This window comes from Carcharhinus amblyrhynchos, chromosome 1 (assembly GCF_965287045.1).
Source record: "Carcharhinus amblyrhynchos chromosome 1, sCarAmb.v2.hapA, whole genome shotgun sequence".
Classification (NCBI taxonomy): Eukaryota; Metazoa; Chordata; class Chondrichthyes; order Carcharhiniformes; family Carcharhinidae; genus Carcharhinus; species Carcharhinus amblyrhynchos.
In genome coordinates this window covers 5,968,559-6,112,737 of record NC_137324.1, presented here as the reverse complement: position 1 = coordinate 6,112,737, position 144,179 = coordinate 5,968,559, and the positions used below count along the sequence as shown (strand labels likewise).

At 46.4% G+C, this 144,179-nt stretch overlaps 2 protein-coding genes across 6 annotated transcripts; one reads left to right on the top strand and one right to left on the bottom strand.

Moving 5' to 3' along the window:
* Positions 1–6,666: 6,666 nt before the first annotated feature.
* On the bottom strand, positions 6,667–65,042 carry LOC145343973 (uncharacterized). Of its 3 annotated transcripts, none has more exons than XM_080190706.1 (18): positions 64,803–65,042; positions 47,812–47,894; positions 43,331–43,433; positions 42,776–42,972; positions 41,166–41,249; positions 40,487–40,570; positions 35,872–36,123; positions 35,166–35,291; positions 32,951–32,999; positions 29,063–29,153; positions 26,817–26,958; positions 25,344–25,448; positions 22,196–22,274; positions 18,975–19,110; positions 11,419–11,493; positions 10,284–10,386; positions 8,298–8,404; positions 6,667–8,104 (listed from the first exon to the last, which is right to left on the bottom strand). In XM_080190706.1, exons 1-18 carry the CDS (start codon positions 64,852–64,854, stop codon positions 7,972–7,974), a joined length of 2,001 nt encoding a protein of 666 aa, XP_080046832.1. In that variant the 5' UTR covers positions 64,855–65,042; the 3' UTR covers positions 6,667–7,971. The 3 variants fall into 3 exon arrangements, with proteins under 3 accessions (XP_080046832.1, XP_080046733.1, XP_080046926.1); XM_080190607.1 differs by lacking the exon at positions 64,803–65,042 and adding an exon at positions 48,904–48,967; XM_080190800.1 differs by lacking the exon at positions 64,803–65,042 and adding an exon at positions 48,904–48,967 and having other exon boundaries at positions 36,070–36,123.
* Positions 65,043–77,345: 12,303 nt separating this feature from the next.
* alms1 (ALMS1 centrosome and basal body associated protein) lies at positions 77,346–143,496 on the top strand. Of its 3 annotated transcripts, XM_080190474.1 has the most exons (20): positions 77,346–77,373; positions 80,205–80,281; positions 84,493–84,630; positions 92,303–92,510; positions 95,632–95,761; positions 96,294–98,349; positions 102,880–103,030; positions 103,795–105,024; positions 105,890–106,020; positions 116,162–117,329; positions 123,907–124,032; positions 124,114–124,278; positions 127,182–128,278; positions 129,626–129,761; positions 132,846–133,079; positions 133,812–134,041; positions 138,412–138,586; positions 139,308–139,368; positions 140,727–140,826; positions 143,353–143,496. In XM_080190474.1, the coding sequence occupies exons 3-20, from the start codon at positions 84,526–84,528 to the stop codon at positions 143,395–143,397; spliced, it is 7,548 nt and encodes a 2,515-aa protein (XP_080046600.1). In that variant the 5' UTR covers positions 77,346–77,373; positions 80,205–80,281; positions 84,493–84,525; the 3' UTR covers positions 143,398–143,496. The 3 variants fall into 3 exon arrangements, with proteins under 3 accessions (XP_080046600.1, XP_080046512.1, XP_080046425.1); XM_080190386.1 differs by lacking the exon at positions 80,205–80,281 and having other exon boundaries at positions 77,348–77,373; positions 95,635–95,761; XM_080190299.1 differs by lacking the exon at positions 80,205–80,281 and having other exon boundaries at positions 77,348–77,373.
* Positions 143,497–144,179: the final 683 nt, after the last annotated feature.

Here is a 144,179-nt window from a genome sequence, read left to right as displayed (position 1 = left end):
AGCCTAATTTATTCAGCCTCTCCTCATAGCTCAACCCCCTCAACTCCGGCATCAGCCTAGTAAACCTCCTCTGCACTCCCTCCAAGGCCAAAATATCCTTGCGTAAGTACGGCGCCCAAAACTGCACACAGTACGCCAGCTGCGGCCTCACCAATGCCCTATACAGCCGCAGCAAGACCTCCCTACTTTTATATTCAATCCCCCTCACTATGAAGGCCAGCATCCCATTCGCCTTCCTGACCACCTGCTAGCTGGGTTTTTGCAACTCATGCACAAGGACCCCGAGGTCCCTCTGCACCGTCGCCTGCTGCAGTTTTTCACCACTTAATTAATAGTCATTCCTACCATTATTCCTACCAAAGTGGACCACCTCGCACTTGCCAACATTAAATTCCATTTGCCATTTCCTGGCCCATTCACCCAGCCTATCTAGATCCTTCTGCAGACTCTCCACACCCTCCACACAATTTGCCGTTCCACCAATCTTGGTGTCATCAGCAAATTTCGACACCCTACACTCGGTTCCCTCCTCCAGATCATCTATATAAATGGTAAATAGCTGAGGCCCCAGCACCGACCCCTGGGGCACTCCACTAGTCACCAACCGCCAATCCGAATAGCACCCATTGCCATGTGGACACAAAGCCTAAAAGCTACAATTATTTTAGTGATGTTTAGACACCATGTCCATTCCTATTTCACTGCAATTGCACAGTCTACTTATAAGGCAGAAGATTAAAAGTAATTATGAGTTTTTTTTAAAAAGTTTATTCATTGGTGTCATAAGTAGGCTTATATTAACACTGCAATGAAGTTACTGTGAAAATCCCATAGGCACCAGATTCCAATGCCTGTTTGGGTACACTCAGGGATAATTTAACACGGCCAATCCACTTAACCAGCACGCCTTTCGGACTGTGGGAGGAAACCCACGCAGACATGGGGAGAACGTGCAAACTCCATACAATGACCCAAATCGGGAATCGAACCCAGGTCCCTGGCGCTGTGAGGCAGCAGTGCCACATGAAGGAAACTCTCACTAGGTCATCCCTGGGATCTGTGCCAACAAAGACAGCCAGGGGAGGAAACTTGGATATTAGCTGTCAGTCTTTAAAATTAATATCTAGAAACACATAACTGTTGGACTCTTGCCACTTAGCTCTCCAGCCACTGCCCTCCCTCCCAACTCAATCCTCTCCCGTTGCCCTGAGAAGGAAAATTCGGTCCTGTTAATCTCATCTTTCTGCTTCTCACCGTCCTTCTTCACATGCAGGCTTCCAATAACGTGGCTCTTCTCGTGTTGAATACTGTAAGCTGGGTTGCTGCCACAACTCATCAAAATTTTGACTGTCGTAGCAAAGCCATGGCCTGAGGTACAACAGGGAAGGAAAGGCTGGCAGGCTGTGATGATGGATTTCTAAACATATTTTTGGGATTATGTTAGTATTCCATATGGGTAATGAAATCTCTGAATGTGTGTGCGTGTCCAGGATTAGCAATTTTCCCCAGTTTAATTGAAGATACTTTGCCTGTGAGAACTGAGAGGTGAAGGGAGAAAGGTGTTAGCTTCACGCATTTGTGTTGCTGTGTTATGAAGTGTTTGAGTTATAAATTTGCATTGTAAATGGAGGCTTGGCTTTTCCACTGTTGAATTTCAAGAAGAATTTCCAAAGTGACAAGGAACACATCCGTCTTACAGAGATTTCTTTGGTAAACAGGGGGAAGGGAGGAAGGTACATTCAATTTTATCGACCGCAAGGAGAGACAAAATATGGAAATAGGAAAGATTTTCATGTTTGGGGCAGTTGCATTAAAAAAAGGTGTTTGAGGATAAAGGGACTGGAGGTGAAAGGGGAAAAGGATATTTAAGGAAAGATGTTGAGCTGAGTAGTGGTGGCTGTGACAGACCAAGTGAGGCTGTGACAGGTTTGAGTTTAAAGCAGTTTCCCAGTTTCAAACCAGAAACAATTGTGTTTTCAGAAGACTGCTTGTTCCTGAATCTTCATTTTTGGATTTCTGCAGCAGAGTGGAAGAATTCAAATCGTGTTAACCTTTATTAAAGAAACAACAATTCTTTACCTTGGGTAATGTTACTAGAATTCTACGGTTAAAAAAAATCTATGAGGGAATTGTTGCCAAGAGATAATTGTGTGTTTTAACAGGGGTTTTATTTTGAGATGGTTGGTAGGGGGGGGGGGTCTTTAAAATCGTTTTAATTGTGTAACTTTATCATCATAGAATTTCTGCAGTACAGAATGAGGCTATTCAGCCCATTGAGTCTGTACCAACCACAATCACACCCAGGCCCTATTCCCATGACCCCACACACTTGTGCTGCTGATCCCCTGACACTAGGGTCAATTTATCAAGGCCAATCAACCTAACCTGCACATCTCTGGACTGTGGAAGGAAACCCATGTAGACACGGGGAGAACACACAGACTCTGCAAAATCAGTGACCTGAGGTCAGAATTGAACCTGGGACCCTGGAGTTGAGAGGCAGCAGTGCTAACCACTGTGCCGCCCCAATCTTATGCATTTAAGTCTTTTTAATATTTTAATCCTGAATGTATTACTGGAGCTCTATGCTTTTAGGGTCACAAGCTCTGCCACCTCATTCTCAAAATGCAAAAACAAAGATCAGAGGCTTCCCTCTGCATCGCTCAGAAAATAGCATCTGCTGTGGAAAGACATGCAAGTACCAGCACCCAAGGTCCAATCAATGGAGGACTGGGCAGACCAAGGCACTCAATACTCAGGGATAGATTCTTCCTGTTGTTGTCTCCAGCCACCCAGCCTTCCCTCTAACCTGGCCCCGAACAAGAGAACCTGTGCTTGAAGATGAATAAATTCAAAGATAACCGACAGAAACAAGATCAATAAAGCTTCCTGCTCACTACAGGAAGTAGTTACAGATTCATTCAAATATCTGGAGATTACGTCATTTGAGTTCTGATATGTGAGGATACGGCATGGTTGGAAGGAACAGGTAATGTTCTGTGTGATCCACTTACCTCATGTCGGAGTGTGCTGTAGACTAATTGGTTCAACAACATGAGCATTGGACCATACGATTACCAGATGGTCAAAGGTGAAACTAAAAACCTTGTGTGTTTTTCTGGTTAGCAGCTCCCACATTCCTCTTGACATTGTGCTGAAATGCATGGTGGGATAGCTCCATTCATTCCAGATGCAAATTACCATTTCAAATGGTTGTTTGGTGTGTGTGTGTGTGTGTGTGTGTGTGTGTGTGCGCGCACAGAGGATCGTAGCTAAGCTCAGACACACTCCTCATCTGATGTTCCGATATGCATTACGCACCCAGCATGGCCACACTGCAATTGGGGAAATGCATACTGATTTTTGCCCAGGTCAAATCAAATACAACTTCAAGCTTTCCAGCTGAGATTGGGTAAATTTACCACAATTTATTGCACTGAATGAAGAGGCCTGGCCTCCTCACAGAAAATCTGACCCTGGGAACAGAATTCACCAAAAACAAAATCTGGCAAAAGTATTGGTGTCAGTAAAAGTAATCGCCAAAAAAAAACCAGGGTATTCTCGTCATTACCCATAGAATCCCTACAGTACAGGAGGAGGCCATTCGGCCCATCAAATCTATCCTTCAATCACACCACTAAACAATTATAACATTATTGTTGATGGGATCTAGCCATATACAACTCGATTGCCACATTTCCTACATTACAACAAAATTTCCACTTACCAAATAAATTAATGACCCATTAATTGGGACCTGGCTGTCCTTGATTCTTCACAGGTCACAAAGTTAGCATGCAGATGCAGCAAACAATAAGGGAGGCAAGTAGAGAACTGTTGTTGCAATTGTATAGTGTGTTGGTGAGGCCACATCAGGAATAGTGTGTCCAGTTTTGGTCTCCTTATTTGAGGAAGGATGTGGTGGCATTGGAGGCAGTTCAGAGGAGGTTCACCAGATTGATTCCAGGGATGAAAAGGGGTTGGTGTATGAGCGATTGAACAGTTTGGGCTTAAGCTCACTGGAGTTTAGACGGTTGAGAGGGGATCTGACTGAGATATATAGAATTTTAAAAGGGATTGATAAAGTAAATGTAGACCAAATGTTTCTCTTTATGGGGCAATCTCAGTCATAGGTGTAGGTTGAGAGATGGTAGATTTTAAAACTGAGATGAGAAGGAACTACCCACAGAGGGTGGTGAATTTGTGGAACTCACTGCCCCATAGCACTGTGGAATCTGAATCATTGAATGGTTTCAAGGAGATAGATATATTTCTAAAAAAATGGGAAAGAGGGACATGCGGACAGGTGGGGAGGTGGATCTGAGACCAGGGAGAGATCAGCCATCATTTGATTGAATGGCAGAGTAGGTTGAAAGGGCCAAATTTTGTCTTATTCTGCTCCTAATTCCTAAGGCAAAAGGTATGCTAGCCTTCACTGCAAAGTACAGGGGTAAAGGTGTCATACTGCCTTAGTGAGACTGCATCTGGAGTATTGTGTATAGTTTGGGTCTTCTCATCCAAGGAAGAATACACTTCCCATAGAGGGAGCGCAATGCCCTGGGACAGCAGGAATGCCTTACGAGGAGACACTGAAGAAACTGGGCCTGTATTCTCTAGTTTTAAAGAATGAAGGGTGATCTCAATGAAAATTCATTCAGGGCTTGGCAGGATCGATGTGGAGAGGATGTTTCCCCTGGCTGCTGAATCTAGGGATCAACCGGAATCTTGGAATCATGTCACTATCTGTAACCCCCATGATTTGCCTGGACTTGCAAAATCTAACTGTCCTGGCTGGAGACAATACACATCTTTTTAACCTGTGCTTAACCATCTCTCCACTCATATTGTCTGTACCTTTAAGACTTGATTACCTGTAAAGACTCACATTCCAACCATTATTTTGTAAATTGAGTTTGTATCTTTATGTAGCCCTGTTTGTAAACACAACTCCCACTCACCTGACAAAGGAGCAGCACTCCGAAAGCTAGTGGCGTTTGTTACCAAGTAAACCTGTTGGACTTTAACCTGGTGTTGTGAGACTTCTTTCTGTGCTTATCCCAGTCCAACGCCGGCATCTCCATATGCTGTATCTAAAACCAGGTGACACAATCTCAGAAAAAGGGGCAAGTCATTTAAGACACAGATGAGGAAGAATTTATTCACTCGCAGAGACTGGTGAATGTTTGGACTTCTCCCCGAGGCCTATGGAAGCTCAATCATTGAGTTGGATTTCTGGATACTAATAACATTAAGGGATATGGGGGTGGGAAAAAGGCAGAGGCAGATGATCAGCCTAGAGGTGGTGATGGCCTAGTGGTATTATCGCTAGACTATTAATCCAGAAACTCAGCTGATGTTCTGGGGACCTGGGTTCAAATCCCACCACGGCAGAAGATGGAATTTGAATTCAATAAAAAAAATCTGGAATTAAGGATCTACGGATGACCATAAAACCATTGTTGGAAAAACCTATCTGATTCACTAATGTCCTTTAGGGAAGGAAATCTGCTGCATTTACCTGGTCTGGCCTACAGAACCACAGCAATGACTGACTCTCAACTGCCCTTAGGCAACGAGGGATGGGCAATGAATGCTGGCCCGCCAGCGACGCCCATGTTCCACGAATGAATAAAAAAAGGATCTATGTGAATGGTGTCGTAGGTTCAATGGGCTTCTCCTGCTCCTATTTCCTGTCTTCCTATCTCGCACACACTGCATGGACTGGCCATCTCAGCACCAACAAGGCCAACCCCTTCCTCAAGTCACCCCCACCTCTGCTGGAACCATTTTTACATCAGCACTGATTCAACCTCCTTTCCACTGTGCCAAGGTCTGAGCAGGAGGAACATGACATTCTGCTCACTACCCTGAAATGCCTGCAGGGAGAAGGCTAGCAGGGTTTCAGGCTGAAACAATACAGGACAGCTAGAAATATATTGAAAAAGGGACAAAGTCTTTTAATTAACTCAGTCTTTAGAAATCTCCTCACCACCCAGGTGAAACCATATAAGCCAACAGGTGTTTTATAAAAAAATCCTTCTTGCTAGCAAGAAACACCTTCACTAACCAATACTAACCTCTATAACCAGCTTCAGGCCTGATGGAAAATCTCACCACAGTACCTGAGGAAAGAGAACAGATCCAATGTTTCAAGTCTGGATGACCCTCCATCAGAGCCTGAAGTTAACTAGTGTTGACCTGTACAACAGAGACAATTGTCAGGATAACTAATGTGTAACACAGGTGGTGGTGGGTGCCTGGAGTGCAGCACTGCCAGTGAGGGCGGAGGAAGCAGGCACGTTAGCAACGTCCAAGTATATCTTGATAGTCACATTACAGGTGGTGAACAGAGGGATAGAAACTGCGTTTCATAGAACACAGAAAAACTACAGCACAAACAGGCCCTTCAGCCCACAAGCTGCGCTGATCATATCCCTACCTATAACCCTCAATCCCATGTACTCATCCAGAAGTCTCTTAAGACCCCAACGAGTTTGCCTCCAGCACCACTCCGACAGCAGCCGATTCCACTCACCCACCACCCTCTGAGTTTCCACACAGGCTTGGTGGGCTGAAGGGCCTGTTCCTGTGCTGTATTGTTCTTTGTCAGTATGCTAAGGTGCGATTCAGGAGCCAAGACTAATAAAAGGAAGAGACAAAGTATACAAGAGTCTGACTGGGATTTTATGTGGATATATATTTTGCAGTCTCTGACACTGCTCATTTCCTCAAATCATTTTATATCCGGTTATAGAAACTTGATTTTTTTTTAATATATAAAGGCATTGTGCATTTTATAAAAGTCAGCTCATTTCTTACAGGGTGCAACATTTTAACAATCATCAGAGTGCACTGCCTCTAATATGGCACAATAAGGAGCAGAGAGCAGGTTCAGACACTCCCCCTACCCCACCCCAACAAACCCCTCCCCCCAACCCCTTCAATACATTGAGACATGGTTTATGGAATCAATCAGTAAAGCTGCAGACATGGCAACAAGACCACCAGCAGTTCAGCAAGGCGGGATCACAGAGTGTGGAAACTGTCTCCAGGAGCAAGCCACAGCAAGCGGCTCCGAGGACTACTTTCTACTCGAAAGCCTGAGTGCACTGAGCCGGGAGAGGAGGCTCGAGAGGGCGTCGAAATCACAGAGCTCTGTACTACAGAGGGTGACCGTCACATCAGGGTCCATACTGAAGGATAATCTTCCAGCAACTGTACGACCCACCCTCCAACAGCCCATTCATGATTTTGAAACAAACCAGGAACACTCCCCACCAGAGGGAATACTAAAACCGCAAAGTCCTTGCACATTTTGTACATCAAGCTGGGATACTCTGCGCCCCCCACCCCGGATAGCATCCCATTACCCTGTTTCCTTCTGTCGGAGAGGGATTAGCACCAAATCCCAGTTGGGCCTCCCACAGGAGGAGGACAGAACAGGTTACAACCCCCCACAACACCCCCCCCTCCAAAAAGCTTTGAGACGCAGGACATCAAGTGTCCAGAGGGCCAAACCGGGGGAGGCTTCTGTTAAAAGGGCAGGCTCCAGGGGAGGGGGGCTGCTCACACTCGAGAGATCCCTTCAACAAGTGACTGCCACGTTGTAGTCCTAAACCTGTGGTCTGTGTGCCTTAGGAATATGCAATCACTCTTCATACAGACAGTACAGGAAACCCTGCTCACTCACATCTGCCACGCTTCCTTGCTACTCCTGCTCCCCTCCATAGTCAGCAGAAAGACTTTTACAGAGTTTGTTTCCCAACTTGTTCACCTCTTGGAGACCTGATTGCAAAAAATAAGGCGGCACTGCAGTTGGGGCAGCAGCACATCCTCTGTGGTACATCACTCATTCAGTCCACTGATCCGTTAGTTATCGCAGTCCGTTATCTGGCAGTGCACCGTCTTGTTTTCACAACGTGGGCTCTTCTTTTCAGATATAAATAAAGGTACTTGTGCCTGGGGCGCCGTTTAATTCGGAGAGACCTTGCTGTCCACGCCTTTGTGCTGCGGAATGTGCTGAAAGCGACACTTGTCTCCATAGACACAGCCGATGTTCCTCCAGAAATGGCACTCGATGGTGGGTGGGATTTTCACCTTCTCCCTGTGGGTGTGAGAGATCAGTTAGTCGCGCGCGCGGGGGCGGGGGGTGGGGTGGATTTAAAACGGTGGAGGAACAGATTGCGGGGGGGGGGTGGTGTGTGTGTGTCGCTAATGAATCTACAGCAGGCATCAGATCCCATGTGCCCTTAACAGAGGTGATGGATCAATGGGCACAGTACACAAGTGCTACTTACACAAGTGAAGGTTTAACAGCTGGAGCAACTGTCTTAGCCGCTCCAAGGTTTTTGTAATTATTGTCCGGATGGCGAATCACCAGTTTGGTTCCTTCAAGTTCAGTACCCTGTGGGAAGGAGGGACAGCAATCAGTGGGAGCAGCATTACACAGGGCAGGGAGGGAGTTTAAAACTGCGTTTCCCGTAAGCTCTGCTCCAGCATGGTCTCCAGCTACTGACGCTCTCTCTCTCTCTCCCCCCCGAGTAGTTCTTCATTCTCCACTCCTGATGGCCTCACTGCTGAATGTCTCCTCTCTCAGGACGTGTGCTTCTTCTCCCCTCGATATTTCTCAGCCCCTCCCTGATAGAGTTCCCACGCCTCCGCTTACCCATTCACCTCCTGTCCTCTTTCACCACTGATGGTGACCATCACTCTGCCCCTCGCCCAGCTGCAATCAACTTGTTGATGTACTGACTTCAAATCAAACAGCAGTCCGCCCCCTTCAATCATACCACATCTTGAGTTTTCCTTCTGTACAGGCTCCACAGTGCAGCATCCTCCTCTGATATTCTGGTCTCCATCCCAGAAACCCCCCCCAACCCACCAGTCTGCCACTGCACACCCAACCCCTCCGCCCTCCGGTCCCCGACTAGCCCACGTACTCCCCACCCCAGTCCCTGGCTAACCCTCGTACTCCCCCACCAGCACCGCCCCCCCCCAGTCCCTGGCTAACCCCCGTACTCCCCCCCCCCCGCCCCCCAGTCCCTGGCTAACCCCCGTACTTCCCCCCCTCCAAGGCCAGCCACAGTCTAACTGAGAGTGAACAGACAGCAGGGGTTAAATGGTCTACCCTAGTTCTATGGTTCCCTCGACCACCGCCATTCATCCCACTGGGTGACACAGTGGTCAGCACTGCTGCCTCAAAGCACCAAGGACCCAGGTTCAATTCTGGCCATGGTCCCTGTGTGTGTGGAGTTTGCATGTTCTCCGTGTCTGCGTGGGTTTTCTCCAGGTGCTCCAGTTTCCTCCCACAATCCAAAGATATGCAGGTTAGGTGGATTGGCCATGCTAAATTACCCGTCAGGGGATTAGCAGGGTAAATGTGAGAGTTTACTGGAATAGGGCCTGGGTGGGATTGAGGTCGGACAGACTCGATGGGCATAATGGCCTCCTTCTGTACTGTAGGGAATCGATGATCATTCTATGGATTCTATGATTATTCCTATGATCCCCTAGACCGTGTGTAGAGTTTGCACGTTCTCCCGTATCTGCGTGGGTTTCCTCCGGGTGCCCCAGATTCCGCCCACAATCCAAAGATGTGCAGATTAGATGGACTGGCCATGCTGAATTGCCCCTTAATGTCCCAAGATGTATATGTTAGGGGGATTAGTGTGGTAAATATATGGAGTGACGGGGAAGGGCATGGGTGGGATCCTCCATCGGAGAGTTGGTGCAGAGTCGATGGGCTGAGTGGCCTCCTCCTGAACTACAGTGATTCTATGATTCTACCACCATTCGTTCCCCTCCTCCTGTGATTTCCTAGCCCACTGCAATTCTTCCCACCTCCTATGCAGGAAACGTGAAATTAATGATATGTTGACCACTCTACAGTCTCGAAGCTTCTGTATTCACCCAAAACAGAATGAAACAGAGAACAGAACTGGAGGCAGAGTAGGAAGAGGCAAATAGACTCAGTGTGAGTGAGGTACAGTACAGCTCTAATGAGCCAGGACTATCCCTCAAGGGAAGTCTGGTACCTGTGACCAGCCTGAAAGCTCACTCAGGCCTTTACCCACTCTGTACGTTCTGTATTATCGGAGCTCCCACTGGTGGCCAGGACATTGGAATTCACTCCAGAGAGGTGAACGTACAGCTCACTTACCAACACTGCTCATTGATCACAGCCCTGGCAACTAATACAACTCTCCCATAGAGTTTTAGCTCAAACCATTTTGTACACATTCCCCACTGTGCAGCTGTTAGAAACAGCCTGTATGCTCCAGTACCTGTAACTCTGCAATAGCACGCTCCGCTCCCTGTTTGGTCGTGAAGTTAATGAAGGCACAAAAGCGATCTTGGAGCATTCGGATGCTGTGTATGGTTCCAACGCTGCAGTAGAAAGACAGAAGGGGATCGTCAGCAAACCCTGGCTCCAGTTCTAACAACGGACCGCCACAGAGAGTCTGTCAGCACCCCCTACCCCAGCCTATAAACCTGACTCTTTGGAGAGTGGGAGCCAGGAAGGCTCTACACCTCTTCTGCAGGGAGAAGCAGCTTGTAACAGGAGGGGGCGACAACAAACTAAGGTTCAAACTCAGGAATCCACCAGATCATCCAGGATCCTCTTGCTTTTGCCAATCACTTCCTAGTCAGGACATTTCACAACTGTTACCAAGGTAGGAAGGCCAGTCCAGAGAGACACTTTCCTCAAACTGCCCATTCCACCCCCTGAACAGGGACCCCCTTTCACAGTAACTTCACTGCAGTGTTAAACAGACTCTAACACAAGGTCAGCGGCTCCTTGATGTCACTTCACCCGGCATCAGGCTGACACAAGGACTTCCTGACTGACAGATATTTCCTGAAGTGGGACACTAATTCGGCCTGCTGAACTGGAACAAAACCATCGCTTCCCAGCCACAGGCTGGAGATTTGGGGCTGATCTGCAGGGGATTGGGTGGTTGGTGGGACTTTACAGGTTGGCTGCTATACTAATACTTTTAGATATCCATTGTCAAGTAAAGTCCTACTCATAGAAACCAGAAGCAGGAGTAGGCCATTCGGCCCTTCGAGCCTGCTCCGCCATTCATTCTGATCATGGCCGATCATCAAATTCAATATCCTGATTCCCCCCTTACCCCCCACATCCCTTGGTCCCAAGAGCTATATCTAATTTCTTCTGAAAATCAGACAACGTTTTGGCCTCAACAACTTTGTGGTAGTGAATTCCACACATTCACCACCCTCCGGGTGAAGAAATTTCTCACCTCCGTTCTAAAAGGTTTACCCCTTTATCCTCAAACTATGACCCTTAGTTCTGGACTTCCCCCACCATGGGGAACATTCTTACTGAATTTACCCTGGCCCAACACCAGTCCCTCTCAGAATCTGTTGCCTCCGATATCTGATGAAGCTACTTACTTTTCAAACATTGTGCGCAATGCTTCTTCTGTAATTCGAGTGGTTACGTTCCCAATCCAGATCGGAAACAATTCCCTAAAAAAAACACAATACTTCCAATATTACAATCGGAGCACAGAAAGCTGACAGGATAACAAGGGAGGTATCAGACTTGTTTAACACACATAGAGCACAGAGATTAAAAACATTAATACGCAGACAAAAAACATGACAGTACTGAACTGGGCTGTGACCAATGTCTTTGCAGGCGGTTTGTTAGTTCTGTTGGAGAGGGGTTGGAAACTAACTTGGTAAGGGGTGGGAACCTGGAAGTAATATCAGAAAGGGGGACCAAGGTACACAAAGAACTGGGAGAGACACATAGCACGAAAGCAAGAAATAGTAAGGTCAGAATAAGAGGAAATGCAGTTAATTGCAAATCAGGTTTACAGTACATGTATGTGAATACATGGAGTGTGGTCGATAAGGTTGGTGAGCTACAGGTACAGGCAGCCAGGTGAGAATATGATGTTGTAACTATTATGGAGACCGTGCCCAAACAAGTATCCGTGCACTGGATACTAACTTTTCCAGGCTAACATGATATTGTGGAAAAATGTGTGAGGAAAGAGAGGATGGATGGCAGTAATGATTAAGAAAAATATTACAGTGCTAAAGGGAAGTGGTCATAGCGTGGTCAAGAACTGAATTTATTTAAAGTGAAATGATAGACGTGCCATTACACTACTGGGTGTATTCTATAGACCATAGGTGAGAAAGTTGTATACAATTGGGGACTTCAATTATCTAACATCACTCATCTGATGAAGCAGTGCTCCAAAAGCTCCTGATACCAAATAAATCTATTAGACTTTAACCTGGTGTTGCAAGACTTCTTACATCCTTACAGTCCCATCTATATTAGTAAGAGCATACGAGGGCGAGGGTGTGGGGAGAAGAGAGAGAGACATCGGATTCTCAGCAAGGGGGTGGTGGGCCACTTGGACCGAGGGTCAGTACGAAAACATTTAGGGAACAGTGGTCACATTATCAATCATAAGGTTTAAGTTGGCTCTGTAAAGAGACAAGAGAAATCCAGAGTAAAAATAGTTCATTAATGGGGCAAGAACGGATCTGGCCCAGGTAAACCGTAATCAAGGATGAGCAGGCAATGGAACCTATGGGCGACCTTTAAGAGGAAATAGTTTGGATACAGTCAAGGTACATTCCCACAAAGGAGAAGATAGAAGGAACAAAACCAGAGCACCCTAGATGATAAAAGATATGACGAACCAGATGAAGCAGAAGGAGACGTATAAAATGTTGAATGGGATGGATAGGATAGAGCTGGAGAGGCTCTTCCCGCTCAGAAAGGACAGTAGGACTAGAGGGCACAGCCTCAGGATAAAGGGGAGGCGGTTTAGAACAGAGTTGAGGAGGAACTTCTTCACTCAAAGGGTGGTGAATCTCTGGAATTCTCTGCCCGTTGAAGTGGTGGAGGCTGCCTCGCTCAATATTTTTAAGACGCGGGTTGATAGGTTTTTGATAGGCAAGGGGGTTAAGGGTTATGGGGAGAGGGCGGGAATGTGGAACTGAGCCACAACAGATCAGCCATGATCTTATTGAATGGTGGGGCAGGCTCGAGGGGCTAGATGGCCTACTCCTGCTCCTATTTCTTTATGTTCTTATGAGGAAATAACATAAGACCATAAGACATAGGAGCCAAAGTTGGCCATTCAGCTCATCGAGTCTGGTCTGCCAGTGAGATCATGGCTAATCTGATATAACCCTCAATTCCTTCACTTTCCCAGCTTATCAGCATTAACCCTTGATTTTCTGACTGATTAAAAATCCATCTATCTCTCAGCCAAATATGACAGGTAAGACAAGGGAAAACCAGGGTGAATTCAGTGTTTTTTGCCTGGCGGAGTAACAAAAGAAATAAGAGCAGCAAAGAGAGAGTATGAGGAGAGAATGGCAGCTAACATAAAAGGGACTCCTAGTCTCCTGTAGGCATATAAATAGTGAAGGGGGTTAAAAGCAACAGGGATGATTAGGGCCCAAAAAGGGGAGTTACAGATTAGAGGCATAGCACACAGCTAAACTACTAAACAAAGGTACTTTGGATTTGTCTCTATCCTAGATGACGAGACTGTAAAGCATAGCAATAGGAGGAGGTGAATGAAAAGGTATTAAAAGGGCTGGGGCGGGAGCTTTAGAGATATTAGAAATATTAGAGATAATCCAGGAAAGAATTAATAATCATTAGGACAAGTGTAGATTAACAAAAACTAGCACAGATTTGTTTTGGATAAATCTTGGTTAACTAAGTAGCTGGATGTTTTTGGGTAAGTGACAGAAGGCTGATGAGGGTGATATGGCTGATGTGATTAATATGCACTTCCAAGGGAATTTTACACAAAACCTCTTTAACAGGACAGTCAACAAGGTTAAAGCCAATGGGCTGAAAGGGACGATGGCGTATGGATTAAATTTGGCCGAGTGACAGGAAACCAGGCAGTGGTGAAAGCTGTTTTCCAGATCAGAAGCCTGTACATAATGGGTTTCAGGTTGGGGTCAGTATTAGACCACTACTTCCCTTGATGTATATTAATGACTGGACTTGACAGTACAGCTCACAATTTCAAAATCTGTCAGTAACACAAAACTTGGGAGTATTCTGAACTGTGAGGAGGACTGTGATAACTTCCAAGGAGACATACACAGGCTGTTCAAATGGACAGAATGTGGCACAAGAAATTGAATGTAGAGAAGGGTGAAGTGATTCACTTTGGTAGGAAGAATGAGGAGAGACAATATAATAACATATATTATTCTGAATGGGGTGTAGGAACAGAGGGACCTGGGAGTAGATGTGTACAAGTTGTTGAAAGTATCAGGGCTGATTGAGAAGCAGTTAGCGAAGGATACACGATTTTGCACAAAACACTCGTTCAATCTCAACCATTCCAGATGGAAGGTATTGGAGAGGATGCAGAGAAGATTGATGAGAATGGATCCAGGGGTGAGAACCTCCAGTCCCAGGGATAGGTTAGTGATGGTGGGGATGTTCTCCTTCGAGAAAATAAGTCTGAGGGGAGATTGGAAGCCAGAGTCATATTTCTCCTCAGAGCAATCCAGTCAGTCCCAATCCCCGGCTCCGTTTCCATAACTCTGTTGGTTACTTTCTCTTCTCTGCTTCCGCCTACCTTACGGACAGTGTGTTTCAGGTCATTCCCATTTGCTGTATTAAAATATTCATTCCCACATTGCCCCACATCTCAGGCCCCTGTCTACATCAAAGTGGGTGAAGTGAAAATGGTCGAGAGCTTTAAGGTTTTAGGTGTCCAGGTCACCAACAACCTGTCCTGGTCCCCCGCCATGCCAACATTACAGTTAAGAAAACCCACCAACACCTCTACTTTCTCAGAAGACTAAGGAAATTTGGCATGTCAGCTACGACTCTCACCAACTTTTACAGCTGCACCATAGAAATTCTTTCTGGTTGTATCACAGCTTGGTACGGCTCCTGCTTTACCCATGGCACAAGAAACTACAAAGGGTTGTGAACATACACAAACTAGCCTCCCATCCATTGACTCTTTCTACACTTGCTGCTACCTCGGAAAAGTAGCCAGCATAATCAAGGACCCCAGGTACCCTGGACATTCTCTCTTTCACTTTCTTCCGTCAGGAAAAAGTCTGAGAACATGCACCAACCAACTCAAGAACAGCTTCTTCCCTACTGCCATTGGACATTTGAATGGACCTAGCTCGCGTTAAGCTGATCTTTCTCTACACCCTAGCTATGACTGTAACACTACATTCTGCACTCTCTTGTTTCCTTCTCTATGAACGGTATGTTTTGTCTGTATAGCACAAGAAATAATACTTTTCTCTGTATGTTAACACGTGACAATAATAAATCAAATCAAAGAATCTTGAATCTGTGTCTGCTATTCCTCCACTTTCAATAAATGGGAAGTTTATTTTCTGCCTCCTTATCTAAACTAACACAAACATCTCAAACAAATCTCCTCTCAAACTCAGCTTCTCGAATGTAACCTTGTGCAATTAAACAGCCTCATCACTGAAACCATTCTGGTAAATCTCCTTTGCACGCTCTCAACATCCTGGGCAGAAATCCTATCCGACTGGACTCACTGGGCAGGGATCAGGAATTGGAACCCAGTTTGATCAGACTTACTGGACAGGGATGTTCCACATCCACCACCGACTTTCCAATTGTAACCTGAGAAGCACTTCCATTGCCAGCCTTTTCAGTGCCTCTGGCCATCAACACTCACCCCTTCTATTATCTCTACTTCTACTGACATTTTGTCAGCATCCTCTTCATTAATAAACACCAAAACAAAGTACACAAATATTCTTGCCCAATGTCTCTTAGCATTCATCACGTCTTATGTCCCTATTGGGTCCCAACCACCTCTTACTATAAGCTTATTATTTACAGGCAGGGAAATGGTTTTGGGGTTCCCTTATATGTTAACTGCCATTCTATTCTCATTCAATATTTGCTAATCTTAATTTCCAAACTTATTGTCTTTCCAAAATGATTAGGGGTCTAGACAGAGTGGAGAGGGGGAAGCTATACACAGGGACAGTAAGTAGAGAACACTGATGTAAAGTGACTGGCAGAAGAACTGGAAACAGAAACAAGGAAAAGCCTTTTTGTACAGCGAGTGGGTAAAACACTTCCTGAGAGTGTGGGGTACAGCGAGTGGGTAAAACACTTCCTGAGTGTGTGGGGTACAGCGAGTGGGTAAAACACTTCCCGAGTGTGTGGGGTACAGCGAGTGGGTAAAACACTTCCTGAGAGTGTGGGGTACAGTGAGTGGGTAAAACACTTCCTGAGTGTGTGGGGTACAGCGAGTGGGTAAAACACTTCCCGAGAGTGTGGGATCAGTGAGTGGGTAAAACACTTCCTGAGAGTGTGGGGTACAGCGAGCGGGTAAAACACTTCCTGAGAGTGTGGGGTACAGCGAGTGGGTAATACACTTCCTGAGAGTGTGGGGTACAGCGAGTGGGTAATACACTTCCTGAGAGTGAGGGGTACAGGTAGTATGGGGTAGAGATAGATGCAGATCTGGGCGTTCTAAATGGAATTGGATAAGCCCCTAAAGAGAAAACATCTGGATGGATATGGGGAGAACAATGGACAGCACAGTGGCGAAGTGGTTGGCACTGCTGCCTCACAATGACAGGCATATAGTTTAATTCCCAGCATGGATCACTGTGTGGAGTCTGAACGTTCTCTCTGTGTCTGCGTGGGTTTCCTCCAGGTGCTCCAGCTTCCTCCCACAGTCCGAAAGACATGCTGGTTTGTTGCATTGGCCATGCTAAATTCTCCCTCAGTTTACCCGAATAGGCGCCAGAGCGTGGCAACTCGGGGATTTTCACAGTAACTTCAGTGTAAATGTAAGCCTTACTTGTGACAATAATAAACAAACTTTAAACTTGAGGAGGAAAATGCTCAATCATCTCACAGACCATCAGCACAGCCATGATGGAGTTGAATATAAAAGTAGGGAGGTCTTGCTGCGGCTGTATAGGGCATTGGTGAGGCTGCAGCTGGAGTACTGTGTGCAGTTTTGGGCGCCGTACTTACGCAAGGATATTTTAGCCTTGGAGGGAGTGCAGAGGAGGTTTACTAGGCTGATTCCGGAGTTGAGGGGGTTGAGCTATGAGGAGAGGCTGAATAGATTAGGCTTGTACTCGTTAGAGTTTAGAAGAATGAGGGGAGATCTCATTGAGACGTATAAGATGATGAATGGGATGGATAGGATAGAGGTGGAGAGACTCTTCCCACTCAGAAAGGATAGTAGGACTAGGGGGCATAGCCTCAAGATAAAGGGGGGGCGGTTTAGAACGGAGTTGAGGAGGAACTTCTTCACTCAAAGGGTGGTGAATCTCTGGAATTCTCTGCCCGTTGATGTGGTGGAGGCTGCCTCGCTAAATATTTTTAAGACGCGGGTTGATGGGTTTTTGATGAGAGAGAGGATTAAGGGTTATGGGGAGAGGGCGGGAATGTGGAACTGAGCCACGACAGATCAGCCATGATCTTATTGAATGGCGGGGCAGGCTCGAAGGGCTAGTTGGCCTACTCCTGCTCCTATTTCTTATGTTCTTATGATGCGTCACATGGCCTCCTGTGCTTTTGGCATTCTTTGATTCTACACTATGCAGAGGGAAATTAAATACACTAACCGTCTCAACACAAAGACAACTTTATACATGGCCCCATGATGATATAAATCTTACATAACATTGTTCTAAACATCTAATACCGTCCTAGATAACACTGTTCTAATCACGTAATACAAAAACTGGATTACAGGTGGGGTAAACCTGAATGGAAAACGTGACTCCGGGTTTACATACCAAGAAATAGAAGACAAAGTGAAGATTAAAGTGATTAATCTTATCTGGACAATGGCAAATAGACAGACAAGTTGAGTGGAGATTTGGCTGGGCATTACAAAAAAGACTTGGAAGCAACGTAGATTCACTGATCATCCAAAGGACAATAGGGTCCAGTTATATAGGGCAGCTTAAGTAAGTTCATCCACAGCAGCACTGAGAATCAAACATTAGAATAAGGCACGAGAAGGTGCAAGTTTTACTGATCAGCAAACTGAAGAAGGGGCAAGCCTACAACAGAAAGGTTGGATTCATTCCATTTCACACAGGGTTATTAGGATGTGAAACACATGGCGAGGGATGTTGGGGAAGCATCGAACTCAAAACAGTGAAGCATTTACTACTTGAAGATAGATATTGTGAAGAATGCAGAAAAGGCAGGATAATGGGTTTCTGTTTCTCTTCCTCTCTTTACTCTTCTGTGTGGGGGTTATTGGCAAGGCCAACATTTGCCCATCCCTAATTGCTCTCGAATTGAGTGGCTGGCCAGCTGATTTCAAAAAAGACAGTGAGTCAACCACATTGCCATGGCTCTGGAGTCACATGTGGGCCAGACCAGATAAGGACGGCAGATTTCCTTCCCTAAAGGATACTGGTGAACCTGCTGGGTTTTTCTAACAATTGGTGATGGTTTCACCGTTACTGAGACTAGTTTTCGATTCTCGATTTTATTAACGGAACTTAAATTCCACCAGGTGACATGGTGGGATTTGAACCCACGTCCCTAAGGGCATTAGCCTGGGCCTCTGGACTACTGGTACAACAGCATGCCCACTGAGATGGTGGAGCAGTGGCAAGTCGTGACGAGAAGGGGATGGACAGCAGGCATCACAAGCTGCATGGTTTCCTTCCTGTGCATCTGTAACTGCCCCACTTGGTTCTGTTCTGTAGAAGTGAGTTACGGATAAACAGGGGAACAAAATGAGGCCATTGAGCCCCTCAAGCCTGTTGCACAGAGACAGGAGGCCATTCAGCCCCTCAAATCTATTACACAGGACAGGAGGAGGCCAGTCAGTTCCCCATTGCCATTCAATGAGATCACTGCCTATGTGTATCTTAAAGTCAATCTGTCTGCCCTAGTTCAATCCTCTTGCCCAAGTGATTGTGTGGTTTCGCCCTGAAGATGCTGCGCTTACCTTGACTGCTGCAGCTGTGGCTGCACTAACTGTGAGGCAGGTTTATTTTTGGATTTTTTGACACGTACAAAGTCCTTATCATCTTCATCCGATACATATATACTTGTGTTAATATGGCTGTTTCGGGGTTTCGGAACTAAAACAAGGATGGAAAAGATTAGAGGCAATGAAAAAAACTGGTCAGCAATGAAGCAAGTTCAAAATTAATTTTCAAATACAACTTATGGGGTTACAGGGATACGATGGATTGAATGGCCTTTGGTGCATTTGTATTAGCTTCCAATGGTGAGGCTGCGAGCAGACACAAACGCACCAATCTTCATAGAATCAATCATCGAACCCTACAGTGCAGAAAGAGGCCCTTCAGCCCACTGAGTCTGCACCGCCCACAATCCTATCCAGGTCCTACCCCCACATCCCTCCATATTTTACCCACTAATCCCTCTAACCTAAGCATCTCAGGACACTAAGGGGCAATTTTAGATTGGCCAATCAACCTAACCTGCACATCTTTGGACTGTGGGAGGAAACCGGAGCGCCCGGAGGAAACCCATGCAGACACAAGGAGAATGTGCAAACTCCACACAGACAGTGACCCGAGCCGGGAATCGAACCCAGGTCCCTGGAGCTGTGAAGCAGCAGTGCTAACCACTGTGCTACCGTGCCGTGCTGAGTCTTTTACTCAGTCCATGCTCCTGACTGTCTTTGCCCACGACAACTCTCAATAACCTTGCCAAGTCTCCACCCCTCATGTCCACTTAGATAGCTGGAGCAGCCCAACATGGGACTGACACAACTCTGTCTCCACTGACTGCGTGATTATATGGTGCATCATCACACCCTCAGGCCACCTTCCTCCCACCCCAACCACTTAACAATCTGTTGATTTTATCAGGAGTGTAGTCAGTAACGTGAAATTGTACAGGGTTTTGTTGAGAGCACAGCACAGCATGCCCATTGAGATGGTGGAGCAGTGTTTCACTGGGTGGAGTTTTGGTCTCCATATTTACTACAGCACAGAACCTTTGACCCATTGTTTCTGTGCCAGCCATCAAGCACCTATCTAATCTAAGGAAGGATATACTCGCATTGGTACAGTGAAGGTTCACTAAAACTGTTCTTGGGATGAAAGAATCATAGAATCCCTACAGTGCAGGCAGAGGCCATTTGGCCCATTGAGTCTGCACTGACTCTCCAACAAAGCACCCAGGCCCTATCTCTGTAATCCTGTGTATTTACCCCCCTTATCGCCCCCAAGGGACAATGTAACATGGCCAGTTCACTTAACCTGCACATCTTTGAAATGTGGAAGGAACTGGAGCACCTGGGGGAGACCCATGAAGACATGGGGAGAACATGCACACTCCACACAGACAGACAAGTCACCCAAGGCTGGAATCGAACCCGGCTAACCACTGTGTCACCATGCCATCCTGGGGTAGTCCTAATGATGAGAGGTTGAGTAAATTGGGTCGAAGCTCTCTGGGGTTTAGAAGAGTGAGAGGAGATCCCATTTTTAAAATTCCAAGATTCCGACAGCGCTTGAGTGCAGAGGTTGTTCCCCCTGGCTAGGGAATTATAGAGCACTGTCTCAGGATAAGGAGGGGCGATCATTTAGGATGGAAATAAGGGGAAACCGTTTCACTCAAATTGCCGTCACTCTTTGGGATCCTCTACCCTGGATGCTCCATTGTTGAATAATGTTTAAAGTTAAAGCCGACAGGGTTTTGGTATGGGCCAATCAGGGATGGGCAGATAGAAAAGTGGGGCTAAGGCAAAAAAAATTCAGTTTTGATCATATTGAATGGTGGAGCTGGCTCAAGGGGCCTTATCTTCTCCAGCTGCTCCTGTTTCTTATGATCTTATAGACCCTCACTGTCATTTAAGAATAGAATTTATAGCACAGAATAGAACACTCAGCCTAACTGGTCAGTTTATACTTCACGTGACCCTCCTCTCCTTCACCTGAGCTATGTTCCTGCAGTGTAAGTTTCTAAATCACTCTCAGACAATGAGCCGCACTGCATATTCACACACATACTGACCCTGCAATCTGCTTCCTGAAATCACTAATTCCCCATGAGTTTAAAACTCCCCCTGCTGAAGGAGCTGTGAATGACACCACTGCTCATGTTCAACACATCCACCTCCAGGACTGCAACTTCGGCAACGAGCATCTCTCTCCCCTGGCCATCCCCCCGTCAGGCAGTTCTGGATTCAATTCCCGCTCCAGGAGTTGAGCACAAAGTCTCGGTAACACTCCAGCACGTAACATTGGAGGAATACAATTTAAAAGCAGATAATCTGTGCTAAATATGCACAGAAACTTGGTTAGCCGCGATTGTAAAATTCTCATCTGTACTTCTAATCCCTTCCTGGCCTCACTTTTCCAGTTCAGAGCTCGAGTAGCCTTATTTTAATCACTTTATACCTTCAGTGACCAGGACCCTAGGCTCCACGATTCACTCCCACCTTTAGGATACATTTTAAGACCTACCCTGTTTGTGCATTGTGACAGTTCTGGCCTCCATACCATAAATAACAGAGGCATTGGAGAAGATAATAAATGATTTACAATAAAGATACCAAAACAGAGGTTGTGTCAATCAGGAAGGACTGAATAAGCTGTCTAAAAAAAGAGAAAACCAAGCGGTGGCTGATGGAAGTCCTTAAGATCATGAAACAGTTTGACAGGGTGTAGAGATGCTTCCACTTGTAGCTGGGATCACAAATAGGGGCTGCATGTGTTACAGTAACTAACAAATCCAATTGGGAATTCAGGAGAAACTACTTTACCCAGGAATGGGGAGAATGTGGAAGTTGCTACCACAGGGAGTGATCGAGGTGAATAGTGTTTAATAGGAAGCTAGATAAACCTAACTCACACCATGCAGCACTCACCCATCACCTCCTAGTGTTCAGTGTCCGATGCTGGCACCTGGTTAATTTTAAAATTCTCATCTGTGTTTCTAAGTCTCTTCCTGGCCTCACTTTTCCAATTCGGAGCTCGAGTAAAACTCAAAGCTCTGTGATTCCCTCCCATTTCTTTTTATCTCATTCACCACCTTTAGGGCACTGCTCAAGATCTACCTTATTTGAATCCGTTCCTGTTAAGTGTCTGGGCACATACTTATGATCAAGCTGCCACACCAGCACAAGCTGTTGCTGATGACAGAGGGGTCAGCCAGATCGACAGGTAATACAATAAGCAAGGCTCTCACCTGAAGACAATAGTGCTTGTTCTAGGCTCCCATATTTATTTAGCGTCTCCTCACATTGTTGCTGAGTAAAACCTCGCTCCTGCAAATGCAAGACACACAGTTTTCAACATTAAATGGGAAAAGGAGAGAAGTTGCAACTTAACACCTCCATTCAGTTAGCTCAAGGGTAATGAGTGAGTACAGCGTATCTGCCACCTACAAACAGCCAGTCCACATAACACCCTACTTCAATTCTTTATAGAACATAGAACACTACAGCACAAACAGGCCCTTTGGCCCACAAGTTGTGCCGATCACATCCATAACCTGCAGTTTAATCTCCCCGTATAGGGGAAGCTTTTAGAAATATAATCCAGAACAATATTAATAGGACACTTAAGAAAAATTAAAAGGGAAGAGACCAGCATCTGCAGCTAACTTTATGAGTGAAGTGCTCCAGGCGCTTCATCAATACAGGTTAGACTTGTGCTTGAACTTGGCTGGCTCATTTGGTTGGACTTGCATTCTCAAAGAGGAAACATGGCTTCAAATCCCACTCCAGAGACTCAAGCAAAAGAAACTCCAGACTGACACTGCAGTGCAGCAAGTGCTGCATTATCAGAGGAGCTGTCTCTCAAACGAGTGGTGGGATTGGATAAGATGATTGTATTTAAAATTGATAAATTACCAAGATGGGATGAGGTGTATCCAAGGGTGGAAGTTGCAGAGACACTGGCCATGATTTTCCAACCCTCCTTAGATACAGGAATGATGCCAGAGGAATTGAAAACTTTCATATCCTTGCTCAAAAAAAAGGTACAAGAGTATGCCCAGCAACTGCAGTTTAATCTCCTTGTAAGGGAAGCTTTTAGAAACTAGAATCGAGAATATTAATAGGACAAAGAAACAAAGAACAGTACAGCACAGCAACAGGCCCTTCAACCCTGTGCCCAACTAGACCATTCATTTGTACCCCTCTATTCCCAGTCTGTTCATGTGGCTACCTAGATAAGTCTTAAACGATCCCAGCGTGTTCGCCTCAACCACCTTGCTTGGCAGTGCATTCCAGGCCCCCACCACCCTCTGTGTAAAATACGTCCCTCTGATATCTGAGTTGAGCCTTGTCCCCCTCACCTTGAACCTGTGACCCCTTGTGTTCGACACTTAAGAAAAACTGCAAGGGAAGAGACAGCATCTGCAGCTAACTGAAAAGTTAAAGATAGTAGTAATATTAAAGAAAAAGGATATATTTATGCAAAGATTAATGGCAGGCCAGAAGATTGAAAAAAACAAAGGACATCAAAGAATAACAAAAAGATTGATTGGGAAGGACAAAACTGGAGTACAAGACAATAACATAAACAGGACAGTAAGAATTTTTATTCAGCATTAAATAAGAAAAGAATTAATTGAGCATTGGTCCAATAGGAAGTTTACCTGCGGACCTGATAATGGAGAGTAGGGTTATGGAGGATGAATTAAACCAGTAACATCTCAGAAATAGCAATAAAACAAAAAACAGGAGGGAAGAACTCAGGAAAATGACAGTCTCCAGGAAGTGGTGCTGAGCAAATCCTCTGGTCCAGATGGACTTCACAATAAGGTATTGAAAGTTGTTGTTACCGAGATAGTTGGTGCATTGGTTTTAATAACCCAAAATCCTATCGATTCAGGGCAGGTTCCACAGCATCCACAGAACTCCTACAGTGCAGGAGGCTGTCATTACAGTCCCCTCCCATCATCTCTCCCCCCACTCAGCGCCCCCCCCATCATCTCTCCCCCCCACTCAGCGCCCCTCCCATCATCTCTCCCCCCACTCAGCGCCCCTCCCATCATCTCTCCCCCCCCCCACTCAGCGCCCCTCCCATCATCTCTCCCCCCCCCCACTCAGCGCCCCTCCCATCATCTCTCCCCCCCACTCAGCGCCCCTCCCATCATCTCTCCCCCCACTCAGCGCCCCTCCCATTATCTCTCCCCCCACTCAGCGCCCCTCCCATTCTCTCTCCCCCCCACTCAGCGCCCCTCCCATCATCTCTCCCCCCACTCAGCGCCCCTCCCATCATCTCTCCCCCCACTCAGCGCCCCTCCCATCATCTCTCCCCCCACTCAGTGCCCCTCCCATTATCTCTCCCCCCACTCAGCGCCCCTCCCATTCTCTCTCCCCCCCACTCAGCGCCCCTCCCATGATCTCTCCCCACCAACTCAGCGCCCCTCCCATCATCTCTCCCCCCACTCAGCGCCCCTCCCATCATCTCTCCCCTCCCCACTCAGCGCCCCTCCCATCATCTCTCCCCCCACTCAGCGCCCCTCCCATCATCTCTCCCCCCACTCAGCGCCCCTCCCATCATCTCTCCCCCCCACTCAGCGCCTCTCCCATTATCTCTCCCCCCACTCAGCGCCCCTCCCATCGCTTTGAGATGTGGTGGTGAGCTCCTTTCTTGAACCGCTGCAGTCCATGTGGTGTAGGTACACCCACACTGCTGTTAGGGAGTGAGTTCCTGGATTTTGACTCAGTGATAGTGAAGTCAGGATGGTGTGTGGCTCGGAGGGAAACCTCCTGGTGGGGATGTTCTCAGGTATCTGCTGCACTTGGCCTTCCAGATGGCAGTGGTCATGGGTTTTGGAGCTAGCTAAGGAGCCGTGGTGTACTCTTGCAGTGCGTCTTATAGATGGTGCAGACAGCTGCCACTGTGTCCTCCATAACGCTATTAATAAAGCGTTCCCAATTTTTCTTGCCATCTTTGTGAATGTGAATATTTACCTGAACCCATCTCTTCTGATTTTTCCAAAAAACACACACATCATTTCCCACTCTTCTACATTAAGTCTCACCTGACGTGGATTTGCCCATTTCATCAGCCCATATCCTCCTGCAGTCTGTCACCATCATCCTCATTGTTCACCTGAACTCAGATTTAGTGGCTGCAAGCTTTGACATGATGCCTCCTATACCCAGGCCCAGGTCATTAATCTATATCACAAAGGACAGTGGTCCTTTGTGACTCTGGGGAACAGCATTTCTCTCCAGTGTGAAAAACAAACATTCACCACTGCTCTCTGCTTACTACTCCTTGGTCAATTTTATATCCATACTACCACTGCCCCTTTTAATCCCAACAGATTAACTAGTTAAATATATTACTTCACTGCCTCTCATTATATTACTCACCATCATTAGCTGCATCTGGACTTGAAGTAGTTCAAATTCAGCATCTTTACAGGAACTATCAATTCTCAGCACCTCCTGAAAAGCCTCTATGGCCTCTATATATCTCTGCAGGTGAAAGGAAAGAACTGTGGTTACAACGGCAGTGATAACAAAAGCACTATGCTTGCATCAGCACAGGGAATTTCCTGCTCATCAAGGTTAATGGATGAGATGGAGCCCGAGTATGAGATTACGGGGGTGAGTGTGTGGGGGATCCAGGTGCTGAAACAGCAAATCAGAGGTCACGAGTTCAACTCCCACCATGGCAAGACGTGAACGAGAATTCAGCAAATCTGGTGGTTTGTGGACTGGCACCAGGAACAATGACCAAGAAGCTGTCCGATAGTCACAATCCCCAAATGCTTTACTGATGTCTTTCCAGGAAGGAAACTTGTCCCTACCCATTCCCGTCTACACAGGACTGCAGTCCCTCATGCTTGAGTCTTTATGTCCCTGGGACAACAAGAGATTGGCAATAAATGGTCATGGTCCCTCCCATTAATCACAGGGCTCTGTCCCTGTCAATCCACCTAATCGGCATACCTAGTCTAAATTCACAGGAGGACCAAAGTAAACAAGAGGTTCATTAACTCGAGAGGCTGACACGTTCCTAGTTATTATCCTGCATTCTTAGCATCTGGGGCATTTTTTTCCCCAGACAGCGCGACTCTTGGAACAAAACATTGCTTCTTAAAGTAGCTCCACATTAAACATAAAACATATCAAAATAGCACAGTACCATCACACCCTGGTGCATTTGTGTGGCAATGTCTCAATCAATCAGCACTCTTCTCAATTTTTGGGGTGGCACAGTGGTTAACACTGCTGCCTCACAGAGCCAAGGACCTGGGTTTGATTCCTGGCTTGGGTGACTGTCTGTGCAAACTCCACACATTCTCCTCATGTCTGCGTGGGTTTCCTCCGAGTGCTCTGGATTCCTCCCACAGTCCAAAGATGTGCAGGTTATGTGGATTGATCATGCTAAATTGCCCCTTAGTGTCAGGGGGACTAGCTGGGGCAAGTGCATGAGGTTATGGGGATCAAGCCTGGGTGGGTTTGTGGTCAGTGCAGACTCGATGGGCCAAATGGCCTCATTTTGCACTGTAGGGATTCTATGAAATCACTACAGACATTTCAGTGCAGTTCAAGAGAATGTGATTTAGCCCAGCGCAAAGGCCATGAACATCTGGAGATTTAGGTTTTCATAGAGAGTGAGGAATGACAACTAATGAATCACAGCAGTAGAATATGGGTTCACAACAAAAATCACACAAGAGATGGGACACAGATATAGTTGGGAGGGGAACAAATGACCTCAATAGCAGAATACAAAGCTTCGAACAGTAATGAAGTAGCATTCACACAACTATAACAAATAGAATTAGCCCCAAAAATTCTATTATAAAGACCAAACGTTCAGATGAAAACCAATACCTTAACTCCAGCTAATGCTCTAGCTTTCCTGAAATATCCCTTTGGCCAGGATGGATTCAGGTTCACTGCTATGTGAGCATCACTCAGTGCACGACTGTACTGCTTCAATCGCTCGTAGCAGTAGGAACGGTTTCCAAACAGCCTGTGGAAGAGTCAAAGTCAATCCAAAAATTAACAGGGATTTGTCAAACACTCCCAGGACATGTACAGCATGGGGTCAAATACAGGGTAAAGCTCCCTCTACACTGTCCCAAACACTCCCGGGACAGGTACAGCACAGGGTTCGATACACAGTAAAGCTCCCTCTACACTGTCCCCATCAAACACTCCCAGGACTGGTACAGCATGGGGTTAGATACAGAGTAAAGCTCCCTCTACACTGTCCCCCATCAAACACTCCCAGGACAGGTACAGCACAGGGTTAGATACAGAGTAAAGCTCCCTCTACACTGTCCCCATCAAACACTCCCAGGACAGGTATAACACGGGATTAGGTATTTCTCTCAACACTGTGACAATAATGTGTCTCATTTCCAGTCTCATGATTCTCCGCATTTACACTTACTGACATTTGGAAGAGACCAATTCACTCGGTGCCTCAGCAAAGCAGCCAGTTTAACTAAGAACCCCATGCACCTCGGACATTCTCGCTTCCACCTTCTCCCATTGGGAAAACGATACAAAAGTCTGAGGACACATACCAACCGAGTCAAGAACAACTTCTTCTCTGCTGCTATCTTTTGAATGACTTTTGAATGAACCTACCTCGCACTAAGTTGATCTTTCTCTACACCCTAGCTATGACTCTAACACTACATTCAACACCCTGTCATTTTCTTTCTCTATGAACGGTATGCTTTGTCGGTATAGCACACAAGAAACAATACTTTTCATTGTATGCTAATACATGTGACAATAATAAATCAAATCAAGGTAGATGATGAAAAGGAAATATGAAAAAGTACCACAATGAAACAAAATATAACTTTCTTAAACTTCAAAACAATACTGATTCCAGCACCAGGGTTCACAGAAACTAGAAGCAGGAGGCCATTCGGCCCTTTAAGCTGCTCCACCATACATTCTGATCATCAAATTCAATAACTTGATCCCCTTCCCCCCATATCCCTTGATCCCTTTAACCCATGACCTACATCTAATTTCTTCTTGAAATCAAACAATGTTTTGGCCTCAACTACATTCTGTGGGAGTGAATTTCACATATTCACTACCCTCTGGGTGAAGAAATTTCTCCTCACCTCCGTTCTAAAAGGTTTACCCCTTATCCTCAAACTATGACTCCTAGTTCTCCCCCGCCATAAGGAACATTCTTTCTGAATCTACCCTGTCTAAACCAGTTGGAATTTTATAAGTTCCAATGAGATCCCCTCACTCTTCTAAACTCCAGTGAATACAATCCCAATGAATTTAGTCTCTCCTCATATGACAGACCAGGAATCAGCCTGGTAAACCTTCGCTGTCCTCCCTCCATAGCAAGGACATCCTTCCTTAGATAAGGACACCAAAGCTGCATTCAATACTCCACAATACATCCTTGGCTCAGCTGTAGCATTCTAATCCAAGTCCACCTGAACTGATAATTCTCCCAATACCCCAGCCAATATTCATCTCTTAAAACAAACAGATTATCTGGCCATTAACACACTGCTGTTCATGGGAGCTAGCTGTGTGTCAATTGGCTGCCACGTTCCTGCATTGCAACAATAGTTATCTTAAAAGTACATCATTGGCTGTAAGGTATTCTGAATGGCTTGCATTTGTGAAAGTCACTTTATAGAATCATAGAACCACTGCAGTGTGGAAGGGGGCCATTTGGCTCATCGAGCTTGCACCAATCACAATCCCACCCAGGCCCGATCCCCATAGCCCCACAGATTTACCCTGCTAATCCCCCTGACACTAAGGGACAATTTAGCACAGTCAATTTACCAAACCCACACATCTTTGGGCTGTGGGAGGAAACCGGAGCACCCGGAGGAAATCCACACAGACACAGGGAGAATTTGCAAACTCCACAGAGTCACCCAAGGCCAGAATTGAACCCGGGTCCCTGCGCCGTGAGGCAGCAGTGCTGCCCAGTAAATGCAAGTGCTTTCCTCCTTATAAAGTTCTGTGGTGACTGATAATAACATGTGGCCCAAGTACCTATATCACTCCATGCCCACCCTCTCTCTGTCTCAGACAGACAATGCTGGCAATGTTAAAGACTGAATCCAGACTCTTACCTATATTCCTTTGGATCATATTTAATTGCTTGTGTAAAATATTCCACCGCATCTTCATAGCGTCCCTCATTAGCCATACTATTACCCTGCACTGAGGGGGGAAACAAATTCTATCAGTCAGCAGCTCCACTTTAACAAGAAGAGTAACAAACAGTCCATTAGACCCATTTCAGCCTGAGCTCATGCCTGATAATTCAAATGTGGACTCCTCTCTCACATACTAGATCCAAAATTGGTTTGAGGACAGAGAAGGGCAAGGGGAGGCAACTCCTTGCCTGAATATTCCTGACAATCTGCGCCCTCTTCTCATACAATATAGAGTTATTGTTTCCCCCGGTATTGGTATTCTTTAGATTGTCCTGATGAGTGCAAGGCCAAAGCTTCGGCAAAATATCTGTTTTTCAGCAACAGACAAGTAGCAAGGTCATTAACAAAAAACAAAAAAATGGCAGGGTGGCCCCAACCTACAGAATTCAGATCCTGTACTGTGTAGGAAATCCAGGATCCTTCCCATACCCTGGATACGCATTTGCGCAGGAAATATTGTTCGTTCAGTAGTCAGAGATCTGAGGAACTTGAGTGTCACTGAAGGAGGTGCATCTGTGTGGTTGCGTTTTGTGGGTAGCATACCCATAGATGTGCTCATCTCGCAGTTTGAGGATGCAGGGAGACGGGGAATGGGAGATAGTCAAGTGGAAACAGAAAGACAGTGCAAGAATCCTCAGAGCATTCCGCTCTCCGATAAGTATTCCAATCTGAATACTGATGAGAGCGATGGGTTTATCTGACGAGCGTGGCCAGAGCCAACTCACGGTGGCTCAGCTGTACGAAGAGATTCAAAACTGGAAAAGCATTAGTGTAAATAATTCAAAAGTTAGGGTAATAGATAGGTGTTTCTGCAGTCACAACGTGAACCCATGGTGGTGTGCTGCCTTGCTAGCAATAGGTTCAAAGATAGAAATAAGAGGATTAAACAGATGAATGTGTGGCTGGAAAGATGGTGCAGGAAGGAGGGCTTTGGGACCAGCACTGGATAAGATGACACCTGTACAGGTTAGATAGATTGCACATAAATAATGCTGGGACTGAGTTCCTCATGGGGTGTTTTACTGGTGCTGTTGGGAAGTGTGTTAACTAACTTGGAAAAAGGAGTGGGAAGCTACAGATAATATCGGAGGAATACTAAAATACACAGAATACTGTTTATTTCATTTATTATTACTGTCACAAGTAAGCTTACATTAACACTGCAATGAAGTTGCTGTGAAAATCCCCTAGTCACTAGACTCCAGTGCCTGCTCAGGTACACGAAGGGAGAATTTAGCATGGCCAATGCATCTAACCAGCATGTCTTTCTGACTGTGGGAGGAAACCGAAGCACCCGGAGGAAACCCACTGGGACAGATAGATGGCATTAGAATAAGGAATAGTAGGCTAATAGGTGGGACCAAGGTAAGGGGACAGAGACCTGGCTTAAAGGAAGGCAGGACTGGGTGTTAACCATTCCTGGTTACAAGGTGCTCAGCAAAAATAATAAAAGGGGGAGCCGTATTGTAGTAACGCTGGACAGAAAGGATGGACCCAGTGGGACAGAATCAATTTGGCTAGGGCTAAGGAACTAAAAAGGGGCAATTAGATTGCATGGTTTAGTCTATAGGACACCAATGAGTAGGGAAGGATGCAGGGGGACAAATTTCCCAGGAAATTCTTGACAGGTGCAACAATTATAGAACACTTTTAATAGGGAACTTGAATTACTCACATGTGTATATATGCATGTATATGGACTGAGATAATACTGTAAAGGGCCAACAGGGACATGAGGAAGCAATTCATGCCCGAATTCCCCTGAATAAACCTTTTCACATCAATAGTTCCAGTTTGGAATACACTGCAGGTGTATTAATGTGCAGGGTTATGGAGAAAAGGTAGGGGAATGGCACTAAGTCACAATGCTCATTTGGAGAGCCAGTGCAGACACAGTGGACCAAATGGCCACTTTCCAACCATAACAATTTGGTGATTGAGTATCAGTGAACCTTCACATCTCATTCTGTGACTCTCCCCAGTCTCAGTGAACCTTCACACCTGTTTCTTCTCACTGTGCAGAGGGTCCTCTGCACACCCTCTTCGTGTCCATGAACCTTCACATCCCCCTTCTCCTCCCTTCGGCTCATAAGAACATAAGAAATAGGAGCAGGAGTAGGCCATCTAGCCCTTCGAGCCTGCCCCGCCATTCAATAAGATCATGGCTGATCTGTCGTAGCTCAGTTCCACTTTCCCGCCCTCTCCCCATAACCCTTAATCCCCTTGCCTATCAAAAACCTATCAACCCATGTCTTAAATATATTTAGCGAGGCAGCCTCCACCACTTCAACGGGCAGAGAATTCCAGAGATTCACCACCCTTTGGGCGAAGAAGTTCTTCCTCAACTCCGTTCTAAACTGCCCCCCCTTTATCTTGAGGCTGTGCCCTCTAGTCCTACTGTCCTTTCTGAGCGGGAAGAGTCTCTCCACCTCTATCCTATCCATCCCATTCATCATCTTATATGTCTCAATGAGATCTCCCATCATTCTTCTAAACTCTAACGAGTACAAGCCTAGTTTATTCAGCCTCTCCTCATAGTTCAACCCCCTCAACTCCGGTATCAGCCCAGTAAACCTCCTCTGCACTCCCTCCAAGGCCAAAATATCCTTGCGTAAGTGCAGCGACCAAAACTGCACACAGTCCTTCAGCTGCGGCCTCACCAGTGCCCTGTACAGTTGCAGCAAGACCTCCCTACTTTTATATTCAATCCCCCTCGCTATGAAGGCCAGCATTCCATTTGCCTTCCTGACCACCTGCAGGCTGAGTTTTTGCAACTCATGCACAAGGACCCCGAGGTCCCTCTGCACTGTTGCATGCTGCAGTTTTTCGCCATGTAAGTAATAGTCCTTCCTACCATTATTCCTACCAAAGTGGACAACTTCACACTTGCTAACATTAAATTCCATTTGCCAGTTCCTGGCCCATTCGCCCAGCCTATCTAGATCCTTCTGCAGACTTTCCACACCCTCTGCACAATTTGCCTTTCCCCCAATCTTGGTGTCATCAGCAAATTTCGACACCATACACTCAGTTCCCTCCTCCAGATCATCTATATAAATGGTAAATAGCTGAAGCCCCAGCGCTGATCCCTGGGGCACTCCACTAGTCACCAACCGCCAATCCGAATAGCACCCATTGACCCCCACTCTCTGCCTCCTATTTGACAGCCAATCCTCTATCCACGCTAACACCCTACCCCCAACTCCATGCCCCCTAACCTTCTGCAATAACCTCTTGTGCGGCACCTTATCAAACGCCTTCTGAAAATCAAGAAACACCACATCCACCGGCTCTCCTCTATCCACCGCCCTAGACACATCCTCATAGAACTCCAATAAATTCGTCAGACACGACTTCCCCTTAACGAAACCATGCTGCGTCTGCTCTATCAAACAATTCTCCTCAAGATGCTTCGCTATTTTCTCCTTGATCATGGATTCTAACATTTTACCTACAACAGATGTTAAACTAACCGGCCTATAATTCCCTGCCTTTTGCCTGCCACCCTTCTTAAACAACGGCGTAACATTAGCCGTTTTCCAATCTTCCGGCACTTCCCCGGAATCCAGCGAGGTTTGGAAAATAATCATCAAGGCATCCACTATCACCTGCGCCATTTCTTTCAGAACCCTTGGATGCATTCCATCCAGTCCTGGGGACTTGTCCACAATCAGTCCCTCCAGTCTGTCAATGGATTATATTGCTCTCAATGCCCTTCTCCCCACAAGTACACAAAACATCCTCGCCATTACACTGATCAATTCTTGAGACCACATGATTCCCAACCATGTGTTCACTTACCTGCTAATTCTAAAATTTTGTCATTCAAAGTGTTTGAGTCCACAGGTTGCTGACAAAGAGAGAAAGAAGTCATTACAACACAATTACACAACTTGCATTAAACACAGCACTTTATCATCATGAAAGATGTAAAGAAAATTGTATAATCAACATAAAGGGACTCTGGACCCACAAACAGTAAATAGTGCTTGACGGGGGATTGAAACAGAACATGGAAATGCACAACAGGTCAGGGAGAGAGAGAGGATGACCCTTCATCAGAACGAGGAGAAGAGTGTTAAAGAATGGGAGAAGTCACCTTCTCTTGTACAACACAATGGGATCTTTTACCCCCGACTGAGTGTCAGTCAGTTTAAAGTTGAAAGACATCTCCAATAATGAAACATTCCTTCAGCAGTGCAGCTAGATCTCGGAAAATCCCTTAGGGGTTGAACCCATACCCATTTTAAACCTGGAGGTAAATGTGCTCTCAACCAAACCATAAATAAAGGTTCTCCTAAAATGCTCCATCGATATCTCTCAGGATTTTGACCATCACTATCAATTTTCCCCTTGTCCTTCAACCCACCTCAGCTTCCTTCATCCCTCCACATCACAGATTCCTGCACCACTATCTCAGGAGAACATTAATTATTGTTTGTTCAATGTGCGTTATGTAACAAGTCTGACCTCCAAGCTGAGGTCCCAAATCTGAAACCAGGGTTCAGAGTGCACAATAAAGCGGCTAAAATAACCGTTCTCTCACCTCAGTCAAGTCACAATACAAGGCACCACTGATAGAAACAAAAAAATAGGAGTAGGCCATTCAGCCTGCTCTGCCATTCATTATGATCGTAGCTGATCATCCAACTCAGTAATCTGTTCCCACTTTCCCCCCATATCCTTCGTCCCTTTCACTCCAAGAGCTATATCTAACTCCTTTTCGGAAACATTGTTTTGGCCTCAACTGCTTTCTGTGGGAGAGAATTCCACAGGCTCACCACTTTATGGGTGAAGAAATTACTCCTTATGTCAGCCCTAAATGGTTTATTCCATATCCCCAGTCTGTGATCCCTGGTTCTGGACTCTCCTGCCATCGGGAACATCTTTCCTGCATCAACCCTGTCTGATCCTGTTAGAATTTTATGGGTTTCTGAGATCCCCCCCCCTCATTCCAGCGAATATAATCCAAACTCACTCAATCTCTCTTCATGTCAATCTTGCCATCCCAGGTATCAGTCTGGTAAATCTTCACCCTCTAAAGCAAGATCACCCTTTCTCAGATAAGGAGACCAAAACCGCGCATAGTATTCCAAGTGTGGCCTCACCAAGGCTCTGTATAATTGCAGCAAGAAATCCCTGCTCTTTAACTCGGATGTCAAGCATGGACAAAATCAAGGTTACACCTTTTTCCGTTCAACCATGATTGAGTAACACGTAACCACGGACGGACACACACACGAGACTTGGGTGAAATACTGCAAAGTTGCCATAAACTCCAGTTTATCAAAAACCTCACTGCCCATATCCATCCCATGAAGGTCACTTTACTCATCACTGCTCCCTGTCTGCTACTGCCTCCATCTTGAAATCATTTTTGTCACCTTGTTCTTCCATTTATTCATTTGAAACCTCCACAAGCCCCAGGGTGTTCTGACAAAACCATGGAGCAGGATCCGCTGTTCTCGTCAGTGGCAGGGCTCCTTGTGAGCGAGATTGGAAAATTTGGCATTCCACCCAAAACTCCCGTCACTCTCAGTGGCGCCGCAAAATCCCAGCTGTGAGCGTGGATGGAAGATTTCAGCCACGGACTGCAGTGATTCAAGAAAGCAGCTCAGCACCATCTTCTCAGAGGCAATTAGCCAGCAGCACCCAAACTCCATGAAGGAATACATTAAAAAAAAGCATCATTTTGCTTCTCCAAATCTGGCCTCTTGAATCAGTGGCCCTGCCAGGCCCAAGCTCAGGAACAGTCTTCCCTCAATCTCTCTTCTCCTTTCCCTTGTCCAAATCTCTCTCAATCAGTTTCAAATTCCATCTGATTATGGTCCTGAGAGATGGAACTGGAGATGATGCTTTGGTTTATAAAGGTGCTTTATAAAAGCAAGTCAGGGCTTGCCTGTCTCAAACCAAGAGTCAATATCATCAGGAGAAGGGCAACAAGAAGCAGCTCTCCAGTGCAGAGTTATAGTTCACCAAATCTAACCCACACAGCAGCGGTCAGAAGCTTCCTCACCTCTATTTTCTTTTCACCTTTCTTTTTCTCGTTCTCTTTCCTCTCAGCTTTAGGTTTTATATTCATTTTACGTTTTATCTGGTTGACAGCTTTTGAAACAAAAGAACTGTTCATATCCAACTCATCCTGCAAGAAGGGCAGAGAGTGTCAACACAAACTTATCCCACAAACCCGCGCTCCCACCAATCCCAACTTCAAACAAGACAAACGCAAGAGCTGTTTCCCTTTTCCATTGCAGTAATTTAACAGGAGCAAGGGTGCTCAAAGCAGGGACAGAACTACCTCCGTTAACCCGCCAATAATCAGGAATAGGGGCAGCATGAAGGAGTGACAGGAGAAATCTTTTTCAAAACGCAATCAAGTTTACCAGGAGGACAATGCAAGAGAGAATTAATTAGTTGTAGTTCTGGAGAGGAGGGTGGGGGAAAGGGGGTGGCAGAAGAGGTAGTTTTGAACTGACTGTGACCTCGGTGCAGTCAGCTCGACAGGTCCAATGGGCCTTCCCTTGCTCCAAGCTTTTTAGATGCACAGCAGAGATGCATGAGAGAAGAGCACCAGGTCTCGAGAGGAGGTTGCATATTGTCCACCACCACGACCTGCACAGAAATGGGGGGGGAGGAAATTTCAAATCCCCTTAGTCTTTCTCCATAAAGCCACCGCAGCTCACTCCCAATCAGCTGGAGCGCTGCAAAGCCCAGGTTCTTACCTCGGATTCATACATAGATTTATCGGCTGTGTCCTCATCCTCACCCACTCTATCTCTCTTGGCTTTACTGTCCTTAGCAGTCATTGTCACACCACTATCCTCATTCCTAATGTTAGCTTTGTCGGAGCTCTGCTTTTTGCATGCCGAAGCCCCTTTCTCGGGAGACAAATCAAGACCATGTTTAGTATTTCCACTCACTTCTTCGTCATCCTCCTCTCCATCGCTACAACTTTCTTTCTTTGATAAAACTTTCTGCGGATAGAACAGATCCAACATTAGATAAAACGTTTCAGAATTGTTTGCTAAATTAGCGTAACCCTTTTCCTAACACCACGCTGGACAAACACTGATACCACATTGAAACACACTAATTGGGAGGCCACAGAAACATGTCTAGGCACCAGTGGAACAGAATTGTTACAGTTCAGAAGGAAGCCACTTGGCCCATCCGTGTCTGTTCTGGCTCTCTAGATGTGCAATTAACCTAGTGCCATCCTCCTGCCTTCTCCCAGTAACCTTGCGCATTCGTGTTAGATAATTGTCTAATTCCTTTTCGAATGCCTCGAATGAATCAGCCTCCACACATTTTCGAACAGTGCATACCAGGCCCTAAACCATATCATGGGAACATTTTTTCCTCAGGTCGCTTTTGCTTCTCTAACTAATAATCTAAACCTGTGCCCTCTTGTTCTTGACCCTTTCACAAGTGGGGACTGTTCTGAGCCCAGACTCATGATACCTCTATCACATCTCCTCCCAACCTGCTCATCGCCAAGGAAGACAGTCCTAACTTCTCCAATCTATCTTCATAACTGAAATTCCCCATCCGTGGACAGACTCTCGTGAATCTTTTCTGCACGCTCTCCAATCCTTCACACTCTTCCACAGAGTGTGACTGACGCAAACTCAGTGGTGTCTTTCAAAGAGAATTGGATGATTACACAAAATACATTTGTAGGGCAACAGGGGAAGGCAGAGAGTGACATGAGGTGAACTGTGCCTGCAGAGGATGTGCACAGATACAATGGGCCAAACAGCCTCCTTCTGTGCTGTGACTGTTCTGTGATTCTAAAAAGCAGTACAACATCTCAGCTGAAACCAAACTAGTGTCCTATAGAAGTTCCAACATAACTACCCTGCTCTCATAATCTATGCTCCTTTCAACAAAGCTTAGGAGACTGTGTACTTTATTAACCATTCTTTCAATCTGTGTGGCCATCTTCAATGATTTATGCACATACACCAGGTTCCACTGCTCCTACACCCCTCTGAATTATATCCTTTTTGTACTCTATAGTTTCTCCAGGTTCTTCCTATCAAACTAACTCATTCTACATTTCTCTGCATTAAATTTCAGCTGCCCATCCATCCCATCAACTTGCTTACGTCTTTTTGAAGTTCTACATTGTCCTCCTCATAGTTCGTAATATGTCCAACTTGTGCTATGCACACCAAGGTCTAGGTCATTAACATATAACATATAAAGGCAAGGGTTCCAACACTGATCCCTAGGAAACTCCATTACAAACCTTCCTCCAGCCCAGACAACAACCATTAACCATTACTCTGTTTCCCGTCATTCAGCCAATTTTGTATTCATGTTCTAATGCCCATTTCATTCTGTAAGCTGTAACTTTGCTGACAAGTCTATAGCAAATGCCTTTTGGAAGTCCACATACACTATGTCAACCGCATCACCCTCATCAACTCTCTTATCTCTTCAAAAAGACTCTGAGTTAATTAATCACAATTTTCTGTTAAAATATTTGTGCTGACTTTTCTTAATTAATGTGCATTTGTCCATGTGAATATTAACTTTGTCCTGACTTGTTGTTTCTAGAGGTTTCTCCAGAACCAAAGTTAAACTGACTGGCCTGTAGGTTTATCTTTACACTCTTTTTTGAGCAGAGGTGTAACATTTGCAGTTCTTAGTATTGCAAACGTTAGTATTGTGTTCTCTGCCTCTTTCGTAAATCCCCTTTTTAGTCCCTAATGGGCTTTACCCCTCGTTACATAACCATGTCACTATTTTACACACATATGGTAGACTTTGGGATACATTGTCTGCCATCTTTTTTCATATTCCTTCTTTGTCTCTCATATTTGTTTCTTGCCCTCTACTCTGAATCTTCTTAATTGCATTTTCAATGTGACATGTGTCAGAAGAACATTTCTTTATCTTAATTTCTATCTTTCTCATTTAGCTTTATTTATTCTCCCTTGAAGGGCTATACCGCACCTGAACTCTTCCTTGAAGGTAGTCCCATTGTTCAGCTACAATTTTTCCTGCTAGCTTTTGACTCCAATCTATTCGCTCCAGATTCCCATCCCCCTGTTCCTCACCCTTTTCTATAGTCAGCCTAAACTTCCTGATACAATGATCATTGTCCCAGGAATGTTCTCTCACTGATGTTTGATCCACTTGGTGCACCTCATTCCCAAGATCCAGGTCGAGCAGTTCCTCCGCTCATTGGACTGGAAACAAACCACTGCAGAACATTCTCCTCAACACATTCCAGAAACTCTTGCCCTGTGTCCTGCACACTTATTACCTGAAAACAAAACTGAGGTGGTAAATTCCACCCCCCCATAACGACTGTAACTCCTGAACCATCTCAAATTTCCTTCCCACTAATTGGTGGCCTATACACTACACCAAGCAATACAATTCTTCCTTTTATGTTCCTTAGCTTGATTCAAATAGATTCGATCCTTGACCCCTTTGGGTCATCCTCTTTCTCCAGCACCGCAATGTTCTCCTTAACCATGACCACCACCCCTCTCCCTTTTTTTATCCTGAACACCAGGAATGTTTAATACCCTATTGATGTGGGGTGCTCCTAATGAGTTAACAAGATTTGTAAACATTATATATTAAGGCGTGACAGAACTACAAGCAAAGAGTTAAATGATTCTTAAAACAAACGTATAAGCCAATAAGAGAATACTGCACAGGTGAATGCAGTAAGAGATCTAACAAGTGATTATGATTTTAAACAATATGCTAATATTTTGAATGTATTAATGTATTTTTAAGATGTATGGTTCATTTTAGCTAACAGCAGTTTGCTGCAAAACATCATGGTAAAAAGGCATTCAGGCAAGATATATTCCAAGTGAATACAAAGACCTTGAGGATATGCAAGCCTTATCAGTAAAGTTTCAGACGGAAAGAACACTTAATCATTTCATGAATAGTTTATTCATTGCCAGACGAGATGGATACATGCCCAGACGTGGTGTCATGTATTAATCTAGTTTGGCACTGACCATTCAGGAAACCCATAAGGATGTTCGTTTGAACTTTAGGCTGGCATCCAGGGTCTCCAGGCAACACAGGAAAGGGGATCAGCCAAGTAAGGAGTTAGCTTCTGGATTCTACAGAACAATAAAATGCCATTACAGCGGATAGTAAGATGCAGTAGGCTAAGGTTTATGACAGGTATTATTGTTGATACATGTATACTGAAGATGATTTAATTTTTAAGTTAATGTAAGGCAGGAATGATTGGTAAGAAAACCTATAATTGATCTGTTCTGAATTGTAAATGTAAATCTATTCGGAATGACCTAGCTGCTCCACCGGAGAGCTGGCTCTGGTCACCCTATTATAGGGAGGATATTATTAAACTAGAAAGAATGCAGAAAAGATTTACTAGGATGCTACCAAGACTTGATGGGTTGAGTGACAAGGAGAGGCTGGATAGACTGGTGCTTTTTTCTCTGGAGCATAGAAGGCCGAGGGGTGATTTAATAGAGGTCTATAAAATAACGAGGGACACAGATCAGCTCGATAGTCAATATCTTTTCCCAAAGGTAGGGGAGTCTAAAACTAGTGGGCAGAGGTTTAAGGTGAGAGGGGAGAGATACAAAAATGTCCAGGGAGGGCACAGAGGGTGGTGGGTGTCTGGAACAAGGTGTCAGAGGCAGTACTAGAGTTAGTCTTTTAAAAAGCATTTAGATGGTTACATGGGTAAGATGGGTATAGAGAGAGATGGGGCAAATGTGGGCTTTTGGGATTAGCTTTGGGATTTTAAAAAAAAAAGGGCAGCATGGACAAGTTGGGCCAAAGGGCATGTTTCCATGCTGTAAATTTCTATGGCTCTATCCTCTGATGATCTCCTAGCAGCAGCTGGTTAAGTAAAGTTAGCTCAGAAACACTGGCCTCGTGACTGTTGTATCGTCTGAGATTTTCTAACAGTACTGGTCACCTCAAGTACCCCAGGAATACCTATCCTTGTTTGAGCCAGACATGTTACAACTACAACACTCCCAAATAATAATCTGCATCTGTAACTCACCAATCCTATCTACCAGACTCCATGCATTCACGACTCATGCATACACAAACGTTAACCCTGATTTTTAGACCTTTTTTTCACTTTCTCCTTTACTCTGAACCCATCTATTAATTTACTATTCCCTAATCTGGTGCTGGCCATCTCTCCCAGTACTCTGCGCGCCTGGTAGTTTCTGATTTAACCTCCTGGTTTCCACACGCCTGCTCCAAATAATAAAAACAAAACTCAGTCAAAGCACTATTTAGTCGCAATCTGTCAGCATGAGAGATCCCATCTCACCCGAGCACATTAATGATTTAGAAAAGTGTCCTTACCTTATCTTTAACATTCTCTCCAATTTTATTCTCACTTCTATTTTCTTTTTCTAATTTTTGTTGCCGTCTTCTCTCTTTCTGCCTCTGAAGAAAATTAAGTCCAGTCAACATTGATCACCTCAGATTAATCATTGCATGTGCAGTGAGACGAATACTCAGTAAGGTCCATCACTGAACTTTAGTGTTACAGTGCACAAGAATATACTGTAACAGTGCACATGACATCAAGAGTAATGTCCTGTTGGTGTGCCAATAATGAGGTGGAAATCACCGACAAACACTTGCAACACTTGTCAGAGGCAGGGACCCTGCGTAAACACAGGTAGCTGGGTCAGAGGCAGGGACCCTGCGTAAACACAGGTAGCTGGGTCAGAGGCAGGGACCCTGCGTAAACACAGGTAGCTGGGTCAGAGGCAGGGACCCCGCGTAAACACAGGTAGCTGGGTCACAGGCAGGGACCCCGCGTAAACACAGGTAGCTGGGTCACAGGCAGGGACCCTGCGTAAACACAGGTAGCTGGGTCACAGGCAGGGACCCTGCGTAAACACAGGTAGCTGGGTCAGAGGCAGGGACCCTGCGTAAACACAGGTAGCTGGGTCACAGGCAGGGACCCTGCGTAAACACAGGTAGCTGGGTCACAGGCAGGGACCCTGCGTAAACACTTCACTCAGACTCTTACTTTTTTCTTAAGTCTTCGTTTCTCAGCCTTCTTTTTAGCCTGTTCTTCTTCATTAACCAATTCCTGACCAATTCTCTCTGCCTCCTGCAAAACACATCAGAATGGAGAGGATATTGCACCATCAGCACCACACAACAGCATCCAAACTTTCACCCAGAAGGACGGGAATCTCATGTCAACAAAGATTCCAGCCCAACCAAGGACAGGACGGGATCGCGCGGAGACCACGAGAGGCCCAGGACAGGACGGGATCGCGCCGAGACCAAGACAATCCCAGGACAGGACGGGATCGCGCCGAGACTACGACAATCCCAGGACAGGACGGGATCGCGCCGAGACCAAGACAATCCCAGGACAGGACGGGATCGCGCCGAGACTACGACAATCCCAGGACAGGACGGGATCGCGCCGAGACCAAGACAATCCCAGGACAGGACGGGATCGCGCCGAGACCAAGACAATCCCAGGACAGGACGGGATCGCGCCGAGACCAAGACAATCCCAGGACAGGACGGGATCGCACCGAGACCACGAGAGGCCCAGGACAGGACAGGATCGCACCGAGACTACGACAATCCCAGGACAGGACGGGATCGCACCGAGACTACGACAATCCCAGGACAGGACGGGATCGCACCGAGACTACGACAATCCCAGGACAGGACGGGATCGCACCGAGACTACGACAATCCCAGGACAGGACGGGATCGCACCGAGACTACGACAATCCCAGGACAGGACGGGATCGCACCGAGACTACGACAATCCCAGGACAGGACGGGATCGCGCCGAGACCAAGACAATCCCAGGACAGGACGGGATCGCGCCGAGACCAAGACAATCCCAGGACAGGACGGGATCGCGCCGAGACCAAGACAATCCCAGGACAGGACGGGATCGCGCCGAGACTACGACAATCCCAGGGCAGGACGGGATCGCACCGAGACCAAGACAATCCCAGGACAGGACGGGATCGCACCGAGACCAAGACAATCCCAGGACAGGACGGGATCGCACCGAGACCAAGACAATCCCAGGACAGGACGGGATCGCACCGAGACTACGAGAGGCCCAGGACAGGACGGGATCGCACCGAGACCAAGACAAGCCCAGGACAGGACGGGAGCGCACCGAGACTACGACAATCCCAGGACAGGACGGGATCGCACCGAGACCAAGACAAGCCCAGGACAGGACGGGATCGCACCGAGACCAAGACAGGCCCAGGACAGGACGGGATCGCACCGAGACCAAGACAGGCCCAGGACAGGACGGGATCGCACCGAGACTACGAGAGGCCCAGGACAGGACGGGATCGCGCCGAGACTACGAGAGGCCCAGGGCAGGACGGGATCGCGCCGAGACTACGAGAGGCCCAGGACAGGACGGGATCGCGCCGAGACTACGAGAGGCCCAGGACAGGACGGGATCGCGCCGAGACTACGAGAGGCCCAGGACAGGACGGGATCGCGCCGAGACTACGAGAGGCCCAGGACAGGACGGGATCGCGCCGAGACTACGAGAGGCCCAGGACAGGACGGGATCGCACCGAGACTGACGCAGACTCTACGGGACTAAATTCTGCGGTTGAATTTCTCATGTTCACCCACCTCAGCAGAACCTCTATATGTATTGGAATCTTGTATACTGTATGGATCTGTAAAGTTTTTACACTTGGATGGCAACTCTGGAATATCATACAGGAAATTCTTCCGCAGTCCACAAAATGTGTTCACATTTTGGTCATCTTCATCATTAGAAAAGTCTTCATCTTCATAAGTGTAATCATCATCCTCCTCACTCGAATCTATAGGATCAACAGAATCATCTCTCACACCCCAACGAACAGAAAAGCTCCCCAACAGGATTCCCCAAATGAAGAATGGTTTATATCTGCATCTGAAGCTTGCACTATAAGTCTCTGAACTCCCTCCCATCTCCCCCCAGGCCAGTGAGCCTCCCTGGGGACTGAAGAATAATTACTTAGGAAACTAAACAAAGGAAGCAGGAACCTATAAAATTATACAACAGCACCAGAGGGGGGAGGGCAGAAACTGGGATGACGGGGGGGAATGGTAGGTGAAGCGGGTGTAGTTGGCAACAAAATAGAACACAAACAAACATCACTATGAACAGGAAGCAGGAATATCACTGTCAGAAATTACCAAAGATATGGTGCTCCATCCTGACTGTCCCCTCATTAAAGATGTACGGATTAATGCCCACTGGATTGTTCTCCACCAGATTTTTAAACAGATTTTCCACTCCCTGCAAAGAACATTGAAACAAATTACTGTTAGCAGCAACACCAGAATACCCATACAGAATGTGGGGGAAATCAATTATGCCAATTATGCCTCAGTTGCCTTATTGCCTTATTGAAACGCTGCAGTCCATGCGGTACAGATCAACCTGCAATGCTGTTAGGAAGGGAACTCAGCATCATGACCCAGTGAGGAACAGCGATATATTTCCAAGTCAAGATGGTATGCGGAGGACAGGGAACAGCAAGAATGGATGTTACTTTTAAAAATATTTTGGGAATAGTGTACTATTCTGTAAAGGCGGCACTGTGTGCGCGTGTGTAATTTTTAAAAATTTTTTGTGGGATGTCGCTGGCTGGCCAGCATTTATTGCCCATCCCTAGTTGCCTTTGTCCAAAGGCCAGCTGAGAGTCAATCACATTGCCATGGCTCGGGAGTCACACGTAGGCCAACAGATTTAACTTCCCTAAAGGACATGAGTGAACCAGATGGGTTTTTCCGACAATTGGCAATGTTTTCATGATCAAAGAACAAAAAAGTACATGACAGGAAGCCTGTACCATCATGATGCCCAAATTAAAAGAAAAATCTGCCCTTATTCAGACCATATCGCTCTATTCCCTCCCTATTCATCTACCCACCAAGACGCCTCTTCAATGTTGCTACTGTACCTGCTTCCACCACCTCCCCGGGCAGCACATTCCAGGCACCCACCACTCTCCACATGAAAAACCTCCCCCGCACATCTCCCTTAAACTTTCTCCTCTCACCTTAAACCTGTGTCCCCTTGTAATCAACACTTCCACCCTAGGAAAAAGCCTTTGACTATCCACCCTGTCTGTGCCTCTCAATTTTGTAGGCCTCTATCAAGCCTCCCTTCAGCTTCCAGTGAAAATAATCCTAGTTTCTTCAGCCCCTCCTCATAGTCAACACCCTCAAATCCAGGCAACATCCTAACAAACCTTCTTTGCACTCTCTCCAAAGCTTCCTTGTCCTTCTGGTCGTGTGGTGACCAGAACTACATGCAATACTCCAAATGCAGCCGAACCAAGGTTTTATAAAGCTGTCAACTCTTCCCAACTCTTGCAATCAATGCCCTGGCTGATGAAGGCAAGCATGCCACATGCCGCCTTAATCACCCTGTCTACCTACGTTGTCACTTCTAGAGAACTGTGGACCTGCACACCCAGATCTCTGTGTTAATGTTCCTAAGGGTTCTGCCATTTACAGTACAAGTCATACCTAAATTTGATCCTCTAACATGCATCATCTCGCATTTGTCCAGATTAAATCCATCTGCCATTTCTGTGCTCCAATCTATCTATATCCTGTTGTATTCTCTGACAATCCTCAGCACTATCAGCAACTCCAACAATCTTCATGTCATCCACAAGGTTACTAATCAGACCACCTACATTTTCCTCCACATCATTTATGTATGCTACAAACAGAGGTCCCAGCACTGCTCTCTGCAGAACACCACTAGCTACAGATCTCCACTCTGAAAAACACCCTTCCACCACTACTCTCTGTCTTCTATAACCAAGCCAGCTCTGTATCCATCTAGCCAGCCCACCCCAAATCCCATGTGATTTTAGTTTGTGTCCCAGCCTGCCATATGGGACCTTGTCAAACGCCTTACTAAAGTCCATATAAACTACATCCACAGCCCTTTCCTCATCAATTTTTTGTCACCTCTTCATAAACTAAATCAAGTTGATGGGACGTGAATTTCCTTCCCAGACAAAACCATGCTGCCCATCATTAACTAGTCTATTTTCTTCCAAATGTGCATCTATCAGTATCTACTCCAAAAACTTCTCCACCACTGATGTCAGGCTCACCAGCCTATAATTTCCTGGATTATCCCTGCTTCCTTTCTCAAACAAGGGAAGAATGTTGGCTATTCCCCAATCCTCTGGAACCTCACCTGTGATCAAACAGGATGTGAAGATATCTGTTAAGGGTCCAACTATTTCTCCCCTTGCCTTCTGCAGTAACCTGGTATAGATCCCATCTGGCCATGGGGACCTCTCTGTTTTAATCAACGAAGAACATAACAGCACAGTACAGGCCCTTTGGCCCTCGATATTGCGCCGACCTATGAAACTAATCTAAAGCCCATCTAACCTACTCTATTCCAATATCATCCACATGTTTATCCAACAACCATTTAAATGTCTTTAATGTTGGTGAGTCCACTACTGTTGTGGGCAAGGCATTCCACACCCTTACTACTCTCTGAATAAAGAACCTACCTCTGACATTTGTCCTATAGCTATCACCCCTCAATTTATAGCTATGTCCCCTCATGCTAGCCATCTCCATCTGAGGAAAAAGGCTCTCACTGTTCACCCCATCAAATCCAAATGCAATTTAGGATACTCAACACTTCCCTCTTCAATCTACTGACATTCTCAAGAGCACTCACACACCTATCCCTGACCATCATGTCCTTCTCCGTGGTGAATACCAATAATACTAATTAAGGATCTCATTCACTTCCTGTGTTTGCATGCATAACTTCCCTCCATTGTCCTTGAGTGGGCCTACTCTTTCTTGTGTTACCCTCTTGCTCCTAATATGTGCCTCAAGTGCCTTGGGATCCTCCTTGACCCTGTTTGCTAAGGACATTTAGTCCTCCTAAATCCATATTTAAGTTTCTTCCTACTTTCATTGTACTCCTCAAGGCTTTCTTTAGTTTTCAGATGCCTAGCCCTATCAGATGCAGCTCCAACAACACAAGATTGTTGGAGGGGATGCCAATCAAGTGAGGTTACTTTATCCTAGATGGTGTTGAGCTTCGAGTGTTGCTGGAGCCACATCCATCCAGGCAAGTGGGGAATATTCCATTACACTCCTGACTTGTGCCTTCTCGATGGTGGACAGGTTTTGGGGAGTCAGGTAGTAAATTACTAGCACCTCTGACCTGCTCTTGTAGCCACGGTATTTATAGTAATCCCAGAATATGGAAACCCCATGGGACAGTCTATCTACAGAATACCAAAAGCAGAAAAAAAATCAGTACCAACAAAATACCAAATCCTGGGATAATCAGCAAGTTTAGGATAACAAAATCCTGGGAATGACCAGCACTCAATACCAAACGCTGGAAATAATCCATACTATCAGAATACCAAAAGCCCACAATAATCAAGATCCAGCAATTCTGAAGTTGACATCCAGACATTTGTTAGCTTTAGACATGACTATTCTTGAGCTTAGCCAAAACTCAGGGTAAATTAGAAACTCTTCATTACATGCTTCAAGTATTTGAAGACAGTCATCTGGGTTTCTCCACAATATAATTTCAAATCAGTTTAACAAGAACAGATGGAATTAGATATCTTGAGGGTAGAGGACATATCTCAAAAACACAGCTCCAGGCCAGAACAAGTAGACAGCTGGAATCATCTCAGAACACAAAGGTACTGGGCGCACAAAAGAGAAGCTTGTGGCCTCGTGCCCATTGGTAGAGAGGAACCATTACCTGTAGGGAACAGACAACCCCAGTTCCAGTGAGCGAACCAGGAATGACTCCAGACTCCCAATTCTGACAGGAAGCTGGAACAGTGGTTTGCATCTGTGCACGAGGGTACACCGAGGAAGAATTTAGCATGGCCAATGCACCTAGCCAGTACATCTCTCGGACCGTGAGAGGAAACAGGAGCACCCTGAAAAACCTACGCAGACACAGGGAGAACATGCAGACTCCACACAGACAGTGACCCAAGCTGGGAATCAAATCTGGGTCCCTGGTGCTGTGAGGCAGCGGTGCTAACCCACTGTGCCACCAAGCCAACCATAACCAAAGATATAATTACTAGTGCAATGTATCACTCAATGAGTCTGAACGCTATACTGTGAATGCAGATTTGCCTGCTATAGGTTGAATAAAGGCAGATTTAAACTCCGAAAATTTTCATCTAGTCTCTCAAGAGGAGCGAAGTGACAGTAGCTACAATGAAGGTCCGTAACATCACCCCCCCGCCCCCCCATACAAATAAAAATGCTTAGCAACATTTTCCCTTTTGGTTAGCTGGCTGGCACTCCCTTTCCAAAGTTAGGAATGATGCCCAGGAGCAGTTTCTCTTCTCACTGGATCCATACACACAAGTTTGAGAACCATTCCCCTGACCACCCCACTGTATTGGGTAAACCACGTCAGGCATCATCACGAGCAATTAGGCAACACATTATCTGTCACTGCATCAAACAAGGTGGGTCAACCCACAGAACGTGGACTGCAGCGATTCAAGAAGGCAGCTCATCACCACCTTCTCAAGGGTAACTAGGGATGGACAATAAATGCTGGCCAGTGAGCGACACCCATCTCCCATAAATGAATGAAAAAAGGGCACCCCAACATGCTGCAACTATACCTGAGTGGTCACCTTTGGATTGTCCTGCAGGTTATGTTGGTAAACGTTGACTCTATGCTTCAATGTTGACAGGTAATGGTCTTCTGCAAAAAGAAAAAAGGCAAACTTTAGAGAAAAAAATCCCGTTCCTTTAAAATAAAATGCTCATCGTCAGCATCACAGTGGTATCAGCAGCTTAGAAAATCCTGTTGGGCTTCTCCACTGGTGAAGCCAGTGGTGTGCGTGGAATGACATAATTCACAAACTTGCATGTGTATATTCACTGGTAACACTAACTCTTCAGCACACTCAACCTAGCTGCCTACATGCCCTTTAGGGCAGGAACTCTGCCCTCCTTACCCAGTCTGGCCCAGGCTACATGTGACTCCAGAGCCACAACAATGTGGTTGCCTCTCAACTGCCCTCTGAAATAGCAGAGCCAGACACTCAACTCAAGGACAACTAGGGATGGGCAATAAATGCTGACCCAGCCAGCGACGCCCACGTCTCACAAATGAATTAAAAAAACACATGACGCATACTTTTCGTTACATCCCCCCTAAACCTCTTGCCCCTCACCTTAAACTCGCATCCCCCCATGACTAACCCTTCAACTAAGGGGAATAGCTGCTCCTTATCCACTCTGCCCATGTCCCTCATTCTTGTACACCTTGATCCATTTGTATTTTCTGCTGGGCAAACATCCCAAGCCTATCCAACTTCTCTTAAATTAAGTGCTCCAACCCAGGCAGCATCCTGGTGAATCTCTTCTGCACCTCCTCGATCACACCCTTCTGATAACGCGGCGCCCAGAAAACCACATTAACTACATCGACTGCACTGCCCTCAATTTGGGTCAAATCCCTGCAATCCCCTCCCTTGCATCCCACATGGATAAAAATCCATTTAGAAAAGTCATAGAAAGCTGCAGTACAGATCTAGAGGGGACACCTCCAGTCACATCCTCCCACATCGCTATGCCCCATCCAGTACTCTAGCTGTGGCCGCACCAAAACTCTGTACAACTCCAACATGACCTCCTGTTTTGTATTCTATGCCTTGATTGATAATGTTCCAATGCTTTTTTCACCATCCTACTAACATGCACCTAACCTGTGGACAAACACGCCAATGTTCCTTTGTTCCACAGCTTCTGTGTCATGCTGTGCATTGAATACTTTCACCCCGGGTGAAACTTGTCAAATTACTCCCATCAAAGAGTATTGCCTGACACTTTTCAGGGTTAAACTCCATCTGCCACCTGTCTGCACATTTGATGATCCCATCTATATCTCCCTGTAGCCCAAGGCACTCAACCTCATTGTTAACCACCCAGCCAATCTTTGCGTCATTTACAAACTGATAATCCTACCCCCCTCATACTCATCTACGTCATTCATATAAATTACAAATAATAGGAGCTCAGCACGGATCTCTGTGGTAAGCCACTGGCTTCCAGTCACTAATCTGTAAACTGTCTATGCTGTTATATGTATGCTCTGTCTGAAGCCAGAGCTCTCCATTCACCTGATGAAGGGGCAAACCCCGAAAGCTTGTGAGTTTACTATCAAATAAATCGGTTGGACTTAAACCTGGTGTTGTCAGACTTCTTAATCCATTCCAGTCACTAAAGCAGCCTTCTGTCATCACCCTCTGTCTCCTACATCTAAGCCAATTTTGAATCTCCCTTATCAAATTACCCAGTCTCCCATTTGCATTCTTTATAAGTCTCCCACTTGTCAAAGGCTTTGCTGAAATCCATAACAGCCACATCAACTGTATTACCCCCAATTTGGGTCAGAGCGCTGAAATCCCTCCCTTGCCTCCACATGGATAAAAATACATTTAGAATAATGTTGTACAGTTCTGGAGGGAACACCTCCAGTCACATCCTCCCACTTTGCTATGCCTCATAATTTGCCACCGTTAGCAAACCTCAAATAATTCCTCAGATTGATATTTATAGAATTGTACAAATGACAAGAGCACAGATTCCCTAGGGTACACCTATCAGTAACACTGTCTCTAGTATGGTCAAATAAGGCAGGACTGTTGTCAAACAGCAACGATTAAACTTTGTCAGATGTTTAGGACTTTACATGTAGAGAGTGGAAGGATTATAAAAGAAACCTCAAAGCTCAGGGTCTGGGCAGCTGAAGGCACCAACATCTACCCAATTTCCTGACTTTACAAACTCTGACTTTACCAAATAGCTAATTGAAGATAGCCCAGTAGCACTGTTACAAAACCCATGTTGAGTACCCTGGAATAGCCCCTAGCTCGCTAACTCTGGCAATGCTGCCCAATGTTTAGCATTAACCATCATCACAAAGATTAAACAGCATTCTTCACAGGGAAAGGGGGAAATCTTTAGCTCACTATACACATCAATTAGACATTCTAACAAGAGCAAGGCCAGAATTTTGGCTGGGAGCAGGGATACATCAGAATCCCTACAGTGCAGGAGTCCATTCAGCCCATTGAGCCTGCACCAACAACAATCCCACCCAGGCCCTATCCCTATAACCCCACACATTTAGCCTACAAATCTCGCTAACACTAAGGAGCAATTTAGCACAGCTAATCAACCTAACCCACATATTTTGACTGTGGGAGGAAACAGGGACACCTGGAGGAAACCCATGCAGGCACGGGGAGAATGCGCAAACTCCACACAGACAATAATCCAAGCCTGGAATTGAACCTGGGTCCCTGGTGCTGTGAGGCAGCAGTGCTAACCACTGTGCCACTCCAGCATTCTGAGACTGTTGGAACAAACAGAATTCCAGCTCATGAAGTGACAATAACGTCTTGTTAGAACTTAAAACAGACTGAACTCCAGGTGAAAACAAAGTATGTCTTTCTCATCTCCAATGCTTCATATCTTTCAAACATTCCAATACTGTCTGGGAGAAACTCCCACAGGCAGCACAAGGACAGTGGAGGCTGGCAGGTTTACCAGCAAGAGTCTTGGAATGCGAGCTGAGAGGGGGAGGAGGAAGCTTTGCTCGTGATCGAATTCTGAAGTGGGACCAAAGAACTGAAGAGATAGTAGACCGCACAGCCCATTGGGGCTTCTCCACTGTTCAGCACAAGCAGTTCAATGGTAACCCACAGAAACTTGATAGTGGGAGATTCAGTGATGGTATAACCATTGAATGTCATGGGGCAATGGTTAAATCCTCTTTTGTTGGGGATGGTTATATGCCTGGCACTCGTGTGGCATGAACGGTATTTGCCACTTGTCAGCCCAAGTCTGGATACTGTCCAGGTCTTATTGCATTTGGACATGACTCTTCAGAAACAGTCTTAGTGTATTCCGACACAGATTGCCAACTACAAAGGGGTCGGAATGTCTTTTGTACATCATTAAAAGTTAGCATTATTAGGAAGGTAAATGGAACCATAGAACATTACAGCACAGAAACAGGCCTTTTGGCCCTTCTTGGCTGTGCCGAACCATTTTTCTGCCCAGTCCCACTGACCTGCACCTGGACCATATCCTTCCACACCCCTCTCATTATGTACCTGTCCAAGTTTTAATTAAATGATACAAGTGAGCGCACATTTATCACCATCTGGCAGCTCATTCCACACTCCCACCACTCTGTGTGAAGAAGCTCCACCCCCCCCTCCCCCGGTAATATTCACTTTAAACTTTTCCCTCTTCGCCCTTAACCCATGGCCTCTAGTTTTTTTCTCCCCTAGCCTCAGTGGAAAAAGCCTGCTTGCATTCACTTTATCTATACCCACTATACCCATCATAATTTTATACACTTCTATCAAATCCCCCCTCATTCTTCTACGCTCCAGGGAATAAAGTCCTAACCTATTCAACCTCTCTCTGTTTCTCAAGTCCCGGCAACATCCTTGTAAACCTTCTCTGCACTCTTTCAACCTTACTAATATCCTTCCTGTAATTAGGTGACCAAAACTGCACACAATATTCTAAATTCAGCCTCACCAATGTCTTATACAACTTCACCATAACATTCCAACTCTTATACTCAGTACTTTGATTTATAAAGGCCAATGTAGCAAAAGCATTCTTTACGACCCTAACGTTGGCCTTTATTGCAGGGAAATAGAGTATGAAAACAGGGAGACTTGCTACATCTGTGTAAGTCACTGATAAGATCACCAAAAGTTTTGTACATTTTTCATCATTATCTAAAGAGATCTTTACCATGTGCCTCCAGCCTAAGATTGTCAGTGATGGAATGCTCACCTCTCTCAAACCCACAGAATTTCAGTAATGGGAATCTTAACCATCGCCGCCACTCAGGGGCAGGCTCGAAGGGCCAGATGGCCTACTCCTGCTCCTATTTCTTATGTTCTTATGTTCTTATGTTCTCATCCCTTGTGAGACTCTGTGACACGATCCTCTCGCACTTCCCGAGACTCTGACAGCAAATCTTCCCATATACCCCCACCCAAAAATCCCAGTAACATTGAACTCAGTGATGCCTGCCCTTGCAGTTGTACAGAGAAGAGCCAATGACTCTCAACTGCCCTCCAAGGGCAACTAGGGATGGGCAATAAATGCTGGCCAGCCAGCAACACCTTTGTCCCATGAATGAATTTTAAAAAACTATTAGGTAGAGCAGAAGGATAGTCCTTGTCCTGTCATTCCTCAATGTGAGACACACACACACACACACACACACATTCCCTGGTTATCACAATGTTGATTGTGGAACATTGCTATGTACAAATGAGCTGCCACATTCCTGACATTACAGCACTTAAGGAATACGTCACTGGTTATAAAGTGCTTGGGGAAGTCCTCAGGCGTTCTGGAAATTTGACACATCAGCTTTGACTACTACAGATGCACCATAGAAAGCATTCTTTCTGGTTGTACCACAGCTTGGTATGGCTCCTGCTCTATCCAAGGCACAAGGAACTACAAAGAGTCATGAATGAAGCCCAATCCATCATGCAAACCAGCCTCCCATCCATTGACTCTGTCTACACTTCCCACTGCCTCGGCATAGCAGCCAACATGATTACGGACCCCGGACATTCTCTCTTCCACCTTCTTCCATCACTAAAAAAAGATACAAAAGTCTGAGGTCACGTACCAACAGCTTCTTTCCCTGTGCTGTCAGACTTCTGAATGGACTTACCTTGCATTAGGTTGATCTTTCTCTAAACCCTGGCTATAATTGTAACACTACATGTTGCACTCTCTCCTTTCCTTCTCTATGAATGGTATGTTTTGCATAGCGCACAAGAAACAATACCTTTAACTCTATGTTAGTACATGTGACAATAAATCAAAATCAAAATGCAAGTCTGGCTTCCTCAAAGCCAGAGAGTTCTGTAGCTTTGATATCAGATGTGAATTCTATAATCTAAGGTCAGGTCTCCGAACTCAAGTGCTCAAGATGTGTTTTGAAACAGTACCCGTGAGAGGTAAACCTGAGGCAAGAGTAGACAACACAATTTCCATTTCAACATGTGGTTACTATCATTTTGTGATACCAATAAATAAACTTTAAAACCTTACTTTCCAAGAATTCAAATTTCTTTCAGACACTGAACTTTATTTCGCCATCATGGTTTGCAAGACACACCACCTCTCGGACTCCCCCGTATACATAGCATTGTATTCATTTCACACATGGCCCACTGCTCATCACTGAAGAATCAACAACCCAAAAACAGTTCCCGACTGCTCAGGCCCTCCATTATCACAGCATACAACACAAGGCAGGAAATAGCCGACAAAACACTCCCTTCATCTGCATCCACGATAACCTTCTTATTGTGTTTACACCAATCCAACACCAGCATCTCCACATCATCTCCTGATAACAAGCAACCTTGAAAAACTCTCATCAGCATGACAAATCTCTACATTCTTGTTGCCTCCTTATAAATTTAAGTATTTATCTACCAAATTAATTGAATGCTTATCCTCCAGGATCCACTTTTGGTCGACAGCGAGAAAGGACACAAACTAAACTCCAAATTAATGTAGATTCAACATAGTCTTTGAATTCTGACAAATAACAAAACAACAAAAGCAATTTTAAAAAAAGGCATCGCTCGATATTAAAAACCCTTCCACGATTCAGCAATTTGTCTGAGCACTGTGGTGAAGATGGAAACCAGTTCCTTTTGAGTCACTGATTAGAATGGGGAGGATAAAGCAGAAATGAAACTAAAACTGGAGCAACATTTGGCAATTGTACAATTCAAATGTAGCTCAGGAAACAGCAACTGGCAATGACGCTAATCCTCAGGAGCCCTGCAGTCGAAATCACTGTCAACTAATTACTGTTTCAGAATGTTACCTCCATTCCTGGGTGGTTAATTTTGCTAATAGTTCCTTCAGAAGAACCTTACAAATGCCTCCATTAAGTCCTCGTATCCTCCATTGCCACACCCTTGTTAATCATGATGGTGATTTGTCAAAAATACAAAATTGATTAGTCAGACATGATCTACCCTTTACAAATACATGCTGACTTTCTGATGAGCTCATACTCAGTCACTCTCTCTGGTAATGGATGATATGAAAAGAATACAGTGACATTTGAAATTTGCCAACCTGACAGGACAGTTTCTGAAACTTGACAGCTACCCCACCTACTACCAGCACATAAAACAACTTGTAAACTGCTCTCCGCTCCGGCGGAAGTAGTTCTGATATAATCTGTCTCACTTGATACTAAAATATTTTACTGGCCTTTTTCAAACTTCTTAGCTCCCTCCACTTGCACCGAGGGAATTCTGTATGTGGACCCCGAGGCTCCTCTACTTACCCACACTTTTCAGCGTCTACCCAATGAGTTCACCCTCTTATTCTCTGGTTCTTCTCTCAAGATGAATTGCCTCACATTTGTCCACATCAAGTTGTTCTGATTATGTCCATTCAGCTAACATAGGGGAGGTCCTATGAGGAGAGACTGAGGGATCTAGGGTTGTTTTCGTTGGAAAGAAGGCGGCTAAGAGGGGATCTTATTGAAACATATAAGATGATTAGAGGTTTAGATAGGGTGGATAGTGATAGCCTTTTTCCTCGGATGGAGAAAGCTAGCACGAGGGGGCATGGCTTTAAATTAAGGGGGGGTAGCTACAGGACGGATGTCAGGGGTAGGTTCTTTACCCAGCGGGTGGTGAGGGATTGGAATGCCCTGCCTGCTGCAGTTGTAAATGCGTCTAGTTTGGGGGCGTTTAAGAGATCTCTGGATAGGTTTATGGATGAAAAGGGATTGGTTTAGGTTAGTGGGTCATTGTTTTTGTAACTGGTCGGCGCAACATCGTGGGCCGAAGGGCCTGTTCTGCGCTGTAATGTTCTATGTTCTATGCCTACACCTTCCAGGAGATTTAGACAGTCCACATTAGAATTCTGTTTGTTCCAACCAAGTTTAATCATCCGGGCACTGCAAAGCAGATACAGCCACCACTTACTGACTGCATTGACCCGAACAGGGCTGGAGTGTGGCAATTTCACAGTAACTTCACTGCAGTGTTAATGTAAGCCTTACTTGTGACTAATAAATAAACTTTATTAGTACAACCAGCTCCAACCTTTTCCACATCGAACAACCACTTTGTCTTTAACTTAGAAATGTCTCAAACTGCTTGCTCGAGGTAGTCACAAAAAGGAGACCAAACTAAAGCAGACACCAGATGAGGTGAACAAAGGCTTAAAACGAATGATGGGTTTTGAGAAAAGTTTCAACTTACGTTTAGACAGAAATGAAGTTCACTGGTTTACTTTAACTTTTGTTTCCTGCGCTAACCTATTCTTTAAAACTGTCCCCTCCCCCTCCCGCCTAGTGTCATGGATTGCATTGTCACTTAAATCAGAAGACTGAAGACGCGAGACCCACTCCAGGGCTTCGGCACAAAGATTAAGGCTGACACTCCAGTGCAGTAGTGAAGGAATGTTAAACTATCAGGGTTCGTGAGTGAAATGTGAAAGCAAGTCCCCTTCTACCTTCAGATGGAAGAGGCCTGAGCACTTAGCCCTGATGTCTTGGTCAATATTTCTCAACCCACACCACAAAAGGGTTTACCCTAATCACCACTTTGCTGTTCTCCACACCACGAGTGATGACACTTCAAAAATACTTTATGGCTGTAAAGTGTAAATGGCTCAAAACAAACGTGCGGGTTAGGCTGATCGGCCATGTTAAATTGCCCCTTAGTGTCGGGGGGTAAGGTAAACAAATAGGGTTATGGGGATAGGGCCTGGGTGGGATCATGGTCACTGCAGACTCGATGGGCTGAATGGCCTCCTTCTACATTGTCAGGATTCTATAATTCTATTCTCTATGACGTGCTTTGAGATTTCCAATGGTTATAAACGGTGCCACATAAATGCAAACGTTTTTCTTTTAAACCGATATTGCAATATTTTTTACTGTAACATAAGCCTGAAATTTTCTAAGCTTCTTGGAAAACAGCTGTTCAATTGTGCCTTCAGATCCAAATCTGTTTCACCCACTGCATTCCTTTTGTCCATCCAACTTCAACATAACATCTGCTGAACTTGATTTGCCTTTAACAAGTCTGTGCCGGTCGTCCTTGGTTGATGCATGATTTCTAAAGGTCTATTCCATTTTTCTATACAGCTGACTTTAAAACTAACTGGTCTCCAGTTACCCGTAGATACTTACACACAAAAATGGGATCGCAACAGACACCTGCAAACACTGAAAGATGCCCTGGCGATCGACAGTTCCGATGTGCCACAGCAAAAAACCTCACCAACCTCCTCAGAAGACAAACACAGGATATGATGGATAGAGTACCCTTCGTCATCCAGTACTTCCTCAGAGCGGAGAACATCTTCTCCAGAGCCTTCAACATGTCATCGATGAGGTCAAACATCTTGACAAGGCCATCCTCATATCCCCACTACTTACCATCAAACAACTGCACAACCTCAAACAGACCATTGTCCACAGCAAACTATCCAGCTTTCAGGAGAACAGTGACCATGAGAAGAAGGTAGGTCTTATGAGGAAAGGTTGAGGAAGCTGGGGCTTTTCTCTTTGGAGCAGAGGAGGATGAGAGGCAACTTAATAGAGGTTTACAAGATGAGGGGGATAGATAGAGTGGACGTGCAGAGACTATTGCCTCGGGTGGATGCAGCTGTTACTGGGGCATAACTGTAAGGTTCATGGTGGGAGATATAGGAGGGATGTCCAAGGGAGATTCTTCACTCAGAGTGGTTGGGGTGTGGAATACACTGCCTGCTGTGATAGTGGAGTCAGACATTTTAGGAACTTTCAAGCAGTTATTGGATAGGCACATGGGGCCCACCAGAATGATAGGGAGTGGGATAGCTTGGTCTTGGGTTCGGATGTAGCTTGGCACAACAGCCTGTACTGTGCTATGTTGTACTGTTCTACGTTCTAACGCAACCATAAGAACATAAGAAATAGGAGCAGGAGTAGGCCATCTGGCCCTTCGAGCCTGCCCCGCCATTCAATAAGATCATGGCTGATCTGTCGTGGCTCAGTTCCACTTTCCCGCCCTCTCCCCATAACCCTTAATCCCCTCTCTTATCAAAAACCCATCAACCCGCTTCTTGAAAATATTTAGCGAGGCAGCCTCCACCACTTCAACGGGTAGAGAATTCCAGAGATTCACCACCCTTTGAGTGAAGAAGTTCCTCCTCAACTCCGTTCTAAAACGCCCCCCCTTTATCTTGAGGCTGTGCCCCCTAGTCCTACTGTCTTTTTTGAGCGGGAAGAGTCTCTCCACCTCTATCCTATCCATCCCATTCATCATCTTATACGTCTCAATGAGATCTCCCCTCATTCTTCTAAACTCCAACGAGTACAAGCCTAGTTTATTCAGCCTCTCCTCATAGCTCAACCCCCTCAACTCCGGTATCAGCGTTCTATGAGGATGTGTCTAGGGCTGTCGATAGAGGAGAGCCGGTGGATGTGGTCTTTCTGGATTTTCAGAAGGCGTTTGACAAAGTACCTCATAAGAGGTTACTGCAGAAGGTCAGGGGACTTGGAGTTGGGGGTAGGGTGTTAGCGTGGATAGAGGATTGGTTGTCAAATAGGAGGCAGAGAGTGGGGGTCAACGGGTGCTATTCGGATTGGCGGATGGTGACTAGTGGAGTGCCCCAGGGGTCGGTGCTGGGGCCTCAGCTTTTTACCATTTATATAGATGATCTGGAGGAGGGAACCGAGTGTAGGGTGTCGAAATTTGCGGATGACACCAAGATTGGGGGAACGGCAAATTGTGCGGAGGGTGTGGAGAGTCTGCAGAAGGATCTAGATAGGCTGGGCGAATGGGCCAGGAAATGGCAAATGGAATTTAATGTTGGCAAGTGTGAGGTGGTCCACTTTGGTAGGAAGAATGGTAGGAAGGACTATTACTTACGGGGCGAAAAACTGCAGCAGGCGACGGTGCAGAGGGACCTCGGGGTCCTTGTGCATGAGTCGCAAAAACCCAGCCTGCAGGTGCAGCCGGTGGTCAGGAAGGCGAATGGGATGCTGGCCTTCATAGCGAAGGGGATTGAATATAAAAGTAGGGAGGTCTTGCTGCAGCTGTATAGGGCATTGGTGAGGCCGCAGCTGGAGTACTGTGTGCAGTTTTGGGCGCCACACCTGCGCAAAGATATTTTGGTCTTGGAGGGAGTGCAAACCTCTGCAAGATGTGCCAGATCATCGATACGGATGCCAACATCTCACAGGTAGCTAGAAATGAGTTAAAGAAAGGGCTTAGGAGAACTAGGAGAGGGCATGAGAAGTCCTTGGTTGGTCAAACAAAAGAAAACCCCAAGGCTTTTTATTCTTATGTGAGAAATCAAAGAATGATCAGGGTGAGGTTAGGGCCAGTCAAGGATAGTGGTGGGAACTTGTGCATGGAGTCAGAAGAGATAGGTGAGGCGTTGAATGAATACTTTTCTTCAATGTTCACTAAGGAGAGGTGATGTGGGTATGCCGGCGTTGGACTGGCGTAAACACAGTAAAAAGTCTGACAACACCAGGTTTTAGTCCAACCTGGTTATTTGATAATATAAGTTCCGCACACATGAGGACGGTCTCAACAGGGATCTTGGGTTCATGTCGCACTATCTGTAACCCCCGTGACTTGCCTGGGTTTGCAAAACCTCACTTACTGTATTGTCTGGAGACAATACACATCTCTTTAAACTGTGATCAGTGCTCCTTCCACTCACATTATCAGCCACTTCAGGTCTTGAACAGCAGGTTAGGTGTAAAGATTCGCATTCTAATCAGTAATCTCTAAACTGTCTATGCTTTATATGCTCTGTCTGAGGCCAGAACTCTCCATTCACCTGACGAAGAGGGTGTCCCTCGAAAGCTTGTGAGTATATTATCAAATAAATAGGTTGGACTAAAACCTGGTGTTGTCAGACTTTTCACTAAGGAGAGGGCCATGTTTTTGAGGATGAGAGTGTGATGCAGGCTGATAGGATGGAGGAGGTAGATGTTCTGAGGGAAGGTGTATTAGCAATTTTGAAAAACCAGAGGGTCGAAAAGTCCCGTGGACCAGATGGGATACATCCTAGGATATTTTGGGAGGCAAGGGATGAGATTGTGGAGCGTTTAGCTTTGATCTTTAGGTCTTCACTGTTTACAGGGATTGTGCCAGAGGACTGGAGAGTGGCAAATGTTGTTCCTCTCTTCAAGAAAGGAAATAGGATTGACTCTGGTAATTGTAGGCCAGTTAGTCTTACTTCGGTGGTCAATAAGTTAATGGAAAAGGTCCTGAGGGACAGGATTTATGACTATTTAGGAAAAATGCAACTTAATCCGGGATAGTCAGCATGGATTCGTGAAGGGCAAGTCTTGCCTCACAAATTTGATTGAATTATTTGAGGAGGTAGCTAAGTGTGTGGATGAAGGTAGAGCAGTTGATGTCGTATACATGGATTTTAGTAAGGCGTTTGATAAGGTTCCCCATGGTAGGCTCATGAAGAAAGTAAGGTGATGTGGGAGAGGAAATTTGGGTGATTGGATAAGTAACTGGCTATCTCATAGAAGACAGAGGGTGGTGGTGGAGGGAAAATTTTCAGACTGGAGGCCAGTTATCAGCAGTGTACCACAGGGATCAGTGCTGGGTCCTCTGCTATTTGTGATTTTTATCAATGACATGAAAGAGGGGGCTGAAGGGTGGGTTAGTAAATTTGCTGATGACACCAAGATTGGTGGAGTAGTGGACGAGGTGGAGGGCTCTTGTAGACTGCAAAGAGACATTGATAGGATGTAGAGCTGGGCAGAAAAGTGGCAGATGGAGTTTAACCCTGATAAGTGCGAGGTGATTCATTTTAGTGAGACAAACTTGAATGAGGATTACAGGGTCGACACAAAGCTTTGAGGAATGTGGAGGAACTGAGAGATCTTGGGGGTCATACTCACAGATCTCTGAAGGTTGCCAGTCAAATGGATAGAGCCGTGAAGAAGGCTTATAGTGTGTTAGCATTTATTAACGGGGGTTTGAGTTTAAGAGCCGTGGGGTTATGCTGCAACTATACAGGATCTTGGTGAGACCACATTTGGAATAGTGTGTTCAGTTCTGGTCGCCTCACTATAAGAAGGATGTGGAAGCATTGGAGAGAGTGCAGAGGAAATTTACCAGGATGCTGCCTGGTTTGGAGGGTAGGTCTTATGAGGAAAGGTTGAGGGAGCTGGGGGTTTTCTCTTTAGAGTGGAGGAGGATGAGAGGTGACTTAATAGAGGTTTATAAGATATGAGGGGGAGAGATAGAGTGGACGTTCAGAGACTATTTCCTCGGGGGGGGGGATGTCACTGTTACTAGGGGGCAATATGGTTCATTGTGGGTGATATAGGAGGGATGTCCGAGATAGGTTCTTTACTCAGAGAGCGGTTGGGGTGTGGGCTGCACTACCTGCTGTGATAGTGGAGTCGGACACTTTAGGAACTTTCAGACGGTTATTGGATAGGCACATGGAGCACACCAGAATGATAGAGAGTGGGATAGCTTGATCTTGGGTTCGGACAAAGCTCGGTACAACATACTATGTTCTATCACTCAACAATCACCAGGCAGGAGTGTTCCCTTCCTGACTCCTTCAGCAGTCAAGGGCATTCAACCTCTGATCTTCAGCTAATGTTCTCCAAGACAGCCTTCACAACACGAGACAACGCAGAATCCCCGAACACAAACCGATAGCCAAGTTCCGCGCATGAGGACAGCCTCAACTGGGATCTTGGGTTCATGTCACACTATCTATAACCCCCACAACTTGCCAAATCTCACTAACTGTCCTGGCCCGAGACAATTCACACTTCTTTAACATATGATTATCCCTCTCTGCACGTGCATTGTCTTTGCAGGTACAGACTTGATTACCTGTAAAAGCTCACATTCCAACCATTATCTTGCAAATTGTGTCTGTGTCTATATACGCCATTTGTGAACTAAATCCTGCACTCTGCTGATGAAGCAGTGCTCTGAAAGCTTGTGCTACCAAATAAACCTGTTGAGACTTTAACCTGGTGTTGTGAGACTTCTTACTGTGTTTACCCCAGTCCAACGCCAGCATCTCTGCAATACAAAAATGCCATTCAGGGTCTAATACTACCTTCCAACAGTTAGTGCTTGGTCATTTAGGTTCTGACAAATTAAGCATTTTCCTTAATGTGCTGAGGGGTATCTGACACCCTTCCAGGCAAACTCCCGCCACTGTCATTTTACCAAATACGTTCCCTTGGAGAAGGTTGAGAGGAGAGTTGATAAGGGTATTCAAAATCATGAAGGGTCTGGACACAGTAAACAGAGAGAAACTGTTCTCACTCATGAAAGGATCAAAAATGAGGGGGCACAGATTTACAGTAATTGGCAAGTGAAGCAAAAGCTATATGAATGCTTTTTTTTCACTCAGCAAGTGGTTAGGGTTTGGAATGCTCCGTCTGAGAATGCAGTGGAGGTAGGTTCAATTGAAGCATTCAAAAAAAATTAGACAGTTAACTGAAAAGGAAGAATGTGCAGGATTACCGGAAGTAGGAAGAGGAGGGGCAATGGGCTACTTGCTCATTTCGAGAACTGATACAGACATGATGGGCCAAATGGCCTCCTCTTGTGCTGTAACAATTCTGAGAGTCTGTGAAATCTATGCCTGCGACTTATTAACCCCTTTGTTAGGGGAAAAATTATGGACTGAAAGGATCTCTCATTATTTGATGCACTTCAATTAAATCTCCCCTCCGCCTCCTCTGTTCCAAAGAAAAATACTTAAATCCTTCCTCTGAGCTAAAATTCTCCATTCCTGGCAACATCTTTCTAAATCTTCACTGTATCCTCTTGATAGCGTGATCACATCCTTCCTGCAAGGTGGTGAGAAGAACTGCACGCAGCCCAGTAGCTGCGGCCTGGTATATCTTCCCTTCTCAAACTCAATGCCTTGACAAATAAAGGGAAGTATCCCAAATCCGTCTTAACCATTTTATCGAGCTGTCCTATCACCTCCAAAGATCTGTGTATATTCCTCCATGCTTTCAGAGTCCTGCCACTGGGTGAGTGGGGGGGACAATGTTCAGAGAAGGTGGTGGTAATGTCGTATTGTTACAGGAATTATAAACCAGAGTCTCAAGCCAGTGATCTGGGGACATAGCTTTAAATCCCATCACAAAACCGGAGGGGGGGGGGTTTAAAATCAATTAATAAATCTGGAAAAGCCATTCGCAATATTGGGCGACGATGAAACTGTCAGTTGTCATAAAAACTCATCTGGTTCACTAATATCCCTCATGGAATGAGATCTACTGCCCTTATCTGGTTTGGCCTATATATGACTCTGTGGTTTACACTTAATTGCCCTTTGCAATGACAAGCAAGTCACTCAGATCAAGGGCACTAGAACAAAGAACAGTTCAGCACAGGAACAGGCCCTTCGGCCCTCCAAGCCTGTGATCATGATGCTTGCCTAAACTAAAACCACATGCGCTCAGAGTCCGTATCCATCCATTCCCATCTTATCATGTATTTGTCCAGTTGCCCCTTAAATGCCATCAGATCAGCTCCCACCACCTCCCCTGGCAGCACGTTCCAGACATTCACCACCCTCTGTGTAAAAAACTTCCTCACACATCTCCTCTAAACTTTTCCCCATGCACCTTAAATCTATGTCCCCTAGTACTTGCCTTTTCTACCCTAGGAAAGAGCTTCTGCCTATCCACTCTGTCCATGCCACTCAACCTCCATTGTTCCAATGACAACAAACCAAGTTTATCCAACCACTCCTCACTGTAATGCCCTCCAGACCAGGCAACATCCTGGTAAACCTTTTTTGCATCCTTTTCAAAGCATCCACATCCTTCTGGTAATGTGGCGACCAGAATTGTATATGATATTTTAAATGGGGCCTAACTAAGGTTCTGTACAGCTGTAGCACGACCTGTGAATTTTTATACTCAATGCCCCGGCCAATGAAGGCAAGCATGCTGTAAGCCTTCTTGACTATCTTATCCACCTGCATTGCCATTTTCAGCAATCGGTGGACATGTACGCCAGATCTCTCTGCCTATCAGTACTCATAAGAATTCTAACATTTACTGTACAATTCCTATATGCATTGGAACTTCCAAAATGCATTATCTCACATTTGTCCAGATTAAACACCATCTGACATTTCTCCACCCAAGTCTTCAACCAGTCTATATCTTGCTTTATCCTCTGATTACCTCTTCACTATCCACAACTCCACCAATTTTTATGTTGTCTGCCAACTTGCTAATCAGGCCAGCTAAATTTTCCTCCAAATCAGTTACATATATCAGTCCAAGAACCGATCTCTGTGAACCACCAGGTCTAGCCACAGCCTTCCATTCAGAAAAGCATCAAGGGGAGTATAAAACTAGCGGGCATAGGTTTAAGGTGCGAGGGGAGAGATACAAAAGTGTCCAGAGGGGCAAATTTTTCAGACAGAGGGTGGTGAGTGCCTGGAACAAGCTGCCAGAGGTAGTAGTAGAGGTGGGTACAATGTTGTCTTTTAAAAAGCATTTAGACAGTTACATGGTAAGATGGGTATAGAGGGATATGGGCCAAACACAGGCAATTGGGACTAGCTTAGGGGCTTAAAAAAAAGGCAGCATGGATAAGTTGGGCCAAAGGGTCTGTTTCCACGCTGTAAACCTCTATGGCTCTACTGATACCCTCTGCCTTCTTTGGCTAAGTCAGTGCAGTACCCATCTTGCCAGCTTTCCTGATCCTTTGTGACTTCACCATTTGTACCAGTCTACCATGAGGTACCTCGTCACATCCCTCTCTCCCCCACTTCACCTCCCCCCCACATGTACCTTGTCACATCCCTCTCTCCCCCCCTTCACCTTCCCCCCACATGTACCTTGTCACATCCCTCTCTCCCCCCCTTCACCTCCCCCCCCGCATATCCCTGTTCCCCTCCTCACACCCCCCCTTCACCCCCCCCCACATATCCCTGTTCCCCTCCTCACGCCCCCGCCTTCTCCCCCCCCGCATATCCCTGTTCCCCCCCTCACACCCCCCTTCTCTACCCCCCCGCATATCCTTGTTCCCCACCCCACCTCGTGCCCCCCTTCTCTCCTCCCACATATCCCTGTTCCCTCCCCCCGCACCCCCTTCTCTCCCCCCCGCATATCCCTGTTCCCCCCCTCGCGCCCCCCTTCTCTCCCCCCGCATATCCCTGTTTGCGCCCCCTTTCTCTCCTCCTGCATATCCCTGCTCCCCCCCGTGCCCCCCTTCTCTCCCCCCGCATATCCCTGCTCCCCCCGCACCCCCCTTCTCTCCCCCCGCGCCCCCTTCTCTCCCCCCGCATATCCCTGCTCCCCCCGCACCCCCCTTCTCTCCCCCCGCGCCCCCCTTCTCTCCCCCCGCATATTCCTGCTCCCCCCGCGCCCCCTTCTCTCCCCCCTGCATATCCCTGCTCCCCCCCCTTCTCTCCCCCCGCATATCCCTGTTCGCCCCCCCCCTCTCTCCCCCCTCTCTCACAAAACCCCCTCCCCCCTCCCCTCCCTCTCATTCCCCCCTTTCCCCTCATTCTGCCCCCTCCCCCCCTCTCTTACCATCCTCCAGCCACCAGATCGGTTGGTTTTGGTCGCGGACTCTGCCGCTCATCGCGGCCGCTCTGTGGGGAGGAGAGGCCGGGGCTCCTGAAGCCGCCGGGATGGGTGTGGGGCCCGCAGGCCCCGGCCGTTTGGGGCGGCCTCCCTCCGGGACGCCGCTGCTGGCCCCGGGCTCTCTGTGTCTGTGTCTCCGGGCTCTGACCCTCTCCCTCAGCCCTTAGGCCCCGCGCCTCACAACAACCCCGCCGGAAGCGGAAATGTCGCGGAGCTGGCCTGGAGATTGTACTGCGCGTGTTCACTCCGCTGCTGTGACATATTGGCCGCCGCCATCTTTGTGACAGGCGTTGCCTCTGAGCATTGTCTGCTCTTGCAGAAGGAAAGATTTCTTAGGTAGTCAAGAAGGCATACAGCATGCATGCTTTCATCGACTGGGGCATTGAATATAACAATTGGCAAGTCATGTTGCAGCTTTATAGAACCTTAGTTAGGCCACATTTGGAATATAGTGTTCAATTCTGGTTGCCACACTACCAGAAGGATGTGGAGGCTTTGGGGAGGGTACAGAAAAGATTTACCAGGATGTTGCCTGGTGTGGAGGGCATGAGTTATAAGGAGAGTTTGGAGAAACTTGGTTTGTTCTCACTGGAATGACGGAGGTTGAGGGGAAACCTGATAGAAGCCTACAAGATTATGAGAGGCATAGACAGAGTAGATAGTCAGCAGCTTTTTCCCAGGGTGGAAGAATCAATTACTTGGGGGCACAGGTTTAAGGTGCGAGGGGCAAGGTTTAAAGAGATGTACAAGGCAGAGTTTTTACACAGAAGGTGGTGGGTGCCTGGAACTCGTTGCTGGGGGAGGTAGTGGAAGCGGATATGATAATCACTTTTAATGGGCGTCTTGCCAAATACACGAATAGGAAGGGTGACATGGTGGCACAGTGGTTAGCCCTGCTGCCTCATAGCACCAAAGACCTGGGGTCGATTCCCAGCTTGGGTCACTGTCTGTGCAGAGTTTGCACATTCTCCCCCTGTCAGCATGGGTTTCCTCCGGGTGCTCGGGTTTCCTCCCACAGTCTGAAAGACGTGCTGGTTAGGTGCATTGACATAATCAAGCATCAGAGTGTGGTGACTAGGGGAATTTCATAATAACTTCATTGCATTGCATTGGTGCTATTGTGACACCTTATTTGTGATGAATTAAAAATAAACTTTACCTTTTAACTTTTAATTGAGGGATATGGTCCCCAAAGGGTAGGGGGTTTTACATCAAATGGGCAGCATTGTCAGTGCAGGCTTGGAGGGCCGAAGGGCCTATTCCTGTGCTGCAATTTACTTTGTTCTAAATAGCATTTGTCACAACTATTGGACATATTAAAAACACAGTCAAAAAAGAACTTTATGTTTTCAAGTGTAGTATCTGTCATAATAAAGGAAACATAGCACCTATTTCTACACAGCAAGATTCAGATTCCTGAGGCACTGGGACCAGTTCTGGGGGAGGTGACCTGTACAAATTGGACAGGTTACACCTGGGCAGAACTGGGAACGATGTCCAGAGGGACTATTTGCTGGAGCAGTGGGCAGCGTTAATATGCCAGGGGGTGAGAATCTATGTGAAGAGTCAGAAGGAAGGAGCAAGGACAAAAGCAAAAGGTAGAAAAGGGAATAAGAAAAGTGATAGGCAGAGAAACCAAGGACAAAGCTCAAACAGGGCTCTTGAGAAAAATATTGGGAGCAAGGCAAACAATGTTAAAAAGACAAGCTTAAAGGTCTTAATGCGCGGAGCATTTGCTATAAAGTGGATGAACTAATAGTGCAAGTAGATGTAAACATGTACCATATAATTGGAGACATGACTGCAGGGTGACCAGGAGTGGGAATTAAATGTCCCAGGGTGTTCAATATTTAGGAGGGTCAGACATAAAGGAAAAGTTGGTGGAGTGGCACTGCTGGTTAAAGAGGAAATTAACTCAAGAATGGGAAAGGATATTCACTCTGACAATGTGGAGTCTGTATGGGTAGAGTTGAGAAATACAGAGGGGCAAAAAACATTAGTAGATGTCATATATCGACCCCCAAACTGCAGTGATGGTGTTGGGAATGGAATTAAACACAAAATTAGAGATGCATGTGATAAAGGAATATTGGTGATCATGAGTGATTTTAATCTGCACGCAGGTTGGGCAAATCAAATTAGCCACAATGTCGTAGAGGAGGAATTCCTGGAATGTATACGGGATGACCAATGTATGGAGGAACCAACTAGACAGCAGGTCATTCTTAGACTGAGTACTGTGTAATGAGAAGGGAATCATTGCCAATCTAGCTGTACGAGACCCCTTGGGGATGAGCGACCATAACATGATAGAATTTTTTTATCAAAATGGAGAGTGAATTAATTGATTTGGAGACTAGGCTGCTGAATCTTAATAAAGTAAACTATGAGGATATGAGGTGTGGGTTGGCCTTGATAGAGTGGGGAGAGTTACTTCAAGGGATGACAGTGGATCGGCAATGGCAAACATTCCAGGAAAGCACGGGGAACTGCAGCAACTGTTTATTCCTGTCTGGCACAAAAGCAAAATGAGTAAGAGGGCCAATCCATCGCTTACAAAGGAAATTAGAGAGAGTATCCAATCCAAGGAAGAAGCATACAGATTAGCCAAGGAACATCATAGGTCTGAGAACTGGGAGCAGTTTAGAATTCAGCAAAGAGGGACCAGTGGATTGATTAAGAAGGGGAAAATACAGTACATAAGTAAGCTTGCAGGGAATATAAAGACTATAGATATGTGAAGAGAGAGAGGTCGGTGAAGACAAATGTAGGTCCCCTACAGACAGAAATGAGGGAATGTATAACAGGGGACAAAGAAATTTTTGATTGGCCATGCTAAGAAATTGCCCCTTAGTGTCCAGGGTAGCGGAGGTTAGAGGGAGGTTAGTGGGAGTAATATGTAGGGATATGGGGTTAGGGCCTGGGTGGGATTGTGTTCGGTGCAGACTCAATGGGCCGAAGGGCCTCTTTCTGCACCGTAGGGTTCTAGGATTCTATGAAATGGCCGAGCAAATGAATACATACGTTGGTTCTGTCTTCACAAAAGAGGACACGAATCACATGCCAGAAATGGAGAATGTAAGATTCAGTGAGAGGGACAAACTGTGGGAGCTCAATATTAGTAGAGAAATGGGCTGGGAAAGTTAATGGTATTGAAGGCAGATAAATCCCCAGGGCCGGATAATCTACATCTGACTACTTAAGGAAGTGTCTAGAAATAGTGGATGTATTGGTGGTCGTCCTACAGGATTCTATAGACTCTGGAACAGTCCCTGCAGATTGGCGGGTAGCAAATGTCACTCTAGTATTCAAAAATGGAGGTAGAGAGAAAACGGAATTATAGACCAGTAAATTTAACATCGGTAGTGGGAAAAATTCTCAAATTCATTATTGAGGACATTATAGCAGAACATTTCGAAAGCAGTGACAGGATCAGACAGAGTCAGCATGGATTTATGAAGGGGAAGTCATGTTTGACAAATCTGTTGGAATTCTTTGAAGGTGTAACTCGTAGAGTTGACGAGGGGAAGCTAGTTGATGTGGTATATTTGGATTTTCAGTAAGTGTTTGACAAATTCCCGCTTAAGAAATTATCATGCAAGATTAAAGGGCATGGGATTGGGGGAAGTGTATTGAGATGGATAGAAAATTGGTTGGCAGAGAGGAAACAAAGAGTAGGAATTAATGGCTGCTTTTCAAATTGGCAGGCAGTAACTAGAGAGGTGCCACAGGGATCGGTGCTGGGACTCCAGCCATTCACAATATATATATCAATGATTTGGATGAGGGAACAAAATATAACATCTCAAAGTTTGCAAATGATACCAAGTGGGAGGGTGAACTGGGATGTGGATGCAGAGATCCTTCAGAATGATCTGGACAGGTTGGATGAGTGAGCAAATCAATGGCAGATGATAGAACTTGGATAACTGTGAGGTTATTCACTTTGGAAGCAAAAACAAGAAAACAGATTACTACCTGAATGGCTGTAAATTGGGAGAGGGGAGTGTGCAGAGGGATCTGGGTGTCCTTGTGCACCAGTCACTGAAGGTAAGCACGCAGGTACAGCAGGCGGTAAAGAAGGCAAGTGGCATGTTGGCTTTCATTGCGAGACGTTTTGAGTACAGGAGCCGGGATATATTGTAATTACACAGGGCCTTAGTGAGGCCACACCTGGAGTATTGTGTACAGTTTTGGTCTCCTTTTCTGAGGAAGGATGTTCTTACTCTTGAGGGAGTGCAGTGAAGGTTTACCAGGCTGATTCCGGGGATGGCAGGACTGATGTATGAGGAGTGATTGACTAGGTTAGGATTGCTTTCGCTGGAGTTCAGACGAATGAGAGGGGATCTCATAGAAACTCATAAAATTCTAACAGGACTAGACTAGGTAGATGCAGGGCAAATGTCCCTGATGGTGGGGAAGTCCAGAACCAGGGGTCACAGTCTGAGGATTAGGACGGAAATGAGGAGACATTTCTCCACCCAATGAATGGTGAGCCTGTGGAATTCATTACCATGGAAATAGTTGATGCCAAAACATTGAATATATTCACATGGTGGCCGGATTTGGCACTTGGGGCTTATGGGATCAAAGATAATGGGGGAAAAGCAGGATTGGGCTATTGAGTTGAATGATCAACCATGACCAAAGAGGTGGATGGGGGTAAGGCAGTGGACGTGGTATATATGGATTTTAATAAGGCGTTTGATAAGGTTCACCATGGTAGGCTTCTGCAGAAAATGCAGATGTATGGGATTGAGGGTAATCTAGGAAATTGGATCAGGAATTGGCTAGCAGATAGGAGACAGAGGGTGGTGGTTGATGGTAAATATTCGTCATGGAGTTCAGTTACGAGTGGTGTGCCTCAGGGATCTGTTTTGGGGCCGCTGCTGTTTGTAATTTTTATTAATGATCTGGATGAGGGTATAGTTGGGTGGATTAGTAAATTTGCTGATGACACCAAAGTCGGAGGTGTGGTAGATTATGAGGAAGGGTGTCATAGTTTGCAGGGAGACTTAGACAGGTTGCAGAGCTGGGCCAAGAGGTGGCGGATGGAGTTTAATGCGGAGAAGTGTGAGGTAAGTCACTTTGGTAGGAATAACAGATGTGTCGAGTATAGGGCTAACGGGAGGACTCTAAATAGTGTGGATGAACAGAGGGATCTAGGTGTATGTGTACATAGATCCCTGAAAGTAGGGAATCAAGTAGATAAGGTTGTTAAGAAGGCATACAGTGTCTTGGCGTTTATTGGTAGGGGGATTGAATTTAGGAGTCGCAGCGTCATGTTGCAACTGTACACAACTCTGGTGCGGCCGCACTTGGAGTATTGTGTGCAGTTCTGGTCCCCACATTATAGGAAGGATGTGGAGGCTTTGGAGAGGGTGCAGAGGAGGTTTACCAGGATGTTGCCTGGTATGGAGGGGAGGTCCTATGAGGAGAGACTGAGGGATTTGGGGTTGTTTTCGCTAGAAAGAAGGCGGCTAAGATGGGATCTTATTGAAACATATAAGATGATTAGAGGTTTAGATAGGGTGGACAGTGATAGCCTTTTTCCTCTGATGGAGAAAGCTAGCAGGAGGGGGCATGGCTTTAAATTAAGGGGGGGTAGTTATAGGACGGATGTCAGGGGTAGGTTCTTTACCCAGAGGGTGGTGAGGGATTGGAATGCCCTGCCTGCTGCAGTTGTAAATGCGCCTAGTTTGGGGGCGTTTAAGAGATCCGTGGATAGGTTTATGGACGAAAAGGGATTGGTTTAGGTTAGAGGGTCATTGTTTTTTAACTGGTCGGCGCAACATGGTGGGCCGAAGGGCCTGTTCTGCGCTGTAATGTTCTATGTTCTATGATTGTAATGAATGGTGGAGCAGGCTCGAAGGGCCGAATGGTCTCCTCCTGCTCCTATCTTCTATGTTTCTATGTGATCTGATAATTGCGCCAAAATTTTCTGATGTCAGTTAGCACCAGGGCCTTTATCTACCTCAGCTCCCCCTCATCATCTGCCCTCCATGTGGAGAGTCAGCTGTGGCTTTCCCAACAGTGACAACCCACCACTGGCTGCAAAGTCCTCTGAGATGGTCCCTGATCATGAAAGGCGCTATATAAATGCAATAGCACTCAGAGCAGCAAAGAGGATGAAGGGTCCTGTTAACCATTATAGAATCATAGAATCCTACAATGGAGAAGGAGGGCATTCGGTCCATCTGCACCAACCACAATCCCATCCAGGCCCTATCCCTATAACCCCATGCATTTACCCTAGCTAGCCCTCCTGACACGAAGGGACAATTTAGCATGACCAATCCACCTAACCCGCACATCTTTGAACTGTGGGGGGGAACCAGAGCACCTGGAGGAAACCCATGCAGACATGGGGAGAATGTGCAAATTTCACACAGGCAGTGACCCAAGCCGGGAATTGAACCCAGGCCCATGGTACTGTGTAGGCAGCTGTGCTACTGTGCTGCCCAGTAAGGGTTCTTAGGTTCAAATAGGACCTTGGAGGGAAGAGGTGGAGAGACTCTTCCCGCTCAGAAAGGACAGTAGGACTAGGGGGCACAGCCTCAAGATAAAGGTGGGCCGGTTTAGAACGGAGTTGAGGAAGAACTTCTTCACTCAAAGGGTGGTGAATCTCTGGAATTCTCTGCCCGTTGAAGTGGTGGAGGCTGCCTCGCTAAATACTTTTAAGACTCGGGTTGATGGGTTTTTGATAAGAGAGGGGATTAAGGGTTATGGGGAGAGGGCGGGAATGTGGAACTGAGTCACGACAGATCAGCCATGATCTTATTGAATGGCGGGGCAGGCTCGAAGGGCTAGATGGCCTACTCCTGCTCCTATTTCTTATGTTCTTATGTTAAAATGTATGGGAAGGAGGCAGAAAGTATCACAAAGGAGTTGGGCATTGGATGCCATTGAGAGAGGAAGGGATTGTAGATAAAGGTTGAAGGTAAAATGTATAAATAATGAATTAATAACATGTAGACTTAATCCATTTGAACTGATAGAGTTGATGGATGGAAAGGTGGAATTGGCTGAAGAAATTTGACATCATCCAGGACAAATCAGACAACATGATTGGCACTCCACCTGTGGTGGCACCCACCATCTTCAGCAGCCAAACAGAGTGACAGCAGTGTGTACCATCTACAAGATGCAGGACTCATCAAGGTTCCCGTGACAGCACCTTCAAACCCACAGCCACTACCATCTCAAAGGACAAGAATAGCAGATACCTGGGAATATCTTCATGGAAATTCCGCTGAAAGCCACTCACTATTCTAAGTTGGGAATATATTGCTCTTCCTTCATTGCCAATGGGTCAAAATCCTGGAACTCCCTCCCTAACACCACTGGATGTACCAACACATCAGGGACTGCAGTGGTTCGAATGGGCGGCTCACCACCACCTTCTCAAAAATAATTAGGGTGGGCAATAAATGTTGGCCCCCTCCAGTGTTGTCCACATCCTATGAAATAAAAAAGTTAATAAGGGACCTTATTATTCTTTCCATGAAAACTTATTCCCTCACAGTGCCCTCCCATGATTCCTTCATTGTTACACCAATGGCTATTTTAGTGCTGCTTCCTGCTCTTGTCTGGACCTGGAAAACTTTATCAATTTCACTTCCAATTTCCATCCCTCTATCACCTTCACATGGCCCATCTCTGACATTTCTCTTCTCTTCCTTGACCACTCTCCATTTCTGGTGATAGATTGTCCACAGAATTGATTACAAGCCCACCGACTCCCACAGCCATCTTGACTACAGCTGTTCACACCCCACATCCTGTACAAGGACTCCATCCCACTCTCTCAGTTCCTTTGCCTCTGTAGCATCTGTTCTGATGATGCCACCTTTCCAAAATGGTGCCACTGATTTTTTTTTAATTGTGATTTTCCAAAGCTCTCAACTTTGTCTCCCACTCCACTGCTCTCACACCCTTCCCTCTCGTGCAGCACCAGGATGGAGTTCCCTCTTGTCCTCACTTTTCACCAACCTCACATTCAAAGAGTCATCATCCACCATTTCTGCCAACTCCATCATGAAGCCATCACTCAACACATCTTCCCCTCACTCCCCTGTCGGCATTCTGTAGGGACTGTTCTTTCTGAGACACCCTAGTCCACTCCTCAATCACACCCAACATCTCGCCCACCTCCAACACCACCTTCCCAAGCAATTGTAGCAAGTGCAACATCTGCCCCTTCACCTCCCCCCCCCTTGCTCACCATCCCAGGGTCCAAACATTCTGCTGTCATCAAACAGTTGAATGGTCTTATATATTAAACAGATCTTTATCTTCACCCTACCTGTAGCTGCAATGCTGTATTCAGCACCCAAGGCTTCTCCTTTGCCCCTGTGTAATTCATAAACGGTATGCTTTGTCTGTAAAGCGCACTAGAAACTGTATCCTAGTATATGTGGCAATAAATCACATCAATCAATTAATTTCTTTCAGGTGAAGTGGTTAATTGCATTCACTGCTCCCTGAGTCTCTGGATTACTCCTCCAGTGATAATATCACTCCACCACCACCTGCCCTAGAATGGATTTAGCCCATTCCTTTGACAAACTACTATGAGATCTACAAACATCACAAAAAAACGGATTATCTGTTTGTGAGGTTTATTTGCTGTGCATAAGTTGGCTGCCACGTTTCCACATTACACTTACAGCGATTACACTCCAGTTTCCTCCCACAGTCCATAAGACGTGCTGGTTAAGTGCATTGGCCATGCTAAATTCTCCCTCAGTGTACACCAACAGGTGCCAGAGTGTGGTGATTAAGAGATTTTCATAGTAGCTTCATTGCAGCGTTAATGTAAGCTTACCTATGACACGAATGAAGATAAATAAACTTCATGCTCATCACATTGGGACAACCTGGGCTTGTGAAATGCACTACACAGGAAATAGGAGCAGGCCCTGCGACTTCCATCTTTCTGCCTCTATCAGTCACAGACTCCTCAGTAAACTCACACATTGAGTAGCCAAGTGTTCCATGTAAAAAGACACCTGAGGCTGTTAGTGAGTCAAAGTACAGTAATTTTATTCCAAAAGCTTTTGGGAGAGACCTGGCACCTAACAGTGGTTTACCGGGCTTCTCCGTGAACACAAATAAGTGTGGGTATTTATACATCATGATTACCAGCACCAGTCATGACGCAAACTCTGGTATCAGTCAGGACCCGAATGCTTCTGATTCTAGTCATGATGCAGCCCCAGGCTTCAGCTAGGACCTGCAACTTGTCTGGCAGCTTCAGTCATGATGCAGATATCGGTACAGTCACGATCCACAGCGGCTTCGGCGGCTTCTTCATTGAAGTAACTTGTGTGGTCGCAGCTTCCCAGCAGGACTCCTCCTGTCAAATAGCCGTTATCGCACTCTACCATCTGTAGCTGTTTAACTATGTTTAGCTATTACAAACAGGAAGAGTTTGCAATGTCTGCAAAAGAAATTCAAATTTAACTACTTGTCTTTATGGAAATGAAAGTTAAAGAATGAAAGACATGAACAAGTAATGAAAACATGAATAAACAATTTATATTGATACCAAGAGCAGTATAAGCTCGAGGAGATCAGCCATGAGGAAGGGTTATGATTGTGTTATATGCTAGGTACAAAATGCATTAAATTCATTCACCCTTTCCCTTCTTCACCAAGGTTCACTGATCAGGAATATCCAATGTTTGATTGTTAAAGAGCTGACTGCTCTCAGTCAAGGGCAATGGTTTAATGAAGGAGTCCATCTAAAGAAACACGGCCATAATGAAGAGTTCTAAGGGTATTTTCCTATAAATAAGAACCTAAAAAAGTTATTTATTAGTCACAAGTAGGCTTACATTAACTCTGCAATGAAGTTACTGTGGAAATCCCCTAATCACCACACTCTAGCGCCTGTTTGAGGACGCTGAGGGAGAATTTAACCGATGCACCTAACTAGCACGATATTCAGATTGTGGGAGGAAACCAGAGCACCCGAAGGAAACTCATACAGACGCAGGGAGAAAGTTTATGTCCCACAGACAGCGACCCAAGCTGGGAATCGAATCTGGGTCCCTGCCACTATGAGACAACAGTGCTAATCCACTGTGCCACCGTGCCGCCCACTCTTAAAGAATTTAAGAGTTTACTTTTTTCAAGAACGATGCTTAATTACACATCCTGATTTATCTGCCCACAGCAGTAAGGGAATTCTTCGTAAGAAAAACACACACCCAAAACTACACATCAGCATTTTCTTTGCACTTTCAGCACAGCCTTCACAATGTGGGATTTGATAAGCTTATACTGATAATTCCAGATCACATTCAACAGGACTTTTTTCAACCTCGAACCACGTTATAAGTTAAAACTCAACCTCCTGTCTAATGGGAATTAACCAGCATGAGTCCATTTAGGCCTGGGTTTCTTAGAATCAATGAGATTGATGTGGACCTTACACAGAATTTGAGAGTTACACACATTTTCTTAGAATCGAAAAGGAGTGTCCTTAAGAACTGTGATCAAAACCAAATTTGGAACATGAAGGAGCTGAACCTAATTACAATCAGGATGCCACCCCATATAGGTCAGAACTTCACTCCACAGCCTCAAAGAAAATTGCAAATATTGAGAAAAGACTTTTTGGATTTGCTTAACTCACTCAGGCATCTCTCACAAGGTAAAGGTTTAACTGCTGAGGCTCAATGAAGAGGATTCTCTCCCTCTTGCTAACTCTGTAATCTTCATTTGGGGAATTAAGGAAAATGCTACTTTAAGAATTGACAATGTTCTACTTAAAACATTAACTGAAATGTAAAACTGGATGCTCTACTAGAACCATGATTAGATTTTTTTCTCTTTTTCCTAGAACCTGTTTCATGTTTCCATTGACCATTTCTACCTGACTGATTTTGCATGTTCAGTTCTTTAATAAACTTGTATATATATTAGGGTTATATTGCCTCATGTAGTCTTCTGTACCACCTGCATGAGAACCTGGCTCCTTTCTCCCTTTAGTCATGGAGTATGTTATCGAAGATTGGTCGACTGTCTAAATATAGGGGAAGAATTATAATCCATCAGAGCTTAGAGTTGTAATTATTTCACCTTCCGCAACTCTTAATGTTCGAAACAAAACCCAAAGTTCTACATTCTGGAGATTATATGGTTATAATATCAGATCAAAAGCACTCTGCAGTAAAGAATAAATACTGAGAGGATGTTTTCCCTCATGGAGGACAAGAGGGCATAGTCTCAAAATAAAGGGCTGTCAGTTTAAGACTGAGATGACGAGGAATTTCTTCTCTCAGAGAGTTGTGAGTCTTTGGAGCTCCTTGCCATAGAGAACTATGGAGGACAGAGTCCTTGTGTATATTTAAGGCTGAGATAGATAGATTTTTGATGAGTAAAGGAATCAAGGCTTACGGGGAAAGGGCAGAAAAGTGGACACGAGGAACATTGGATCACCCATGATCCTCTTAAATGGCAGAACAGGCTTAAGGAACTGAACGGCCTACTTGTGTTCCTATTCCTTGTGAGCCTATGGTCTTTTTTCTCCCTGGAACATTGGCCTGCAGCATTTTGTTTTAGGAAAGTGGGTGTTGATGATTATGGAACTGACCCCAGAAAGAATATGGGGCAGCACAGCGGTTAGCACTGCTGCCTCACAGCGCCAGGGACCCGGGTTCAATTCCCGGCTTGAATCACTGTTTGTGTGGAGTTTGCACGTTCCTCTCTCTCCGCGTGGGTTTCCTCTGGGTCCTCCGGTTTCCTCCCGCAGCCCAAAGATATGCTGGTTAGGTGCTGGATTCTCCCTCAGTGAACCCAAACAGCTGATGGAGATTGACGACTAGGGGAATTTCACAGTAACTTCATTGCGGTGTGAATGTAAGACTACCTGTGACACAAAGAAATAAACTTCAAGGTTAGATTAGGTGGATTAAATTGTCTCACTGTGTCCGAAGATGTGCAGGTTAGATGGGATTTAGCCAGGATAAATGTGCAGGGTTACAGAGAGGGCCTGGGTAGGAAGCTCTTTAGGAGGGTTGGTACAGACTCGATGGGCCGAATGGCCTCTTTCTGCACTGCGGATTCTCTGGTTATATCAGTACTCCAGCAAGAGACGGTTGGAATCTGGGAGAAAACAGGAGCAAGCAGGCCTCAGCTCCCCCGCTCTATCCACACCGAACCGTTTGGTGGACAAGGCTCTTCCCGCTCGCCTCTCCCGCCCCCCCGGGTGCCCAGGCCGGGACGCCGCGTCCTTAGCGACCGCCCGGGCAACCGTCATGGCGGCCGCTGGCCGGGCATGCGCAGTGCCGGCCGAAGGGTCGGACAGGAGCATGCGCAGTGGGGTGCAGCGCGGGGCGGAGCGTGCGCAGTGGGGCGAGGCGCGGGGCGGAGCGTGCGCAGTGGGGTGAGGCGCCAGGCGGAGCACGCGCAGTGCTGTGAGGCGCGGGCGGCGCATGCGCAGTGCTGTGAGGCGCGGGCGCGGAACATGCGCAGTGCGGTCAGGCACCAGCCGGAGATGGAGAGTGAGGTGGGTTTTGCTGCGGATTGATTGTATTTATTTAATGGGCTCAGTGGCCACGGCAGGACCTCCGGCTCCCATTGCCTTGGTTCAGTTTAAATCCCCTGTCTCTTTTGGCTTGATCAGCACAGCAGCCTCGGTTTTTCCTGCAGAGGCTGTCCGCAGGATCAGACTGACTTTGTGAGGCAGGATCTTGACTGGAAAGTCTCTGTGAAGGGATGTTAGGCCAGGTGAGGCTTCAACAAGCTTCACTGATGCTGCCAGAGCCCTGTGTTTATTTCATAGAAACTAGAAGCAGGAGGAGGCCATTCAGCCCTCTGAGCCTGCTCCACCATTCATTTTGATCATGTCTGATCATCGAATTCAATTTCCTAATCCCCCCCTTCTCCCCCAATATCCTAATCCCCCCCTTCTCCCCCCTCTACCCCCCTATACCCCCCATCCTAATCCCCCCTTTTCCCCCAATATCCTAATCCCCGCCTTCTCCCCCAATATCCTAATCCCCGCCTTCTCCCCCAATATCCTAATCCCCGCCTTCTCCCCCAATATCCTAATCCCCGCCTTCTCCCCCAATATCCTAATCCCCGCCTTCTCCCCCAATATCCTAATCCCCGCCTTCTCCCCCAATATCCTAATCCCCGCCTTCTCCCCCAATATCCTAATCCCCGCCTTCTCCCCCAATATCCTAATCCCCGCCTTCTCCCCCAATATCCTAATCCCCGCCTTCTCCCCCAATATCCTAATCCCCGCCTTCTCCCCCAATATCCTAATCCCCGCCTTCGCCCCCAATATCCTAATCCCCGCCTTCTCCCCCAATATCCTAATCCCCGCCTTCTCCCCCAATATCTCCTGATCCCCGCCTTCTCCCCCAATATCTCCTGATCCCCGCCTTCTCCCCCAATATCTCCTGATCCCCGCCTTCTCCCCCAATATCCCCTGATCCCCCCCTTCCCCAATATCTCCTGATCCCCCCCCCTTCTCCCCCAATATCCCCTGATCCCTTTAACCCTATATCTAATTTCTTCTTGAAATCAGACAATGTTTTGGCCTCAATTACATTTTGTGATAGTGAATTCTGCACACTCACCACCCTCTGGGTGAAGAAATTTCTCCTCACCTCCATTCTAAAAGATTTATCCCTAATCTTCAAACTATGACCCCTAATTCTGGACCCCCCCCCCCCCGCAATCGGGAACATTCTTTCTGAACCTACCCTGTCTAACCCTCTTAGAATTTTGTAAGTTTCTATGAGATCCCCTCTCACTCTTCTAAACTCCAGTGAATATAATCGTAACTGACTTAATCTCTCCCCATATGACAAACCTGTCATCCAGGAATCAGCCAGGAACAAGCGTGGTAAACCATTCACTGTACTCCCCCTATAACAAGAATGTTGTTTCAATAATTTCTGTCTTGTCCCAGTGAGTCGGACACTCGCCTCTGAGTTAAAAGGTTCCAGGTTCAGGGCTCAGTCCAGCAACTTTGCACCAAGTTCCAGGCTAACCCAGAGCCACACTGAGGATGTGCTGCCTTTTGGATGAGATTTCAAATCAACCTCCCACTTCCCCCTCTTAGGAGTGTTTAAAAGTTCCCAGGGCTTTTTTTTTGACCAAGGGTCATTTAGACTCAAAACGTTGGCTCTATTCTCTCCCACAGATGCTGTCAGACCTCCTGAGATTTTCCAGCAATTTCTTTTCATTTCAGATTTTCATCTGCTTAATTTTGTTCATTTCTCAAAAAAAATGAATTATCTGGTCATCATCACATTGCTTTTTGTATGATCTTATTATTTGCAAATGGACTGCTGTTTCTTTCATTATAACGGTGATAATGTTTCAAAAATATTCCAAATTGGCTGTCAGGATTGTGGAAGACACTTTTTTATTCATGTGGATGGTCTCCTTATGTAAACATAGAATTCTACAGTGCAGAAGGAGGCCATTTAGCCCATTGAATCTGCACCAACCACAATTCCACCCAGGCTCTATCCCCATAATCCCATGCACTTACCCTAGCTATCCCCCCGACACTAAGGGACAATTTAGTATGGCGAATTCACTTAACCTGCACATCTTTGAAGTATGGGAGGAAACCAGAGTGCTCGGAGGAAACCCACGCAGATATGGGGAGAATGTACAAACTCCTCACAGACAGGGACCCAAGCCGGGAATTGAACCCGGATCCCTGGTGCTGTGAGGCAGCAATGCGATCCACTGTGCCACTGTGCTGCCCATGCAGTAAACATGAAACTGTAGCTTCGCAAGATCCACACCTGGCCAGGGAAAGTTAGGCTGCAATCCATCTGTCTTTACACTTTATACCAAATGTGAAGGGAAAATGCCAAGGATGCATAATTTGTAACCAGAGAGTAGTCTGGAAAACATAACATGAAAATGTTTGGGAATACAGCACAATCTGCATTTAATTGCATACATGTATACCTCCTCCCCCTTCAGACAGCCTCTCCATCAAGGCTACAGTTCATATAGAATCGTACACAGCAGAAGAGGCCCTTCAGCCTATCAAGTCTGCCCTGACATGTGAGAAACACCTGTCCTCCCATCTAATCCTATTTACCAGCACTTGACCCGTAGCTCTGAATGTTATGATGTGCCAAGTACTCATCCAGATACTTTTGAAAGGATGTGAGGCCCCCTCCCCCCAACCTGCTCCTAGGCAGCACATTCCAGACCGTCACCACCCTCTGAGTGAAAAAGTTTTTCTCCACATTCCCCCCCACCCCAAACCTCCTTCCTGCCCCTCTATGTCTGTTGGCTGATGTATATGAGTTGTTTTTGATGACTCTTAACTGGACTGAGCCGCATTCTCGTGAATTACAGGTACCACTGGAATTATCCTGCATTGTCTCTGCTGGTCAGCTTTCCGTTATTCCACACTTAAGTAAAACTATTTGAAGGTAACTGAGATATTCTGGCATTGTGCCTGATAGTTTAGTGATTCAGTGCAATTTTGGGTAGTGTGAAATTAATCCCAAGTGAAACTATTCTTGTTTTGAGGAGCACTTTCATATCCCACTTTTATCCCAACTTGTAGATGTGCAGGAGTTTGTACCTGTGTGTGAGCCTAAACAATGGTCTGTTCAGCCATTGAGTGCAGCGTTCAGTCCTGTTTCCCACCCCCCCCAATATCAACACCCAGTGAAGCAAATGTTTTAAAAATGTGTCTTGGAGTTACAAATAACTTTGAAAAGCTTCTGAGCTGATAACTGTATAACTGACTGAAAGATGCATTCTGGAAAATTTGTTCTCCAGGGCTGCAGGATGACACAGTACAGGAAGAGGCCTCATTGTGCCTGTGCTGACTCTTTGAGAGAGCTATCCAATTAATCCCATTCCCCTGCTCTTTCCCCATAGTCCAGCAAATTTCCTCCCTTCAAGTATTTATCCAATTTTTTTTTGAATGTTGTAATTGAACCTGCTTCAATCATCCATTCAGTGAATACTTTCCATATCAGGGCAGTTCACCATGTAAAACATTCTCACAGAATAGAACGGTTACAGCACAGAAGGAGACAATTTGGCCCATCCAGTCTGTCCTATCTCTTTTTACTCAGCTAGTCCCACTTCCCTGCCTTTTACCTTGTAGCGCTACAAGTTTTCTCTCTTCAAATAATTATTCAATTCCCTTTTGAAAGCCCTGATTGAATCTGCCCCCACCACACTCTCAGGCAGTGCATTGCAGACCTCAATAACTCACTGCGTAAAAAAGGTTTTCCTCATGACACAGTTGATTCTTTTGCCAGTCACCTTCAATTGGTTACCTCTGGTTCTTAAGCTTTCTGCTAGTGCTTTCCAACTCTGATAGCATCATAGAATCCCACAGTGCAGAAAGTGGCCATTCAGTCCGTCAGGCGTCCACCGACAACAATTTCACCCAGGCCCTATCCCTGTAACTCCACATATTTACCCTCCTAATCCCCCCGAATCTGAAGCTCAATGTAGCATGGCCAATTTGAATTCAATAAAAATCTGGAATTAAAAGTCTAATGATGACCATGGAACCATTATCGATTGTCATAAAAGCCCACCCGATTCACTAATGTCCATTAGGGAAGGAGATCTTCCATCCTCACCTGGTCTGGCCAACACGTGACTCCGAATCCACAGCAATATGATTGATTCTTAACTGCCCCTCAAGGGGCAGTCAGGGATGGGCAATAAATGAGATGCCCACATGCTATAGAAGAATATATTTTAAAAAATCAACTTAACCCGCACATTTCTCCATGGCAGCTCCTCATAGAATTATAGAATCCTACAGTGCAGAAGGAGGCCATTCAGCCCATCGAGTCTGCGCCAGCCACAATCCCACCCATGCCCTATCCCTACATCCCGTGCATTTACCTTAGCTAGCCCCCCTGACACTAAGAGGAAATTTAGCGTGGCCAATCCACCTAACTCGCACATCTTTGGACCCTGGGACGAAAATGGAACATACAAAGGAAACCAATGCAGACACTGGGAGAATGTGCAGAATCCATGCAGACAATTACCCGGGCCTGAAATTGGGTCCCTGATGCTGTAAGGCAGCAGTGCTAACCACTGTGCCACCCAGACTTTTTCCTTTCTCCTCCCAATCTTTTATTTTCCATGAGGAACAGTCTGAGTTTCTCCAATCTCGTGTAATATTTTCTGCAGCTTCTCTAAAAAGCCTTTCCTAAATTTTATTAATACTCCTCCAGGTGTCTCTGTACTTGCAATCTCTTGTTGATAACAATTTAGTTCATTCTTCCCATTAAAAAACATCAGCTCATGCTTCTCTATTTAAATTTCACCTCCCACCTGTCTACCCATTTCACTGTGTTTTATTTACTTCATTTCTGCCTTTGACATCATTGAAAAACTTTGCAAATAGCAAGCCATTAACATACATATCAAAGAGAGCAGTGATCACACTGTCAACTGTTGGGGGAGTACAACATTACACTTCCTTCCAGTCTGATAAATAACTGTCACCACTACCATTGAGTGGTGCTCAGGAGAAGAGTGATATTAGATTCAAAACATTAACTCTGTTTCTCTCTCCGCAGATGCTGCCAGGCATGCTGAGTTCATCCAGTCTTTTCTGTGTTGTTCAGCACAACTCACTGCTTCTGGTCCCATTAAGAAGTCTCACAACACCAGGTTAAAGTCCAACAGGTTCATTTGGTAGCAAACGTCACTAGCTTTTGGGGCTCTACCCCTTTGTCAGGTGAATGTGGAGTTCTGATCACAAACAGGGCATATAAAGACACACTCTCCGTTTACAGAATACTGATTAGAATGCGAGTCTTTACAGCTAATCAAGTTTTAAAGATGCAGACAATATGAGCGGAGATAGCGTTAAGCATAGGTTAAAGAGATGTGTATTGTCTCCAGCCAGGACAGTAAGTGAGATGTTGCAAGACCAGGCCAGTCATGGAGGTTACTGATAGCGTGACATGAACCCAAGATCCCGGTTGAGGACGTCCTTGTGTGCGGAACTTGGCTATCAGTCTCTGCTCAGAGACTCTGCTGCTGTGTGTCATGAAGGCAGCCTTGGAGAACGCTTATCCAAAGATCAGAGGCCGAATGCTCGTGACCGCTGAACTGTTCCCCAACAGGAAGAGAACACTCCTGCCTGGTGATTGTCGAGCAGTGTCCATTCATCCGTTGTCGTAGCGTCTGCATGCTTTCCCCAATGTACCATGCCTCGGGACATCCTTTCCTACAGCGTATCAGGTAGACAATGTTGGCCGAGTTGCAAGAGTATGTACCGTGTGCCTGGTGGTTGGTGTTCTCGTGTGAGATGATGGCATCCCTGTCGATGATCCAGCAGAGGTTGCTGTGTGGCTGGGTTGTGTGGTGTCGAGGTCACTGTTCTCCTGAAGCTGGGTAGTTTGCAGCGGACAATGGTCTGTTTGAGGTTGTGCGGTTGTTTGAAGGCAAGAAGTGGGGGCATGGGGATGGCCTTCGCGAGATGTTCGTCTTCATCAATGATATGTTGAAGACTCCAGAGAAGATGTCGTAGCTTCTCAGCTCTGGGGAAGTACTGGACAACAAAGGGTACCCTGTCCACCGTGTCCCATGTTTGTCTTCTGAGGAGGTCAGTGCGGTTTTCGCTGTGGCGCGTCAGAACTGTCAGAACATGAAGATGTTGGCATATTGAGGTGCACATGTGGTCCCCATGCACAGGTTTGAACAAGACTTCTTCACAGCTCAGGGCCTTCAACCGATGCTATAAACTCGATACATTGATGACATTTTCTTCCTTTGGACTCATGGTGAATAATCACTGAAACAACTATATGATGACATGAACAAGTTCCACAGTGGGAAACTGCACCAACCTCCTCAGAAGGTGGACAGAGTACCCTTTGTTGTCCAATACTTCCCCCCGGAGCGGAGAAGCTACGACATCTTCTCCGGAATCTTCAACATGTCATTGATGAAGAGAAACATCTCGCCAAGGCAGAGCCCCGAAAGCTAATGGTATTTGCGACCAAATGAACCTGTTGGACTTTAGCCTGGTGTTGTGAGACTTATTACTGTGCTTATCCTTGTCCAATGCTGGGGTTATCCATACTAGATCGGGCAAAAAGCAAGCGAGCAGTAGTAACAAGGAACTCACTAGTTAGAGACACGGACAGGTGTTTCTGTGGTGAGACTCCAAAATGGTGTGTTGCCTCCCTGGTGCCAAGGTCAAAGATGTCTCTGAACGATTGCAGGACATTCTTCAGGGGAAGGATGAGCAGCCCAATCCAAACTCAGCTCCCCAATCATAGCTGTTGGTAAAACAGTCAATGCTTCAAGAGAAAAGTCAGAATAGACAACTCTGGAGATACAGTTCATGTCTTGTGAAACAATTCTTTTGATTTTTAAAGCGTTTAAATCTATTTTGGACATTAATAGTTTTAGTCACTGAGGAAAGAATAATAGGATAAAAAGAAGTTCAGAAAGCATTATGAGAGAATGTAATATATTTCCCAGTAACAGATTTATCGTGGCATCAGCTGGTGAAAATGTGGACATGTAACCTGAAAAGATTCACACAAAAAATGGAACAAGATGTGCCTGCGGGAGATTCTGAGGCTCAGCAGCTGCCACAATAATGTATTTTTAAGCAGTTGCAACACATTGTCTCTTATAGGTAATCGCAACGACACCACCACTGACCTGTAACATGGAGGAGCAAGTCAGTCAAACCAGCAGCCCTGAAAGTGGGACCCACCTGTCCAATGTGAGTGGCTTCTCACTGGGAGAGGCGATCGTCCAGAGAGCAAAGCAGGTAATGCCACGGGGAAGGGAATGAACAGATGTGACTGCAGGGTGACCAAAGCAGGGGATTACATATTGAAGGAGACTCTACCTTCAGGAAGGACTCTCAACTAAAATTTAAAGTTTATTTATTAGTGTCACAAGTAGGCTTACATTAAGAACATAAGAAATAGGAGCAGGAGTAGGCCATCCAGCCCTTCGAGCCTGCCCCGCCATTCAATAAGATCATGGCTGATCTGTCGTGGCTCATTTCCACCTTCCCACCCTCTCCCCATAACCCTTAATCCCCTCTCTTATCAAGAACCCATCAACCCGCTTCTTAAAAATATTTAGCGAGGCAGCCTCCACCACTTCAACGGGCAGAGAATTCCAGAGATTCACCACCCTTTGAGTGAAGAAGTTCCTCCTCAACTCCGTTCTAAACCGCCTCCCCTTTATCTTGAGACTGTGCCCCCTAGTCCTACTGTCTTTTTTGAGCGGGAAGAGTCTCTCCACCTCTATCCTATCCATCCCATTCATCATCTTATACGTCTCAATGAGATCTCCCCTCATTCTTCTAAACTCTAACGAGTACAAGCCTAGTTTATTCAGCCTCTCCTCATAGCTCAACCCCCTCAACTCCGGTATCAGCCTAGTAAACCTCCTCTGCACTCCCTCCAAGGCCAAAATATCCTTGCGCAGGTGCGGCGCCCAAAACTGCACACAGTACTCCAGCTGCGGCCTCACCAGTGCCCTATACAGCTGCAGCAAGACCTCCCTACTTTTATATTCAATCCCCCTCGCTATGAAGGCCAGCATCCCATTCGCCTTCCTGACCACCTGCTGCACCTGCAAGCTGGGTTTTTGCGACTCATGCACAAGGACCCCGAGGTCCCTCTGCACCGTCGCCTGCTGCAGTTTTTCGCCACGTAAGTAATAGTAAGTAAGTAAGTAAATACATTAACACTGCAATGAAGTTACTATGAAAATCCTCTTGTCACCACACTCCGGTGCCTGTTCGGTACACTGAGGGAGAATTTAGCATGGCCAATGCACTTAACCAGCATGTCTTTCAGACTGTGGGAGGAAACCGGAGCACCCGGAGGAAACCCACACAGACACGGGAAGAATGTGCAGACTCCAATCAGACAGTGACCCAAGTTGATAATCGAACCAGGTCCCTGGTGCTGTGAGGCAGCAGTGCTAGCCATTGTGCCACAGCACCGCCCCAACTGCCCTTGGGCAACTAAGGATGGACAATATGGGGGCCAGCCAGTGACACCCATGTCCCATGAATGAATTAAAAAAGGTCACGCTAAAGGGCAAAGGAGATGAGACGGTGCTTTAGTAAAGGATAAGATCAGTAGATTACTGAAAGAGGATCTTAGATGGTAAGAACAAGATAGCGGATCAGTTTGGGTGGAGCTAAGAAACAGCAAGGGGCAGCAATCATTGGAACAGTTATTTAGGCCATCAAACAGCAGTGGCAATGTAAGGCACCGTATCAATCAGGAAATTAGCAATGAATGTAAGAAGGATAATACAGTAATCATTGGCAGACTTTAACTAACACATACACTGGGTAAATCTAACAAGCACTAATGTTGAGGAGGATGATTTGCTGGAATGTCTGTGAGATACTTTTCCAGAGTAGTATGTTGGAACCAACAAAAAACAGATTATCTTGGATCTAGAATTGTACAAAGAGAAGGCTAATAAATCTTGTAAAAGAACCCTGAGGAAAGAGTGACAATAATGTGATCAAAGTTTCCGTTAAGTTTGAAAACATTGTGGTTTGATTTAAAATTAGTTGGTAGACAGGCAATGACTGGTCTTTGCAGAATGGACACGTGGTTTACAACAAATTACAGTTATCAAAGGCTCAAAACCCCAACAGGAAAAGTGACTCAACTGTGGCTAACAAAGGAATTTAAAGATGGGACTTTGAAAGGGTTGATATAGGAGGAGAGCGTAAACAGTTTGGCTTATATTCGTTGGGGTTTAGAAGGATGAGAGGGGATCTGATCGAGTATATAACATTTTAAAAGGGATTAATGAAGTAAATGTAGACCATTTCCCTTTGTGGGGCAATCTAGAACACCAGGTCACAGGTATAGGTTGGGAGGCGGTAGATTTAAAACTAAGATGAGGAGGAACTAGTTCTCACAGAAGGTGGTGAATTTATGGAACTTGCTGTTCTATAGCACGGTGAAATCTGAATCATTAAATGGTTTCTAGAGGAAGATAGATATATTTCTAATAATAAGGGGATATGGGGACAGATAGGAAGGTGGATTTGAGACCAGGGAGAGATCAGCCATGATCTGATAGAATGGCGGAGCAAGGCCAAAGGGCTGAATGGCCTACTTCTGCTCCTAATTCCTATGTTCCTATGTAAAGTTGCCAAAAAGTAGTAAGCCTGAGGATTAGGAGCGTTTTCAAATTCTGCAAAGGACCCAGAAACCGATAAAGAAAGGAAGAATAAAATATGGAATTAAACTAGCAAGAACCATAAAGTGAACTGGAAAAGATTCTATAGCAGGCTTCAGCAACTTTCTCACTTGGGGATGGGGAACACATTTCCATTTGTTCCTCATTCATGGGGCCAATCAGCAAATTTTGCAAAAACAAGGTTTAGCACAACATTAACCTAAACCTTTAAAAAGCAGCACTGAGAAAAGGACCAATTCACTGAGCAAAAGTAAAGCAATGTCAGAGTTTTAAATCTACCGCTTCTCAACCTATACCTGTGACCTCTTACTAAATTTTAAAAAGAGTAATTAATAAAAATGATCAGTGGGTGAAAGGGTTGGGGGGTGTGTGCGTGCGTGTGTGTGAGAGAGAGAGAATGTGTCGGTGTGTGTGTGTGAGACAAAGGGTCGGGGGTGTGTGTGTGAGAGAGTGTGTCGGGGTGTGTATGTGTGTGAGACAAAGGGTCGGGGTGTGTGTGTGTATATGTGTGTGTGAGAGAGTCGGTGTATGTGTGTGAGACAGAGGGTCGGGGGGGGGGTGTGCATGTGTCAGTGTATGTGTGTGAGACAAAGGGTCGGGGTGTGTGTGTGTAAGGGTCAGTGCGTGTGCCAGACTCACCCTCTGTCTCAGGGTGCTCAGTACTCGGCACGACCACTATCTGTGCGTGTTGGTGCATAGAACATGGGTGTCGCTGGCTGGCCAGCATTTGTTGCCCATCCCTAGTTACTCTTGAAACTGAGTAGCTTCAGAGGACAGTTGAGAGTTAATCATATTGCTGTGGATCTGGAGTCACATGTTGGCCAGATGGTAAGGACGGCAGATTTCCTTGTCTAAAGGACATTAGTGAACCAGATGGGTTTTTCCGACAATCGACAGTGGTTTCATGGTCTTCAGTAGATTCTTAATTCCATGTACCTTTTATTGAATTCAAATTCCACCACCTGCTACGGCGGGATTCATAAGAACATAAGCATAAAGAGCAGGAGTAGGCCATCTGGTCCCTTGAGCCTGCTCCGCCATTTAATAAGATCATGGCTGATTTGAACCTGGGTCCCTGGAACGTTAGTGTAGTGATAATACCACTGGACCAGTGGTATTCTCACTTCCCTTGTGAATGGGCCTGTGATCATTTCAGCCCTGAAAAGTACCCAGCCTATCCCAGATTACACTGGAATCTCAAAGGCTTGACCAAAGACTGGCAGATCTATCAAACTGCATATTCCTTCCACTGTAAGCTTAGTAATCCCTAAGGTAGGGACATGTTCGACAAAACTTTGTGGGTCGAAGGGCCTGTATTGTGCTGTAGTTTTTCTATGCTTCTATTAGTAAGATAGAGGGTTATAGGTAAACCTAGTAATCTCTAAGGTAGGGACATGTTCAGCACAACTTTGTGGGTCGAAGAGCCTGTATTGTGCTGTAGTTTTTCTATGTTTCTTCTATGTTTGCAATAGGCAAAGGTCAGACTGTACCCAACCAGTCCATGTTGCAAAACTCAAACACCAGTGCCCAACAGTAGATGTGACTCTGCAATTGGACAACAGTAATCCTGTGTGCAGTGCTGACAATGGTTGTCCATCTGGCTTGCAGTGTGGCACTTTTGTGTGTACTGGCAGCTACATATGACTGCACAGGGTCCTGTTCTTTGCAGGTGGAAAGAACATGTATATACATTGCGACTATCCCAACTAAACAAAATAAGTGACTGTCATTCATTGGCTTATTCCTCAGGGCAATGCTTTGAACAATCAGAGTCAAGATGCCTGGTTTAAATTTTCCACCAATGCTCAGCATTTCTCTGTCAGCCACCATTCATGTATTCTCCATGGCAACACCTCATACAATCATAAAACCCTACAGTGCAGAAAGAGGCCATTCAGCCCATTGAGTCTGCATCGATCACAATCCTACCCAGGTCCTATCCCGTAACCCCATGCATTGACCCTAGCTAGTCCCCCTGAACTAAGGGTCAATTCAGCATGGCCAATCCACCTAACCCACACATCTTTGGACCGTGGGAGAAAACCGGAGCACCCGGAGGAAACCCACACACACACGGGAAGAATGTGGAAATTCCACATACACAGTGATTGAGGCCGAGTCCCTGGCGCTGTGAGGCAGCAGTGCTAACCATGGTGCCACTGTGTCGCCCAATCAAACCTCTACTAATCAACACTCTTAGACAGTTTAAAGTTGTAGTTTCCTTTGACATTGGTAATCTTGTGATTTTCCTAATACCATTTTAATAGTAATCATTTTAGGTTCCGTTCTGTCATTAGCCCCTTTCTGGTCTGTATGTTGTATCTTCCATTGTGGAGAGAGTCCAAATATTAGTCTGATGTCTCTGTCATTACCTCAGTCCTCATTATAATTTCACCTGTCTCACCCTCTAAGGGACCCGCTGATATCTGCTGGAGTCTAGCAAAGGGGACTTTATTGAAACACGTATTGACGATGTGAACGTGAAAAGGGAGATTCCTCTTGTGGGAGAACATAGAACTAAGGTCACTGCTTAAAAATAAGGGTTGTCCATTTCAGACACCCTCAGAGGGGTGGAGGTCTTTGGAATCCTCTTCCTCAAAGATAATGATGGGAGCAGATTCTTTGAATATTTTAAGGCAGACCTGGATAGATTCTTCATCAGCAAGGTGAGGTGAAAGGTTATTGAGGGTTGAAGTCAGAATCAGGTCAGCTACGGTTTTATTGAATGGCAGAGCAGGCTCAAGGACCCGAGTGGCCTACTCTTAATTCGTATGTTGACCCATGTTTTTGCATGAAAGCTCAGTTTACACAGTTACTCCTTATAAACCAACCCGAAGACTCTCTCCATAATTCTGGCTATTTTCTGTGTTTTTTCTACAAGTTTTGAGAGCACGAATAAATTAAAGGAAATACTTGTAGTTCAGTTCAGAACAAAACGTGCAGCAATCGATGGAGGTCTATCCAGTAATGAAAGCATTCGATGGGCTAGACTTGGAGAAAATATTATCCCTTGCGGAGGAGGGGGGAACTAGGGACCATAAATATAAGATAGTAACTAATAAAATCGATAGAAAATTCAGAGAAATGTCTTCTCACAGAGAGTGGTAAAACTTTGGAAAACCCTACCAAAGGCAGGTAAATAGCTTGGATGCCTTTCAGGGGAAGTTTATGTAATGAGGCGGGTAGAATTAGGGACCTTGCGGTGAAGGATCCTCTTGGAGAGAGTGATCATTGTATGGTGGAGTTTCTGTTGCAGATGGAGGAGGAGAAAGTGGGTTCCCGGACACGCGTCCTTTGTTTGAATAGAGGGGAGTATGGTAGGATGAGAGAAGAATTGGCGAATGTGGACTGGGGGAGCGCGTTGGAAGGTAGGTCTGCTGAGGAGCAGTGGAGGATCTTTAAGGAGATCTTTCTTGGTGCTCAGCAGAAATTTATTCCGATGGTCAAAAAGGACCGTAGGAGGAGAGGTAATAAGCCGTGGATAACGAAGGAGGTGAAGGAAAGTGTTAAATTAAAAGCGGAGGAATTTAGAGTAGCTAAGAGCAGTGGGCGAGAAGAGGATTGGGAAAGGTTTAAATGTCAACAAAGATTGACAAAGAAGTTGATAAAGGAGGGTAGGAGAAGCTATGAAGCTGGGCTAGCACTTAATATAAAAAAGGATAGCAAGAGTTTTTATAAATATATAAAAAGGAAGAGGCTGGCTAGGGTGAACGTTGGTCCTTTAGAGGATGAGAAAGGGGACCTAGTGGTAGGGGATGGGGATATGGCTAAGTTCTTGAATAACTTTTTTGTTTCTGTCTTCACAGAGGAGGACGTGAATAATTTGCCGGGTGTTAGCGATGGAAAGGTGGTAGGACTGGAGGGTCTTAATGACATTACTGTTACTAGAGAGGTGGTGCTCGACAGACTGGAGGGGCTGATTGTGGACAAGTCGCCAGGACCGGATGGAATGCATCCGAGGGTTCTGAAAGAAATGGCGGAGGTGATAGTGGATGCCTTGGTGGTTATTTTCCAGACGTCGCTGGATTCCGGGGAAGTGCCGGAAGATTAGAAAACGGCTAATGTTACGCCGTTGTTTAAGAAGGGTGCCAGGCAAAAGGCGGGGAATTATAGGCCGGTTAGTTTAACGTCTGTTGTAGGTAAAATGTTAGAATCTGTCATTAAGGAGGAAATTGCGAGGCATCTTGAAGGGAATTGCTTGATAGGGCAGACGCAACACGGTTTCATTAAAGGGAAGTCGTGTCTGACAAATTTACTGGAGTTCTATGAGGATGTGCCTAGGGCAGTGGATAGAGGAGAGCCGGTGGATGTGGTCTTTCTGGATTTTCAGAAGCCGTTTGACAAGGTACCTCACAAGAGACATATAAGATGATGAATGGGATGGATAGGATAGAGGTGGAGAGACTCTTCCCGCTCAAAAAAGACAGTAGGACTAGGGGGCACAGCCTCAAGATAAAGGGGAGGCGGTTTAGAACGGAGTTGAGGAGGAACTTCTTCACTCAAAGGGTGGTGAATCTCTGGAATTCTCTGCCCGTTGAAGTGGTGGAGGCTGCCTCGCTAAATATTTTTAAGAAGCGGGTTGATGGGTTCTTGATAAGAGAGGGGATTAAGGGTTATGGGGAGAGGGCGGGAAAGTGGAACTGAGCCACGACAGATCAGCCATGATCTTATTGAATGGCGGGGCAGGCTCGAAGGGCTAGATGGCCTACTCCTGCTCCTATTCCTTATGTTCTTATGTTCTTAAGTAAGCACATCAGGGAGAAACAAATAGAAGGATACGCTGATGGGGGTGAGACAAAATAAAATGAGAGGATGTTCTTGTGGAATTATCGAATCTGTACAGTGCAGAAAGAGGCCGTTCAGCCCATCGAGTCTGCACCAACCCTCCAAAAAGCATTGTACCCAGGTCCAAACTTCTGCCCTGTAACACCGTGCATTTACCACTGCCAAACCACCCAACCTGCAGACCTTTGGACTGTGGGAGGAAACCAGGGCACCAGGAGGAAATTGACGCAGACTCGGGAAGAATGTTCAAACTCCTCACGGACAGTGACCTAAGCTGGAAATCAAACCTGGGTCCCTGGTGCTGCGAGGCAGCAGTGCTGACCACTGCGTCACCCCGTATGTTGGACATCACCATGTGCATGGACCTGTTGGCCAGTTATCCTGTTTCTGTGCAGTGGAAATGTTGGAACTGTAGGCTGACTTGTGCCTGTTCCTGAGATATGCTGTGCTCTCTGTTTTCTCCATAGGAACACGAGTCTGAGCTTCAGCTGCAGGCAGCAGCAGAGACCGGGGAATTGTGTTCAGTGCCTGTGTCTCGGCTGCTGCTTACTGGTACAGAGCACCAGCCGAGTCTGGAGGAGTTCCCCACCATGGAGGAAGGGACGATCACTGCGAATGAAGAATCGATGAGTACCCAGGGGGACTTTGGAAAACACCAACCCAGACAAGTGTTTGGTAAGTGACCTGAAGATGAGAAAATCATGGGCACTCAGATCCCGGTGAATGAAAGGATCGCTGCTTTGATGGAGTTGCTTTAAATGATGTTTTTCCTAGAAATTTTAAACTGAATAAATAAAGGGGGGAGGATGCAGGTGTTGGAGTTCAGGAGGACTGTCAGATATTTAGTGGGATTAAAGTAAGCGCTGTGATCCCCATGGTAACTAACAAATCATTAGCTGTATGCTTTACGGCTGCAATTCAGAGCATGATGAGAAAAATGGTCAAACTGATATGCTAGCTTCAAGACATGCCTGGACATGCCTCAGGAATATAGAAGTAAGCAGTTCTGACTACAGAATTACAAAGTCAGGCTAATAACAGAATAAACAACACAGGAGGAGACCATGTCTCACGACTAACACAAGAAGAGATTATCGCAAGACGAGATCATGCCTTAATGTGGTGATAGCCACATTTGTGACCAATGGTCTGCAGCTAGCGGTTATTTTACAGGCCTAAGAGAAAGGGTATAAAAGGGACTGGTGATTCAGTGAATCATCAGTGATAACTGCGGACTAGCCTCCGCAAAGAAGATCCCTAAGCTACAGGCAAGAGAATGACCTTTGTATGGCAGTGGCCTGGCCAGCTACCTCAGAATGGGTAAGAACAGTTTTTCTCTGGTGATTTAGTTATCTACTAGTGTCAGCACGTAGATCTTTAAGGGTATCCTTAATACTGCGATTCTATAAAGCATGATTATGTTAGTTGTCTGTGTTTTTGAGGTTCTGCGTAGACTCTATCCACTAATCTAGTAATAAAGTTGAAATTGTGACAAATTTCACTTGTGTCTGTGGCTCTTTGTTTGGCCACGGAACAGGGATTCAACAGTGAACAAAATCAAAAGAGCCAAATTTACTGAATAACTCCAATGAGAAGCCAATGGACAAGATTTCACTTTCTATAACTCAATTAAACAAGTCACAATGAACTAAACATAAATGAATAGACCGAGCATGGCTAATGTATATTGTAAGATACGTTATATAATAAATGGCAGACACAATAAAGATCTATTGGATTTTTTAGATGGGCCACTCACTATATACTGCACCCATCTCAGAATTCAAAGCTCTCATTTTCATCCAGTAAAATTTCAGCGTCTTTTCAGAGAGCCAGAGAGAGGTGAATCTGTGTAGCTCTTTGCCACAGAAGGCTGTGGAGGCCAGGTCATTGAGTGTCTTTAAGACAGAGATAGATAGGTTCTTGATTAATAAGGGGATCAGGGGAAAAGACAGGAGAATGGGGATGAGAAAAATACCAGCCATGATTGAGTGGAGGAGCAGACTCGATGGGCCGAGTGACCTAATTGTGCTCCTACGACTTATGGTCTTCAAGATTTTAGCCACTGATTCTCACTTAGCAGAATAATCTCCCAACAGCGCACTTGTCAAGATCCTTATTCGCTGTGGTGGCATGGATTCGCCATTATCACTTTTACCCAGACAAACCCTTGGGATTAACCATATAGCCAGGTCTGATCAAGCAGTCTCTTTGAAATAACTGCAACAGCAGCAGTAGCTTTACATTTGCTGGCTCCTGGATCCATGCTCCATGTTGTACCACCACCACCACCTCGAGAGGTTTTGGGCGTCATGTTCCAATCCTCTCTGGCTACAGAGGACTGGCAAATTCATAACATTATTAACGCTTTGCTTTGACAAAGGGTCACCTGGACTCAAAACATCAGCTCTTTTCTCTTCTTACAGATGCTGCCAGACCTGAGATTTTTCCAGCATTTTCTCTTTTGGTTTCTAACGTTGTATATTGATTCAAAAGGGAGAAAAATTCAGATCACTCAATTAAAAGCTTCTTGGCCGAGACTTGGTGACAGGAAAATTACTGCAATAAATTCTGAGGAACAGTATTTATCCTCATTTAGAAACAGAGTTTAATCAAGGACAGTCAGTGTGAATTTAAGAGAATGTTGTGTCTGCTTAATGATTGGATTTTTTGAACCGGCATAAGGAGGGCAGTATGTTTGAGTTGTCGAGATGAAATTTAACAAGTCTTTTGACCAGGTCCTACGTGGCAGACTGATCAAAAAGTGGGATCCAAAGCAAAATAGCAAAGTTGAACCCAAAGTTGGTTCAGTGGCAGAGAGTAAAAGGTTGATGTGTGTTGGATTTTGTGTGGAAGGCTGTTTCCAGTGAGATTCTGCAGAGCTGGCTATTCGAGGTATATGTCATTTGAACTTGAATGCAGCAGAGTATGATTAAGGAATTTGCAGACGATACAAAAAGATGTGGTTGAAGGGCAGGCAGCAAGAAGGCCAGGTGGGCAGAAAATGGAATTCTCTCTGGCCATTTGGGGATGAGAAACAAGACAAGAGAATAGTAAGTAGTAGGATTGTGAGCAATAAAGAGCTATATGGGGACCAAAGAATGCATCCCTGAAGGCAGCAGGACAGGTGGATAAGGTGGTTAAGGAGGCATAGGGGGAACTTTCCTTCACTCGCACTGAGACATGGAAGTTTTGATAGAACTGAATAAAGCACTGCAACACTAAAGCAAAATGCTGTGGATCCTCAAACTCCGGAATGAAACCCAGAAAACGTTGGAGACACTGAGCAGCTCTGCTGGCATTTGTGAAGCAAGAAAAGCAGAGTTAACTTTTCAAATCATCATCAGAACAATATAAAAGCAAATTACAGCGAATGCTGGAATCTGAAACCAAAAGAGAAAATGCTGGAAAATCTCAGCCAGTCTGGCAGCATCCGTAAGGAGAGAGAAGAGCTGATGTTTTGCATCCTGGTGACTTTCTCAAAGCTTTGTGAGAACAGTGTATACACTTCCCACTCCCACCCAAAGCAATGTGACCTCAGGAGGAGGGGAAAGCTGATTTGAGAAACGTATCTGAGGAATTGCTCCCTGGTTGCCTCAGACAATCGAAATGAGTCCAAGAAACCACTCTGGCTCCTGTCATCTTTCCCTTGAAGAAATTACAAGTGTGAAAGGACTGGTTTAATCTGGGGTACCTGAACTTGTGTGCCAGTTTTTACTGCCACCTTTATGCAGGATAATATACCTTTGTGTAATCCTTTCAGTTGAGAGTGCTGACGGGGTTGTTGCTCTTCCAGCAGAGTTGCAGGCGAGTGGGTTGTCTCGAACACTCCCACTCTTAGCGTCCTACTCCACGCAGAATCAGAAGGAGGAAAACTTTTCCAACATGTTCTTTGATCGCTCGCCGGTGGAGTTTGCACCTCTGAGGTAAGACCTGTTCTCTGTGTCCCTCTGTTCATCAAAGTAAACCAAGCAAACTAATTCTTAACCAAGCTGAGCAGCAAGGTGACTGGAGATTCAATGCCTGCAGAAAAGAGGGGAGACTAAAACTAGAGGGGTGTAGGTTTAAGGTGAGAGAGGAGAGGTACAAAAGGGTCCAGAGATTTAACCTAGAATGATATTTCCTGAAAGAATCACCAATTTCTGTTCAAGGGGTGGCACAGTGGTTAGCGCTGCAACCTCACAGCGTCAGGGACCCGGGTTCAATTCTGGCCTCGGGTCACTGTCTGTGCGGAGTCTGCATGGGTTTCCTCCGGGTGCTCTGGTTTCCTCCCACAGTCCAAAGATGTGCAGTTCTGGTTGATTGGTCATACTAAATTGACTCTAGTGTCGAGGGATTAGCGGGGTAAATATGTGGGGTTACGGGAGTGGGGATTGTGGTTGGTGCAGACTCGATGGCCTGAATAGCCGCCTTCTGTACTGTAGGGATTCTATGATTTTATTCTATGATATATTTCAGGGGGATCCCTGACCTATCTGGAGTATCGTGCGTGGGACACACAAGAGCATCCCAATTCCGGCAGGCAGTCACAGTGGAGATGTCCTCGGACCATGCGAGAGGCAGCCTCTCCCTGTCACAGCACCCACTTGGGGACATCAGCAGCGCATGCTCCTTGACGCAACATTCCCTGACACCTCCCAGCCCAAAGTGGTCAGAGGCCACAGAAGATGAGGACTTTGCTCAGGCAGAGAAATATATCCGTGACCAGTGCTTCATGGAGCTTCCCAGCGTGCTGCCATGCACCAAGAGTGACGGATCCCAGCCTCGTTCAGGCAGAGTGCTCACTGTTTCTGGACATGAGTCGACTCTGGTGGGGGAGCTGCCCACTCCACTATTGCTGGAGGAGGAGGAGATTGGATTGCTCAGCAGCTCAGGCTTTACATCCAGTCCCAGGAGTGAGACTGAAACCAATAGGCCTCTCGATGATCAGCAGAGGAGCAGCTCACTGGGGGCAGGGGACACACATGGCAAGACAGGAAAGGAGTGGGAGCTGAGCGCCTCTGACCCCCAGCTTGCTCCACTTTCCCAGCAATCATCTGACCCTGAGCTCTTTGTGCTGCATAAGCAATCTGACTTGATTTCCTTTCCCAAAGCTCCCGAAAACGGGAATATGAGTTCAGCAGATCCGGGGAGACCAGGGATTTCTGACGTTGTGGTCCAATCAGAGGAGCAGCAAGCGAGCATCTCCAGTCAGACATCCCAACTGGAATGTCAAAGACCCTCCTCTTCCAATTCACCTGCAACTTCCACGAATGGTCTCACCTCAGGAACTGGGTTGGTGACTGTGAGCATCGAGCCTGTCATCTCAAACTCCGGAAAGGGCGATAAGATCGTTCTGTGCCCCGGGTGTGGTGACAGTAAGGGTGATGGGACAGAGCTGGAGCAGAAAGACAGCGAGCTTTCTCCCACAGAGTGTGCACCAAGCTTCGCCAATTCCTCGCTCCTCACCTCCTTAGCTGATCCTGTCTGTCAGTCTACACCAGCCCTTCCCTCCAATTTACCAGCCAGGGCCTCTGTTCAGAGCAGCCAGGGAAAGCGGGTGGCAAATCGCCTCATTGAGAGCCAGGCTGCTGTGACTGGCACCTCCAAGTTCCTGCTGGCACCCTCGTTTGGAAAGCAGACCGTGAGCAGCACCAGTGAAAAGGCTGCCTCCTGCACCAGCTGGGCCTCTCCCACTACCCTGCAGTCCATGCCTCCCCTGAGCTATGTGGAGAAAGTTGGGGCGTGGGACCTGCACCATTGCCTAGGTAACAAGCCCAGCTTTGACAGCCTGGTGCTGCATGGTGTGAGAGGAGTTTCGCCCCGACAGCGGGCGTACAGCGCCATTGCCGACTCTTTAAACCACATTCTGTCACGGATTAACGGAGGTCAGATACCCAACTCTCTGCCACGGAGAAGTATTGCAGCGAATTTCGGAACCGCTCCCCAGCAGAGTGAGCAGCAGCAGCAGGCGGTGCAGAGTGACGGCCAACCATCAGGCACTGCAAACGCAGCTGTACCAAGGGGTGGCTCGCAGTCAGATGCCAGGGGAAGAAGCTTTGATGATGCCTCTCTCCACAAACCTGAGCCCCCTCGTTCCTGCCTGAATGAGGACCGAGGTAGCGGAGTTCGCTCACTGGAGTCCGTCACTGGTGCTCTGGGCAAGTGTCCCTCATCCTGCCGCAGCGGAGCTGACCCGTTGAGGCAAGACGACCCTCCGGTTACCAAGCTGGCTGATAGGGAGATAAACATCGATTCTGAACAGATCCCAAGAGGGCCTGAGCACCGTTCCATCTCCCCTGGTCCCAGCTGCGGCAGTACCAACGTCCATCCTGACCAACTCGATGTTGCCTCCCCAGAGGATGAGGCCAACTTGCCAGGCAGCTCACAGGACACTAGCCAGGTGGGCGAACAGACGCTGACTGTGTCAGGCCATTCGCTGACCAGCCTGGAAGTGGACAACTACATTCCCATCTGGACACCGTCGCGTCTCACCCCGGACCCCAACCAGTTCAATGTGGAAGACAGAATACCAGTGAGTACCTCGGCACAGTGGCTCTCAGCTCTGCAGCTTCCTGAGTACAACCCAAGGCATGGTGCCTTCTGTATGTAACACAGTCTGAGGCAGTGATCGGATTAGAGCACCATCCCATTTGAATCCTGCTCATGATCTCCTGTTTTGAGGAGACGGTGGTGTGGGGTAATGCAGAAGACTGGGCGAACGCTCTGGAGACCCGGTTCAAATCCCACCACAGCAACTGGTGAAATTTGAATTCAATAAATAAATTGAATTAAATTTATTTATTCCAGATGATATCTGGAATCTCATCTCAATAATTATGATCATGAAGCTATCATCGATTGTCGTTTAAAAACCCAATCTGGTTCACTAATGTCCTTTAGGGAAGGAAATCTGCCATCCTTACCTGGTCTGGCCTACACTTGACTCCAGAACCACAGCAATGTGGTTAACTCTGGGGTGGCCCAGCAAGCCACTCAGTTCAAGTGAAATTTAGAGATGGGCAACAGATGCTGACCTGAAGATCAATGCCCAAATCCCCTGAAAGTAAAAGTTTCAAAAAATCATCCCCTGTGCAGCTAAGTTAAAGTTATGTTATGAAAATCATCAATCCTAATTCTGACCTCTGTGGGGCAGCACAGTGGTTAGCACTGCTGCCTCACAGCACCACCCGGGTTCGATTCCCAGCTTTGGTCACTGTGTGGAGTCTGCACATTCTCCCAGTGTCTGTGTGGATTTCCTCCGGGCGTTCCAGTTTCCTCCCAAAGACTGAATCTCGTGCTGGTTAGGTGCATCAGCCGTGCTAAATTCTCCCTCAGTGTACCCGAACAGGCACCGGAGAGTGGCGACTAGGGGATTTTCACAGTAACTTGCAGTGTTAATATAAGCCTTCCTTTGACACTAATAAATAAACTTTAAACTGAAACTTAAAACTGTATATCTTCTCCAGTCACCATACTCTGCTGTTGCTCAAGATAGTTTTGTCTCCATGGTGTTACTATCCTTTTATTACACGAGCCTCAACTTTACTGACAAGCCAACAATGTGGCACTTTCTCCGATGCATTTTGGAAGTCCCCATGCACCAGATAGCCCACGTTCCCCTCATCAACCTCTCTGTAACATCTTGGAGAAACTCAATCAAAATTAGTTAAACCTGATTGGCACGTAAATAAAAACAGAAAATACTCATCAGCTCAGGCAGCATCTGTGGTGAGAGAAACAGAGTTAAGGGCCAGAATTCTGCAGCCGTTCACGCTGGCTGGTTTCTCCGGTCCCACCGGCAGCGCACCCCCACGCGCGGGTTCCTCATCGGCATGAGGTGACATCAGTGGGAATTCCCATTGATAACTGTGGGATCAGAGAACCCCACCCCAAACAAACAACACGCCGCCTCCCACTGGCAGGAAACGCACAGCTGGGAGGCCAGAGAATTTCACCTCACATTTTAGATGGTTGATCCTTTATTAGAAGCAGCATCCGGCTTTTTTCTAATAACTCCTCATGTGGCTCAGTGCTAGGGAGGTAGAACATAGAACACAGAAAAACTACAGCACAAACAGGCCCTTCGGCCCACAAGTTGCACTGATCATATCTCTACCTACTAGGCTTACATAGTAAGTAGAGATATAACCCTCTATCTTACTAAGTTCCATGTACTCACCCAAAAGTCTCTTAAAAGACCCTATCGAATCTGCCTTCACACCACCAATGGCAGCCGATTCCACTCACCCACCACCCTCTGAGTGAAAAACTTACCGCTGACATCTCCTCTGTACCTACTCCCCAGCACCTTAAACCTGTGTCCTCTTGTGGTTTAATGATCACATAGAAAGGATGAAAGAGAGGTTAAAGGAGGGAATTTCAGTGCTTGGGGGTGAGGGAATTTAAGCGTCAGTGGGCCGAGATGAAAATCGGGGCTACTGAAGAGGCTGGAACTAGAGGAGTGCAGGTATTTCAGAGGGTTACAGGACTGGAGGAGAAAAGTTCCTTTGCTTATTAGTCACAAGCAGGTTTACCTTAAAACCTCAATGTAGTTACTGTGAAAATCCCCAAATTGCCACACTCTGGCGCCTGTTAGGGTACGCTGAGGGAGAATTTAGCACGGCCAATGCATCTAACCAGCACATCTTTCAGAATGTGAGAGGAAACAGGAGGAAACCCACACAGACACAGGGAGAGTGTGCAAACTCCACACAGAAAGTGACCCGAGCCGTGAATCGAACTCGGTCCCTGGTGCTGTGAGGCATCAATGTTAACCACTGCCCCCTTGCTGCCACATTATTGGGAGTACAGGGATAAAGAGTGGAAAAGCCATGGAGAGGTTTGGAAATGAGGATGAGAATTTTAAACTCGGGATGCTGCTAACTAACGAGAGCACAGGGGTGATAGGGGAATGGGACTCATTGTTAGCTGCGACACGGGTGGGAGAGTTTTGGATGACCACATGGAGGGTAGAATGTGGGGAATGAGCCACTGATTTCCACGCACTCCTTGTGCCAGTCCTCTGATTTCTGCTCCTGCCTGCCACTCCCTCACCCAGACAATTAAACCACACCACACCTCAGAAAAGCACCAGGTTTCTCTTTTCTCTTTTAATTCACAGGTTTTAAGTCGGTCTGCCTTGTTGTCCAATGAGGGGCATACACGCAATGGGTCGTACTCGGGCTGCTCTTGGATGTTCGAGAATAGCCTAGTGCTTCATGTCGTTAGTGTGTACGCTTAAACTGGACCAGATGCTGGGCAACCAGACAGCTCAGTGACTATCACTGTTTGCTGTGCAGACACATGGATTTGGGCCAGTGTCTGTGGGAGTTCGCGCATTCTCCCCGTGCTTGCTTGGGTTTTCTCCAGGTGCTCTGGTTTCCTCCCACACCCCAAAGATGTGCTATTAGGCTGATTGGAGGTAATAAATTGTCCCTAAATTAGCTTCCCTCAATGTGGAATGCCTTAAGCATAGGTCGTGGGTGGAGGGGGGACTGGTAATGTTAAAATGGTGGTGTGGGCTCGTTGGGCTGAAGGGCCTATTTCCCGGGCTGTTTTTGTTCTTTGTTTCCTTTTTTGTTTCAGCCAGAGAATATTGCAGAAATGGTCTGTCCGTATGTTTAAAATTCTGCTTTATAAGTATTCAGAATGCACTGTATGTAAATCCTTACACTGGCTATGTTGTTGGACTTGTGGACAGCCATCAAACCAGCTCATTCCCCACACACGCAGGTGACAAGTGTGATGGTTTCCATGTGATTATTTTGAAATGGAGCACAATAGAATAAAAATATCAGTATTCAGATGGAACTTACTGCCAGAGGGAGTGGTTGAGGCAAATAGTGCAGTTGCATTTAAGCTAGAGAAGGGAATGAAGGTCAACATAGAATCTGCAGTGCAGCCGGAGGACATTTGGCCCATCGAATCTGCACCAACAACAATCCCACCCAAGTCCTATTCCAACGACCCCACATATTTACCCTCCTAATCCCCATGACACTAAGGGGCAATTTGGCATGGCCAGTCCACCTAACCTGCATATCTTTGGGGTGTGGGAGGAAACTGGAGCACCCGGAGGAAACCCACACAGACACACGGAGAATGTGCATAGTCCACACAGACAAGCTGGGAATTGAACCCAGGTCCCTGTGAGGGAGCAGTGCTAACCACTGTGCCACTGTGCCGCCCCAATCAAAGTGAAGAATGTGGGTTGTGGAGAAAGGGGGAATGTTATGCTGATCGAGTAGGAGCGAGGATGGACAGAGGCTTTAGCAGAGCGTAAATGCCAACATAGACTGACTGGGTCAGATCAAACAGTGCATTGTGTTATTTCTGTCAATACAGTACAATGATCTTTCAGGTTAGTAATGATGGACTATTCCCATCAAGCTCTGTTTAAGTGCCATAAAACACAGACAATGCCAGGTGGCACATTACTGCATGGTTTAGCCATTGTATCTGAAGTATAGTTCCTGCAGCCACCTCCGGACACTTGCTGCCCAACTCAAAGCCAATCCTATTTGTCTAAACAGGCAGCCTGAAACGTTTTTCTCAGCTCCACTGACCCACATCCTGCCTCTCCTGGTGAGCCGATGAAGTTAAAATCCTTCTCTCTGCCTTACGTTCGCCTTCCTCACAACTTAAAATGCCATTTAGTCTTTGCATCATGGATTAATGGCACCCAGACTCCTCACCTGAACCATTAATATGGATTGTAAATAGTTAACACTTACAGTACCCCAATAATTAGAACTTGGCAAGCCAAAGATGTTCCAGTTCCCCCACTCCCTGTTTTCTGTCATGTCAGTACACCACCCCAGTCCCCTGAGCTCCTCCAGCTGGCAGGACCATGTTCGTCATGTGTTGTGGAACTCAGTTTCACAGATGAAGACAATCTCAGCAGTATGTGTGCTGGACAGCAGAAGAGATAACGAGAGAGAATAACCTGTAAGCAGTCAGAGTCTGTGGTACCATGTCGCAGAGGGAGAATGATGACTTTGGGAGGTGGGGACTGCATTTAATTAACTGCAACTTCTAACATGATGTGTTTTACTGTTCCCAGATTTATCTTCAGAACCTGGGAATTAACCAGTCACCAGGGAGCATATTAGGGTCTAAAGGGCCATTAAAACAGCTGGATTTAACCCCAATGGAGCTGAAAAGGCTGAAACATGTCATTGCAGAAACAACTAAAGGACTTCAGGATGCGGACGGTAAGATCTGGCATGTGGCATTAGGTAACGGTGACTATATTCAGCGGGGAGTGAGGGTGGAGCATGCGTTGAGCGAGGGTGGAGCATGCGTTGAGTGAACGTGGAGTGTGTGTGTGTGTGTGTGCTGAGCGAACGTGGAGAGTGTGTGTGTGTGTGTGAAGGGTGAGTTTGGAGTGTGCTGATGATTCCCAGCTGCAGTCACCGTCAACCCTCTCGCCCTCTTCACTGATTCTGATTTCTCTTTCTGTTCCTCTGCTATGTAAGATGAGTGGAAAGATTCTCCAGGTAAATATTGGAAAGCCTGAAGACATTGTCTTGTTTCCTTGTCACTTCCCTCCCTGGAGCCTCTGTCAGAGGACGAACCTGACCGTTTGTGACCATGATGTCCTATGTGAGCTCATACCTGCCTGCCTCCCTCCACAGCGCAGGGATTGCCACAGTTACAAAAAATGGTTCACCGCCACCATCTCCAGGTGTGACTAGGAATCTCGATAATCGCTCACCTTCCCACACTCGGAGAGGGAATGAACAAGTCTCTTTCCCAGGAGAGAAATTCCTATGTTATCAGCTGTTGCCCTAGCTGGGGGTGAGCTGATAAATTACTGCCCGGCGATGCTCAATTCCTCAGGCTCAGCCACTGGGAGAAAGGGAGCAGATTCTCCACTCTGATTGTCTGAACAATAGAAGTGTAATGAATTTACAATAGGTTTATTAGCGTTGAGATAGATCGATGTTGTTAATTGCTGATTATCTCTAAATTGCAGGCCTCTCTTTGTTGGATCATGTTTCAAGATGCAGTTTCCATTCTGATACTCTGACTCACAGCACGTCCATTGCCATTGGCTCTGACAGAAGCCAGGACACCCCGAATCGTACCGATATGTCACCGGGGCTGCTCACCAACCCAGCTGGAAGCTGGAGCAGCTCTGTCTATCCTCCGGTCACCAGGCAGCTAGACTTCAGCCAGCATCCATCCCTCACGCAGCCTGTCCAGGGGGACTTGCCTGAAGGGAAAGGCAAGCCCAGCCCCTCATTACTGAACGTGACATCGAGTCTGAGCTCCAGCTCTGTCTGCAGGAGTGCTGGATGGCCTTCATACGGTTTGGAAAGCCACCCCGATGCTGTTACCCGTGACCCCAAGCCTTTCTGGTCCTCTCAGGGGAGCAAGAGATCATCTGCTCCTTCCCCTGAGACTGGTGTCCAAATGGTTAGGGAGAGGGTGGACACCTTCTCAGCTGGCAGACGGAGCTGGAGACTCTCTCACCCACACCAGGACGATACTGTCCAACATGAGGATGAATTCATTGGTTTGAAGACTCTGAGTGAGATCCGTAAGCTGCTGAGTGAAACAGGAACCAAGCAGGTCTCCCTCGCTTCAGACTTTCCCCCAGAGAAGCTCCACTGCGATAATGATGAGGTTGTAACATTGGCGAATGGTGAAGAGGGTGAGTTCCTCTCTCGGTGCACAGTCACATGTCCACAGTCCAACAGGCTATTGGAACAGAGTCCTGGCACAGGAGTGTGTGAAGGCCAGAGGACCCCATTCATGTTTAGGAATGCCAGCCGCATCGCTCGCTCCCTCGGAGGGGAGGGGGAGTGGCAGGCACTCCGTGAGAGACGAACCATAACTGCAGGTGGAGACAGAGTAACACAACCAGCCTTTGTGCCCCGTGTGGGCAGGGTTGAGCCTGAGGGCTGTAGTGGGGCCACTGTTGGCAGGTTGGACACTGTGAAACAGGAAGAGTGTTCTGGAAGCTGCTCAAAGCCAATCAGACTGACAGCATCAACGCCCCCACCCATTCCCCAGCTGACCGGCCACCCTGAGAGGGCCCACACACTCAGTGACGACAGCAGGACAGATGCGGGGCTTGAGGAGGACAGCAGTACTGACTCACTCACTGCACGAGTATCCAACCTGCTCAGAGACCAGAGTCATACAACACAGGAAAGATATCTCAGCAGGGCTGCAGACAGAGTGAACCACACAACATACGGTGAGAGAATCAGTAAGCAGTCTCCGAAATCCTTGAACCCACTTCCTGTACGTATTGTCATCACCAGCTAACAATCTGTTATAGGAATGGTTAATGAAACAGTGTAGAGGGAGCTTTACTCTGTATCTAACCCCGTGCTGTACCTGTCCTGGGAGTGTTTGATGGGGACAGTGTAGAGGGAGCTTTACTCTGTATCTAACCCCATGCTGTACCTGTCCTGGGAGTGTTTGATGGGGGACAGTGTAAAGGGAGCTTTACTCTGTATCTAACCCCGTGCTGTACCTGTCCCGGGAGTGTTTGATGGGGACAGTGTAGAGGGAGCTTTACTCTGTATCTAACCCCATGCTGTACCTGTCCTGGGAGTGTTTGATGGGGGACAGTGTAAAGGGAGCTTTACTCTGTATCTAACCCCGTGCTGTACCTGTCCTGGGAGTGTTTGATGGGGACAGTGTAGAGGGAGCTTTACTCTGTATCTAACCCCGTGCTGTACCTGTCCTGGGAGTGTTTGATGGGGACAGTTTAGAGGGAGTTTCACTCTGTTTCTAACCCCGTGCTGTACCTGTCCTAGGAATGTTTGATGGGGACAGTGTAGAGGGAGCTTTACTCTGTATCTAACCCCATGCTGTACCTGTCCTGGGAGTGTTTGATGGGGGACAGTGTAAAGGGAGCTTTACTCTGTATCTAACCCCGTGCTGTACCTGTCCTGGGAGTGTTTGATGGGGGAGAGTGTAGAGGGAGCGTTACTCTGTATCTAACCCTGTGCTGTACTTGTCCTAGGGGATGGGTCGCACGATCTTGGGGGCTGGAGAGGGGTTGACAGTCAGGGCTAGCGTGGGCAGAACCTGACCATATCTCTTTAATCTAGGTGAGGAACAGATGAAGCTGCTGATACAGTCTCCTGACCCACTCTCAACCCTGGCTGAGGAGGACAGGAGGAAGATTGAAGAAATTAAAGCAGAATTACTTCAGGCATCTAAGAACTTCACTCAGCCTCAGGTAGGGTTGAGAAAGTGCATTTGTCTTTCCACTGTTTTTCTGTTCCTAACCTGAGTTATTCCTGTCCTGGGACTTGGAAGGGAGCTTTACTCTGTGTCTAACCCAGTGCTGTATCTATCCTGGGAGTGTTTGATGGGGACTGTGTAGAGGGAGCTTTACTCTGTATCTAACCCCGTGCTGTACCTGTCCTGGGAGTGTTTGATGGGGGACAGTGTAGAGGGAGCTTTACTCTGTATCTAACCCCGTGCTGTATCTGTCCTGGAAGTGTTTGATGGGGACAGTGTAGAGGGAGCTTTACTCTGTATCTAACCCAGTGCTGTACCTGTTCTGGGAGTGTTTGATGGGGGACAGTGTAGAGGGAGCTTTACTCTGTATCTAACCCTGTGCTGTACCTGTCCTGATGGGGGACAGTGTAGAGGGAGCTTTACTCTGTATCTAACCCTGTGCTGTACCTGTCCTGGGAGTGTTTGATGGGGACAGTGTAGAGGGAGCTTTACTCTGTATCTAACCCCGTGCTGTACCCGTCCCGGGAGTGTTTGATGGGGGGACAGCGTAGAGGGAACTTTACTCTGTATCTAACCCCGTGCTGTACCTGTCCTGGGAGTGTTTGATGGGGGGACAGTGTAGAGGGAGCTTTACTCTGTATCTAACCCTGTGCTGTACCTGTCCTGATTTGATATTGACACTGGCTGCTGAAAATTGGATGTGAGTTGGAGCCTGGATGAGGTGGTGAAGAAATCAGTTGTTTATTATATGGTGAGGATTAATCATCAATGTTTGGACGATGACTACTTTTCTCCTGAGTAGGTTGTGACAGTGAGTGTGAGCGAACTGGTTGGACTGTTGCTGACATTGCAATGCTCACTCTGTACCTTGTTATACTCAGTATGAAAGTGAATGAAGCCAGGCTGAATTAAACAGACTTTGCTGCCTGTGTTACCCTGAGCCATCTGAGGCTCTCGATCCATTCATTATGTGTTAGGGTAACAGTTAGTAAACAGAAAGCAACAAGTCTGGACCTGACTCCTCTCTGAGCTGGCCAATGGGACACATTAGATGTAGAAAAGCCTGGAGACGGTTTACAAGAATCAACATTAGAATTTGCAGCATGTAGATAAGGTACAGTTTCTGCTGGTATCCTCTCTCTCTGTTTCCACTCTCCTTTTAACCTTTCTATATCCTGTATTCTGTCCTCCTATTCTGTGAACAATCTGTTAGCTACTTCCATTCAGAGTATCAGTTGTTTGGTTACAGTATAATCAGTATACTCAAGTTCATTAGTTGTGATCTGTGATAGTCGAAAATATCTGTTATTCAATCATTTCCCTGTTTAATTCCCTCCATGATAATAAGAACAAAGAAAGGTATTGCACAGGAACAGGCCCTTCGGCCCTCCAAGCCCATGCCTATCATAATGCCCTAACTAAACTGAAAAAAAACCTTCAGCCCTTACTCAGTCCGTATCCCTCTGTTCCCTCCCTATTCATGTACCCATCCAGATGCCTCTTAAATGTTGCTAATGTGCCTGCTTCCACCACCCCCTCTGGCAGCATGTTCTAGGCACCCACCACTCTGTGTGAAAAACTTCCCCCACATATCTCCCTTAAACTTTCCCCCTCTCACTTTGAACCTGTGCCCCCTTGTATCTGACACTTTCACCCTGGAAAAAGCCTCTGACTATCCACCCTGTCTGTGCCTCTTATAATTTTGTAGACCTCTATTGGGCCTCCCTTCAGCCTCTGTCTTTCCAATCAAACCTAGTTTATTCAGTCTCTCCTCATAATCAACTCCCTCGAGACCAGGCAACATCCTGGTGAATCTTCTTTGCACTTTCTCCAAAGCTTCCACATCTTCTGCTTTTGTGGCAACGAGAACTGCATGTAATACTCCAAATACGATCTAATCAAGGTTTTATATAGCTGCAACGTAATTTGCCAAGTCTTGTACTCAGTGCCCTGGCCGATGAAGGCAGGCATACCTTCCCTATTGTCTCTCCCTGTCTTAGTGACCTTACCCTGCTTTACTCACCCATCCCCATACCGCCAGAGACTGGTGCATCCCTTGCCTGTCCTCTCTTTTTGTGCCAAGGAAGCAATTCTGGTATCACTCACCTCATGCTTTGCTTCTCCAAGCTCCTATGTTGCTCTATGTGCCATGCCCTTTATTGTCCATCACTCGAGGGCAATTGGGGCTGTTAATTAAATGCCCACATTGCCAGTGGCACTTACATCCCACTAATGAGTGAAACAATAACTCTGCCTTGATAACCCATCTTAGAACCAGCCCCTTTGATTGAGCTTTTGGTTTTCCTTCCTAGTTTCTTCTCCTGTGGCTCAGAAGTCTTTTGTTATGGTTCAGGTCAGAAACTTTGATGTGTTTTATGGAGCCCACCTGGATCATAAGTTTTGCATCTTGAATTTGGCTTCAGGTATGATTCAAATGATCCACCACAGAGCTTTTATCAAACAAAGTTTATTTAAGAATATAGTTAGCATATACAGTAAGAAAATTAACAATAACTTTTATCAATTACTAACAAGAAACAAAATGACCACTGTAATGTATCACCCTTAATGAATATATCTAAGATGTTCCAATCCAAAGCAAAACCTTCCTCAAAACCATTTAAACAAGTTCAACACAGCAAATACTAATGCTCACGTGATACTGGAAATGTAGTCCTTTAGTGGAAGTTCGCAGTCCTCTGGATTGAATAAGTTGAAGTCAAAACAGATTTCAGAACCCCAGGGAGAGACTCTCGGGTCAAGCCACCAACTGCAGAATCTTTACTGCAGGAAAGTAAGGCCTTTTTTTCAGATAACCAGCAGAATTTCCAAAACAACAAGAAGAGAGGGAAAACACTTCTTTTAGCTTGCTGTCCCTTCTAAATACTAAACTGTAGTTCAGAACTGAAAATGAAAGAACTTCTGTCACCTGACCTGCCACCCAGATTTCTTTTCCTCCTAACAGTGCAGAGTCATGAACATCCCAGTAAAAATAAACCAACCCCAGATTAAGCAGCAACAAAAGCAGCAATCTCCAGTCAAACCAGCAGCAATGACATCAGCTCGTACTGTGAACTATAGAAACACTGAAGCTGTGAGAGCCGCAGAAATCATGAATAAAAAAACCCTTTCTTGAAAGTACACCAGCGTCACATTTTACAGCAGGGTGAAGTGCATTAGAATGTTTTTTCTTCTTTAAATATGCTTTCTTTTACTATTACTATTAATATCCTTCTACCGGCCTAACCAGTTTTTTTATAGTGTATAATATCTGTGATTTCTTCATGTTTAGTCATCCATGGACACAGAATGGACAATGAAAGCTTCATGTCCAAGCTTGCCACACACACACACACACACAATTGCGCACTGCACACAGGCTGTCATACTCACACTATTTCACACTCTCACACTCTCTCTCAAACTCTCTCTCAAACTCTCTCTCACCCTCTCTTTCACAGTCTCTCTCACACACACACACACACACACACACACACACACACACAGGCACACACACACTCATACACATACACACTCTCAGACACACACACACAATCATACACACACTCATACATAACTCGCTCACGCACACACTGGCTCATGCACACTGCATACACACACACACACACACACACACACACACGGACACGCACGCGAGTGCACTGGACACATACACAGACTCTCACGCTGCGTGTGCACACACATGCACATACACACGTGCACACACACACACACCCCTACACATGCATACAAAGACACAGGCAAGAATATTTGTGCTAGTGCATACTGCTGTAGATGCACATGCACAGTTGTGTACATAGATATGCACATATGTACAAATATATTTATGCATGCACACACAAGCACAAAGATGTGCATACAGTAATACACATGTTTGACACCATGTATATGTTATGTATACATGTATGTGCAGCAGACAAACATATGCGAGCACATGAAAACACTTATGTATAGGCAGACTATCCTTTATCTAAAGCCCTTGGGGCTGATTGTGTTTGGGTAGTCAGATATTTTTGGTTTCGGCTCCTGTGTATATAGAACATAGAAAACTACAGCACAAACAGGCCCTTCGGCCCTCAAGTTGCCCTGATCATATCCCTACCTACTAGGCCTATCTATAACCCTCAATCCCATTAAATCCCATGTACTCATCCAGAAGTCTCTTAAAAGACCCCAACGAGTTTGCCTCCATCATCACTGACAGCAGCCGATTCCACTCGCCCACCACCCTCTTGAGCAAAAAACTTACCCCTATATGGTGGGCCCAGGCCTATTCGGGGGAATGTTTTACCAATTTGTTGTAGTTCTTTGAAATAACAGATGCTGTAGATAAAGGGGAACCAGTGGATGTACTGTATTTAGATTTCTAGAAGGCATTTGATCAGGTGCCACATCAAAGGTTATTTGGAAAATAACACCTCATCGCGTAGGGGGTAACATCTTGGCATGGATTGAAGACTGGCTGGCAAACAGAGTTGGCATAAATGGGTCATTTTCTGGTTGTCAGGATGTGACAATGAATGCAATCAGCCCCAAGGGCTTCAGATAAAGGATACTTTGCCTATATATATGTGTTTTCATGTGCACGCATAAATGGGTCATTTCATGCGCGATCAGCATGGGTGCCATAACATTTTATAATGACTTGGATGCAGGAACTGAAGGTGTGGCTGCTAAATTTGCTGATGACAAAGGTAAGTGTAGTAAGATGTGAAGAGGACACAAGGAGGCTTCAAACGGATAAGGATAGGTTGGGTGGGCAAAGTGAAATTGTAAATTTTGGCAGGAAGAATAAAAAAGTGTATCCTCTAAATGGTGAGAGATTGCAGAGCTCTGAGATGCAGAGGGATCTGAGTGTCCTAGTGCATGAATCTCAAAAGGTTGATATACAGGTACAGCAAATAATGAGGAAAGCTAATAGAACTTTATTGTTTATTGTGAGCGGAATTGATTGCAAAAAATAGGGAGGTTGTGCTTCAGTTGTACTGAGCAGTTATGATACAACATCTGGAATACTGTGTACGGTATTGGTCTCCTTATTTAAGGAAAGGTGTAAATGTATTGGGAGCAGTTCAGATAAGGTTTACCAGACTGACACCAGGGCAGGCTGGGCTTCTACCCACTGGAGTTTAGAAGTGTAAGATATGACTTGTGAAATAAGATCCTGAGGGGGTACTGACAGGGTGGATGTGGAGAGGATGTTTCCTCTTGTTGGAGAATCTAGAACTAAGCGGCACTGTTTAAAAATAAAGGGTTGCTCATTAAAGGAGAATTTTTTCCCAGGGGGTCATCAGTCTTCCTCCAAAGGCAGTGGAAGCAGAGCCTTTGAATATTTTTAAGGTAATGATAGATTCTTGATAAGCCAGTGGTTGAAAGGTCATTGGGGGTAGGCAGGAATGTGGGATTGAGGTTAAGATCAGATCAGTCTTGATCTTATTGAATAGCAGAGCAGGCTCGAAGGGCTGAATGGCTTACTGCTGTTCCTGACACACATAGTCGCATTAGAATCCCTAAACCTAGGCTAGCAATAATCTACAAATTTAATTGTTTCCCCATTTACCAACTCTCCAACACCCTACTACTTACCTACTAACACTTATCATACCTGCAATGTAATATTGCATTGTTTTATTAACATACAAATGAATCATATCACCCTTCAGAAAAATGTTCAGTTTTCAGATGGATAAAGGATATTTAACTTGTGTATATTTAGTTGCTTCACATGCCTGCGTACACGATGTATTATGTACACAAATATTTCAGTGTGAACATACATACTCTGTGCTTACACATCTGTGTGCACACAGTCACATGCACTTTGTTTCCAGCAGTACCACAATAATAAGAGGTTAATAATCAGGAAGTTGATTTTCACCTCTTTGACTCAGGAGCGTCGAGATAGATTGCCGAGCCTGTTTGCCTTCATGACAGCTGAGATCAGTTAACTCAGCACCAATCAGGCTTTGTAGCAGGCAGTTCCCTGTCCACCTCCCAAACAGGCCTCTGGGTGGGGCTTAAAGGCTGGGGGCGGGGGGGGTCAGGCGGGTGCCTTGGACTTGAGCAGATTCACAAGTTCAGCTTTTTTTATTGCAGAAATTGATTGCTTCAGCAGCTGCTCCCAGGGTGTAAGTTGCTTTGCTTTAACTTTTTAATCCCTCTTGGTGTGTAATCCCCCCCACCCACTGCTGTTTGAGCCATGAAATCTGGTCACAGCCAAGAGCATCAGCTATACATCGTGTATGGCCAATGCATGAAGATGCAATTTATCCACCGGGTGTCTGCCTCTCTCTGTCTCCTTCTGAGTGATGCATGCTTTGAGTTTGAGCTGACTGGCATGGAATGGATGTTGACTTTGTGCTTATTTTGGTATTGTGTAGCCGGTTAGATAGGGGACTGAGAAAGGTACTTGTTCCCCCTGGAGCATGGTGCCTGCAGATTTGCTGAGTGAACATGATGTTGATGGAGGAATCGTTAACTGGGTGCAAGGCACAGAGTTCCAGTTCACAGAGAAGCTTTGAGGAACACTGACCAATATTCTAGTGACACAATGTGATAAGAAAAATGAGGAGACCCAGTGCAAGCTCAGTGGTACAATTCCAGTGGGGATGAAAGAACAGGGTGGGGTTTGTGCACAAGTATTTCAAAGTGGTAAGAGAGGTTAATAAAACATACAGGATCCTGATTTTAATAAACAGAGGCAGAGTGTACCAAAGCCCAGAAGTTATGCCACCCCTGTAGAGAATACCATGTTCCCACAGTCCAAAGATGTGTGGGTTAGATGGATTGGCCATGCTGAATTGACCCTTAATGTCAGGGGACTAACAGTGTAAATATGTGGGGTTAAGAGATTGGGGCCTGGGTGGGACTGTTGTAAGTGGAGGCTTGATGGGCCAAATGGCCTCCTTCTGCACTGTAGTGATTCTATTCTATAACACCAGTCTCCAATTGCCTCATAAAAGGTTGCTTCAGAAAGTTAGGGTGCACGGAGTTGGGGGTAAGGTGTTAACGTGGATAGAGGATTGGTTGTCTAATAGGAAGCAGAGAGTTGGAAGCAATGGGTGCTATTCTGGTTGGCAGTTGGTGACTAGTGGAGTGCCACAGGGATCGGTGCTGGGGCCTCAGCTATTTGCCATTTATATAGATGATCTGGAGGAGGGGGCTGAGTGTATGGTGACGAAATTTGCTGATGACACGAAGATGAGTGGAAAAGCAAATTGTGCGGAGGGTGTGGAAAGTCTGCAGAGAGATCTGGATAGGCTGAGCGAGTGGGCGAAGACCTGGCAGATGGAGTATAATGTTAGCAAGTGTGAGGTTATCCATTTTGGTAGAAATAATAGTAGGAGGAATTATTATTTAAAAGGGGAAAAGCTGCAGCATGCTACGGTGCAGAGGGACGTGGGGGTCCTTGTGCACGAATTGCAAAAACCCAGTCTGCAGGTGCAGCAGGTGATCAAGAAGGCGAATGGGATGCTGGCCTTTATAGCAAGGGGGATAGAACATAAAAGCAGGGAGGTCTTGCTGCAACTGTACAGGGCACTGGTGAGGCCGCAACTGGAGTACTGTGTGCAGTTTTGGTCACCGCACTTGCGCAAGGATATATTGGCCTTGGAGGGAGTGCAGAGGAGGTCCACTAGGCTGATACTGGAGATGAGGGGGCTAGCCTATGAAGAGAGACTGAATAGACTGGGTCTGTACTCCGAGTTTGGAAGGCTGAGGAGGGATCTTATAGCGACATATAAGATAATGAAGGGGATAGATAGGGTAGAGGTAGAGAGATTCTTCCCGTGTGGAAAGGATAGCAGGACTAGAGAGCACAACCTCAAGATAAGGGGGGGTGTAGTTTAGATCAGAGCTGAGGAGGAACGTCTTCACTCAAAGGGTGGTGAATCTCTGGAATTCTCTGCCCGTTGAACTGGTGGAGGCTACCTCGCTAAATATATTTAAGTCACGGGTAGATAGGTTTCTGATAGACAAGGGAATTAAGGGTTATGGGGAGAGGGCGGGAAAGTGGAACTGATCCACTTCAGATCAGCCATGATCTTATTGAATGGCGGGGCAGGCTCAAAGGGCTAGATGGGCTACTCCTGCTCCTATTTCTTATGTTCCAATTGTAAACAGCATACTTTCAGAATAACGTGCATTAACCAGAATAGTTCCAGGGTTGAAGGATTACCATAACACGGAGAGATTGGAAAAGCTGGACTTGTCCTCCAGAAAGTAGAGAAGGTTAAGATGAGACTTGAAAAGAGGTGCTGAGCATGGTGAAGGGTTTTGATGAGTGAATAGAAACTGTTTGCAGTGACTGGGTTGAAAACCAGAGTGCAGATTGACAGAAGAAGCAGAGAACACATAAATAAACCTATTGCACTAAAAAAAAGTGTCTCGGATTTGAAAGGAGCTGTCTGATGAGGTGATGGATACAGATCCAACAGTTAAATAATTCATGGAGAAACATTTGCAGAGATGCAGGAACGAGCAGGTGAGTGAAAACAACTGGATTTTTGTTTAAAAAAAAGACCTTGTGCAAGTTGGTTGGGCTGAACTACCTCCTCCTTTGCTGTATTATTAATTGTATAGTTACACACACTTAGCATTGACGCCTGATAAGGGAACTGTCTCCTGCGTGTACACTCTGAACTCCCAGCAGGGTGGAGAGAGTAAGGCTTCTGGACAGAGGCTCCTGGTTATTTAATGCAGTCAGTGTGACTGTGTGGTAGATGTAAACTAAACTGCCAGACTCACCTTGTGGGAACCATGTTCTCGGCTGATGTTCCCTGGAGCTTTGTCGAGGGTGCTTGACAGGGCAGATACTGAGAGAGTGTTTCCCCTGGCTGGGCGGGGGGGGGGGATTGTCAATAAGGGCCCAGAATAAGGGATTGACTGTTTAAGACTGAAATGAGGAGAACTTTGTGGTGGCACGGTGGCACAGTGGTTAGCACTGCTGCCTCACAGTGCCAGGGACTCGGGTTCGATTCCAGCCTCGGGTCACTGTCTGTGTGGAGTTTGCACGTTCTCCCTGTGTCTGCATAGGTTTCCTCTGGTTTCCTCCCACAGTCCAAAGATTTGTGGGTTAGGTGGATTGGCTGTGTTAAAATTGCCCCTTAGTGTCGCGGGGACTAGCAGGGTAAATAGGGATTTAAAGGATAGGTTTGTGGTTGGTGCAGACTTGATGGGTCAAATGGCCTCATTCTGCTGTGTACGTATTCCATAGATTCTGTAAATTTGTTCACAAGGATTGTGAATGTTTGGAATTCTAACCCTCCGGAGAGCAGTGGATGTTCAGTCACTGAGTTATCTCGAAGGCTGAGCTCAGATGTTTTTGCGTGCTAAAGGAACTAAGGAGTAAAGATCAGCCATGGTTTTGTTTGATGACGGAACGGGCTCGAGGGGCTGAGTGGCCTCCTCCTGTTTCTGTGACATAGTTGATGTCGGTGTTACTGGGCTGGTAGCGGGAGAGAGCAGTCCTGGCTTCTGCTGCTGTTAACCTGACCCCTCCGCATCACTTTCCTCCTGACTCCCTCTCCTCTAAGTGAAATGAAGAGTTCCCTGTCTGAGTTGGCAGAATGCAGCTGAAGACCGGGAAGGAGCAGAAGCCACAGCCATTAGGTGAGAATTGTGTAATCATCGAATGGTTACAACAAGAAGGCTAATGAGTGTATTTGGCTCTTTGCAAGAGCAGCTTAGTGAGTCCCACACCCTTATCTGTAGATCATATCCTTTCAGATAATTAGTTTATCGTTGTCACATATATTAGCATGCAGTGAAAAGTATTATTTCTTGTTCTCTATACAGACAGAGTACACTGTTCATAGAGAAGGGAACGAGAGAATGCAGAATGAGGTTTATAGTCACAGCTAGGGTGTGGAGAGAGGTAGGTCCATTCAACAGCAGCAGGGAAGTTGAGTCGGTCGGTACGTGACCTCAGACTTTAGAATCTTCTTCCTGATGGAAGAAGGTGGAAGAGAGAATGTTCAGGGTGCATGGGGTCCTGGATCCAATCCTCTTCCACAATCACTGATTAATCTCCCTATACCACTCTGAATATTTCCAGCTTTAGTAGAAGGGAAGTGGTGCTAGACAAACAGATGAAATAACCTTTGTGTTTTGGGCAGGATGGATATCCAGTGGATGCTGACGATTTGTCACTGACACCAGATCTTGCATCGTCGATGGACGCCTCCCCAAAGACTGAGCTGCCCGCAACCCCCCCTGCAGCTTTCAAATCTGTCAGCACAGCACGATCCCAGATCTCCAGCCTCCAGAAGCTTTCTGACAATCAGTTTGACACCACGGTGCAGCTGCGGACTCCCCTGCGCAGGAACCTGGACAAGCAGCTAAAAGCAATGGATCGGGGCTCCCCTGTGACTGACTGCACTCAGTCCCCTCCATCACCGCCTGCCAAGCCCATCATCGCCATCACCTTCTCCTCACGCAAGAAGCCCCCTTCCTCCAGCCCACAGCCCAGCTCTCCGCTCCCCAGGAAGATGCCCAGTGGACAACAAGGGGCCACTGGCCGGCCTGATGAGGAGTCTCCTAGCTGCATCAAGGCAGTGAGGGATGAGGAAGCCCGACTGCTGAGCCCCATGTATGGCAAGGTACAGGAGGAGGGTCCACAAAACGACCCGAAGCAGAGGGAGCAGCTCACCACCGAGAACAGTATTCAGGGACAGACTGTAGCAGAAACAGGTGAACCACCTTGTACTGACATTCCCACAGAACAGAAGCCCCGCTCCAGCTCTCCAGATCCCTGTAGCTCCTCTCCCACCAGGACTGTGCTTTCACACATCTGGGTAACCCTCTCTCCCAACCGGCCAGCTGTCTGTGGAGCTCTTCCCGATAACGTCCCCACCGGATCTGGGAAAATCAGTGCTGAAGACACATGCGTGACAGGAGATGGAGCACAGCCAGCTCCTCTCCCAGCCCGCCATGACTCTCCAGGTGTGTCCTGTCCTCTTGCCTGTCAGTCAGCAGACAAGGGGCCACCATATCCCCCTCTTCCCATGCCTACTCCGGGCTTTTATCCTGGCTTTCTGCCCTTGTTTGACTACCCCTCTGAAGCCAAGCCAGAGCCGAGGGTTCCGATTGCACAGGATGGCGGCAAGGTGGACGTGTCCACTCAAACAATCGTACGACCCTCATCGGAGCCGCCAGGTCCTGCTGCTGTTACAGTGGGGCAAGAGGTGTCAACGCAAACCAGGGGAACCCAGCCAGACGTGGGATTGAAGACAACTGTCAGCACCACAGCCACTTCCAGTCAGACACTGGTTACTCAAGGAACAGGTACGTACGCAGGCTACTAAACCAAGAACTGTACAGAGTGAATTCTCATTCCAAATACTGGGGTACTGGACACAGGCTGAGCCACGGGGATTTATATTACTGCTGTAGCTATGTGGGAACGTAGAAACAGGAGTCTGGATCAATATTGTCCCTCAAACTGGCTCTGTCTTTCCCTATCTGTGCTAATGATTCCAATTATCATTTTAAATTGATTTGATCACCACATCATCTTAAACTCAAGGGAATATAAAGAAAGTTCTATTAATTCCACTATCTAAGCCCCAGTTTCATTCAGACAAATTTACAGTACTCCCTCTAAAGCCAATATCTCCTTCCTGAGGTGTGAAATCCAAAACTGAGCACAGTGACAGTGAATGCCCTCTGACCAAAGCTCTGTACAACTGAAACATCGCTTCCAGCCCACACCCTTCGCGTTTAGGGCCAACATTTTATTTACTACCTTTTATTTTTTCAACCTGGTCTAACAGCTTTTATTGATTGATGAACTGATGAAAGTCTCTCTGTTTCTTACTATTTAGAAAATATTTCCATTTGCCACTCCTGGCATTGAGTGAATAGTCACATATTTACCAATTAGAACATGGGTCGTTCAGCCCATTGAGCCTGCACCAACCAAATGCCACTCAGGCCCCATCCCAGTAACCAAGCAATTTAGCATGACCAATCAACCTAACCCACACATCTTTGGAATGTGGGAGGAAACCGGAGCACCCAGAGGAAACCCACGCAGACACAGGGAGAATATGCAGACTCCACACAGGCACAGCTTTTCCCACTCCCAAAGCACTGAGCCAGACTTTAACAGTAAGGAATGGGTTTTGAGTGAGTTAGATTCAGGTGCAGTCAGTGTAACTTCCTGTTCTTATCGATACTGCTTGCTTGTTATGTATCAACCTTGTTGGTTCTGGGTTCAAGTCCCACTCCAGAGTGTAAGCACAAATGAAGGCTGACCCTGCAGAATGGCACTGTCGGTGGTGCGGTCTTTCAGATGAGAACATTACTCTGAGGCCTCACCTTCCTCTTGTGTGAGTGTAAGAGATCCCATGGGGTTATTTTGAAGAGTAGGGAATTTTTTGGCCAATATTTATCAATCAGCATCAGAAAAGAGTTGCTGTTTATGGGATCTTGCTGTCACCTATACCACATTACAACAATGATTGCACTGCTTTACCTCCAGTGGAGTACTTTGACAGGCTGCTGGTTGTGAAAGGCGCTATCTGAATGCAGTCTTCCATTCATCCTTCATCAAGTCAATGTCATTTGTAAATTTGGATGTACAACACTCTATTCCTTCACCCAAGTCATTGATTAATGTGATCCAGAGATAAAATCCACACAGCCACCTACCGTGAGCAAATCCATGTTGCCTCTTTTGAGTTAGCTCAGGTTTTATGAAGTACTCTACTATCATTAATGATAGATCCCAGTAACATTCACAGAGAAACTAGGACTGGGAATAAGCCATTTGGCCCTTTGAGTGTACTCCACCATTCATTATGATCATGGCCAATCCTTTACCTCAACACTGCACTTTCTCCAGACCCCTTGACCCAATCCACTTAACCTGCACATCTTTGGACTGTGGGAGGAAACTGGAGCACCCGGAGGAAACCCACGCAGTCACAGGGAGAAAAACTCCACAGTGACCCAAGCCAGGAATCGAATCTGAATCCCTGGCGCTGTGAGACAGTAGTGCTAACCACCGTGCTGCCCCGTATGACAATCCCACTAACCCAGAAATCAGTGTGATGAACCTTCGCTGCACTCCCTCTAAGACAAGTATATAACTTCTTGGATAAGGAGACTGAAATTGCGCGTAATACTCCAGGTGTGGTCTCATCAAGACCCTCTACAGCTACAGTAAAACATCCTTGCTGCTGAACTTGCATCGTCTTACATTGAAGGCTCACGTACTATTTAGCTTAATTGCTTGCTGTACCTGCTTGCTTGCTTTTAGTGACTAGTACATTCGGATACCCAAGTCCTTTTTTACATTAATGTTTCCCAAATCTCTCACCATTTAAATAATGCTCTGCCATTCTGTTATTCCTACTAAAGTGGATAACTTCACACTTATCCCCATTACACATGTATTTGCCCCCTCACACGGCTTGTCTAAATTATCTTGAAGCCTTTTAGCATCCTCCTCACCACTCACACTCCCACTAAGTTTTGTGTCATCAGCAAACTTGGAAATATTAGTTGGGGTTCCCTCATCCGGGACCTCACCAGTCACTGTGCCAACCCAATAATGACCCATTTATTCCTTCTCTCTGTTTCCTGCCTGCTACCTAATTCTCAATCCATGCCAATATATTACCCCAATCCCATGTGCTTTAGTTTAGCACATTGACTTCTTATGTGGCATCAAGTACTCAGTGCTATTCTTAAAGAGAGATTCCAGGAGTCTCCACAAGGCATTATAAAGTTATCGAGTCTCTTCCCGATCGCCATCCAGCTTAAATAATGGAGTGACTAATAAATACTTTTAAATATTAAGATTCTCACTTCTACAGTTTGCTCCTTTATTATAGTATTTTGAGCTGGAAACTAGCAGATCCCAAACATTTACCTCAAGTCCCACCATTTTCTCCAGTGCTTTTATTTTAACTTGTATTAAATTAAATCCATTTGACATGCGTTGATTGTGCTGTTATCTTAATGGGGTATTTATATGGGATAGATCGTTCTGTTATGTTAGTGGGGTATTTGTATGGGACAGATTACTCTGTTATCTGTTAGTGATTACTCTGGTTGCTGATGTATTTGAAAAATGATGTGCTTTTATTGATGAGCTCATTACTGGCAGATTATGATCTCATTGCTCCTAGAATCCAGCCCTTCACTTTCCTTTCCCAGTGAGTGTTTGGCAGCATTAACACTGAGAGGGAGAGGTGATGTAGGCTTTATAATGGGAGCCAGATATACTTCTGAGAATGTAAAACTCATCCGTAGAGTGCAGTGTAATACAGGTCCGTATATAAGGAATGTAAAACGAACACAAGTCTGTGCGTGCCAGCGGCGCGCCGGGGCTGTGTGTGTGTGCGTGTGTGCGTGTGTGTGTGTGTGTGTGTGTGCATGCGCGTGTGTACATGCCGGGGCTGTGTGGGTGGGTACATGGCGGGGCTGTGTGTGTGTGTGCGTGGGTACGTGCCGGGGCTGTGTGTGTGCGCGCTGGTGGTGTGCCTGGGTAATTCCACACATTCACCATCCCTGCGTGAAGAAATTTCTTTTCACCCCTGTCCTAAAATGTTTACCCCATATCTTTGGACTATCTAACAGTAGAGGCGATTACAATTTTAAAATGTTTTTAAAAAGCATTTAGATAGTTACATGGATACGATTGGTCTTGAGGGATATTGGCCAAATGCGGGCAATTGGGACTAGCTTAGTGGTTTTAAAAAAAATACGTGAATGCAAGCAGGCTTTTTCCACTGAGGCTAGGGGAGAAAAAAACCAGAGGGCATGGGTTAAGGGGGAAAAGTTTAAAGGGAATATTAGTGGGGGGGCTTCTTCATGCAGGTGGGAGTGTGGAATGAGTTGCCGGATAAAGGGGTAAATGCTTTTAACATTTAAGAAAATCTTGGACGGGTTCATGGATGAGAGGGGTGTGGAGGGATATGGTTGAAGTGCGGGTCAGTGGAACTAGGCAAAAAATGGTTCAGCACAGACAAGAAGGGCCAAAAGGCCTGTGTGAGCTGCAATTTTGTATTGTTTTTCTATGGTGGCATAGACAAGTTGGGCTGAAGGGCCTTTTTTCATGCTGTAAACCTCTGACTCTATGACCCCTTGTTCAGGACACCCCCACTATTGGGAACATCTTCCCTGTCTTGTCTTGTTAGAAATTTATACGCTTATGGGATTCCCCCTCAATTCCTAACCAACTCTCCTCGTGCATTAGTCCTGCCATCCCAGCAATCAGCCTTGTAAACCTTCTCTACACCCCCTTTATAGCAAAGACATCCTTCCTCCGATAAGGAGACTAAAACTGCACTCGGTAATCCGGATGTAGCTTCACCAATGCGCTATACGGTTGCAGCAAAACATCCCTACTCCTGTACTTGAAATCTTCTCATTCTGAAGGCCAACAGATCATTTTGTCTTTTTTACTGCCTGCTGTAGCTCATGGAATCCCTGCAGTGCAGAAGGAGGCTATTTGGCCATCTAGTCTGCACCGACAACAGTCCCACCCTCTTTGAATGTTTGCCGTTTGCCATTTGCCATCCCCTGTCATTCCTTTAAGTAACATTTCCCAATCATCATAACCAGTTCACACTATTGTAGTTTCCTCTATTCAGATCCAGGACTCTAGTCTCAGAATCAACTACGACACTCTCCACTTGATGAAAAATTCTATCACACTCTCACTGGACAGGAGGACACACCTAAAACTAAACAATTATGTTTATTCATGGTCACAAACTGCTTTGAATCTTGGTATACCTGACTCCTGCCCAGTTTAGAAAATGTTAAGAGTTGAAAACAAATCTTCCACCCCGAGGTTTGGGATAAGAATTGAACTTGGAAAGCTGGTTCGTGGTGAGCTTGTAGTCACCACATAAACACCGTATCAACATGTTTAAGGACAGGAATGATGGGAGCTGCCCAATGAGAAAACAGAATGGGCTCAATCATTCCCGCCTTTGCTGCAGTTCCGTCTCCTCCGCTTTCCTTCTCCTGGAATCAGACATTGTTCTAGGTATGAAAAAGCGAGGAGTCGCTCTAGGATCAATGTGCAGCTTCACAGTAGTACCACGCAATGTACCCAGTTCATTTTCCAACATGCCCAGATACCTCTGACCAATATCCTGGGTCCCCTTCATGTGTTTGATCTCACCCCAGTTCAATGGAATTTTGCTGAGCCAATCATATCCTAGCAAACTCGGCCCCCTTCTCTTTGGCAAGAAGGAAGCTTGCTCTCAGTCCTTGCCTGTTGTACACAAAGTGGACTTACAAAGCCCTGTTCTCTCCAGTGTATGTCTGAAGATAAATCTCCGCTGCAGTAATGACTGCTACTCAGAGTCCCATGTTAACTGGTAGGTTCTTTCACTAATTACAGAGGCGTTTCATGTGTCTGGCTTCATCTCGATCTGTTTACCATCAGCAACAACTGGAGCAATAATAGGCACTGCTTGTGCTGTATTGATGTTGAACATGTTGTAAGTTTGTGTGTCTGCCTGCTCGGAGCTTTCCACATGGAATGTAACTGATTGAGGCTTATCTGAAATAAGCTTTTCTTGCTTAGCCCTCCCCTTGCTCTTCGCACTTCTGCATTTCTTCACTAAATTCCCTTTCTTGCTGCATTGGTTTCAAACAGCATCTATAAACTTGCAGTCATTGGCATAGTGTGGCCCTGCACACCCAAAACACTGCTGCTTTCACCTTGCTGCTTGCAGTTTCTTTCTAATTGGTGCAGTGCTCCTGCCGGGCACTACCATTAGTGGAGCTGATTATCTCTTGTATTAATGACAGCCATTTCCATTAAATTTTAGAGCCTTTTTAAAATTCCGCAACAACCACTGCTGAATTCTGTCCTTGTTAATGCTGCAGACTAGCCTATCTCTGAGCATATCTTCTCAAACTGCTCTGAAATCAGGGTGTAACTCTGCAGCAAAGTCAGCTGCTGAATGACCCGCTCTTCAGAAGTGGCTATAAAAGTTGAATTTTTGAACAAAAGCCAAGGGCTTTGAATAATAATGATTCTGGCCCAGAGCAACTAAATTGGCAAATGAAATTTCCATGGTATGCCTCAGCAATAAATCCTCGCCTCACACACTCTCAGGTGAATCGAGCCTTGCTTCGCCTCATCTTCTGTTCTATTTGTTATGGGAATGTTGCAACCACCCCATATATTCAGCTCAGCTCTCTCTTCTCTCATCAAACTCTCCGACTGCCCCGAACATCGCCATGGTGTTGCTAACTTGAAATTCCATTGAATAAATTCATGATGTAAACTAGCCACTTACTGTAGGCACCTTGTGTTGCCACACTGAACATTGAAAAGGTGTGTTTTCTCTCCGCTTGCTGCTTTTTTTTCTCATTACAAAGGAAATTACAGCATGGGAACAGACCCTTTGGCCCTCCAAGCCTGCACTGACCGTGACTGATAGATGTGGTCGTTTGAAACCATAAATAAAGTCGAATACATTATTTTCGGAATTATCTTTTTTATATAAATAAATAACAAAGTTTAACAGTAACTGAGCAGAGCAGTAATAGCTATGAAAACAGGAGCACTAGTAAAATGGGTTTTGCTTGTAAGAAAACTCTTCATAGAATTCTACAGGCCGTTTGGCCCATTGAGCCTGCACTGGCCACCCTGGCCCGATCCCCATAACCCCGTGCGTTTATCCCTCTAACACTAAGGGACAATTTGACTTGGTCAATCCACCTAACCTGCACATCTTTGGACTTGCAGACTGAAAAGCCCTCTAAAACCCACACAGGATCAGAACCCTCAACAGACGCCAATAAAACATGGAAAATAAGGCTGATTAGAACACTCTACCCAAAATGATTGTCTATAACTCACTGCAATATCTTTTCTTGCCTACAGATGTTCCTGTGCTGCTCCCGTACAAACCTGCAGGTAGCACTAAACTATTCTACATGCCGAACGAGGGGATAAGGAGCAGGATTGGTCAGTTGGAGTCTGAGAGCAGCAGTGAGAGCTTGCGAGAAGGTTAGCTCCTTCATGTCTCTCAGCAAGGTTCAGCAGATTCTGACCGTGTCAATTTGACCTCCGCCTTCTTTCTCCTTTCAGATTCACAGGAGGCACCTCTCATGAGGACCCTGACTGAGATCCAGCAAGCCAGGGGTGACATTCCAACAAGCAAACTAACCAAGCACAGAGAGAGAGCAAAGCACAACAAAGCAGCAGCTCCAAAGAAGGGCAGGGAGAAGGGAGAAGCTCGAATGTTAAAAACCTGTGAGATTTAAATTTATTTATTAGTGTCACAAGTAGGCTTATGTTAACACGGTAATGAAGTTACTGTAAAAATCCCCAAGTTGCCACACTCCGGCACTTGTTTGGGTACACTGAGGAAGAATTTAGCATGGCCAATGCACCTAACAAGCATGTCTTTTGGACTGAGAGGGGAAACTGGAGCACCCGGAGGAAACCCGTGCAGACTCCGCACAGACAGTGACTTAAGCCGGGAATCGAACCTGGGTCCCTGGTGCTGTGAGGCAGCAGTGCTAACCACCGTGCCCCCAGCCCTGAGGATTTACTGTGGAGAAAGACACAATATCAGACATTGTAGAAAGGCCAGGCAGGGGAAGTGCACCGTTTAATGTGGGTTGGTGTGAAGCAATACATGTTATGTACACCGAATAATCGTAAACCACAGTTTAAAAACCAATTTATTTTTCTCAGGATGTGGTGTCACTGGCAAGGTCAGCTTCGGTTGTCCTAGCCTGGGTTCACTCAGCAATGGAGACTGTGATTTAATTAAATAATCAATCAATTTCATGTCTAGTTCAGAGAGCACAAAGGATTTAAGATACCAGATCAGCAACCCCTTCATGAAACCAAACTAGACCTCAACAATGTCCATTTTGGTATTATTGTGAGGATAAGCTGTTTCACTCCAGGTGTGATTCTACTGACACTGGAAGCTTTTATCAGAACAAACTTTATTTAACAACACCGTTTAACTATAACAAGTGAACTAGCTTAACTTTTAACAATTAAACAATACTTAAACAGGAGGCAATGGCCTAGTGGTATTATCGCTGGGCTATTAAGGCAGAAACTCAGCTAATATTTTGGAGATGCGGGTTCGAATCCCGTCACAGCAGATGGTGGAATTTGAATTCAAAAAAAAATCTGGAATTAAGAATCTACTGATGACCACGAAACCATTGTCGATTGTCGGGAAAAACCCATCTAGTTCACTAATGTCCTTTAGGGAAGGAAATCTGCCGCCCTTACCTGCTCTGGCCAAATGTGACTCCAGAGCCATGGCAATGTGGTTGACTCTCAACCAACTAAGGATGGGCTAAAAATGCCAGCCAGCAGCGCCCATGTCAAATAAATGAACTTAAAAAAAATTCTGCTAACCTATGAATGCGTTTAAATTAAGCAGTACTCCTCTTATAGAGTTAAACCTTTCTTCAAATTTAGATAGCCAAACACAGGCATACTTGCTTTGACTTGGGTTGTCAGGTTTGGAGCTTTCAGAAGGCCATCGGAGAGAGAAGGAGGGACGCTACTTTCCTCTGGCAGCCCAGGCAGCAATTGCTTATAGAGTCAATTTGTCTAAGCTGCCCTTTCTTAAAACCCCTAAGCTAATCCCAATTGCCCGCATTTGGCCCATATCCCTCTATACCCATTGTACCCATGTAACTAAATGCTTTTTAAAAGACAAAATTGTACCCGCTCTCTGGCAGCTTGTTCCAGACATTCACCACCCTCAGTGTGAAAAAATTGCCCTCTGAACTGTGTTGTACCTCTCCCCTCTCACCTTAAACCTATTTCCCCTATTTTTGGGAAAAGTTATTGACTCTCTAGCTGATCTGTTCCCCTCATTATTTTATAGACCTCTATAAGGTCACCCCTTCAGCTTCCTATGCTCCAAAGAAAAAAAGTCCCAATCTATCTAGCCTCTCCTTATAACTCAACCCATCAAGTCCTGGTAGCATCCTAGTAAATCTTTTCTGCACTCTTTCTAATTTAATAATATCCTTTCTATAATAGGGTGACCAGAATTGCACACAGTATTCCAGGTGTGGCCTTACCAATGTCTTGTACAACTTCAACAAGACATTCCAAATCCTGTATTCAATGTTCTGACCATGAGACCAAGCATGCTGCTTTCTTCACCACTCTGTTCACCTATGAACATGTACCCCTGGATCTCTGTTCTGTAACTCTCCCCAATGTCCTATCCTTCACTGAGTAAGTCCTGCCAGTTCAATCTACCAAAATGCATCACCTCGCATTTGCCTAATTAAACTCCATCTGCCATTCGTCAGCCCACTGGCCCAATTGACCAAGATCCCATTGCAATCTGAGATAACCTTCTTCACTGTCCACCATGCCACCAATCTTGGTGTCATCTGCAAACTTACTAATGATGTCTCCTATATTCCCATCCAAATCATTAATATAAATGACAAATAACAGTGGACCCAGCACTGATCCCTGAGGCACACCGCTGGTCACAGGCCTCCAGTTTGGAAAACAACTCTCGACAACCACCAAAATTGGCTTCTGTGAAGAAGCCAATTTTGTATCCATTTTGTATTTTGCTTATCATTTAAAATGAAAATGAAACTGGTCTGTTCCCACAAGCTGAGCTCCTCCCATTAGGCATGCTACTCTACCCCTGTCAATCAACCTATTATACTCTGAAACCTCAGGGGGAACCTAAGTAAGCACAAATGCATTAGTTTTGCTTAAACAAACACTTCCAATGTCTACAAAGTGTACTTGTTCTCCCAGCTACTAATTTAAAATGTTTTCTTGACAAACCATCACCCTGCAAAATAGCTGAATTTTAAACAAACCCCATACAAGGAATATGATATAAATATATTTCTTAAAGGCACAGTAACATTACAGCCACAATCACAACAAATATATTCAGTTTTGTAGCATTGATTTGTATAGCTCAACCTTAGAGTATGCAAAACACGAGTGGCAGAGCAGAAATATCTCAGAGAGCTGTAGGAGATTTGAATACAAGGACCATAACCTTGAAATCAAGGTGTTGCTACTTGAGGCTTCTGACAGTCAGTGAGAGGAGGGTTGAGAGTGAACTGCATTTGGTGCAAGTTAGGATAGGGCTCACTTCCTGACTGTGTGCTCACTCCTTGTTTCCACCACAGGTACCCGATGTCACCAGAGCTCCCTGACCCCTGGTGCAGGGACTTTGCCCACGAGAATGCCTCGGCAGCACGTTGATGATGGCGAGCTTTCTGTAAACACTCCTGTCCAGCATGACAGCAGAACCTTGTTCGAGGCCTGGAACAGTCACCCAGAGGCCAGACAGCAAGCGAGCGAGCGAGAGCCAAGCGGCAGGGAGTCTCGATCTCTCTCAGCCTTACGCCAGACCAGACCTCCCCACGTGGACAGCATGTGGCCACTCACCACGGGAGAGGCTCCGAGGCCCCGGGACGAGGACGAGGGGGGACATCCTGGTCCCTCTCACCTGGAATGGGCAAAGGCAGCTGCCAGAAAGGCCCGACATCGCAACTCGTGGGGTCACACTCGCCCCACCCGCTACACTGAACTGACCGACAGTGCAAGCCCCCCAGCAGAGTGGTCTAGCGGCCCACCAGGAGCTGGAGGGACAGAGAGGTACAGCAGCCTGGACGAGCTGTGGCAGAGGTTTAAAGAGAGGCAAAAGAAACACAAGAGGCTGGGCTCCAGCAGCGCCAGTGAACTTTCCCTGCTGGAACGCCTGGACGCCCTGGCCCGCATCCTCAGGAACCCGGTACAACACTCACTCCTCTCTGCTGAGGGGAGGGACAGGCAGCGCGGGAAGGCACAGAGAGACAGGAGGCACAGAGCGTGGGAGGACACACTGGCGGTGGAGCCATCTCCCCCTTCTCCAGACTCCTTGGCCACCCCAAGGAGCGAGAGTGCCGACTCCCTGGAGGAAATCTCCACCGATCGGATAAAGAAGCTCCTTCAGCACCAGCAGTACGTGGACATGCAGGGTGACAGCTCAGCAGGTCCACCTACAACGGAGACAGACACCATGACTCCAGCCGAGACAGACGTGCAGACGCAGACTGAGACAGGAAGCTCCATTTCGACCATCGACACAGCGCGCTTGGTCAGGGCTTTTGGCCCTGAACGTGTCAACGTGCAGCCTCTCTCCCGCCTATACAGCAGCATCGAGAAACAGAGAGCGAGCTCGGTTTACAGGAGGAGGCCAAAGAGGGCAGAGACTAGGAGTCAAAATACTGCCAGTCACCAGGTAAGTGAGAGACTCGGTCAATTGTGGCTGGCATGTCACTGGTCCAGTGTTGGAAACAGTGACCCATCCCTCTGTTAAACAGCAAGGTGATGCCTGGTAATACTCGGAGGGGGCCATTCAGTCCTTCTAACCTGACCAGCCATTCCATTAGATCATGTTTGATCTGTATCTCAATCAGCAGCCTGCCCTGGGGTCAGTAACCTTATCCAACTGAAATCTATCACTCTCAGTTTTGACATTTAATTTGTCCTCAGCCTCAGTAATTCCTTTTGTGGGAGAGAGTTCCAACTTCCATCTTGCTGCTGTGTGAGGGAATACTTCCATACGTCACTCTTGAAGTGCATGGTCCCAGTTTTAACCCTCAGCCCCCTTGTTCTGGACTGACTCTCTCTCTCTCTCTCTCTCTCTCTCTCTCTGCTCCCCCAACCAAACCTGAGGAAATAGTTTATCTCCATCTACCCCACCAAATTATTTCATAATCTCAAACACTTTGCTTAAATCACCCCTTGCTGTACTATAATCAAGCAAATGCAAGCCGAGTCTGTGCAACATCTCCAGATTTTATTATTGGAGTGAACTTCCCCTGTGCTCCATCCATGACTGATAAATCTTATCAGTTATGGATGGGTGGGGGGGTTTTAGTCAAGTTGGTAGAATGGTTGGTGTAGGCTTGGCAGGTCTGTTCCTGTGCTGTAATTTTCTTTGTTATCTAAGGTGTGCAGCTGTGCTCTGCGCTGCCCCAGTGCCTCACTGCAGAACCAAGCACTCTGGTTAAACTGCCCATCCCCAACCCTCTACCCTAATCTGTAGAGCCCTCACACACACACTCCTGAGATTCAGCACTGACCAACAATCAGTCAGTGTGAGATGTAGTGACACACTGCTAACAAAAGACCCTGATGTGTGGAGTTTGCACATTCTTCTCGTGTCTGCATGGGTTTCCTCTGGGTGCTACGGTTTCCTCCCACAGTTCAAAGATGTGCGGATTAGGTTGTTTGCCCATGCTAAAAAAATTGCCCCTGAGTGACCAGGGATGTGTAGGTTAGAGGGATTAGTGGGTAAATATGTAGGGATATGGGGGTAGGGCCTGGGTGGGATTGTGTTCGGTGCAGACTCGATGGGCCAAAGGGCCTCTTTCTGCACTGTAGGGTTCTATGGTCAGTCCTCATCACTTTGTGGGAATCCTTACTGCTCTCTGCAGGATAGAGGTTTGGGAACAGTTGGTGAGCTTGCATAGTTTCTGGTCAGTGTGTACTGGGACAGCAGCTACAGCTCTCTCTCTCTCTCTCTCTCTCTCTCTCTCTCTCTCTCTCTCCCTTGCTGTATCTCCTGTGTTTGCTTCCACAGGTCTCCAGAACACGGGGCTTCACCGTACCTGAATCCACATCCACCCTGAGCCCCTCTGCTCATCCATCGCGTGGCCCCTCCAGCAAACTCATCAACAAGAAGTGCACTCGGCTGGTCAGCCAGGGGGTGCAGACAGGTAAGTGCCTGGGAGGACTCACCGGGGTTTCTGATCATAGAGAGAGGTTTACAGCATGGAAACAGGCCCTTCGGCCCAACATGTCCACGCTGTCCAGTTTTTAATTACTAAACTAGACCCAATTACCCATGTTTGGCCCATATCCCTCTATACCTCTCTTACCCATGTAACTGTCTAAATGCTTTTTAAAAGACAAAATTGTACCTGCCTCTACACAGCCTCAGGCTAAAGGGACGATCCTTTAAAACAGATGAGGAGGAACTTCTTCAGCCAGAGAATGGTGAATCTGTGGAACTCTTTGCCACAGAAGGCTGTGGAGGCCAGGTCATTGAGTGTCTTTAAGACAGAGATAGATAGGTTCCTGATTAATAAGGGGATCAGGAGTTATGGGGAATAGGCAGGAGAATGGGGATGAGAAAAATATCAGCCATGATTGAATGGAGGAGCAGACTTGATGGGCCGAGTGGCCTAATTCTGCTTCTGTGTCTGATGGTCTCTGGACCCTCTGGTATCTCGCCCCTCTCATTGTAAACCTATACCCTCTAGTTTGAGATTCCCCTGCCTTTGGCTTGTGCTTTGGTGGGAAGCAAACCATGCTGGGTGGAGGAGACATAGAGCTCCATCTCAGATTTAAAAAAAAACCTCTATAGCACCTTTCATGACCCCTTGATGTCCCAGAGAACATTCCCAGCCAACCCAGTCTGAGATCCTGTAGGGAAACTCAGCAACCAATTTGCACAGCAAGATCCCACAAGCAGCGATGTGAAAACAGATAAGCCTGTTACTACATAGCACAAAATTTTACATGTTGGTGTTTAAAGAGACCTGAGTGTGTTTGTACAAAGAGCACAGAAAGTTAGTATCTACACAGACTGAACAATTAGGAAGGCAAATAGCCTTTATTGCAAAGGGATTGGAGTGCAGGAATAAAGTTGCTAGAATTAATGTTGATTTTGATTTATTATTGTCTCATATATTGGTATACAGTGAAAAGTATTGTTTCTTGCGTGCTGTACAAACAAAGCATACCGTTCATAGAGAGTGCAGAATGTAGTGTTACAGTCACAGTTAGGGTGTAGAGAAAGATCAACTTAATGCGAGGTAGGTCCATTCAAAGGTCTGAAGGCAGAAGGGAAGAAGCTGTTCTTGAGTCAATTGGTACGTGACCTCAGACTTTTGTATCTTTTTCCCAAATGACGAGAGAATGTCCAGGGTGCGTGGGGTCCTTAATTATGCTGGCTGCTTTTGTGAGGTAGTGGGAAGTGTAGACAAAGTCAGTGGATGGGAGACTGGTTGCCTGATGGTTACATTCACACACTTTTATAGTTCCTTGTGGTTTTGGTATCAAGTTTTGATACAACTAGAAACAATGCTTTCTATGGTGCATCTGTAAAAGTTGGTGAGAGTCGTAGCTGACATGCCAAATTTCCTTAGTCTTCTTAGAAAGTAGAGGCATTGGTGGGGCTTTCTTAACTATAGTGTCGGCATGGGGGGGGGGACCAGGACAGGTTGTTGGTGATCTGGACACCTAAAAAGTTGAAGCTCACAGCCCTTTCTACTTGAATAGGGTTTGGGTGAAACCACACCTGGTATTGGTCTCCAGTTTTAAGGAAGGTTTAATATGAAGCAGGTCAGTGAAGGTTCACCAGATTAGTCGCTGGAACAGGAGGCTAGGTTTTTGACAGTAAGTTGGGCCTAACATTCTCTGGGTTCAGAAGATGGTTGACTATCGATAGAGTAGACACTGAGAGGATTCTTTCCCTAACTGCGGAATCTAGTAAAAAGGATCTCTTTATTCTTTGTGTCAAGATAAGGGAGCAATCATTTCAGACTGAAATGAGAAGAAAATTCTTCATCTCAGAGGGTTGTGAATATTCGGATTTCTCTATCCGAGGGTTATCGATGCTCCATTGAACATTTCACTTTGAGGATGATACATTTTTGATATGGGAAGCAGGGCAGAAAGTAGAGTCGATGCCATGATCAGATCAGCTGTGATGTTGCTGATGCAGATCAGGCTCGTGTGGCCATTGGGTCCTCCCTCACCCCCCCCCCCCCCCCCCCCCCCCAACCCTGGCGGCAGCACCACCACCCACCCCTCACCCTGGCGCTCCCCACCCTGGCTATTCCTGTTGTAGTAGAGACAGACACTCCCCACAATCTCCACACACAATCATAATCAATGGGGCGGCACAGTGGGCTAGCACTGCTGTCTCACAGCGCCAGGGACCTGGGTTCGATTCCCGGGGGGGGGGCACGGTGACACAATGAGTTAGCACTGCTGTCTCACAGCGCCAGGGACCCGGGTTCGATTCCCGGGGGGGGGCACGGTGACAATGAGTTAGCACTGCTGTCTCACAGCGCCAGGGACCCGGGTTCGATTCCCGGGGGGGGCACGGTGACACAGTGGGTTAGCACTGCTGTCTCACAGCGCCAGGGACCCGGGTTCGATTCCCGGGGGGGGGCACGGTGACACAATGAGTTAGCACTGCTGTCTCACAGCGCCAGGGACCTGGGTTCGATTCCCGGGGGGAGGGCACGGTGACACAGTGGGTTAGCACTGCTGTCTCACAGCGCCAGGGACCCGGGTTCGATTCCCGGGAGGGGGCACGGTGACACAGTGGGTTAGCACTGCTGTCTCACAGCGCCAGGGACCCGGGTTCGATTCCCGGGGGGAGGGCACGGTGACACAGTGAGTTAGCACTGCTGTCTCACAGCGCCAGGGACCCGGGTTCGACTCCCGGGGGGGCACGGTGACACAGTGAGTTAGCACTGCTGTCTCACAGCGCCAGGGACCCGGGTTCGATTCCCGGTTTGCCTCACTGCCTGTGTGGAGCCTGCACATTCTCCCCGTGTCTACGTGGGTTTCCTCCGGGTGCTCCGGTTTCCTGCCACAGTCTGAAAGATGTACTGGTTAGTTACATTGACCCAAACAGGTGCCAGAGTGTGGCGACCAGGGGAATTTCACAGTAACTTCATTGCAGTGTTAACATAAACCTTACTTGTGACTAAATAAACTTTTATAAGCTTTAAAAAACTGACTTTCTCTGTTTGTAACAAGTGTTGTTTCATGTCCTCTGCCAGAATCTCTGGAGATTGTGACGAGTGCTAAGGGGAGACGGACACGTGATGCAGGTGTGACCTTCCCTTCACCGGATTCAAACCCACCCCTGGCTCGTTCAGCTGCCCCTGGCACTCAGCGCCAACACTCAGCCTCTCCCACAGGCCGCACTTTCTCTGCCAAGGACAGGAAGAAGAAGGGCAGCTCACACACACAGAGGGGACATAGACAAGGGGGCAGGACGTTGGCAGGGCCAGGTGAGATACCATTCTGTTCAGTCAGGAGTCAACCACTCAATTCATCACCAATTGCTGCATTGTTGTTGCGAGGATTAGGAAGTAAAACAGGGGAGGAAGAGAAGATCATCTGTTATTGAATGGTCGTCTCCTCTTTCTGTGTGACTGGCTCGAGGGGCTGAATGGTCGTCTCATGGTCCCATGTAACAGGCTCAGAGTTCTCCTGTTCCTGTATGACAGTCCTGGTGTGGAGATGCCGGCATTGGACTGGGGTAAACACAGTAAGAAGTCTCACAACACCAGGTTAAAGTCCAACAGGTTTATTTGATTGTAAACGCCACAAGCTTTTGGAACGCTGTTCCTTCGTCAGGTGGTGAGCCAAATAAACCTGTTGGACTTTAACCTGGTCTTATGAGACTTCTTCCTGTATGTAAAAGGCCCAAAGGGCTGAATGGTCTCCTTGTGTTCCTGTGTAATGGGCTTGAGGGACTGAATGACCTCCTCCTGTTCCTGTGTAACAGGCTCGAGGGGCTGAATGGCCTCCTGTTCCAGTGATTCTGTTCCTTCAAACCCCTTCCCCCAAAATCTAAACACTTCTGAGAATTCTTGCGTCTTTTATTTTTGGGCGATCACATTTCCGTGTACACTTTCTGGGCTGGAGTGATTTATTATTGGGTTGTGGGTATTCTGTGTTGGGATAACCTGTGCTGTGGGAGATGAGAGCTAACCTGTGCCTATTTTATCAAACTGCAGCCTGGTTTATCCCTGCCGGTGAGCTGAAGTGGGACTCGAGGAAAGAGAATGTTCCGGGACCCTGCCACGGCTCCACTTCAGGCAATTTTTCATCGTTACCATCGACCGCCTTGTGCAGAGAGCCACTGCAAGAGAAACAGCTACAGCAGCAATGGACCCGGGACCCAGAGCTGTCACAGGTCGCTGCTGCTCTGAGGAACCCTTCCCCGTTGATACGTATCACCCTGAAAGTAAGGATAACACGTGCAGCTCTGATAATGGCGAATGTTTGCAGTAACAGGCACTGTTCCAATGATAGTTAAATGTGTGAGGGAGGATTTAAGCCCAGTTGTTAGCAGTGTGTTAGCTGAGTGAATGAAGCAGGGGTGTTGGTGAGTGTGTGGAGGAGACACTTTAATATTTAGCTGTAGGAATTAATTGAGTCTCTCATGGTTATTTATTAACATATAGCAGTTTTACAGAGAGATTTCTCATATACTCTAATCTGCGTATTAAGAAAGGTGACTTTTCTCTTTTGGAGTACTGAATTACACAAGTATTAGTGCAGAAGGAGGCCATTTGGCCCCACTGGGTACAATTTTCCCACCTTCTCCTCGTAACCCTGCACATTGGTCCTTTTCCACTAATAGTCCATTCCCCTTTGAATACTTCAATTGAACCTGTCTCCACTGCATTCCCAGGCACAGCATTCCATACTCAGGGATGAAAAATTTCTCCTCGAGCCATTTCTGTTTCTTTTGCCATTGACTTTAAATCTATGCCCTCTCCTTTTCAATCCTCTCATGGAGTGGGAATGGTTCCTCCCACCTACTCTCTTCTCCAAATCCTTCATCAAATTTCCTCTCAGCCCTCGAGTCAGAGTTTTACTAGGACACAGAGGCCCATCATATCTGCACCAGCTGTCTAGCGCCTATCCCAATCTCTTTCACCAGCTCTTGCTCTGTAGCCTTGTATGCAATGACATTTCAAGTGCTCATCTAAATATTACTAAAATGCTGCGAGGGTTCCCACCTCTACCACCCTTTCAGGCAGCGAGTTCCAGATTCCCACCACTCTATCTATTTTCCTTGTAATTCTGTACACCTCAGTCAGGCCCCCCGTCAGTCTGTCTGCTCAAAGGAAACCAATCCCAACCCAACCAGCCTCTCTTCAAAGCTGAAATGTTCCATCCCAGGCTACATTCTGGCGAACCTCCTCTGCACCCTTTCTAGTGCGATCCTATAATGTGCTGACCAGAACTGCACACAGCGCTCTAGCTGTGGCCTAACAGGCATTTTATACAGCTCCATCATCACTTCCCTGCTCTTATTTTCAGCTTCGGCTAACAAAAGCAGGTATCTGATATGCTTTCTTAACCACCTTTTATCTACCTGTTCTGCCTTTTTCAGGGATCTGTGGACAGGCACCCAGGGTTCCTCTGGTCCTCTGTACTCAGCTTCCTCCTGTTCATATCTTTACCTTGTTTGTCCTCCCAGAATGTAACACCTGACACTTTCAGGGTTAAATTCCATTTGCCAGTGTTCTGTCCATCTGACCACCCGCCGATATCATCCTTGAATGAGTGTACATTGAGAGAGAGGTGGATACTCGGTGAGACCTTGGTATCCTTATGAATCAGTGGCTGAAAGTGAGCATGCAAGTACAGCAGGCAGTAAAGGAGGCAAATGGTATGTTGGCCTTTGTGGTGAGAGGATTTGAGTACAGGGATGGGGATGTTTCGCTGCAATTGTATAAGACATTGGTGAGGCCATACTTGGAGTGGTTTTGGTGTCCTTATCTGGGGAAGGACGTCCTTGTTATAGAGGGAGCACAGTGAAGGTTTACCAGGCTGATTCCTGGGATGGCAGGTCTGTCATATGAGGAGAGACTAAGTTGGTTAGGATTGTATTCACTGGAGTTTAGAAGAGTGAGAGGGTAGCTTATAAAATTCTAACAGGGTTAGACAGGATAGATTGAGAAAGAATGTTCCCAGTAGTAGGGGAATCCAGTTTGAGGATAAGGGGTAACTTTTAGAACTGAGGTGAGGAGAAATTTCTTCACCCAGAGGGTGGTGAATGTGTGGAATTCACTCCCACAGAAAGTAGTTGAGGCCAAAACTGATCACAAGCAGAAATTAGATATAGCTCTTGGGGTTGAAGGGATCAAGCGATGTGGGGTGGGGGTGGTGTACAAACCGTGTTTGTATCTGTATGTGTGTTTGACCACGGTTTGCCATGGATTAGTTCCTGAAGCGAGGGGAAGAATCCTGTTCTGATTCTGATGTGGCGAAAGCAACAGAACCCCAGGAGAGGAAAGTGAGATTCCTGTGTACACATTGTGTGCACGTGCACACACACACACGCACACACGCGCAGCACAGTGACAGCTACTCGGGCTTTGGAGTCTCCTGTTTGCAGGAGCCTCTTGTCCTATCCTGGTTTACAGGGAGGGGCTCTCAAACACTGCAATGTACTGAGTGATCTGAAGCACCATCTCAATACAAAACACTGTTCACTCTCCAGCACGTCTCTACTGTACTCCAGGAGCTCAGAGAACAAAATGTTGGACTGTGAGTGGGGGTCTCGGATAATATGCAGGACACTAATTCCATGGGGGTTGACCTCTGAGTGAAATTGAAGACCATTGCTGAATTTGATAAAGTTCCTCTTTCTGATAGTAAAATCAAACAGGATACTGACAAAATGTCAGCTTGTACTGACCAGGAGCTCAGGGAGAATTAGAAATGTGTGGAAAGTTTACCCTGTAACTCACAGCGTGGACTGGCAGCTCTGAGCTAACATTGGTAAATTGACAGGGATTCGATGAGGGACAATTTCTTCTTTTGCAAAGAATTGCTTAGTCATGTGACCAGAGAGAATTTTTTGTGTCACAACTGCTAATCTGGAGCAAAACAACCTCCACTGCCAACAGCAAAGAAAATTACAGCACAGGAACAGGCCCTTCGGCCCTCCAAGCCTGCACCAACCATGCTGTCCGACTGAACCAAAACCCCCTACCCTTCCGGGGACCATATTCCTCCATTCCCATCCTGTACCTGTACTTGTCAAGACACCCCTTAAAACTCACTACTGTATCTGCTTCCACTACCTCCCCCAGCAACGGGTTCCAGGCACCCACCACTCCTCTCTATGTAAAAAAAAACATCTCCCTCGTACATCTCCTTTAAACCTTGCCCCTTGCACCTTAAACCTGTGCCCTCAAATAATTGACTCTTCCACCCTGGGAAAAAGCTGCTGACTATCCACTCTGTCCATGCCCCTCATAATCTTGTAGATTTCTATCAGGTCGCCCCTCAACCTCCGTTGCTCCAGTGAGAACAAATCAAGTTTCTCCAACCTCTCCTCATAGCTGATGCCCTCCATACCAGGCAACATCCTGGTAAATCTTTTATCCAAAGTCTCGACATCCTTCTGGCAGTGTGGCGACCAGAATTGAACACGATAATTCTAAGTGCATCCTAATTAAGGTTCTATAAAGCTGCGACATGACTTGCCAATTTTTAAACTCAGTGCTCCGAACAATGAAGGCAAGCGTGCTGTATGCCTCCATCTTGACTACCTTCTCCACTTGTGTTGCTACTTTCAGTGACCTGTGTACCTGTACCTACCCCTCTGCCCATCAATACTCTTTAAGGGTTCTGCCATTTACTGTATATTTCCTATCTGTATTTGACTTTCCAAAATTCATTACCTTCCACTGAGAGGAAAAATCAAAGGACTCGTGAGTAAAGCAAAAGAACAGAACCCTGATGTCCAGACCAGCCACTGAATCCTGCACCGTGAAACCCTTGTTGCCAAAACAATGTCACCTGTGTTAGTCGGTGTTAGACCACTCAATTGTGTGAACTGGTGTCCTTTGATTATTTTGTGTGGTGAGATGGGAGCCACGTTCCAGGGAGGGGAGGGGCGGTGGTAGGATAAGCAGGAAGGGAGTGCTGTGGGGATGGGGTCCTTGTGTATGCCAGAGAATCTCTCTGTAAGCTGGGGGGAATCGATCTGCTGAGCTGACACCCTCTGTCTCTACATGGATAATGGCAGTGTGACTGAGCGCTGCGGGGTCCCGGCAGTGTGACTGAGCGCTGCGGGGTCCCGGCAGTGTGACTGAGCGCTGCGGGGTCCCGGCAGTGTGACTGAGCGCTGCGGGGTCCCGGCAGTGTGACTGAGCGCTGCGGGGTCCCGGCAGTGTGACTGAGCGCTGCGGGGTCCCGGCAGTGTGACTGAGCGCTGCGGGGTCCCGGCAGTGTGACTGAGCGCTGCGGGGTCCCGGCAGTGTGACTGAGCGCTGCGGGGTCCCGGCAGTGTGACTGAGCGCTGCGGGGTCCCGGCAGTGTGACTGAGCGCTGCGGGGTCCCGGCAGTGTGACTGAGCGCTGCGGGGTCCCGGCAGTGTGACTGAGCGCTGCGGGGTCCCGGCAGTGTGACTGAGCGCTGCGGGGTCCCGGCAGTGTGACTGAGCGCTGCGGGGTCCCGGCAGCGAATCTTCAGAGAAGACTGTGCACTCTGTGGCCCTTTCTGAGATCAGGAGTGTCCCAGTGTGCTGTGGCTCAATACAGAGTCCAGAATCGCACCCACAGATACCTGCTTCATTTTATGGTTTGACAGGAGGCCTTGCACATGAACCGACCGGATTTCATCTCCCATTCCCGACAGCGGGTCAGGCGCCTGGAGTTACTGATCGAAGAGAGGAAGATACAGAGCATCCTGCAGAGTGAGAGAGAGAGACTTTTCAACCAGTCCCGGGAGACAGGCCCCAGAAATAGGCAGGGCTGTCAGCGTGGTAAGTATGAATGTGCAGACGATTCTATATTATACCTTGTGTACCACACGCAGAAACTATATCCACACTAATAATGGAGTTTCTCACCCACCTATCAGTACCATCTGATATTCCACATGTCATTAAGACTCAGTCTGGCGGTGAATGATATCCCTGACCTAGTAACCTACATTCAAAATCTGATATTTAATCAGACTTTGAGGTTTGTAGTCAGCTGGTTTAGTAGTGAAACCTGTAATCCTTTTCCCTTTTGTGAGTCTAGGTGTGACTCCCACATTCATGTCACTATACTGTAACTGCTCTCTGAAGTGGTCAAGCAAGCTATATAGGTGTGCCCACTGTATCTAGGATAGGTCATGGGACAGGATGGACCTGCCAGTAACGCTTGTATCCTGCACCTTTGTAGTATAAAACTCCAATGGCTAATTCGATACGAAGCAACCAAATCTTTTCTTCTTCCAGACAGAGCTTTATTCCAAGAGAAATAAAACCCCAGTCCGATTTCCCCCTTTGAGGAATCAAATCAAATTTAACCCATTAGTGCACAAAGGTGACAGCCTCTTGGTCACTGATTATTCACCCAGTAACGTACTTAACCAATTAACCTCAAATTACTCGATTGTGTGTGAACTGTTTCCGATCCCAGCGTGTTTTATTGTCGGAGTTCAGCATGTTTAACAGTTTGTCTGTCCGCCAGTATCACCTGTCTTGTATCTTTCAGCCGAAGCCATTTTATTGAAGAGGAAGATCCCAAAGCGGGAGATGTTTGACAGGTCCAAGCGGTGAGTGTTACTCTGGGAATGCACACAGCAACGGGAGTAGACAAGCGTACAGCCCATTGACTGCACCACCTCCACTCATTGCCGTCCTGGCTAATTTTGGCTTCCAACACCATTTTGCCAGCCATTCCCCATATTCCCATTTACTGGGATGTTACCAGGATTGATGGTTTGAGTTATAAGGATAGGCTGGATAGACTGGGACTTTTTTCTCTGGAGCGTAGAAGGCTGAGGGGTGATCTTATAGAGGTCTATAAAATAATGAGGGGCATAGATCAGCTACATAGTCAATATCTTTTCCCAAAGCTAGGGGAGTCTAAAACTAGAGGGCATAGGTTTAAGGTGAGAGGGGAGAGATACAAAAGGGTGGTGAGTGCCTGGAACAAGCTGCCAGAGGCAGTAGTAGAGGCGGGTACAATTTTGTCTTTTAAGGAGTGTTTAGATAGTTACATGGGGGTATGATGGGTATAGAGGGATACGGGCCATATGCGGGCAATTGGGATTAGTTTAGGTGTTAAAAAAACAAAAGGGTGGCATGGACAAGTTGGGCCGAAGGGCCTGTTTCCATGCTGTAACCCTCTATCACTCTATCCCTTAACTTACTTAGAGATCAAAAATCTACCCATCCCAGCCTTCAGTTGATTCAGTGATGGAAAGTCCACACTGCCGGTGATGTTTCCTAGCACTGCCTAGGAATAGCCTAAAGCGGTGATAGGAAACTGCCTAACCCATTCACACCCCACAAAGGGGATCCTGCTGGCCTCAGATCTCCAATAACTCTGAGTGAAGTGATTTCTCCTCATCTCAGTCCTACTGGATCCCATCCTGGGACTGTTCTCTGTGTTCACCCCATCAAGCGCTGGCAGAATGTGATGGTGACGGTGGCGAGCTGTCTGTGGTCCTCTTGGTGTCAGACTCTTGGGAATAGTCCACACAAACAGACACAGTGATTGAATGGCCTCTTTCTGTGCTGCAACGTTCCTCAGATTCTAAAACATCACTGCAGGGCACTCAGGATTCCCCCTTTTCTCTGGGCGCTCAACCCAAAACTGCCCAGCAACCGGGGGCACGTCCTGAGTTCAAATCACACAGGTCAAAGTTACAAGAGATTGTATTGAGTAAATCTGTTTGTGACCTGGATGGGAGGTGCTCAGGTGGGGGGGCTGGAAATCCAGGGGGTGATGAGGGTCTCTGTCTTTGGGGTAAGCTGGAGAAGAGGGTCAGGACCCAGAATGGAGCAGTGAGTAGGAGTGTTCAGAGTGAACTCTGGCTGAGTTACCTCCTTCACCGTTGACAGTTCTGAAGCCGCGAGAGTCAGGTGGTGGGATTTCACTACGTCCCTTTTATCTGTCCATTTGCAGTCTGTACGAACAGCTTCCTGAGGTCGTCAGGAAACGAGAGGAGGACAAGCGAAAGGCAGAGTATCAGACTAACAGACTGAAGGCTCAGCTGTACAAACAGGTAAGACCTCGCTCAGCAGCCCGGAGCAATGTACATTCTAACAATCCGAACCTGGGGAAGAGTGCTGCTGGACTCTCTGCTAAACCGATCACTCTGAGTATGAATGGATACGTATTTGTGATGTACCTACGTGATGCTGTGTGTGGTTTTTTATTTGTGGGTGTCGCTGGCTAGGACAGCATTTATTACCCATCTCTAATTGCCCTCAAAGTTGCTACTGAGCCACCGCCTTCATCCGCTGCTGTCTGTGTGGTGTGGGTAATTTACCCCCAGTGCTCTTGAGGAGGGAATTCCAAAATATTGACTCAGTGGGTGTCGGTGTCTCTCTGTAAATGGTCAGTAGTTGTGGGGACACAGTCTCTCAGCTGAACTGCTGCCACCACATGGGCTAGGTTGTCACCTGAAGCATTCCCAGGAGTATCCAGCTCCGGGAATCAGGAGCTGATTTGAGACTGGCTTCAGTGAGAGTGGCTGTACCTTCAGTTATCAGGCCTGCAGCTGAGAACATGTACCATTGGCAATCTGGTGTCCTGGTGCCCCAGCCTGCTGATCCTGTACCCCCCCAGGGGCCCAGCCTGCTGGTTGTGAACCCCCCCTCCCCCCCTCCCTCCCAGGGTCCAGCTTGCAGGTCCCATGAACCCCCCTCTTCCCCCACCAGGGCCTGTAAGTTTCAATAATATCCCCCCTCATCCTTCTAAACTCCAACGAGGGTCCAGAGTCCTCAACCTTTCCTCATACGACAAGCTCTTCATTCCAGTGATCATTCTTGTGAGCCTCCTCTGGACTCTTTCCAAGGCCAGCACATCCTTCCTTAGATACAGGGCCCAAAAGTATTCCAAATGGAAACTGACCAGAGCCTTATCCAGTCTCAGAAGTACATTCCTGCTCTTGTATTAAGAACATAAGAAATAGGAGCAGGAGTAGGCCATCCAGCCCCTCGAGCCTGCCCCGCCATTCAGTAAGATCATGGCTGATCTGTCGTGGCTCAGTTCCACATTCCCGCCCTCTCCCCATAACCCTTAATCCCCTCTCTTATCAAAAACCATCAACCCGCGTCTTAAAAATATTTAGCGAGGCAGCCTCCACCACTTCAACGGGCAGAGAATTCCAGAGATTCACCACCCTTTGAGTGAAGAAGTTCCTCCTCAACTCCGTTCTAAACTGCCTCCCTTTATCCTGAGGCTGTGCCCCCTAGTCCTATTCTAACCCTCTCCACGTAAGTGCTAACACTGCATTTACCTTCCTAACTGCTGACTGAACTGTACGTTAACCTTAACAGAATCTTGAACAATGACTCCCAAGTTTGTGTCTCTGTTTGTTAATTTTCTATCTAGCTCCCTAAATGTTGATTGCAGGACCCTATTCCACTTCCTGCCTAAGTCTTTGGTAACGACCGGGACGACAACCTCTGGCTCTTCTCCCAGAAGAATGTCCTGCGGCCACAACTTTAACCCTGGCACAAGGGAAGTAACACACTGCCCTGGAGTGGCGTCTCTGGCCACAGGAATGTCTGTCTTCCCGTAACTAATATATCCCCGTTGCTCTTCCCCACTTCTTCCTCCCCCTCCTGTACAGACACTTGTGATGCCACAAACCTGGCTCTGACTCCTCTGAGGAACCAGCTTCCAAAGGGAGCAGGAAGCTCCTGCCTGGTGGTCACCCATTCCTTCTCTGCCTTTAGGCTGTTATTCTGCAGTGTGACTATCTGAGTAGGCTATCCACGCAGCTCTGAGCCTCGCAGTGCGTCACTGTGTCTCCAGCCACTGCCATTCGAGCTCCGAAACCTGGAGCTCCAGTATCTGCAGCTGGTGACACTCCCTGCACATGTGGTCATCTTGGACATCCATGACTTTGGTACAAGGTGTAATATGTGAAAAACTTGCATCTTAAATACGGGAAAGGTAGGGCCTTTTATAGACAGACAAATAACATATATACAAGTAACCCAGAGTAGAATTGAGTTAATTGAAGAGAATTGCACGTGTTACACACATTCCATTTCACGGAGCTGTCATGCCGTGTCCTAACGTTCCTTGTCTTCAATTAACTCAATTCTACTCTGGGTTACTTGTATATATGTTATTTGTCTGTCTATATTAGGCCCTACTTTTCCCGTATTCAAGATGCAAGTTTTTCACACATTACACCTCGTACCAAGTACTCTCAAGCCGAAGGTTTTGACCTTCCAAGTTTTAGTGACATTATGATTATTTCCTTCTCTGCTGCTGAAATAGTTGCCAAATAACTCAGCTTATCACCAGGAGACCACTCTGAAATGTGAAAGTTGGAAAGTGAAATGTAAAAGATCTTTCCCCTCGGAAGCAAACTCCCACTTTGATCCAAATTACCAAATGTTCTCATTTGGGCTGAGCCTCACTCGGGATGAGTTCTCTCTGCCCGCTGACACTGTGTGTTTAAAGCTGTCTCTCCTATTGAGCTGAGATTCCTGCTTTGTGTCAGAAACTGTCTCTGGGTTCAGGTCTGTACCTTGTTGGCTAATACTCTTCCACTCTTGTTTCTTTCCAGAAGATCACCAACCATGTGTTAGGCAGGAAGGTCTGCTGGCAGTGAAGGGGCCAGAGTGTGTCTCAGAGCTCAGTCCCGGAAAACCCATCCTTACTGTCATGTAAATAAAGATTTATTTAAATAAACGTTTTGATCATTCTTACAGCTGCAGTGTTTGATGTACCGTAGATATGAATGAAACAGAAGCATTTAAATAAATGGAGAGAATTGGTGAAGCCCTTAGAAATATTAGCATACAGAGGGATCTAGGCGTGCAGATCCACAGTTCCCTGAAGGTGGTAACAAGGTGGTTAAGAAGGTGTACGGCATGCTGGCCTTCATCGATTGGAGCGTTGAGTATAGGAATTGGAAAATCATGTTGCAGCTGTATAAGACTTTGGTTAGGCCGCATTTGGAGTATTGTGTACAATTCTGGTCACCACACTACCGGAAGGGTGTTGATGCATTAGAAAAGGTGCAGAAGAGATTTACCAGGATGTTGCCTGGTTTGGAGGATATGGACTATGAAGAAAGGTTGAACAAAATTGGATTGTTTTCATTGGAGCGTCAGAGGATGGGGGGGAGAACCTGATAGAGGTTTACAAGATAATGACAGGCTTGGATAGAGTGGATAGACAGAGTTTTTTCCTCAGGGTGAAAGGGTCAATTACACAGGGGTATAGGTTGAAAGTGAGAGGGGGAAAGTTTTAAAAGAGATGTAAGGGGCAAGTTTTTCACACACAGGATATGGAACGCGCTGCTGGAGAAGGTGCTGGAAGCAGATTCCATAGCTGTTCAAAAGGCATCTAGATAGATAGTGAATAGGTAGGGAATAGAGGGATACAGAC

Coding starts and splice junctions, on each gene's coding strand:
- LOC145343973 (XM_080190607.1), bottom strand. CDS start 48,961: ATGCACAGCATGACACAGAAGCTGTGGAACAAAGGAACATTGGCGTGT. Junction 41,250..42,775: donor CATATAGAGGTTCTGCTGAG/GTGGGTGAACAT, acceptor TGTGTTTTGCAG/GAGGCAGAGAGAATTGGTCA. Junction 36,124..40,486: donor GAGAGAATGTTAAAGATAAG/GTAAGGACACTT, acceptor TTCTATCCGCAG/AAAGTTTTATCAAAGAAAGA.
- alms1 (XM_080190299.1), top strand. Junction 106,021..116,161: donor AGAACTTCACTCAGCCTCAG/GTAGGGTTGAGA, acceptor TGTTTTGGGCAG/GATGGATATCCAGTGGATGC. Junction 138,587..139,307: donor TAGGCAGGGCTGTCAGCGTG/GTAAGTATGAAT, acceptor TGTATCTTTCAG/CCGAAGCCATTTTATTGAAG.